At 38.0% G+C, this 128,968-nt stretch overlaps 2 protein-coding genes across 3 annotated transcripts; one reads left to right on the top strand and one right to left on the bottom strand.

Moving 5' to 3' along the window:
- Positions 1–10,417: 10,417 nt before the first annotated feature.
- On the bottom strand, positions 10,418–42,002 carry LOC113178420 (solute carrier family 25 member 33-like). Its single transcript, XM_077796904.1, is given in 7 exon segments — positions 10,418–10,684; positions 18,781–18,847; positions 18,850–19,461; positions 19,464–19,615; positions 19,825–19,924; positions 37,887–38,110; positions 41,842–42,002. Coding segments are annotated over 7 exon segments (1,392 nt in total). The 3' UTR covers positions 10,418–10,608.
- Positions 42,003–42,701: 699 nt separating this feature from the next.
- LOC113177923 (organic anion transporter 7-like) lies at positions 42,702–87,593 on the top strand. Of its 2 annotated transcripts, XM_077797479.1 has the most exons (10): positions 42,702–43,103; positions 43,758–43,861; positions 45,249–45,403; positions 45,503–45,671; positions 76,491–76,614; positions 82,599–82,714; positions 83,361–83,575; positions 85,253–85,361; positions 86,394–86,597; positions 87,533–87,593. In XM_077797479.1, exons 1-10 carry the CDS (start codon positions 42,702–42,704, stop codon positions 87,591–87,593), a joined length of 1,659 nt encoding a protein of 552 aa, XP_077653605.1. The 2 variants fall into 2 exon arrangements, with proteins under 2 accessions (XP_077653605.1, XP_077653606.1); XM_077797480.1 differs by lacking the exons at positions 45,249–45,403; positions 45,503–45,671.
- The last annotated feature ends 41,375 nt before the right edge of the window (positions 87,594–128,968 follow it).

The following is a 128,968-nucleotide window of genomic DNA, read 5'->3' as shown; positions in this document are numbered from 1 at the left end:
GTCCCTGGTGGAACAAACTTGCTCATCTCATTGAAGACAAGAAGAGAAAGGAAGATATGAGCATCTCAATATCTCCTTCAAGGTCACACTCCCACTGATTTAAATCACTTCAACTAGGTACAAATTTTTGAAATATTTACCACCTTCCAATCATACCACCAGCTGGTGGCCAAGCATATATCACATAATTATTTGGGGCACACTTCAGATCTAAGCTTTAACATTCTGCCCCCATGCTCCAAATTTCATGTCTATCCCATAATGCAAAATGCACTGAGATCAAAGATCCAAAGGCTCCCTTCATCTTAACAGTTTTAACATCTCCAGGATCAAAGTCTCTCCTAAAAATCAGGGCACATTCTTAGCTTTGAATCCCTATTTAAAAAGTTATATACTTCCAACATACAATGTGGGACATAGTCAGGAGACATGTTCCTATTCCAAAGGGGGGAAATAGGTGCATAGAAGGGACCAAAATTCATCAGGGTATAGATTAAATCCTGTGATTCCATATCCAGTATTTCAGACACAGGGTGTGATTTGAGCTCAAAAGAACTGGAGCAGACCCACCCTTGTGGACTGCTCATAAGGCGACTCTCTTGGGCTGGATCAGGTCACTGATGGCACCTTCCCTTGGCAAGTGTTCTGTACTTCTGGACCCTCCAACTTCTTGGAGTCTCCACAGCAGCTTCACCTTCACTCTCACAGTTTGACACATCATTATATTAAGGGATGTTTACAGGGCTTCCAACCCCACCACAATCTATGTGTTTTTATTAGTGAGTTTATGCCATTAACATTTATTTTTGCCATTAACATTCAGGGTTATTTTTGAGACATGATTTGTATTGCCAGGCATTTTTGTTTATTTTTGGTATTTAACTTGACTTGGCTTCTCCTTTGATTCACTTTTTCACTTTGCTGATTTTCATTGTTGTTTTTCATTTTCTCTTCATAGAATATTGTACTGGGGATGTTCTGTAGTGCAGGCTTTTCTAGTTGTAAATTCTTTTAGCTTTTGTTTATCATGAAAAGTTTTTATTTCCCCCTCAAATCTAAAGCTAAATTTTGCTGGGTATAAGATTCTTGGTTTGCATGCATTTTCTCTCAGAGCTTGAAATATATTGTCCCATGATTTCCTGGATTTGAGAGTCTGCATTGAAAAATCTGCTGAGATATGAATTGGTTTCCCATATATGTGATCTGATTCCTCTCTCTTTTGGCCTTCAAGATTCTATTTTTATTCTGTATACTAGACATTTTCATTATACTGTGCATTGGTATAGATCTATTATAATTTTGTCCATTTTATGTCACATAAGCCTCGATTTTCCAATTCATTCTTTATGTTGGAAAATTTTCTGATATTATCTCACTGAAGAGAATGTGCATTCCTTTGGTTTGAAACTCTGTGCCTTCCTCTATCCCAATAACTTTTAGATTTGGTCTTTCGATGCTATCCCATAATTCTTGGATGTTCTAATAATAGCTTCTTATCATCTTCACTGTGTGGTCAACTATTTTTTAGATTGTATGCTTCATCTTCATTACCTGACATTTGTCTTCCAAGTGATATAGTCTGTTGGTGAGGCATTCTATTGAGTTTTTAAATTTGGTTTATTTTTTCCTTCATTTCAAGGATTTTTAATTTTTTTTTCAGAATCTCTCTTTCTTGAAGTAATTTTTGCTACCTATATTTGCTCCCTTATCTCTTTGTTGGTGTGATCAGTGGATATATGTATTTGCTTCCTTATCTGTTTATTGGTGTAATCGATGGTTACCTGTATTTGCTCTCTTATCTCATTGTTGGAGTGATCAATTTTTGCCTGTATTTGCTTACTTAGGTCATTCATTAATTCACAGATCATTTTAATTATGAACAGTCACCTTCTGTGACATTTCTTCAACTGACAATGGGTCTGTTACTGTAGTAAACTGGTTTGTTTGTGGCACTTTCCTCCCTTGTTTTTTCATGTTGTCTATGTGTTTTCCTTTCTTGCAATGTGGATCTGAGATAATATGGTTTCTACCATATAATCTTGTAGTGTTTGTGCAGATTATCTGTACCTCACCTTGGTGTTAGTCTTCCAGACCCTTCCGGTGTCCCAGGGTGTATGCTACTGTAACTAAAAGTGATGGCGGCAATAGCAGAGGTCACTTGAGATGGCAGTGGAAGTGCCCCAAGATGGATGCAATATCTTTCTGACTTGGGGCTTAATAGGTGGGCCTTTCACTGGCGTTGGGATGCCTGCTTCAAGATATAGCTACTTCTAGGCTCTGTCTGTTGTCACACGGTAGAGGCTACTGTGTGGGGAAAGCTCTAGGGATGGCTGCAGTGACCTAAGATTGAAGTGGGTTAGGCCTGGGCTCCCAGGTGTCAGGGGGCATACCTGGGCCTACCCTGGGCCTGGGCTCCCATAGGTCAGGAAAGGCAGTCCTGGACCAAGGCCTGAGATCTGGAGGGTGTCTCTCTGGTTGCTGTTTTTGTCAACTTTTTTTTGCCACTGACAGGAACAAAAAGGAGGAGAGGAGAAAAAGGTTATTTGGGACTTAAGGTTTTGGATGTTGCAGTCTATAGATGGCCAACTTCTTTACTTTGAGCCTAGGCAGAACATTATGGTGGAAGGGCACAGCAGAGAAATAAAGCAGTTTAGAACATGGCACCAGGAGAGCTGCCACCTGTGCCTGCAAGGAAGGCAGACCTGCAACCTGGAGAACAGGCCCAGTGGCCTGCTAGCATGGTAGACAGATCACCCCTATTTGAGGAGGGGCCCAGCCATTGCCCGCAAGGTAGTCAGACCACGCGACCCCAAGAAGGGGCCCAGCGGCCCGCTGGTGTGATAGACAGATCCCCCCAATTGGAGGAGGAGCACAGCTGCCACCCGGCCTGCAAGGGAGACTTTGCAACTATACAAGAGCAATATAAATATATAGGGGGAAAATTCAATAATATATCAGTTTCACCAAGCAAAAAAAAAAAAAAGAGCAGTATGAAAAGACAAGGAAAGAAAGGATCACAAGCAATGCAGGTCAAATCATCTTCAGAAGAGGTAATATCTGCAGCAGATGGAATGTCAGATAAAGAATTCAGGATATATATGCTTCAGATGATCTGGAGTCTCAAGGAAGACATTAGACAGCAAAATCAGACAATGAAAGATCACTTTGACAATGAATTACATAAACAAATCCAAGAAGCAAAAGATCAACTATACAGGGAGATAGTGGTTATAAAAAACAAACAAACAGAAATCCTAGAAATGCAGGAAGCAATAAACCAACTTAAGAACTCAAATGAGAATACTACCAGCAGAGTAGAACACTTAGAAGATAGAACATCAGACAATGAACACAAAGTATTTCAACTTGAAAAGAACATAGACAGCTCAGCAAGACTGTTAAGAAACCAGGAGCAGAACATACAAGAAATATGGGATAACATAAAGAGAACAAACTTAAGAGTCTTTGGGATACAGGAAGGTATAGAGGTCCAAAACAAAGGAATGAGCAATCTGTTCAAAGAAATAATACGAAAAAACTTCCCAGACTTGAAGAATGAGACAGAATCCCAAATCCTAGAAGCCTACAGGACGCTGAATGTGCAAAATCACAAGAGATCCAAACCTAGACATATTATAATGAAGATGCCCAACATAACAGAATAAGGAGAGAATTTTAAAAGCTACAAGAGAAAGGAAGCAGATTACACTTAGTGGTAAACCAATGAGGATAACAGCTGATCTTTCAACACAGACTCTGAAAGCTAGAAGATCCTGGAATAACATATTTCAAATGTTGAAATAAAATGGGTTCCAAACAAGAATTGTGTATCCAGTGAAATTAAGCTTCAGGATGGAAGATGAAATTAAAACCTTCCATGATAAACAAAAGTTAAAAGAATTTGCAGCTAGAAAACAATCTCTTCAAAGCATCCTCAGCAAAACATTACAGGGTGAGGAAATGGAAAATAACAATGAAAACCAACAGTGGGAGGTAGTACAGTAAAGGGGAAAATAATCAAAGAGGAAAAACAAACCATGTTAAGTAACATAAATAAACAAATATGGTTGGAAGAACAATCCATATCTCAATAATAACCCTAAATGTTAATGGCTTAAACTCACCAATTAAGAGACAACAGGCTAGTAGAATGGATAAAAAAAAAGATCCAACAATATGCTGCATAAAGGAGATTCATTTGATAGGAAAAGACATACATAGACTGAAGGTGAAAGGTTGGGAAAAATCATATCACTCATATGGACTTCGGAAACAAGCAGGAGTGTCCATACTCATATAAAATAAAATAGATTTCAAGCAAAAGTTAATGAAAAGGGATAAAGAGGGACACTACATATTGCTCAAGGGAACCATACAACAACAAGACATAACAATCATAAATATATATGCCCCAAACAATGGTGCAGCTATGTTTATCAAACAAACTCTTCTCAAGTTCAAGAGTCTAATAGACCACCATACAATAATTATGGGAGCCTTCAACACATCTCTCTCACCACTGGACAGATCTTCCAAATAAAAGTTGAATAAAGAAACTATAGAACTCAAAAATACAATTAATAACCAAGACTTAGTTGACATATATAGAATATACCACCCAACATCAGTTACACTTTTTTCTCAGCAACACATGGATACTTCTCAAAAATAGATCATATATTATGTCACAGGGCAACTCTTAGACATTATAAAGGAGTAGAGATCATACCATGCATCTTATCTGATCATAATGGAATGAAACTGGAAATCAACAATAAAAGAAGGAAGGAAAAATCATGCATCACTTGGAGAATGAACAATAGGTTACTGAATGATCAAAGGGTTATAGAAGACATCAAGGAGGAAATTAAAAAAATTCTTAGAGATAAATGAAAACACAGACACAACATATCAGAATCTATGGGATACAATTAAAGTAGTTCTAAGAGGAAAATTCATTGCTTGGAGTTCATTCCTTAAAAAAAGAAAAAACCAACAATAAAAGATCTCACATTTCATCTCAAAATCCTAGAAAAAGAAGAGCAAAACAACAGCAAAAGAAGTAGAAGGCAAGAAATAATTAAAATCCGAGCTGAAATTAATGAAATTGAAACAAAAGAAACAATTGAAAAAATTGACAAAACTAAAAGTTGGTTCTTTGAAAAAATAAATAAAATCGACAGACCCTTAGCCATGCTAACGAGAGGAGAGAGAACTGAAATTACTAGCATACAGGATGAAAAAGGCAATATCACAACAGACACTTCAGAAATACAGAAGATAATTAGAAATTATTTTGAATCCTTATACTCCAATAAAATAGAAGATAGTGAAGGCATTGATAAATTTCTTAAGTCATATGGTCTGCCCAGATTGAGTCAGGAGGATATACACAACCTAAACAGACCAATATCAACTGAGGAAATAGAAGAAGCCATCAAACGACTACCAACCAAGAAAAGCCCAGGACCGGATGGATATACAGCAGAGTTTTACAAAACCTTTAAAGAAGAACTAATACCAATACTTTTCAAGCTATTTCAGAAAATAGAAAAAGAGGGAGAACTTCCAAATTCATTCTGCAAGGCCAACATCACCCTGATTCCTAAACCAGACAAAGACACTTCAAAGAAAGAAAACTACATACCAATATCTCTAATGAACATAGATGTAAAAATCCTCAATAAAATTCTGGCAAATTGGATACAAAAACATATCAAAAAAATTGTGCACCATGATCAAGTAGGGTTCATCCCTGGGATGCAAGGCTGGTTCAATATACGGAAATCAATTAATGTTATTCACCACATCAATAGACTGAAAGATAAGAAACATATGGTCATCTTGATAGATGCAGAAAACGCATTTGACAAAGTACAGCATCCCTTTATGTTCAAAACTCTATAAAAACTAGGCATAACAGGAACATACTTCAACATTGTAAAAGCTATCTATGCTAAGCCTCAGGCTAGCATCATTATGAATGGAGAAAAATTGAAGGCATTCCCTCTAAAATCTGGAACAAGACAGGGATGCCCTCTCTCACCACTTCTGTTCAACATAGTTCTTGAAACACTGGCCAGAGCAATTAGACAGACAAAAGAAATTAAAGGCATAAAATAGGAAAAGAAGAACTTAAATTATCACTATTTGCAGGTGACATGATTCTATACCTAGCAGACCCAAAAGGGTGTACAAAGAAACTATTAGAGCTAATAAATGAATTAAGCAAAGTGGCAGGATTTAAAATCAACATGCATAAATCAAAGGCATTCTTGTATATCAGTGACAAATCCTCTGAAATGGAAATGAGTACAACCACTCCATTCAGAATATCCTCAAAAAAAAAAAGAATAAAATACTTGGGAATCAACCTAACAAAAGAGGTGAAAGACTTATACAATGAAAACTACAGAACCCTAAAGAGAGAAATAGAAGAAGATCTTAGAAGATGGAAAATTATACCCTGTTCATGGATAGGCAAAACTAATATCATCAAAATGGCAATATTACCAAAAGTACTCTAAGGTTTAATGCAATGCCAATCAATATCCCAACAGAATTTCTTGTAGAAATAGATAAAGCAATCATGAAATTCATATGGAAAAATAAAGACCCAGAATAGCAAAAACAACTCTAAGCAGGAAGTGTGAATCAGGCGGTATAGCCATACTAGACTTCAAACTATACTACAGAGCAATAGTAAGAAAAACAGCATGGTACTGGTACCAAAACAGGCAGGTGTACCAATGGTACAGAATAGAGGACACAGAAACCAATCCACAAAATTCCAACTATCTTATATTTGATAAAGGGGCTAAAAGCTTGCAATGGAGGAAGGATAGCATCTTCAACAAATGGTGCTGGGAAAACTGGAAATCCATATGCAACAAAATGAAACTGAATCCCTTTATCTCTCCATGTACAAAAGCTAACTCAAAATGGATCAAGGAGCTTGATATCAAATCAGAGACACGGTGTCTGATACAAGAAAACGTTGGCTATGATCTACATACTGTGGGGTTGGGCTCCAAATTCCTCAATAGGACACCCATAGCACAAGAGTTAATAACTAGAATCAACAAATGGGACTTACTCAAACTAAAAAGTTTTTTCTCAGCAAGAGAAACAATAAGAGAGGTAAATAGGGAGCCTACATCATGGGAACAAATCTTTACTCCTCACACTTCAGATAGAGCCCTAATATCCAGAGTATACAAAGAACTCAAAAAATTAAACAATAAGAAAACAAATAACTCAATCAACAAATGGGCCAAGGACCTGAACAGACACTTCTCAGAGGAGGACATACAATCAATCAACAAGTACATGAAAAATGCTCACCATCTCTAGCAGTCAGAGAAATGCAAATGAAAACCACCCTAAGATACCATCTCACTCGAGTAAGATTGGCAGACATTATGAAGTCAAACAACAACAGTGTTGGTGAGGATGTGGGGAAAAGGGTACACTTGTATATTGCTGGTGGGACTGCAAATTGGTGCGGCCAATTTGGAAAGCAGTATGGAGATTTCTTGGAAAGCTGGGAATGGAACCACCATTTGACCCAGCTATTCCCCTTCTTCGTCTATTCCCTAAAGATCTAAAAAGAGCATACTACAGGGACACTGCTACATCGATGTTCATAACAGCACAATTAACAATAGCAAGACTGTGGAACCAACCTAGATGCCCTTCAATATACGAATGGATAAACAAATGTGGCATTTATACACAATGGAGTATTACTCTGCATTAAAAAATGACAAAATCATAGAATTTGCAGGGTAATGGATGGCATTAGAGCAGATTATGCTAAGTGAAGCTAGCCAATCCCTAAAAAACAAATGCCAAATGTCTTCTTTGATATAAGGAGAGTAACTAAGAACAGAGTAGCGAGGAAGAGCATGAGAAGAAGATTAACATTAAACAGGGACGAGATGTGGGAGGGAAAGGGAGAGAGAAGGGAAATTGCATGGAAATGGAAGGAGACCCTCATGGTTATACAAAATTACATACAAGAGGGAGTGAGGGGAAAGGGTAAAAAAACAAGGAGGAGAAATGAATTACAGTATATGGGGTAGAGAGAGAAGATGAGGGGGAGGGGAGGGGAGGGGGGATAGATAGTAGAGGATAGGAAAGGCAGCAGAATACAACAGACACTAGTATGGCAATATGTAAAACAGTGGATGTGTAACCGATGTGATTCTGCAATCTGTGTACGGGGTAAAAGTGGGAGTTCATAACCCACTTAAATCAAAGTGTGAAATATGATATGTCAAGAACTGTGTAATGTTTTGAACAACCAACAAAAAAATTTAAAAAAAATAGAACATGGCACCAGGAAGCCAAGAGGAAAGAATAAGAAGGAGAGAGGAGGAGGCGGTGGAGGAGGAGGAGGAGGAGGAGGAGGAGGAGGAGGAGGAGGAGGAGGAGGAGATGAAAAATAGTGAGGAGAGAGAGAGGAGAGAGAGAGAGAAAGAGAGAGAGAGAGAGAGAGAGAGAGAGAGAGAGAGAGAGAGAGAGAGAGAGAGATATCTGTTCAATAAGGACAAAATATAAGCCCCCAAAGCACAACTCTAATGACTCATATCCTCCAGCCATAATCTACCTGCCTACAGTTACCATCCACTTCATCTATTCAAGTATGTTAATGCACAGATTAGGTTAAGGCTTTTATAATAGTATAATTTCACCACTGACCTCTCTTGCATTGTTTCACATATCAGCTTTTGGTGGACACTTAATATCTAAATCACAACATTTGCCATTATGTTCCCTATACCCCTTGTTCAGTACATAATCTCTCAAACTCTGAAAAGACCACTGGATTTTAGACTTCTCTAGTTGTAAATGACCTTTAATTGGTTAATTTCTGAACATAGACATCATGCTAAATATTTTAGTTAAGTGATATCAGCAAGAAGGTTGGGTAGAGGTGCCTGGCATACTTTTGTCTTTGAAAAAGGAAGAAACAAGAAAACATAACTGGATTATTTGGGGCATAGTACCATAACACAGTAGGATGTGACAGAGACACAGTGGATATTAGAGATCCAGCATGGTCTTATAAAGAAGGAAATAAAACACAGAATATATCTTTTCTGACTCCAAGAGTGAAGAAGCACAAGCAGAAATGGCAAGCAGGAGATCCCCTAACAGTCCCAACTAACACTCATGAAAACCTGAATTATTTGCTTCTAGAGAGGGCTGCAGCCCTCATAGGACCTCAGTCTAGGTGTATTATTTCAGACAGCATTCCTTGCCAATGCTGTGCCCTTCTACAACCAAGCTTCTGCTGCATAGTAACATCTCAAGACTCCACAAACCTGTGGTCCCATAAATCAAGTACTTGCTTTTACTCACCCATCTTCAGCCTATGAAGTACCTAGGCAGCTGCACCCACCCTTCAGAGGACCCATGGAGCAAACAAGTGAATCAGCATACCCTTGTGTAATCTTGACCAAACTTCTGTGGTATAGGGGAGTATGTGCATTCTTATCTAACTATCCTCATTCAGGTAAACAGGCAGGTAACCCTAAACAGCTCATTCCACCAACATCCTGAGAGGCAGGTAGACCTGCCCACCTGCCTTCAGCCATGGGAAACACACATTACCTGCCCCAATCCACCAGAACATCCCTGCATCCACACAACCTGTGGAAATTGAGAGCTGCCTCACATCTGAAGCTGCATGAACCACACACACAGCCACTGACAAGTCTCAGCTACACCCCACTAAGAGAGATACATCCAACCTTGTGAATAAGCCCCCAAATTCTTGTATTCTGGGCCACTGAGACAATGACAGACCTCACAGACATGGATGGCTGGTGAAGAATGTACATGTAGACTATACCACTGTGGCCACCTGGTATATCCAATGCAATCCAATGAAATCAACCCAACCAATGCCATAAAATTATTGCCAAAATAAAAATTTTAATACACAACCATTCTATAAAAAATTCAGAGGCCACTGAACTGTCAGATCTGTCAATACTAATTAGGGACACAGAAATGTAAACATGCAAGATATCATGATGCTTGGGCTGGGGATGTGGCTCAAGTGGTAGCGAGCTCGCCTGGCATGTGTGCGGCCGGGGTTTGATCCTCAAGCACCACATACAAACAAAGATGTTGTGTCCGCCGAAAACTAAATAAAATAAATATTAAAAAAATTTTCTCTCTCTCTGTCTCTCTCTCTTAAAAAAAGATATCATGATGCTTCCAAAGGAATACAACAATTCTCCAGAACAGATGCCAAGGAAAAGAAAATCAGTATTTTTTCTTTTTCTTTTTCTTTTCTTAATTAATGAAATTTCTAAAAAAGATATAAAAATACAGTTTTTTAAAAATTAAATAGCATGATTTAATTTAGTTGCCTCTCAATCCTGAATCCTCTTAAGTTAAAAAATATAATTAACTATTAACATTAATAAATTTAAACCTTCCAGAAAGCATGAATCCAAAAGGAAATGTCCAGCAGGTGACAGGAGCCAGATGCTCTATGGCCTTTCCTATTTTAGTATCAGACATTCTAAACATCAATGGAAAAAAATCTCTAGTTTCTCAGTTTTATTCTCTTAGAGCACAGTGTGTGGCCTGCTATGGCATACAGTCCTCCAGCAGGTACACAATTAACTCATAGGTGGACAACAGGATGGCAGTATTTGGGATCTGCCTGATTGTTGTAGGGACAAATGAGGCAAGGTACTGAAGATAGCAGGAAACAGTTTTATTTGGCTGCAGCCAGGTTCAGAGGGCACAGCTTTTGCTGTAATCAATCAATCCCCTTAACCCCAAGTTCAGGGAGTTTCAGAGTTTTATACCCAGCGTGTAAGGGGAGGGGCTCAGAAGTTCACAGTCTGCAGAAATTCACATAAAAGCAGCTTTTTCCCCCCACTGTTCTGGGCAAATTAACTCTTCAAGGACAACTCCTGAGAAGGGGAGAGCTTCTTCTCCCCTTTCTTTTCTCCCCCTGCCAGCTGTTACCATGGAGCCCAATTGTAACTTATCTTAAAAATGTAGACCATCTCTGTGAAGCCCCAGCTCAAGGCCAGAGGCCTTGTTTGCACATTTCTTCAAGGCACTATACTATATGTTTGTGAAAAACCAGTAAGGGGGAGTCCAGCACCTGAAGTGCTGGTATCTTCTCGGCCAGTGGCCAAGTAAACAGGGTGACACCAAAATAGGAAGTTTATCTACATTGGACTTTTTCTCAGAGATGCTTTTGCTGACAGTCCTAAAATCAGCCATGGGGAAGAGGGCTTTTCTGTGGAGAAAGGGTGTGCCACTTCAATTCCCCCCTTTAATGATGCTCCCCACAATTTAATCCTTTAAATTTAAGAGCATCATTACCATTATATTGGCTTAAAACCTTATACAATGTCAAAACTTTAGTTGTTGTCATCCTTTCAACAGCAGCTGCTTTAGTGGACCCAATAGTTTTAATGCACAGTGGAGCCAAACATGGGAGCAATGAACAGGTTAACAGCAGAATACCCACTACAGTCGTTAAGCTTTTAAATCTACCAAGAAATGAAAACCATTTCCCAAAATCATGTTTGGGACCTAAACTTTAATTCCCTTCTAGGTATGAACTAGCATATGTGCTAATTCTCTTGTGTTGTTGGCTATATTCTTAACTGTTTGTCTATTGTCATCCATTTGTATGCAACAATCTGAGCTTTTGAACTCTCCACATATTTCTTTTTCCTCAGCCAGTAGGTAATCTAATGCCAAGTGGTTTTGATAGTTAGCCACTTGCATCTGGTCTGTTGTGTGGCTAGGAGGTCAAAGGCTGTGGCAGTCTGATTAATAATAATTTCTAATACAGCTTGTAAGTGAATAATTCTATTTAACATGTAAATAGGAGTTCTATAGCTCCAACTGTCATTTTGTGCCCAGGTAGCTGGAGCATAAGTGGCAATAATCCTCTGGGGTTGCCTGTTACCTTCATCCCAAGATTGGTGACCTCCTAAATCAAATTTCTTTCCAATGGACCTCTTTTTCCTTTCCAAACAGCCATTCATCTATAGCATTCCTCTGGTGGGACAGGTCCTAAATATATGTTTTACCACCTCTTGGTTATAGTGGATTGTCTTGACACATGGTTCACATGATATCCATGGTTGGAATAGGAGTAGGGAAGAATCCCTTAAGGTTATCAAAGGAAACCAAACTAAATAATATTCTAACATTTTGGTTAGCATAGATTAAACAGAATGAATTAACAAAGCCAAACTAATAACACCAAACAAATTCTAGAAAACTTATGTAAGCAAGATAAAAAAGTATAAGTGAAATTTTGTTACCCAGAGTCCAGTGAGTAGATGTTACTGTTATCAAACCAGTAGCAAAAACCAAACAGATAATTATGTATATATCTAGAAGCAAGGGGTGGAAATACATTAAGAACTATCTTAGAAGTTAAGAGTTTATTAGGTCTGTGGGAAGTTTATCTTTCACCGTGCATTGATCGGCCAGTCAGTCCTTCCTGTATGGCTGAAACAGGGCCGTAGTCTCCTCAAGCTTCAGCCCTGTGTAGACCAGTCAGCTTCCAGAGTGACTGGAGCAGGGCTGTTGTCCTTCTGATCCTCAAGCTTCTCTGGTGCTCCTTTTTCTTTGGAATGGTCATCAGCTTCAAGGGCGTAGCAACATCTGGAGAGCATGCCCAGTTCGCAGCTGCAGGCATGAGTCTGGTGTAGTGAATCCAGGGACCTCTCTCTCTCTCTGCAAACTTGACTGCAGTTGGGGTGGATAAAATAACAGTGAAAGGGCCCTTCCAAACAAGTTAAGGGATTGAATATTTCATTCTTTGACCCAGACTCAATCTCCAGGCTTGAAGGAGTGTGCACCTGTGGTCAAATTTAGTGGCAATCTTTCTCTAACCCATTGGTTGAGAACCTGTAAAGTTTTCCCTAAGGCCTGAAGCTGTCATCTCAGGGTTAATTTCCCTACCTCTCTTAAGTCTCCCTGTAGTCCCCTAATAAGAGGGGGTGCTCCCACATATTATTTCAAAAGAAAAGAATTCAATCCTCCTAGTGGATCTAATCCTCAGCAGTATAATAGGGAGAAGTTCATCACAATATAACTGAGTCTCCTGACACAGCTTACCCAATTGAGTCTTAAAGTCCTGTTCATCCTTTTAACTTTACCAGAACTCTGTAGCCTATAGACAGTATGTAACTTCCATCTGCTGTTTAAACTCTTGTCAGTAACCATATCACCTCTGCCCAAATGCTGGCTCATTTTCTGAGCCAATAGTTATTGGGACACCAAATCTGGGAATAATTTCCCAGAGAAGCATCCTAGTATCTCCCTAGCCTTTTCAGTGCAGGTGGGAAAGGCTTCCACCTATCAGAATATGAACACATAAAAACCAAAAGTTATTTATAGCCCGTGAGTATGGTAGTTCAGTGAAGTTTACTTCCAAGTCTTCAAAAGGTGCTCCTCCTATAGTTTGGATTCCTGGTGGGAGCTCTGGCCCCTGACAAGTATTGTTGTGAGCACAAACCTCACATTGTTTGCAGATCATCCAGGTTTTGCTTGTGAGCTGGGGGACATAGAAATGTCAACTCAGAACTGTCTCAAGTGCTGTATGTCCAAATGTATTCCTGCGGAACTGTCTGATAAAAGCTGGGGCTAGAATCTCTGGGATGGCTATTCCAGCCATCAGAACATCTCCACCATCCACCTGGGAGAAAATTTTCTTTTTCAATCTTAAATCACTTACTTTTATGTTGGGAATATGTTGGTTCCCATTCTGTTAGCTAGTCAGCCAAGCAGAAGGACGACATTTAAACCTGGGACTGGATTTTCTTTCCATTTCTTGCAGGCAACTAACCTGGCCTCTCTGTCAGCTCTCTGGTTGCCCTCAGAAACCACAGTGTTTCCCTTCCGATGACCTTGGCAACATATAATCACAGCCTTCTTGGGAGCCCACAGTGCATCCAAAAGTTTAAGAATTTCTTGCCCATACATCATGTCCCTTTTCTTTTTTCTCCTGAGTTAATTAGCCAACATAAGGCCATATGAACAAGAAGGGTAGTGAACCCATATTTTGAGTCTATGTAAATATCCACATAGATTCCTGCTGTCACCTGAGGTGCTCGAATCAAAGCAATAAGTTTTATTTTTCGTGCTGAAGTTCCCTGAGGCAGAGGTTCTGCCTTGACAATGGAGTCCATGCATATCCAGCAAAACATACCTCATCTTTTATAAAACTGCTTCCATCTGTGAAGCAGTTTGTATCAGTGTCCTTGAGAGGTCTGGTCTGCTGGAGAACACTTCACCCATGACCTCAACACATTTGTGATCAGGTTTTTTAGGTCCAAATGGGCAGCAAAGTTGCTGAGTTTAGAGTTCTGATGACCTCAATGCAGATACATGGGTTTTCACATAACATGCCCTGATATTTGATCAATCTTTCATTAGTCAACCAATAATGTCCTTTATATTTTAACAATGTCAAAATTGAATGAGGAACTCTGATAACCAATTCTTGTCCCATGGCCAGTTTATCAGCTTCTAACACCAGAAGAGCTGTGGCTGCAAGGTCCGTAAACAAGGTGACCAGCCTTGGGTTACAGAGTCCAGCTATTTGGACAAATAGGCCACTGGATGGTGCCATGTCTCCAGCATCTGAGTCAAAACTCTCACAGCCACTCCAGACTGATCATGGACATACAGAAAGAAAGACTTTGTGAGGTCAGGGAGCCCTAATCCAGGTGCACTGGTGAGTGCTTGTTGAATGCCCTCAAAGGCCTTTTGCTTAGTTGGCCCCCACATCAGAGGATCTCATTATCCCCCATTTGTGGCTTCTTAAAGGGGTTTTTCCATGACCGAAAAGTTAGGGATTCATATATGGCTGAACCCAGTAGCCCCCAAGAATTATCTAATGTGATGGCAGGTTGAAGGGACTGGAATTGAGCAGATCTCCTTTTTTTTTTTTTTTTTTTGAGGCCCAGTTGTTCTGTTCTGTTGTTAAGTAAGATGGTAACCAAGGTATTTGACCTTTTGTCTTGATAGATATGGGCTTTTAAGTCAGAGTCCAGTGCTGTCCCAAGGATGGTGTATTGAAGTCCTTGGGAGGAACTGTCATTTAGGGAAGGGAGGCATACATAGAGCCTCAGGTGCTTTAAATGCAGGATGTTTTTTGTTATCTCCTAGTGCAGGATCTTGGCTGTTAGGATTCTCCAACTCTTAAATGTAATGTAAATCCTAGCAGAGACTGATGACCTGAGACATTATTTGTATAAAAGGCACCTATGTCAATCTCGCCGTGGGTCATCTGCCAAGGTTGGAGGGCAGCAGTGTGGTCCCATGCGGGTCCCAGTGTGGCAGCCACATTGTTTGTGCCTACCTAGGTGTTTCTCTTTGTTTGCATGGCTTTATCCTCCTGTCAGGTGGGAGCCTGCTCTGATTGTATATAGTGACTGCCCCACTTGTGTTTTTGTTCAGTAAGCCTGGGTGCATGGGGCTCTGTGGCCCTCCCTGTTGGTGGCTCACAACATGTGGCTTGGAGCCAGGGTGGCATGTCCTTTTGGAGTGAGCATCCTATGGCCCACTATTGGCTGTTAACATGAACATATTCCTGGTTCATTTGGGGGATTGCAGCAGCTGAGCCCTCCTGAGGCCCTGGGTCCCGTGCATCAGATGCAGTTGTGTGTGTCTATGGGACCCCTGCCATATTCGACAATCACAGACATCCGAGCAAGTGGGAAGAAACTGAAAGAAGGGGCTGGGGCCCAAACATTCATTCCTTCTCTGTTCAAAACTTAGCATTTGAGCATGGCAGTGGGTACCTGTCTGCCGGGGCCACTGGCGGCTTCCCCTTTTGTCTTGCCATGCTTTTTTTCCTTATAAACATTTGGACCATTGGCTTTGTTCTAGTGAGACGCCCCTTTGAGTGACCTTTAGGTTTGTAAGGAGATCCATCCTCCTCTTTATCTTGCTGGTCTGCCTGTCTTTGAGTCTCTGGGTCTCGACTGATGAAAACAGTGGTGGCCACCTTAATCAGCTTAGGGTACACTTCTCAATAAAGCCCTCTAGGATTGTAATTTTTGGCAAATGGCTTTCTGAGCCTGTCCCACAAAGGCTGCATTGATCACCTGTTGCTTGTGCCTGTGCATTTCTTCACTGACTAACTTGCACTATGGCTGCAATGTTTGTATGGTGCCCCGCCTCTCCCGGGCACCTCTGGGCAGGGAGAGGGGTGGCAGTGGTGGTGGCCTGGACATTTAGCTCTGAGTCAGTTGGGCACATCTCTTTTGATCATTGCTGCCAGTTTCATAGGGCAGAGGGGCCTTAGGCAGATGTGGGGCTGAGAGAAATGTTCAGAGCTATCGAGGGTGCAAGAGGGAGATGCTGGAGCAGCAGGAGGCTTATCTCAGCTCTGTTTGTCTGCAGATGCACTCAGCTTAGGCTAGGGCTCAGGGCTGGCTCTGATTCCTTCTAACTCTTGGGCACAGACAGTGTGTTTTGTTCTCTCTCTCTCTTTTTTTTTATTCTTTTAGACTTTCTATAAGGGCTTCTTGACATCTCTTTATCTTTAGACCTTCTTCTTTGTTGGGGCCCATTCTTGGTCTGGATAATGGGCTGCACCAGATCAGTCATGGCCCAGGGTTTCTCCGTGTAGGAGGGAGTATGATTTTTCCAGCTTATGAGCTCAATGGTGGTGAAAGGCTGGCACACAAAACTGCCTTGTCTCTCTCAGGTGTTTTCCTCTGGTCAATATGGGCAGATCTTTTAGTCCCTTGCAGGGGCATCTGGAGAGTTCTCATCTGAGTTGTGGCTCTAGTCTTGGGACAAATCTCCCACCTTAATCTTGGGAGGTGAAAGAGTCTTTGGTTCTAGGAAGCCTTTGGCTCTGAGGACATCACAGAGGATGGAATAGCTAGTATTGGGGGGCCATCACTTGTTGCCTCTGAGGACAAGGGGGCTAGGGGACAGTCTGTTGTTCCTGTGGTCTTGGCAAACTTGGGTAGAGTGGCACATAAGGTCCTGGGTCCTCTTCTCGCTCAGGGGAAAACTGTTTCCTTTCCTGTCTTTCCTAGTCAGGTTTTCTGTTTAGCTGCTTTCCGCTGGGTCTTAGAGACCACTATGCACCTGGCTAACATCAGCTTGGACTGTCCATCTAGACAGGCTCTCAACCAAGGGGGCTGTTTCTGTACTATTTCTTGCCAGCAATCAATATAAAAGAATTGGTTCAAGGGTTCCAACAACAATCAAATGGACCTCGGAAATGACTCTCTCATCTAAAGATCCTTCTGGTGGCCAGCCCAAATCTTGGGTGAGCCACTGCATTTGTGGAGTGAGTCTCACCCCACAGTTACCAGAAAAACCATCCTAAAGGTTTCTAACACACATTTCAGAAGGCTCAGTTTCCTTAGTGTGCCTCCCATGTTCCACCCTATATCAGTGTCACACAGTTAGAACAAAACACACCTAGGACAAGACTCGCTTTGTCCATCTCCAGCTGCTCCCCTCATAGGGACTTAGGGCCCTCTTAGCCTTGCGTGTCGGTATCAACCCCTGACCTGGAGCTTTCACCTAGACATTGGTTGGTGAAATTCTGCCATAGACTGTATGAGGTGCCTCAGAACCGCAGATCAGGCCTCTGCATTTGGTTTGGCCCTCGGGTTGGGTCAGAACCCTTCCCTTTGTCAGTCTCATTCACACACTTTCACACAGACATGGCCAGAACAAAATTTCTATACCACCCCAATTCCAACAGTTCCAAACCAAACTAAAAGGGCACCACGGTTTCCCCTCTGCTCACTGACCCTGATCAGGGGCTACTCAGGCGACTCCTTGTTTCAGCTCCAACCACTTTGGAGGGTACTTGGGACCCAACGGAGGTTGATCAAGCCTCTCTTCCACCCACTTAGGCCTCAAAGGGGAAGTCAGGTGGGCTGCAAAACCAAATGGACCTGGGTCCTACCTGTTCAGCCGGGCCATGCTCCAAAACCCTAATTCTGATTCCTGCTGCCTTTGGGTTCTGTTGTGCTCCGAGGTGGCAGCTCCAGGGTGCTGGGTGAGTCGATCACCCTTCAGGCCAAGAGTGGCCTGGGTGCACCAAGGGAACCGCTGTTCTCCCACCACCCAGGGAAGCAGGTCCCAGGAGATAAGAGAGGCAGAATAGCCTTCCTTACCTCTTCTGTCCCATCTGAGATGCCAAAAATGTCATAGGGACAAACGAGGCAAGGCACTGAAGACAGCAAGAAACAGTTTTATTTGGCTGCAGCCAGGTTCAGAGGGCACAGCTTTTGCTGTGATCAATCAATCCCCTTAACCCCAAGTTCAGGAAGTTTCAGAGTTTTATACCCAGCGTGTAAGGGGAGGGGCTCAGAAGTTTACAGTCTGCAGAAATTCACATAGAAGCAGCTTTTTCTTTCACTGTTCTGGGCAAGTTAACTCTTTAAGGACAACACCTGAGAAGAGGAGAGCTTCTTCTCCCCTTTCTTTCCTCCCCCTGCCAGCTGTCACCATGGAGCCCAATTGTAACTTATCTTAAAATGTAGACCATCTCTGTGAAGCCCAGCTCAAGGCCAGAGGCCTTGTTTGCACATTTCTTCAAGGTACTATACTGGATATGTTTGTGAAAAACTGGTAAGGGGGAGTCCAGTATCTGGAATGCTGGTATCTTCTCGGCCAGTGGCCAAGTAAATAGGGTGACATGAAAATAGGAAGTTTGTCTACATTGGACTCTTTTGCTGACAGTCTTAAAATCAGCCATGGTGAAGAGGGCTTTTCTGTGGAGAAAGGGGGTGCCACTTCATGATGAGCTGGGCTGAGAGTCCTCTATAGAAGGTGAGGTAGCCTTCCTCCCGGAACACCAGGCAGCTGTCTGGATGAAGGACTTGTACTTGGTGCCCTCCTCCTGGAGCCGAGTTCTAATGACCTGGTGTGGATAAGCAATGCAGGAGGCACATCCCTTAGAAAGAGCAGCAGCTGCCATGAGTCCAAAAAAACTTGTGGAATTTTTCTCAGTTCCACTTGTGGAAGAGGCTAATGGATCTTCTTTCAGATACTTCTTTAAACTTTCATAAATAGCAAAACAAATGATAGTTCCTGAGATTCCAGCATATGAGGCAGTTAGTCCTCTATAGAAGCCATGGATGCCCTCTGTCTGGTAAACATATCCAGTGCACTGGAGTGTGTTCATCTTCTTGGAGCCCCTTATTTTTCCCTCTAGCTGCATCCGAGTTTGAACCATCTACATAGGATTCATTAAGAAATTTGTGACAAAAGCTGCAGAACCAGCTGAGAAAATATGCACAATATTGCTACTAGGCACGAAAATGTCATTAAATTGCTCTTTGGAGTAACATGCAAAGTACACAGCCCTTGATGGTGCCACTCCAACCAAATTTGGACCCAAGCCTCTAAAGAGTGACTTTGGTCCTTCCTTCTCCAAGATCCACTTCAGAACCTGTAAGAGTCCAGGTGTCACCAAGTCGGTCTCACCATTACAGCTCCATTAATGGTCCCCAGATGAACCTGAGGATAATAGACTGTCCAGAGAGCGAGTCTTAAAGACTGTAGCCTGGTCTTAATGACTTCTAGTGGGCAAGTGAAAATAGCACCAACTGTGGTCCTACACCAGCCACTAATTGTTAAGGAGAAGATGCCTGGCATCCCAGCCCATGCGCTCAGGGTAAAACTGCCCCGCGCGATGCATGGGGGCAGGGGCGAGAGGGGGGTGGGGGAAGAGGCCCCGGCCCCTCTCCCCCGCCCCACGCTGATCCCACAGAGGAGGCCGCGTTTGGGGGCCGAGAAGCTGGGTGGCGGGGCACGCGGGCTTGGCCTTAGGCTCACCCGCCAGCGAAGAGGGGAAGCAGCGCGTTCTCCTTCTGCTGGGTGCTGGGTGCCCGTGGCCATGGCCTCCCTGGCTCCGCTGCTCCGCGGCCTGCAGCAGCTGCTGGAGGGATGCGCTAGGTCCTGGTCCTCTCTCCCGCTGTCCTCAGGAGGCCCATGGGGCTCCACGTGCCCGCGGGTTCCATAGTCCTGAAACCCCCGTGGCATCACCTCAGGTGCCTCACCGGCCTCTGCCAAAATACAGGTTTTTTAAAGAAACTTAATGACATATAAGAGAATAAGACAGACAACACAATGAAAATTTGAAGACTATTCTTGATATAAATGAAAACTCAGCAAAGGGGTAGAGATGATGAAAGTGAACTGAACAGAAATCTAGCTGAAGAGCTTAATAAGCACAAGTAATAAAACCATGGAGAGAGAAAAGGAGATCAAGTGTAACATGTAACTGGAAGACAAATCTTTTGAACAGAACCACTCAAAGAGCGATGCCTGGAAAGGAATGGGGGGAAAACAAACAAACAAACAAAAAAACAAACAAAACCCTGCAAGGCTTATGAGAGACCCATAAGTAAAAGATACCATCACAGACATTTCTGAGGATCATTACGGATCATAGAATCATTTGCAAACTTTTGTTCCAATATGATGGCAAACCTAGAAGAAAAGGGAAGATTTATAGACACAACCTACCAAATTTGAATGAAGAAGATAAAGTAAACCTCAGCAGACCAATAACAAGCAACAAGACTGAGCAATAATAAAAAGCTTTCCCCCCCAAAAAAAGTCCAGAAACCGATGAATTACCAGCTGTGTTCAACCAGACCTTTTAGTTTTAATTGTATTGTTTTTTATTTGTTCTTTTTAGTCGTACATAACAGTAGAATGTATTTTGACATATCATACATACATGGAGTACAACTTCCTATTTTTGTGGTTTTACATGATGTGGAGTTACACTAGTTGTGTATTCATTATTGAACAAAACAAAGTTATGTCTGATTCATTCTATTCACTTTGCATTCTCATTCCTCCTCCATTGCTCCCACTCTCCCTTGTCCAATCTAGTAATTCTTAATTCCTCCTTTTTCCACCCAACCCCTTCCTATTGTGAGCCAGCATCCACATATTGGAGAGAATGTTCAGCCTTTGGATTTTGGGAATGGCTTGTTTCACTTAGCATGATAAGCTCCAGTTCCATCCATTTCCAAGCAAATTCCATAATTTTATTCTTTTTTATGGAAGAGTACTATTCCATTGTATATATACCACATTTTAAAATGTATTTATCTATTAAAGGGAACCTAGGGTTGTTCTATAGCTGAGTTATTGTGAATTGAACTGTTATGAACATTGATGTGGCATATTACTATGGTATGCTGATTTTTTATATATGACAATGGAATGCATTACAATTCTTATTATACATAGAGAGCACAATTTTTCATATCTCAGATTATATACAAAGTATATTCATGCCAATTTGTGTCTTCATACCTGTACTTTGGATAATAATGATCATCACATTTTACAATCATTAATAACCCCATGCCACTTCCCTTCCCCTCCAAACCCTCTGCCCTATTTAGAGTTTTCTCCCTCTTCCTATCCCACTATGAATCAGCCTCCTTATATTAAAGGAATATTCAGTGTTTGTTTTTTGGGGATTGGCTAGCTTCACTTAGCATTATCTTCTCTAACTCCATCCATTTACCTGCAAATGCCATGATTTTATTCCATTTTGTTGCTGAGTAATATTCCATTGTGTATATATGCTACATTTTTTTTCATTCATTCATGTAATTGAAGGGCATCTAAGTTGGCTCTACAGTTTAGCTATTGTGGATTGTGCTGCTATAAGCATTCATGTGGCTGTGTCCCTGTAGTATGCTGTTTTTAGGTCCTTTGGGTATAGACGGAGGAAAGGGTTAGCTGGGTCAAAAGGTGGTTACATTCCCAATTTTCCAAGAAACCTCCATCCTGTTTTCCTTATTGGCTGTACCAATTTGCAGTCCCACCAACAGTGTATGAATGTGTACCTTTTCCCCCACATCCTCACCAACACATATTGTTGTTTGTTTTCATAATAGCTGTCATTCTGAATGGAGTGAGATGAAATATTAGAGTGGTTTTGATTTGCATTTCTCTAATTGCTAGAGATGTTGAACATTTTTTCATATATTTGTTGATTGATTGTATATCCTCTGCTGAGAAATGTCTGTTTAGGTTTTTGGCTCATTGATTGATTGGGTTATTTGTTTTTTTAGTGCTTAGCTTTTTGAGTTATTTGTATACCCTAGAGATTAGTGCTCTATCAGATATGTGAGGAGTTTGCTCCCAAGATGTAGGCTGTCTATTCACCACACAGATTGTTTCTTTGCTGAGAAGAAAATTCTTAGTTTGATTCCATCTCATTTATTGATTCTTGATTTTCATTCTTGCACTATATGGGTTTTATTAAGGAAGTTGGGGCCTAATCCCACATGATGGAGATTAGGGTGTACTTTTTCTTCTATTAGCCACAGGGCCTTTGGTTTAATTCCTAGGTCCTTGATCCACTTTGAGTTGAGTTTTGTGCATGGTGAGAGATAGAGGTTTAATTTCATTTTGTTGCATATGGATTGCCAGTTTTCCCAGCACCATTTGTTGAAGAGGTTATCTTTTCTCCAATGCATGTTTTTGGCACCTTTATCTAATATAAGGTGATTGTAATTTTGTGGGTCAGTCTCTGGTCCTCTATTCTGTACCATTGGTCTATCAGTCTATTTTGGTGCCAATACCATGCTGTTTTTGTTACTATTGCTCTGAGTATAGTTTAAGGTCTGGTATAGTGATGCCACCTGCTTCATTCTTCCTGATAAGGACTGCTTTAGCTATTCTGGGTCTCTTATTTTTCCAGATGAATGTCATGGTTGCTTTTTCTATTTCTGTGAGAAATGTCATTGGAATTTTGATTAGAATTTCATTAAATCTGTATATGCTTTTGGAAGTATGATCATTTTGATAATATTAATTCTGCCTATCCAAGAGCAAGGTAGATCTTTCCATCTTCTAAGGTATTCTTTGACTTCTTTCTTTAGGGTTCTGTGATTTTCATTATATAAATCTTTTACCTCTTTTGTTAAGTTGATTCCCAAGTATCTTATTTTTTTTTGAGGCTATTGTAAATGGGGTAGTTTTTCTCATTTCTCTTTCTGAGGATTTGTCACTGATATACAGAAATGCCTTTGATTAATGAGTGTTGATTTTATATCCTGCCACTTTGCTGAATTCATTTACTAGTTATAGATATTGAATCATATCATCAGCAGATAGTACCAATTTGAGTTTTTTCCCCCATGTGTATCCCTTTAATTTCTTTCATCTGTCTGATTGCTCTGGCTAGTGTTTTAAGAACTATGTTAAATAGAAATGGTGAATGAGGGCATCCCTGTCTTGTTCCTGTTTTTGGAATTTCAATTCAACTTCAATATTTCTCCATTTAGAATGATGTTGGCCTGGGTCTTAGCATAGATCGTCTTTATGATGTCGAGATATGTTCCTGTCATCCTTCGTTTTTCTAGTGTTTTGAACATGAAGGGATGCTGTATTTTGTCAAATGCTTTTTCTACATCTATTGAGATGATCATGTGATTCCTATCTTTAAGTCTATCTATGTGATGAACTACATTTATTGATTTCTGTATGTTGAACCAACCTTGCATTTCTGGGATGAATCCCACTTGATTGTGGTGTACGATCTTTTTGATGTTTTTGTATTCAAATTTCCAGAATTTTATTGAAAATTTTTGTATCTGTGTTCACTAGAGATATTGGTCTAAAGTTTTCTTTTTTTGGATGTGTCCGTCTGGTTTTGGAATCAGAGTGATATTGGCCTCATAGAATAAGTTGGAAGTGCTGCATCCTTTTTCTATTTCCTGAAATAAATTGAAGAGTATTCGTACTAGTTCTTCTTTAAAGGTCTTGTGGAACTTGGCTATGTATACATCCAGTCCTCAGCTTTTCTTGGTTGGTAGACTTTTGTTGACGTCTTCTATTTTGTCTTTTGAAATTGATCTGTTTAAATTGTGTATATCATCCTGATTCAATTTGCGTAAATTATATGACTAGAAATTTGTCAATGCCTTTGATATTTTCTATTTTATTGGATTTTAAGTTTTCAAAATAATTTCTAATTATGTTCTGTATTTCTGTACTGTCTGTTGTGATATTTCCTTTTTCATCACATAATGTTAGTGATTTGAGTTTTCTCTCTCCATCTCTTCATTAGCTTTCTAAGGATCTATCAATTTTATTTATTTTCTCATAGAACAAAACTTTTTGTTCTGTCATTTTTTGTTTCTTTTGTTTCAATTTCATTGATTTCAGCTCTAATTTTAATTATTTCCTGTCTTGTACTGCTTTTAGTGTTGATTTTTTCTTCTTTTTCTAGGGTTTTGAGATGTAATGTTAAGTCATTTATTTGTTGACTTTTTCTTTTTTTAAGGAAAGAACTTCATGCAAGGAACTTTCCTCTTAGAGCTGTTTCCATAGTGTTCCACAGATTATGATATGTTGTATCTGTGTTCTCATTCACTTCTAAAATTTTAAAAATCTTTTCCTTGTTGTCTTCTGTAACCCATTGTTCATTCATTAACATATTATTTATTCTGCAGGTGTTGGAGTGGATTTTATTTATTATTTTATCATTGATTTCTAATTTTATTTCATCTAATCTGATAGAATTCAGGGTAGTATCTCTACATTTTTATATTTGCTAAGAGTTGCTTTGTGGTATGATATATGGTCTATTTTAGAGAAGGATCCATGTGCTTCTGAGAAGAAAGTTTATTTTCTCCTAGAAGGATGAAATATTCTATATATGTCAGTTAAGTTTAAGTTATTGATTGTATTATTGAGTTCTATAGTTTATTTGTTCAGCTTTTTTTGGGAAAATCTATGTAGTGATGAAAGAGATGTGTTAAAGTTACACAATATTATCCTGTTGTGGTCTATTTGACTTTTGAAGTTTAGAAGAGTTTGTTTGATGAACATAGATGCTCCATTGTTTGGGGCATATATATTTATACTTATTAAGTCTTGTTTCTGTATGGTTCCCTTGAGCAGTATGTAGTGTCCTTCTTTATCCTTTTTAATTGACTTTAGTTTCAAGTCTGCTTTCTTTGAGATGAGGCTGGAAACCCCTGCTTGCTTCCACAGTCCATGTGAGTGGTATGATTTCTCCCAACTCTTCACCTTTAGTCTGTGGATGTCTTTTTCTATGAGATGAGTCTCTTGGAGGCAGCATATTTTGGGGTCTTTTTTATATCCAATCTGCTAGTCTATGTCTTTTGATTTGTGAGTTTAGTCTATTAACATTTAGGGTTATTATTGAGACATGATTCGTATTCCCAGTCATTTTTGTTTATTTTTCGTATTTAACATAACTTTTTTCTCCTCTCAGTAGATTTTTCTATAGTGTAATACCTCCTTCTGATGATTTTCATCATTGTTTTTATTTCCTCTTCATGGAATATTTTGCTGAGGATGTTCTGTAGTGCAGGCTTTCTAGTTGTAAATTATTTTAACTTTTGTTTATCATGGAAAGTTTTTATTTCATCATCAAATATAAAGCTTAGTTTTGCTGGATATAAGATTCTTGATTGGCATCCATTTTCTTTCAGAGCTTGGTATATGTTGTTTTACAATCTCCTGGTTTTGAGGGTTTGTGTTGATAAAATCTGCTGAGATACAAATTAGTCTTTCCTGATATGCAATCTATTTTCTCTCTCTTGCAGCTTTTAAGGTTCTATCATTATTCTGTATGCTAAGCATTTTCATTATAATGTGCCTTGGTATATATCTGTTGTAATTTTGTACATTTGGTATCCTGTAAGCCTCTTGTATTTGATTTTCCAATTCATTCTTCATGCATGGGAAATTTTCTGATATTATCTCATTGAAGAGATTGTGAATTCCTTTGATTTGAAACTTTGTACTTTCCTCTATCCCAATAACTCTTATATTTGGTCTTTCAATGCTGTCCCATAATTCTTGGATGTTATGTTCATGGTTTCTAACTGTTTTCACTGTGTGATCAACTGTATTTTCCAGGTTTTATACTTTGTTTTCATCATCTGATGTTATTTCTTCCAAGTGATCTAGTCTATTGCGTTATGCTTTCTATTGAGTTTTTATTTGATTTACCATATCCTTTATTTGAAGGATTTCTGACTGTTTTTCTTTCAGAGTCTCTCTCTCTCTCTCTCTCTCTCTCTCTCTCTCTCTCTCTCTCTCCTCTCTCTCTCTCTGTAATCTTTTGTTACCTGTATTTTCTCTCTTATCTCATTGTTGGAGTGATCAATTTTTGCCTGTATTTGCTCATTTAGGTCATTCTTTAGTTCACAGATCATTTTAATTATGAACCTTCTGAATTCCTTCTATGACATTTCATCAACTTTGCTGTATGTGGGTTCTGTTATTATAGTTTCCTGGTTTGTTTGGGACAGTTTCCTCCCTTCTTTTTTCATGTTGTCTATGTGTCTTCCTTTCTTGCAGTGTGGATCTGAGGTATTACAGTTTCTTCTCCATATTCTTGTAGTACCCATGCAGATTGTCTCTATGTCACTTTGATGTTGGTCTTCCAGACCCTGCTGGTTTCCCTCAATGAACGCTACTGCATTCTGAATCTGGTTCCTGTGCAAGTTGGTGTAGGTGGTTTTGGGTCACTGGGTTTGACCTCCTTCAGTGGTCTGCCCATTGGAAGGGGCAGTCCTTCACCAGAGCCTAAACTCTAGTAGGTGTCTGCCCTGCCAGGGGAGGGGTGAACTGAGCCTGCTAAGCACCTGGGACCCACACACCTGGTATTGGTTGATCTAGTCCACAGGACTTGACCTCCCTCGGTAGTCTCTGGTATGCTGATTTTAAGTTCTTTGGGTATATGTCAAGAAGTGAGATAACTGGGTCAAATGGTGGTTCCAATCCAAGATTTCTGAGGAATCTCCATACTGCTTTGCAGAGTGGTTGCACCAATTTGCAATGTATGAGTGTACATTTGTCCCCATATCTTCTTCAACATTTATTGTTCATTGTATTCTTGATAATTGCCATTCTAACTAGAGAAAGAAGAAATCTCAGTGTAGTTTTATTTCGCATTTTTCTAATTGCTAGAGACGTTGAACATTTTTTGACCATTCATATTTCTTCTGTTCAGTGTCCGTTCAATTCTGTAGCACATTTATTGATTGGGTTATTTGGATTTTTGGTGTTAAATTTTTTGAGTTCTCTATATATCTAGAAGATTAAAATTTTATCTGAGGTAAAGGTGACAAAGATGGTCTCCCATTCTGTATGCTCTCCCTTCATGTTATTAATGATTTGCTTTGCTGTAAAGAAATTTTTAGTTTGATACAATCCCATTTGTTGATTCTTGATTTTAATTCTTATGCTTTGTGAGCCTTTCAAGGGATTTGGTTCCTAAGCCAACATGATTCAGATTTGGGCCTACTTTTTCTCTCATAGGAGCAGGATCTCTGGTCTAATGCATAGATCCTTGATCCACTTTGAGTTGAGTTTTGTGCTGGGTGAGAGGTAAGAGTTTATTTTCATTTTGCTACAATGATTTTCAGTTTTTTCAGCAACAATTCTTGAAGAGGCTATCTTTTCTTGAATGTATTTTTATGGTGCCTTTGTACAATATGAGATAACTGTATTTATATGGATTTGCCTCTGGTAAGCCAGACTTTTTTAGAAAGAAGTGGTGCCAATATCTCTTGAATAATTTTATAAAACCAAAAGGGGAACACTCTCCAGTTTATTCCATAAAACCAATATCACCCTGATACTAAAACCAGGTAAAGACACATCAAAGAAAGAAAATTTCAGACCAATAATCTTGATGAATAAGAATTCAAAAACCCTCATTGAAATATTAGTAATTATTCTTTAAAACACAGTTAAGAGAATTGAACATGATGATTCTATGGATTTCATCTCAGAGATTTAAGAATAATTCAACAAATACAAAACAATAAATGTAATTCAACACATAAGAAATAAGAACAAAAATCATATGATTATCAGTTTAGATGCATGAAAAATATTTGAAAAAATAAAGCACCAATTCATTTTAAAAACAGTGAAGAAAATAAAGATAGAAGAAACTTACCTAAACATCATACATGTATACATAACAAAGCAAAAACCAACATCATATGGAATGGGGAAAAATTAGAAGCATTTTTTTCTAAAACCAGGATCAAGACAAGGATGTCAAATCTCACCATTCCTGTTCAATATAATGCTTGAAATTTTAGCTGGAGCAATTAGAGAAGAAAAAAATTAAAAATTTCTTATATTTTTCCTCATAGGAAATCTAAACAAAAAGTGTAATACTAGTGAATCATAATAAGAGATTTAAAATTATACTACAGAGCTATGGCAAGAAAACTAGCATGGTACTGCAATAAGAAGTGGACAAGTGGACCAATAGAATAAAATAAAAGACAGAAAAAATCCTACACAGATTATGATCATGTGACCTTAATAAAGGTGCCAATAACATACATTGGGAAAAAAGAGAATTTTAAAAAATGATGCTAGGAAAATTGGATATCCACATGTAGAAGACTAAAACTATATCCTTATCTCTAGTCCTGTACTAAAGTCAACTGAAAGTGCATTAATGCTCTAGGATTTAGACCCCAAACTTTGAACTCCTAGGAGAAAACACAGAAGCATCACTCCAACATATAACCATAGGGGAAAATTTTCTTAATAAAGCCCCTAAATGTCAAGAAATAAAACAAAAAATTAATAAATGGAATTGCATCAAACTAAAAAGCTTCTGCATAGAAAAGGAAACAACTAAGAGTATGAAGAGAGAGCCTACAATATGGGACAAAACTGTTGCTATTATTTTTCTGAATAATTAATATCCAGAATACACAAAGAACACACACAGGAAAACTGATTTAACACCAAAATAACAATAACTTATTAAAAATGGGAAAATAAACTGAATAGACATTTTTAAAAGAAAAAGATCAAATGGCCAACAAGTATATGAAAAAGTGTTTGATATCTTTAGCTAACAGTGAAATTCATTAAGCTTTTATTTCACTTTAGGTACAATGGACTCATAAAGAATACACGTAATAGTAATGGCTTACCAGAACTTTTGGGAAAATGTACAGATATACACTATTGGAAAGACTGAAAATTAGTACATACACTGTGGAAATCAGTATGAAGTTTCCTCAAAAGACTAGGAATGAAACCACAATATGATCTAATTCTACTACTCCTCATAAAATTTCCAAAATAAATAAGGTCAGAATACTACAGCAATATGTGCATACCCATGTTCATAGCAGCACAAATTTAAAAAGCCAAGTTATGGAACCAGTTTATGTGTCCATCAATTGATGGATGAATAAAAAAAGTGTGGGATATGTACACAATAGATTTTATTTTTTTCTTTATAACGAAGAACAAAATTATGTCATTTGCAGAGAAATGGATTGAACTGGAGAGCATTATGTTGAGCAAAATAAGTCAGATATAATGGATCATAAATTCTCTCTTGTATGTGGAAACTAGACAGAAAAAAGTAGGAAAAAGTAACATCATGAAAATAGAATGAAGAACCAATATCATGGAACATGGAGATCAAGGAAAAGGAGAAGGGAAGAGGAATGGAGGGTGGAGGATGTAATTGAACAAATTATATTGTGTGCCTATATATATGTCACAATAAATTACACTATTATTTGAAATTATAAAAAGACTATATTACAACAATAAGTGAACAAATATTTGTTACAGAAATATAAAAATGGCAAAATGCATAAAACCCATATGTAATGAAATGGTAGTTGAAAACTTACCAAATGTTATGAGAGATATGGACATCCAGGTTCAGGAAGCTCAAAGAACTCCAATTATATTCAGCAAAAAAATAAATTCTTCTCTAAGGCATATTATAATCAGGTTATTCAAAGTATAAGAGAAAAAAAAAAAGGAATTCAGAATACAGCACATATAAGGGAATCCCCATTAGACTAATAGCAGATTTCTCAGAAGAGACCTTACATAGCAGAAAAGAATGACATGATATATTGAAAATCCTCAAAGACAAAACATTACTTAACAAGAAAACTATACACAGCAAAGCTTTCCTTCAGAAATGAAGGACAAATAAGGACTTTGCAGCACAAGCAAAAGCTGAGAGATCTACTAATCACCACACTAGCCTTAATTACATATAAGAGGTTGTGAGGGGAATGGGAAAAAAACAAGGAGAGAAATGAATTACAGTAGATGGGGTAGAGAGAGAAGATGGGAAGGGAGGGGAGGGGGATAGTAGATGATAGGAAAGGTAGCAGAATACAACAGTTACTAATATGGCATTATGTAAAAATGTGGATGTGTAACCGTTGTGATTCTGCAATCTGTATACGGGGTAAAAATGGGAGTTCATAACCCACTTGAATCTAATGTATGAAATATGATACATCAAGAGCTTTGTAATGTTTTGAACAACCAATAAAAAAAGAGACAAAGGATAATAACCATCATCATGAGCATGCAAAAGTGTAATTTAGAAGAGCAGAAACTCAAAAGAGAAACAGAAAAATCAGGCAATATCTATATAGAAAACCACCAAATCACAAAATAGAACAATAAGAGAGAAAGAAAGAACACAGGATTAGAAAAAACACAACAACCAGAAAAAAGTCAACAAAATCACAAAAGTTCTTACTTGTCAGTAACAATCTTGAAAATGAATGGATTAACATCTTCAATTAAAATATTTAAACTACCTGTATTAAATGTAAATTGATAAAAAATTACCTCATGATTCATTAGCTACAATTAACTCACCTCGACACTGAAGACATGCACAGACTGAAAGTGAAGTGATGAAAAATTATATTCTATGCTAATAGAAACCAAAAGTGAGCTTACATGTGTCAGAAAAAGTAGTCAAAAATTGTAAAAAGAGACAAAGGACAAGTGGCTATATAGTGGTACAGCTGTCAATTCCATAAGCAAAAATAACAATTGTAAATATATATGCATTGAATGACAGAGCACCCAATTATATAAAACTAACATTACTAAATCTAGAAGGAAGGGTAGACATCAATACAGAAGGATTTGGGGATTCCAGTACCCCAGTTTCACAAATAGATCTTCCAGATAAAAAGATCAATGTAGAGACTTAGGAATTATACTATATTAAAGGCCAAAATGGACCTAACAGAATCTATAGAACATTTAATAAAAAATGCAGAATATGTGTTCTTCTCATAAGTGCATGGAAAATTCTTCAGGATAGACTCTCTGTTAGGACACAAAGAATATTTTAGCTGATTTTAAAAAAATGTTATAATGTATCTTCTCTGACCCCCATAGAATAAAATTACAAATCAATAACAAACATGTATTGAAATACCACACTGTACCCCAAAAATATGTACAATCACAACTCAACATTTAAAATGTTTTTCAAAATTAAACAGAAAAAATTTAGAAATTGTATAAATACATGAAAATTAAACAACATACCTATGAATAACAAATGGATCAATAAAAGAATCATTATAGACCCTTAAAGAATCTATTTACTCCTACCCCCTAAAAATAGATGATCTCTGATACCCAACCTGACAATGCAACTCGAGGAAGTGGAAAAGCAAGAGCTCATGTGAAAGTAACTGGTTCAGCACCAGCCCACACAGCATCAAAGAATTTATGGAAGCAGCTTGGATTGTGCATTATAAATGCACAGGGTGCTTAAAAATTTCCCCTGTTAAATTTGTTTCTAAAAGTTTGTGCCCATTTCTTGTTCTTATATCATCACAGAATAAACCTCAGGAGAAAACAATCAATTGCTTCTTTAGGTATTTCCTGATATAATGGTCAGGTACGTGTGCTCCTATGGTATAGATATTCTTAATTGGTCTGTTTAACTTCCCCACAGCCTAAAGGGCCTTGGCCTTAGCTCATATTCAGACTTCAATTTTGTTGATCTTATTGCCATGGCCTGGGCCATTTTCCAGAAATATAAGAGAATATAAAGTTATCTAGACTTCAGGAGAAGTTATAATGTCTGGTGGTCCCAGTTGAACAAACTGATTCATCTAACCATGGCTCACCATGGAATCTGGTCTTTTCTGTTAGGAGGCTCATGACCAAGAACTTGCAATGTCCTGAAGGGAAGTCATAGCCTCCCATATTTCAACCCACAGGTATGTATTGGAGGACGTAAACTCATCTCAGACAGGACACTGTTTCCTTACAAGTGTAAAGATACATTGAAGTAACACTTAATTTTTACATACAAGTTCTTTGCCTATGTCCATATTAAAAGCCAAATTCAACACACATACAAACAAATTCTAAAATACTGAAATAGTGTTTGTGGGGCTTTTTTGTTTATTTGTTTTGTTTGTCTGTTTTTGAGAACACATTTAATCTCTTTGATGGTCTTTTGTGGCAATATGTTGATCAATCTGAGATCTTCTCAAATAATTTACATACTCCAAATGTGATATATATATTCATGTATATATATGTATATATATGCATGCATATATACCAATCATTTGGAGTAATTAGAGTGTATTATATATATATTTATTTATATATAAATGTTATACTTGTAATAACCTCAGTTTGATCTTTCTTCAGAACCCAATATTGAGTTACATCCATAAGGTAGAAGAATATGATACCATGGGTTCCTTTCCCCCAGCACACCAATTAAACAATACCTTATGGGAAAATTTCTTTTCTGAAAAATCTAGAAACTAATTGAGAAGGTTCTGCTCCTTAAGCAACTGTGAAACCAGACATATCAAAGTTAGGAGGTAAATTAGCAACACCTTCTCTCCAGTATCCCAACCTCTGGCACAGTACCATATGATTAAGAGGAAACTTTCTTGGTCTTAGATTTTCCAAGGACAGAAAAGTTGGGGCTTAGTGATAGAGCACTTTCCTAGCATGGATGAGACACGGAGTTCAATCCCTGGCACCACATAAAAATTAAAACAACTGACTCAACATGGCAGCAGGTGGGAAGGCAGCACTTTCAGTACCTCCTCAGCCATGTGGACAGAGAGACACATCAGAACGTTCGGATTCTACCTGCTGAGAAGCTCCCAGCAAAATTCCACTGAAGTGAGACCTAGGTGGGGAATTTGGGATTATTGGAGGTGACAGCTTGCCCCGGACGGGTGAATCTCGGCCACCCTGCGCGGTCTGGGCCGCTGCTACCTGGCGACTGGCACAGAAGGAGGCGTTTCAGCACTGCTGGATACCGTGTGCGGCTTAGAGACCCTTTGAAGAAGTTGCTAACCAATCCTTCATGAAACAGTGGACCAGAACTGAAAGTGAGTGTGGGACAGACCAGAGACAGGCCAGACCCACCCCTTCCATCGGACACTCGGGCAGGGAGTCTGGGGCCCACTATAGCAGAGAGCTGACATCACCAGAGTTTGGCAGATGGGATCCCTTCCCAGTGGAATCACTTCAACAGGTGTGTGACTCCCATCCCCACCAGATGCATACAGCTGGGAAACCTCAAAAATCTCACCCCAGAGCTCCGTGGGCATGACTGTAGGGGCTGAGGGCCAAGGGAAGCAGAGGGGACTCCTGACCACCAACTCCCTCTACCACCAGCAGTGATACCCAAGGCCTTAGACGCCAGTTCCCAGGGGTGTGGCCACCGAAGGGGTCCAGACAAATTAAACTGAAGGTTCCTAGATCACCCGCTCTACAACTTTGGGGTCTGGATGAATGACAGAGATAGTGCTCAGTCATTTGGGAAATAGGGCACTCAGGGGGGTTGCAAGTGTAACTAGATCTGTGGAGATCGCCTCTGGGGAGTGGGACCTGGCTGGCTGGCAGGAAGAAGTGGGGAGGGGCCGAGAAGATAAATGGCTCTGGACTAACAGGATTGGAGAGAAGCCCAGTAGGGGAAGAGGAGCCGCCTTAAAGGGATTGCTGCCAGCACATAGAGGGTAGAAGCTCGGCTCCGAGGGCACAGCTCCACCTACTGGAAGAGAAGAAAATAGAACTCTAAGACTTCATTTATCATTTTTTTTTCTTTTCCCTTTTCAATTTTTATTGTTATTTCCATTCTCCTTTATTCTACCTATTTTTCTCTCCCTCTTTCTCTTTAAGGACTCCTCCTTCCCCTTCCCCCTAACTTTCATCCCAAGCATTATGACTTTCATTACGTGTAATTTTCTAAATGCAGATAGGCGAATGTTCTGAGGCTATCTATAGGGCTCCTAAGTACCTAGCTATTACCAAATACCCTGATCCATTCACCTGTTAATATCCCCCTTCAGTACAGCAATCTTCCAAAGTAGCCAAGACATACTAACCTTCATACCATCATAGCACCCAACCTAAACATAAAGTCCTAAGACCAAATAACAGATCACTATATGCCTACAGAATCTGTAAGCCTTTTATGAATTGAATGAAGCAGCTTTAAATTACAATAAAGCCCAACATCTCTAGACATAGTCTCCCACCACAAAGGAGAGACCACAGAGATATACAAAGCCAAAACAAATTTATAGGAGAAAACAGAAACATAGCAGTTAAACAGAGTTGGAAAGTAACGTGAACACCATGAAAAAACAAGGGAAAAAGGGATTACAAACAATGCAGGACAATTTAACTTTACAGGAGAAACTAGAAGCATCAGAAAAATGGACATAGAAAGAACTCAAGGCATACCTGACTCAGATGGAATGGAATCTTAAAGAAGTCATTAGACAGCAAGTCCAAACAATGAAAGAATACTTTGAAAATGAATTACATAAGCAGATTCAAGAAGCAAAAACTGAACTCTATCAGGAGATAGAGATTTAAAAAAAAAATCAAACAGTAATGCTATAAATGCAGGAAACCATAAACCAAATCAAAAACTCAAATGAGAATATTACAAATAGACTAGATCAAATAGAAGTCAGAACATCAGATAATGAAGACAAAGTTTATCAACTCGAAAAGAGTATAGTCAATGCAGAAAGGCTGGTAAGAAACTACCAGCAAAACATCCAAGAGAGATGGGATGTCATAAAAAATCCAAACTTAAGAGTCATTGGGGTAGAGAAAGGTATAGAGGTACAAATCAAAGGAATGAGCAATCTGTTGAATGAAATAATTTTAGAAAACTTTCCAGACATGAAAGATGGAATGGATTGCCAAATCCTGGAAGCCTACAGGACCCCAAACATACAAAACCATAATAGACCAACTGCAAGACACATTATTATGAAGATATCCAACATACAGAACAAGGAAAGAATATTAAAAGCTACAAGAGAAAGGAGGCAGATTACATTCAGGGATAAACCAATTAGGTTAATGGCTGATTTTTCATCACAGATGTTGAAAGCAAGAAGATCCTGGAACAACATATTTCAAATGCTGAAAACTAATGGATTCCAACCAAGAATATTGTATCCAGCAAAATTAAGCTTCAGGTTTGACAATGAAATTAAAATATTTCATGATGAACAAAAGTTGATAGAATTCGCCGCCAGAAAACCAGCACTGCAAAGCATTTTGAGCAAAACACTACAAGAAGAGGAAATGAAAAACAGCACCCAAAACCAACAGTGGGAGGTATCTTAGTAAAGGGGGGGATAACCAAAGAGGAAAAACAAGCCAAATTAAAATAAATAAATAAATAAATAAATAAATAAATAAATAAATATGACTGGAAGTACAAACCATATATCAATAGTAACCCTAAACATTAATGGCTTAAACTCACCAATCAAGTGACATAGGGTAGTAACTTGGATTAAAAAAACAGATCCAACAATATGCTGCCTTCAGGAGACTCATATTATAGGAAAAGATATACACAGGCTGAAGGTGAAAGGTTGGGAAAAATCATACCACTCACATGGTCCTTGGAAGCAAGCAGGAGTGGCCATACTCATATCAAATAAAATCAGCTTCAAACCTACGTTAATCAAAAGGGATAAAGAAGGACACTATATACTGTTAAAAGGAACCATTCACCAATAAGACATAACAATTATCAATATGTATGCACCAAATAATGGTGCTGCAACATTCATAAAACAAACATTCCTCAAGTTCAAGAATCAAATAGACCACAACACAATAATTATGGGTGACTTCAACACATCGCTCTCTCCATTGGACAGATCCTCCTAACAAAAGTTGAATAAAGAAACTATAGAACTCAATAACACAATCAATAACATAGACTTAACCAACATATATAGAATATATCAACCATCATCAAGTGGATATATGTTCTTCTCAGCAGCACGTGGATCCTTCTCAAAAATAGACCATATATTATGCCATAGGGCAACCCTCAGTAAATATAAAGATGTGGAGATAATAGCATGCATCTTATCTGATCATAATGGAATGAAACTGGAAATCAATGATAAAAGAAGGAAGGAAAAATCCTGCATCACCTGGAAAATTAACAATATGTTACTGAACGATCAATGGGTTACAGAAGACATAAAAGAAGAAATCAAAAAATTCTTAGAGATAAATGAAAATACAGACACAACATATCAGAATCTATGGGACACAACGAAAGCAGTTTTAAGAGGGAAATTCATTGCCTGGTGGTCATTCTTCAAAAAAAGAAAAAAAAACAACAAATAAATGAGCTCACACTTCATCTCAAAACCCTAGAAAAGGAAGAGCAAAAGAACAGCAAATGTAGCAGAAGGCAAGAAATAACTAAAATCAGAGCAGAAATCAATGAAATTGAAACAAAAGAAACCATTGAAAAAATTGACAAAACTAAAAGTTGGTTCTAGATACCCTTCAATAGATGAATGGACAAAAAAATGTGGCATTTATACACAATGGAGTATTACTCTGCACTGAAAAATGACAAAATCATGGAATTTGCAGGGAAATGGATGGCATTAGAGCAGATTATGCTAAGTGAAGCTAGCCAATCCCTAAAAAAACAAATGCCAAATGTCTTCTTTGATATAAGGAGAGCAACTAAGAACAGAGCAGGGAGGAAAAGCATGAGAAGAAGATTAACATTAAACAGGGATGAGAGGTGGGAGGGAAAGGGAGAGAGAAGGGAAATTGCATGGAAATGGAAGGAGACCCTCATCGTTATACAAAATTACATATAAGAGGAAGTGAGAAGAAAGGGGAAAAAACAAGGGAGAGAAATGAATTACAGTAGATGGGGTGGAGAGAGAAGATGGGAGGGGAGGGGAGGGGAGAGGGGATAGTAGAGGATAGGAAAGGCAGCAGAATACAACAGACACTAGTATGGAAATATGTAAAACAGTGGATGTGTAACCAATGTGATTCTGCAATCTGTATCCGGGGAAAAAATGGGAGTTCATAATCCACTTGAATCTAATGTATGAAATATGATATGTCAAGAGCTATGTAATGTTTTGAACAACTAATAAAAGGGAAAAAATTAAAACAACTAAAATAAAGTTATTGTGTCCATCTACAACTAAAAAAATATTTAAATCCCCAGATAGTTTTTCAGATACTTTATCAGATAAAAACTTCAAAGAAATGTGTTAAAATGTGCTCAAATAACATGCTTAAGAAATAAAAGTAAGATAATGACTCATGAAATGTCTTGTGAAGATGTAGGTATTCCAAAATATAGCCATATGGAATTTGGGAGTTGAAATGGAAAATAACTGTATAAGTTGTATAAATTGATTAAGGTTCAGAGTAGCAGATTTGAATTGGCAGAAAGAAGAATTGATGTATGTGAACATAGAACAATTCAGGTTATGAAACAGGAAGAGTGGGAAAAAAGAATGAAAGAAATATTAATAGAGCAGATAAAAGAGATACAGGATGTGGGGACAAGTGCGTGGAGTACTGCATACATGGCATACGTTAAGGGCATGTGTCAGGCCACACTCCCCTTGTGCTAGGCATGTGAATGGCAGGCTGCTTACCCCATAGGTACAGCCCTGGACATGAGGCTATGAGTTGCAGTCCTTGCATTTACTCCATGGCCCACTCCTTGATTAGTCGCTGCAAGGATGGTTAGCAGAAATTACATTGGTCACTGCCTGTATTCTGCTTGGCTACTACCTGAGTATATACACATTGTAACTGTGCAATAAAATCAGACCTGCTTCCTGCTTGGTCTGTGGAGGTCTTGATTACTGATTCTGCAGCCATACTCTCCTGTTCTGTGGACCTCCTTGCTCGACGAGAGAAAGCCCCTGCAGCTGCTGCCTGAACAGGGTCCTGAATAAGCTTATAAGTCAGGATGTGTCCCCTTACAGAGCAGTGAGGAAGGGGAAATAGGGAACCTATTGAATTCCACCAGAGACTCGCAGCTGCAAGTGCTGCACACTCTCTTAGATACTAGAGCTTTAACCCTGAATAAGAGAGAAGCCAGAATTTCTGGGATATAAACACTAACCCATGGATCAATTCTGTTAATGTTTTTGATCCTAGGATATGGGACAAGATAATGGCAAATGTGCAACAAGCTGAAGTGAGACAGGGATATACTTTACCACTACAATTTTTTTCTATTATGACAGCCATTTAGCAAAGTTTAGGGGGCCCTGCAACAGACCCTTGTTATATAATGATGGCCCTGAGGAAAGATGAGGCTGTGAAAGACAAGCAAGAGAGAAAAAGCAGGGGTGAGACTCTACTTCAAAGCAAGCAACCACAACAGGTGCAGGAGGGAGAGAGGCAGGAAATGGTACCTCTAGCCTTCATGGTGCAGTAAGAGGTGACCACAAATGGTGCAAGAATACCTTCTACTGACAGGCAATGATTATACCCTTTTCTGAGTCAATGGCAACTGCCTCTTTATGAGCAACACCAAAGCCAGCAAGGGACTATGACAGCTTAGAAATGACTGGGCCACCAGACAGGTCCAAGCCATAGTCTCCCAGAAACCCATTCCAGGAGGCCAGAGATCCTTTTGAAGATCTATGTAGGATAAAATATGAGATTCAGGGTAAGGGAGTACAAGCCTTCCTAGTTAACACCGCTTCCACAGCACAGCACCCTGCAACTTGGTATCCATACGCATTGGGTACCCTAAAGGAGTTAAAGAAGGCAATAAAAGAGGATGGGCCCTGGGGGCTGTTTGCAAAGCAAATGCTTGAAGCACTCAGTCTTGAACTTAATTTCCCTCAAGACTGGAAAGACCTATCCAGAGCAGCTCTTGAGCCTGCAACATTCTTGAACCAGAAGGCATTCTTCTATGATTAATGAGAACAGCAGGGGGATTGCAGCCACACCACAAATGTTAACCTCCCAGCTGAATGCTTGCAAGGAGAGGGGATCTACAGTTCCCTTGTGGTACAGGCTATATGCCCACCAAAATATTTTGACCAGCTGCAGCCCTGTGCTCTGAGAGCCTGGAGGAAGTTACCAGCTGGGGAAGGGACAGTTTCTATACAGGGTTTAAGGAAGAAAGCCACTGAGAAGGTGCCACAGTTTATTGAGAGAGTAAACAAGGTGGTAGAAAGAAAGGTGTCACATGAAGGAGCAAGAGTGGCCCTAGCCAAGAAATTGATCAGAGACGGATTAAATAAGGAACATAGAGCAGCAGTGGCACCAGCACAAATGCCACACTGAATGACTAGATTTGGCCACCCAGGATATAGGGACACAAGGAGCTCAAGCCTCTCTACTGGCCTCAGCCATGACAGTTGCATAAAAGCATGACTAAAGAGATTTGAAAACAACTAGTCAGAGACTGCAAAAAAAAGTGCACCCCTTTTCCCATTGACCCTTTACAACCTGCTGGAGTGAATTCCCAAGAGTTAAAAACTAGTGCTTATGGCAAATGGATGTCACTCTTTATGCACTTTTTGAAAAAAAAATATATTCATGTAATTATTGATATCTATTCAGGCTGTGTAATGGCACAGTCTCCATAGGAAAAACCACCAAAAAAGTCATCTCCCATCTACTGAAGTGTCTTGGAAGTGTGGATGTTCCCATGTCTATTAAAACTGACAATGGGCCAGCCTATATTAACAGGACATTTGAAGCAGTTTGCAATCATTGGCTTGTACACCACTTACCTGGGATCCCCAATAACCTTCAGGCTCAAGGCATCATTGAAAGAACACACAAGAAATTTAAAAACCATACTACAAAATATAGGGGGAGGGGACTATATCAATTCCCCTCATGATTTCTTGAACAAAACCTTATTTGCTTTAAATTTTCTTTCTTTTTTTTTGTAGAAATTTAGCAGCACATAAGCATTGGGCCCTCCTCAATGCTTGGTAATGAGACCTACCATCAGGACAGTCCTCTCTGTTTTGCTCTTGCCCATGAAACTATTGTAGATAACTATAACAAGTCATATGTTGGGCTGTTTCTCACTGACGTTAGAGTTCTAGTTAATGCTACCTATAGCCAGAGACTACCCTTGGAAAATTCAAGAAACCCTTGCTGCCAACATGCCCAACAATGCTTTTTGGAAAGGCCCCCTTGGATAATGATAGCATCCCATGGAATCAATGTGTCACTGCCACACCTTATCTCCTTGATAAGAGGAATTTCTCCAGGGAAGAACACCTATTGCACCTGGGCAGGTGCAGCTCCCAGGAATGTAACTGATGTGCCCCAAAATCATATGGCTGCTGCAGTACCTGCTACACTGGACAAGCTGTTACTAAATGTTAGGCAGGGAATCAGATGATGTGAGGAATATCATGCTAATATTGCTAGGAGTTGGCTGGATGAATGAGTCTATATTGAGTTCAGACCCTGACCATGGATTTGCCTTTATGCCAAATTATACCCATACTCACTATGCACATGCTTGGGTTATGCCACCCTTTGCCATGCTGATAATCAATGATACCGAAGGCATAAATGTCACTCATACAGAGATCCCTTGTGCAGTCAACACATACTGCTGGCTCACAAATTGTCTAATCCCTGATATGAAAGCTAAACATATATTTATCCTCAGAGTGTCCCCAGCAATCTGGCTTCCAATGAACCTGTCCAGAGAGTGGAAGAGTCCATGGGACATGGAGATGAAAAATCTTCTGAATGAGATCCAACACTGGACAAGGTGTGCAATTAGCTTCATCATCACTGGAATTATTGCCCTGGTAGCCACTATTGCCACCACAGCCACTGCCATTCTTCACTTACTCAGAGTATCCAGATTGCTCAGACTGTAAACAATTTGTCTATTGCCATGGCAGAAGCTTTTGCCATTCAAAATGACTTAAATAAACTATCCTGAGCTACTATTTTAAACATTCAGCAAGAACTAGATCTCCACCAGAAACAACTAGATATTCTGTTTATGTTGCAAAGGCTCACTTGTGACCTTGAATTCCATACTATTTGTGTCACCCAATATGCTGTATCTGAAAATGTAATCTTACACTTCTCTAATTTTTCTCAGTATATTAAAGGTACATGGGATGCAAACTATTTATGACTATGTATGACCTTACTAAGGCGATTGTCAAAATCAATGAAAATAAGTTGCCTATCTTCACAAACTCTTCCTTTTTCCAGGGATTGACTAAACATTGGAAAAACTTTATAGCCAATCAACTAATCCTTATAATGCTATTACTGGCCATACTGTTTATAATAGTGATTTTTCTTTCTTTTGTTTTGAGATGCTTATGTAACCATGTAAAAGCCAGAAGGGGGAGATATGGGGACAAGTACATGGAGTACTGCATACATGGCATACGTTAAGGGCATGTGAGTGGCAGGCCACTCCCCTGGAGCTAGGCATGTGAGTGGCAGGTTGCTTACCCCATAGGTACAGCCCTGGGCATGAGGCTATGAGTTGCCTTCCTTGCATTTACTCCATGGCCCACTCCTTGATTAGTCCCTGCAAGGATGGTTAGCAGAAATTACATTGGTTACTGCCTGTATTCTGTTTGGCTACTGCCTAAGTATATATACATGGCAACTGCACAATAAAATCAGACCTGCTTCCTGCTTAGTCTCTGGAGATCTTGATTAGTGATTTTGCAGCCACACTCTCCTTACCCTGCTTTGTGAACCTCCTTGCTGGATGAGAGAGAGCCCATGCAACAGGGATCATTGTGGAAGAGGCTGACAGTTGAATGCTTCCCATAAAGTTCTACAGAAATGTCAGCTCTCAAAACTTCTGTTTGAAATGAATGCCCCCCGTGATCTGCTTCTTCCATCCACACCCTAAGTTACCACCCAATAGCCATTCATTATTAATCCATCAAATGATTGAACCCAGTGGTGAGGTTAGGGCACTCATAAACTCATCACAGCCCCTCTGAATGTTCCTTCATTGCCTAACATATGAGCTTTTCTGGGGTATCTTGCATCCAAGCCATAACACCTCACTGCATTAATTTAACTTGGGATGATTTCTACAACCTCTGTCAATCAAGAATTAGTACTAAACAAACCCAAAATTTCCTCTCTGCATGTCTCCTAGAAAAACCAAACAGATAATGAATAGGCAAACTACATGTTCTCTAAAAAAAACCACAAAGCAAGTAGCAGAGTTACTCTGGTTTGTTTTCAGAGTATTTGCAGATCAATGTCCAATATTAACTACATTCATTGCCCACAACAAGAATCTTCACAAAGTAGATCATTAACATATTTAATTGCAGAAGGCACCTCAGCAAAATCTTTTTCTCTCAGTGATTGAAAGAAAACAGCCACTCAAATAACCTGAGGATGACTAAGGGATATTAGCTCCATGGAATTGTCTCAGAGGTGAAGAGAGGACCATTAAGAAGGAAGCGAGGTCAGGGTCAACAGCCTTTGCTGTGTCACAGTGAGAGAGGATAAAACACTTTGTTCTTTGAACTCATCTAGATACAACCACTTTGCCTTCAGTTGGTGAGGGTCATTCAGCCACCATGGCCTTTCAGGACCTCCTGGATCAAGTTGGTGGTCTGGGTAGATTCCAGATAATTCAGATGGCTTTTCTTCTTACCTACAATGCCATGGCACACATTCATATTTTATTGGAGAATTTCACTGCAGTCATCCTTGGTCATCGCTGCTGGGTCCACATGCTCGATAATGCCACTGTCTCTGACAATGACACTGGGACCCTCAGCCAAGAAGCCCTCCTGAGGATCTCCATCCCACTAGACTCAAACCTGAGGCCAGACAAATGTCATCGCTTCATCCACCCTCAATGGCAGCTCCTTCATATGAATGGAACCTTCTCAAACATGAGTGAGGTGGACACGGAGCCCTGCATGGATGGCTGGGTATATGACCGGAGCTCGTTCCTCTCTACCATCGTGACTGAGGTAAAAGGCTTGATTTTCCACTCATAAGTAATTGACCTGGGTGTGTGTAAACAATGAAAATAATGAACATGCTTTCAGCCTTTAATTGCTGTGTGGGTGCTGGTTCTTCTTTGCTTTTTTCAGAAACTACTGATATTTTTATGCAATTCAGGGCACATACTTAGTGTAATGATAATAAACAAAGAGGAGCCTACTGTCATGGCACTTTGATTCTTGTGAATATCACAGTTTAAGCAAGTAAATCATGTGTCTTGTTAAAAATGTGATGTTAAGTCAGTAACACCCTGTCTTGATTGCCGATTAAATATGTATTGTCAGATGATCAAAATCCACATACCTGACTGAAATCTTAGAGTAATCATGTGGGAACGTGTGCAGTGATATTCAACATTAAGTAAATTCTTCAAGGTCCTTGAATGATAGTGGTCTGTGGCCAGATTTGAGAACTTCTCAGTATGGGTTAAAAGTAATAATTAATGGAACCCATAGGTATAAGGCAGTCTTCCTAGATAAAATTATTTTACACAGAGAACAGGGTGATATAATTGAAGTGTTTTTGAAAACAGAAGCCACAAAAAGAAGACAGGGGCCTGACATAAAGAAAACCATAGGTCTGTGAAGGTGTTTTGTTATGCTGGTTTCTTTGTCTTCCAGTGGGATCTGGTATGTGAATCGCAGTCACTGAATTCAGTGTCTAAGTTCTTCTTCATGGCTGGAATGTTGGTTGGAAACATTGTATATGGCTATTTGTCAGACAGGTGAGTGTCTCTGGTTCACAGATCTCTCTACCCCTGGGTACCATCATCAGCTTATGAATCATTTATGCATATGAAAAAATTATTACAAATTACACTCTCCTGGGTGTACTTTTGTTCCCAGGGATTTACAAACACAAATGTAAAATATCATTCAGTGTGGTGAGTGATGTTTTTTAAAGATTGAGTAATGTTTTTAAAAGATTTGGAGGTGTTTTACCAGAGGGTTTGGAGAGAAGATGCCACAACATGGGGTTTGAAAGATCACAAACAGTTAACAATGGGGACACAGAGGTGGATATGTCACCACATTGGATCCAGCCTGCTTGAGTATGCAGGTAGGAAAAAGACATTGTCAGTGTCGCACAGGGGCATCATGAAAATAAAATCTCAGTAGGAAAACTCAAAGGACTTCACTATGCTACTTTATCCTTAAAATGTTGAAGAATAAAAGAGTGAAGTCCCAACGAAGCAATGAAAAGTGTTTTTTTTTTAATATACAATGGACCTTCAATGGAATATTGGATGATTTTTCTTCAGAATACATGGAAGCATCCCAACCTTTTCTTCTCAATAAGGGTCATTATAGTATGTTACTTATTCACCCATAAATTCATATTTTACAAAATGAGATAGTTGGGTTTATGCACTTAATTTACATGTAATTAAATGTGTTGTGCCCTTCTCTCCATTGTGTACTTACCACTCTATTTGGGAATACATACATATTTCTATTTGTACTTTTAGTTCACATTTCTAATTGCTTCATAATGCTCCCCAGTGGAGATCCATAAAAGTGTTCCTGAGCCTTCTTTTGGGAATGGGCAACCAGATTACCATCCAATGCTCACCATCCCAAACCTAAGAAAAGGTCAACTTTGGTATGTTCTTTTGCTGTGAAAAATACATGTTATATTTTTACAAATATGTTTTGTTTCCCAAGGTCAACAAATCCAAACTCACCAGATAGAGACTCTTATGCAACCCATTAGCAACATTGATGTTCTGCGTCATAGCTGTTCCTATTACATCATGTTAGCCATAACCTGTGCAGTTCTAGAGTCTCAAGCGCTGATTTTAATACTTTATATAAAATGTTGTCTCTCCACTATCATAAGTGTATGGCTCAGTACAAGAAATATTTATGAGGTATTAATATCTCTAACACTGCAGCATGTCTTGTATAGCTTGAATTGGTGCTAAACTACTGGTAACAAATTGAAGAAGTAGTTTTGGGGACAAGGTATCTATTTTAAAAGAAGAGAGTTGATTTGAGAATATCGGCTGTTGGTCCTTTATGGATATTTTATAGGTGTGAAGTGTTTTCTTTGTGCTAATTTTTACCACAGTTGTTATTGTTCCCACAATCTCATCTTTCCCTTTTCCATAGGTTTGGGAGGAGGTTACTTCTGACATGGTGTCTTCTCCAGCTGGCCATTGCTGACACCTGTGCTGCCTTTGTTCCCACTTTCCTGGTTTACTGCTCACTACGTCTCCTGGCTGGCATGTCCACCACGACCATCCTGACAAATACTATTCTTCTCAGTAAGTCAACACTGACTCTCGGACATTTACTGATATTTGACTTTGACCTTAATATTCTATCTTTGCTTGAAGTAATTATACAGTGATGTTTTCTTTCAGTTGTAGAATGGACAAGTCCCAAATATCAAGCTATGGGAACAACAATGGCAGTCTGTGCTGCTAGTTTTGGGAATATCCTACTGGGAAGCCTGGCTTTTGCGATTCGAAACTGGCATACTCTCCAGCTGGTTGTGTCTATACCGGCATTCTTCTTATTTATTTCCTCAAGGTATGAGCTCCCTTTTGTCTTTCTCTTCTAAAACCATGGAGTGGAGAATGCACATGGCATCAGGACATAAAAATTTATTTCTTCTTGATTCTACACATGAGGATGTGCTCTCAGAACAGGTATCTTTGTACAATTTGAGAAGCAGGGCAAGTAGGATGGTCAGAAGAAATTGAGGACATGTAATAATCTTTCAATTTATGATAACCTAGTAAATATTTTTGTTTATTTTTTTAAAGAGATACAACATCTTTGTTTGTATGTGGTTCTGTGGATCGAACCCAGGCCGCACACATGCCAGGCAAGCATGCTACCACTTGAGCCATATCCCCAGCCCCTTAGTAAATATTTTTGAAAAATTTTATCCCAAGCTTTGCAAGTTATATACTGAAAGTTATTCGCTGTTTGTATGAAATTCTCTTTAACTGTTATATACTGTATTTACTAAGGAGGTAAAATACAAGATATCCCATTATATTCAAATCATAAACAACAAATAATGTTTTAGGCATGGGATTCACTTTTTAGAATATAATACACTATTTGGAATTCAAATGAACTATGCTTATTCTAGTTATATTTATTAAAACAAGAACCATGAAAACAAAATATCAATGAATCTATACATGAAGTTCTGGGTAAGCCTTATTTTGTAATGTGTAGAAAAATTATTGCAAACATATTGGGCTTTACATATTGGTAAATTAGTAGAATCCAGAGTGTCAGAGCAGGTCATAAAGATTTTTCAGTAGCAAACTGAGATAGATGAAGGAGGAGAAAGAGCAGGGAGGCAACTCAGTGACTAACAACCAGGAGTAAACAAAAATGAGTAGTTTTCAGGACAGAAAGAGAATTAATAACGGCAGTGGAAGAGTCAGGAATGCAATCCCTCAGTGGCAGAAGGGAAGCATTTCTCAAGAAGCCAAAAGTCTTTCTACCACCTAGCTCAAGAAAAACAGACACTGACCAATATATCCACAATCAGAACAGATAATAAATTCAGGAAAGCTGAGCTGTGTTTACTCAGGAGAATATTCTAGCTGTGTCTTCCTGGAGAGTAAACCACCACTCCTCAAAAAGGTCTTGGAGCCTTCCAGCAGAGGTGTTTGGATTAGGGAAGCCCTGCCATATTACATCCATTTTGATGTAATTATGCTAGCATGGAATATATCTCATTCTATTTAGGATCCCATTCTAGTGTATATACATGATGGTGGGATTCATTGTGATGTTTTCATATATGTACATGAAGAAACTTGTTAATTATCCTTCCCGATTCCCCAACTGGGAATTCCTGAATGTTATCCTTGTTTTTTAGATAGCATTTTCTGTTTTATTTGTTTTCTTTCTCCCTCTTTTTTCTTCCTTTTTTTGTCCTTTACTTGGTACACATGTATTTTGAATATCTGTGAGTGTCCATACTGAGAGCTGATTTGAGCATAAAAGAGAGAATGAGATTCAGTGCTGGGTTAAACTCAGAGTGACCAATCAGTCTGCAGAGTGGAGAAGAAAGAAGAGGACTTCCCTTTGAAATTGACAGTATAATCTCTGAATGAAAAGTTTGACTGATGGGAGGGGACTGCAATAGATTATGATGAAACATAAAATCCCATATCTTCAAGCCTACGAGAGGCTGGATGATAGAGTGACGTTTCTACACATCTTTTCCTAGCACATGTTCAGTATCTCTTGGAAAGAGGGATGTAATTTAATTCAGATCTGTCTATAGACAAAGCAAGTGGAGGAGCTGGTCAGGAGCCCTGGCAGACCTACATTCCCACCTGCAGACACAAGAACAAAACCATTTGGAGAGTGAAAACTGTCTCACCCCTCTGCTACCCCTCAGCAAGGGGGCTAAGCAAGAAGCTAGCTCAATTCAGCATAAAGAGTAACCTAACAAGTTTGGCAGGTTTGGCTCAGTCCTGAAAACTACAAAGGGTGTAAAATCCATATAATAGAGACTTTATTTTTTAAAGCTTTATTGGCTCTTTTTTGTTATATATGACAGTAGAATCCATTTTTATGTAATTATGCTAGCATGGAATATATCTCATTCTACTTAGGATCCCATTTTAGTGTATATACATGATAGTGGGATTCACTGTGACGTTTTCATATATGTACATGGAAAATTATGTCAGGTCCATCCAATGTCTTTCCTTTTCTCATCTGCCTTGCTTTCCCTCTAATCCCCATTGTGAAATGTACTGAACATCGTCTTCCCCCTTGCTTTTATTTTGGATTGGCTTACCCATATTAGAGAAAGCATTTGATCTTTGGCTTTTGGAAATTGGCTTATTTCACTTATGATTGTTTCCAGATTAATCCATTTACTGACAAATGTCATAAAGTCATTCTTCTTCCTTACATTCGGAAATTTCTAAAATTAAAACACTGAGTTAAAAATACTCATTTCAAAAACTTCAAAAGAAGCAATCCAAACACTTTTATGAAAATTAGTGCTTTACCTTTACACATATACCTATACACAACATAATCTCTCATACACAATTTTTTTCTTCTTGCCAATCTTTACTTGAACCCCATCCTGCACCCATTATACTCTCCCCATTTTAACTCTTGTCTTCCATCCCTTCTCCATACTTTCTTTTTTCTTTTCTCTTTCTTCTTTCTTATCCCATCTTCAAATTCAATTGAGTCTATAATTGTTACCATGTAATATTTAGAGCTTATGCTGTATTACTTGTTGCACACATTCCTACTGGGTTAATAGAGTTATAGAGATTATTTTAATTGCAGATATAATGTGTGTTGATATATGGGTAACCCTTACACTACCACTGTTACTTATGGCATCTTTCCTTTCAAAGAGGCATTGGAAGTTGAAATTAACATTTTGATTTTGCTGACGTGATGTGTTGAAGCTAGGCTATCCCCCCAGCACAGGGCTTATTATAAAGAGGTAACCACACTAAAGGACTCCTATTACCAGGGGAACCAATGTCAGGCTGGGGGACAAACCCAGGCTGTAACATGTCCTGTAAGCCCCAGAAATATTCAGAATCAAATTGGTAGGAAAATTGGTTTTATTCAAAGCCAGTTTTGAAGGAAGATAGAAAAAACTGACTGTTTCAAAAGTTCATCTTTGAACTCTCTAAAGGTCAGCAAAGATGTTAAAGGATGAGTTGAAATGAGTCAGGAGTATAAATAGGTGGGCATGACTACAGTTGGGGACTGAATGTAGAAAGGCCATATTCAAGAGTGCAGAGTGTAAAAGAATTGTAGATAATGGGTTACCCAGTCCTATTTACAATTCTTGGGAGTCCCCTGAGACTAAGACTCCCAGCAGAAATCGGTATCTATCTGGCTTTAGGTGTGTGTGATCTAATATCTTCACAGCAAGTACTATTATAGAGCTTGGGCCTTCCAAGAAACTGGGGCAACATGAAGACCCCCCTTAAAACTGAATTCTTGTGATCAAGTCAGGAAGATTTTAGATATGTCACTCAGAGTAAGCAGAATGACATTATTGAAGGGATAGGAAAGGGGAAACTCTCAAAGGAGAGAGTAGGTCCTCTGACACAGGAGAGGGACAACATGCCTATCTTGCACTCCAGTTTTATTGGATATCTCAGAGAATTTTCCAACAAATATCTGGTCCATCACCTGATGGTTTATGGACAGCACCTGATATCAGACTTGGAAGTTCACACTGACGTGACAATTCTAGGTCACCTTGTCCCATGCTGACCAGTTCTAAGTGGATTCTGTTTTTTTTTTTAAATTATTTGTTCTAATTTGTAATACATGACAGCAGAATGCATTTCAATTTATAGTGCACATATGAAGTACAACTTTTCATTTCTCTGGTTGTACACAAAATAGCCTCACACCATTCATGTTTTCAATGATGCCCATCTCATCACACAATCTTTTCTACCTCCATGCATCACCCTGTCTCTTCTTCCCTTTGCCATATGCAAAGTTTCTTCATTTCTCCCATGCTCTCCCTGGTCCCCACTATGGATAAACATCCACTTATCAGAGAAAACATTCAGCCTTCGGTTTTCTGGAATTGGCTAAATTCACTTAGCATGATATTCTCCAATTCCATTTATTAACATGCAAATGCTATGATTTTATTCTCTTTTAATGCTGAGTAATATTCCATTGTGTATATATATACACAATGTGTATATATATACCAGTATATATATACCAGTATCTTTATCCTTTCATGTATTGAACGGTATCTAGATTGGTTCCACAATTTAGCTACTGTGAATTGTGCTACTATAAACATTGACGTGGGGATGTCACAGTAGTATGCTGTTTTTAAGTCTTTTGAGCACAAAATAAGGAGTGGGATAGCTGGGTAAAATGGTGGTTTCATTCCAAGTTTTCCAAGAAATCTCTAAACTTCTTTCCAGATTGGTTGCACCAATTTTCAGTCTTATCAGCAATGTACAAATGCGTCTTTTCCCCCACATTCTCACCAACAATTATTGTTGCTTGTATTCTTAATAACTGTTATTCTGACTGAAGTGAGTTAAAATCTTAGAATACTTTTTATTTGCATTTCTTTAATTGCTATATGTGTTGAACATTTTCTTCATATATTTGTTGACTGATTGTATATTATCTCCTGTGAAGCATCTGTTAAGTTCCTTAACCCATTTATTGTTTGGATTATTTGCTTTTTTGAAGTTTTTTGAGTTCTTTATATATCCTGAAGATTAGTGCTCCATCTGATGTGTGGGTGGTAAAAATTTGCTCCCTTTCTGTAAGTGCTTTATTCACCTCATTGTTTTTTTTCTTTCTTAGAAAATGCTTTTCAGTTTTAATTCATCCCATTTATTGATTCTTGATTTTACTTCTTGTGCTTTAGGAGCCTTGTTAAGTAAATGAGGGCCTAATCCAAGATGATGAAGATTTGAGCCTACTTTTTCTTTTATTAGGTAGTGTCTCTGGTCTAATTCCTAGGTCCTTGATCCACTTTGAGATAAATTTTGTGCATGGTGAGTGATAGGGGCTCAATTTCATTTTACTTCATATGGATTTCCAGTTTTCCCAGCACCGTTTGTTAAAGAGGCTACCTTTTCTCCAATACATGTTTTTAGTGCCTTTGGTATGAGATAACTATATTTACATGGGTTTGTCTCTGTGTCCTCTAGTCTGTACCATTTGTCTACAAGTATATTTTACTGTCAATACCATTTTTTGTTACTATTGCTCTGTAGTATACTTTAAGGTCTGGTGTTGTGATGCCACCTGCTTCAGTCTTTCTGCTAAATATTGCTTTGCCTATTTGGGTCTCTTATTTTTACAGATGAATTTCATGATTTCCTTTTCTATTTGTATGAGGATGTCATTGGGATTTTGATTGGAATTGCATTAAATCTGTATAGTGCTTTTGGTAGTACAGTCATTTTGATAATATTAACTTTGCTTATCCTAGAACAGGGGAGATCTTCCTATTTTCTAAGGTCTCCTTTAATTTATTTCTGTAGCATTCTGCAGTTTTTATTGTGGAGTTCATTCATGTCTTTCATTGATTCCCAAGTATTTTAACTTTTTTCCGTGGCTATGTGAATGTGACAGTTCTAAATTTCTGTTTCAGAGGTTTCATCACTTATGTACAGAAATGCGTTTGATTTATGTGTGTTGATTTTATATCCTGCTACTTTTCCTAATTCATTTATTAGTTCTAAAAGTTTTATGGTGGAAATTTTTGGATTCTAAGTATAGATTCATGTCACAGAAAATAGTGCTAATTTGAGTTATTCTTTTCCTATCCGTACCCCTTTGATTTTTTTCATCTGTCCAATTGTTAAGTAAATTTCCACATTGTACTTTTTAAAGATCCAACAATATTCTGCCTTCCAGAGATGCATCTCATAGCAAAAGACATCCATGGACTGAAGGTGAAAATTTGGGAAAAAATATAGCACTTACATGGACTTTGTAAGCAAGCAGGGGTTTCCACCCTCATACCCAATAAAGTAGACTTCAAGCCAAAGTTAATAAAAATGAATTAAAGAAGGATATTTCATATCCAATAAAGTAGACTTCAAGCCAAAGTTAATGAAAATGAATAAAAAAAGGATATGTCATACTTCTTAATGAAATCATACATGAACAAGACCTAACAATTATAAATATATATTCCCCCCAAAATAGTACATCTACATTCATAAAACAACTTCAAGAGCCAAATAGACCACAGCACAATATTACCCTGCATTCTATCAGATTATAGTGGAATGAAATTAGAAATCAATGATAAAATTAAAAAATAGATGCTACTCAAACACCTGGAGACTAAATAATATGCTATTGAATGAACAATGGATAGCAGAAGACATCAGAGAGGAAATTTAAAAATTCTTAGAGGTAAATGAGAACACTAGTACAACATATCTAAATATCTGGGATACTATGAAGGCAGTACTGAGAGAAAAGTTGATTGCATGGAGTTCATTTCTTCAATGAAGAAAAACTCAACAAATGAATGAGCTGACACTGCATCTCAAAGCCCTAGAAAATGAAGAAAAAATCAATACCAGAAGTAATAGAATCAGGAAAATTTTAAAATCAGAGCTGAAATGAATGAAATTGAAACAAATAAATAATTGAAAAGATTGACAAAATAAGTAGTTGGTTCTTTGAAAAAATAAATAAAATTGATAAACTCTTAGCCATGCTAATGAAGAGAAAGATAGAGAAAACTAAAATTACTAAAATCTTTGATGGAAAAGGAAATATCATGATGAGAATTACAGAAGTACAAAAGATAATTAGAAATTATTTTGAAAATTTGTAGTCCAATAAAATAGAAATAATCAAAGATGTTGACAAATTTCTAGTCATTTGATTTACACAAACTGAATCAGGATGATGTACACAATTTAAATCAATCAATTTTGAGCAATGAAATAGAAGATGCCATCAAAAGTCTATTAACAAGAAAAGCCCAAGACCATTTGGATTCACAGCTGAGTTCTAAAAGACTTTCAAAGAAGAGCTAATACCAATACTCCTCAAAATATTCCATGAAATAGAAAAAGAAAAAAAAAACACTTCCAAAGTCATTCTATGAGGCCAATATTACCCTGATTCCAAAATGAGATAAAGACATATCAAATAAAGAAAACTTCATACCAGTATCTCTAATAAACATAGATGCAAAAATTCTCATACAATTCTTGCAAATTTGAATACAAAAGCATAGTAAAAAGATAGTGCAGCACAATCAAGTGGGATTCATCCCAGGGATGCAAGGTTGGTTCAACATATGGAAATCAATAAATGTAATTCATCATATCAATAAACTTAAAGATCTGAATTATATGATCATCTCAATAGATGCACAAAAAGCATTTGACAAAATACAGCACCACTTTATATTCAAAACACTGGAAAAACTAGGGATAATAGAAAGGTATCTCAACATTGTAAAAGCTATCTATGCTAAGCCCAAGGCAAACATCATCTAAATGGAGAAAAATTCAAAGCATTCACCCTGAAAACTGGAACAGGACAGGGATGTCTTATTTCATCACTTTTATTTAACATAGTCATTGAAACTCTAATTGGATATGTATAATACATTCTTACAGATTTTAGGGTTAGAAGAAAGTATCCTTATCTTTAGGGTTTCAGAAGCTGGTCACAAAAGTCTCCCCCTTCAGGGTAACTTGGGTTCCTCACATTGACATCATCTTGGGACTGCATTTCTCCTGCAGTTAAGAGGTAGTTTGCTGAGGAATGTGACATATCCTGTCCACTGAGGCCAGATAGTGCTACAGGTAAGTTGCTTCTTGGAAAAGAAAGCAAGTCAGGGTGAGCACAGTGGGCCTTTTTATAGAAATATTCTCTTAACCTCAAGTTCCCACCATTTTCATCTGTCTGTCCCTTAACAGTACCACCAGGCAAAGCTCAGAGTTTGGAGCAGAGATAAACTCCAATCACTTCCCATTTTAAATTCTATGTCATATCCACCCTGGGAAAGCATTGATCTAACCTATCCAGACAAAATGCCACTGACAGTACTCTCTCTCTCAATTTGGTTCTACCTTATACTGGTGAGAAGATTAGAGCTATTTCACCCAGATTTTGTTCCAAGACAATCTAGCTGGCAGCTTGGTGAGCAACACAAAAAGGAAGATTTTTATATATTACTTGCTTTTTGTAAGGGGGATATAGTTCAGGAAGTAATGGAAAAAAGGTCAGTCTCTCATAGGCAGAGAACATCTATCCTTGTCAAATTTTGACCCTCTCCACAGAGAATATTTCTTCAAGTTTCATGAGGATATGTGTGTGTGTGTGTGTGTGTGTGTGTGTGTGTGTTATTTCTGCATTGGCCAATAAGTTTGTGAACATACACATATATGCACATTTGCTTCTTTTTCCTTTTTCATGTTTATCATTTTTTAAAAATGTATCCATTTGTTATTTTGCTTTGTTTTATTTTTTGAGGATTAAGGTTTTTACTTGTTTCATTTGGGTCTTTTTTGTTTTTGTTTCATTGTTACTCTTTGCTTTCTTGTCCATCTAATATCCAAATGCTCTTGCTCTATAGTATGTTATTTCTTTTGCTCTTTCTTTTCTGTTTTTCTTTTCCACCTTTTTAGTCCTCACATGCTATCTCTCTTCCTTCTCTCTGTTCATGTACTGATTATTCCCAACTTTCTTCTTACTCAATTTTATTTCCTTTTAATAAAATGTATTATTATCACATTTTAGAATTATTTAGTTTACATAATTTCCAACCCTGCTATGGCTGCTGTTGTGGTTATTAGCAGGATGGATGGCACAGACAATACTGCTCTTTACTTTAATAGTACTTTAATATAAAGAGTAACAGAGTGAAACCCTTGATCTGGTAATTAGGTCCTAAGTACGAATGGCTGGGGGACAGGGACCTAGGTCTCACTCTTAAATATCTTCAGAGAAATAAAAAAGACTGGATGCCACACCTCCAAAGGGCCTCCATATAATTTTCCCATACCTTTTTAGAATACACAGAGTTGTTAAATCTAGAAAAAATTCATGGAGGTGTAACCCTTGTACCCTGCTGTATACAACACCATTGTCAACTATAGAAGAATCTTCCTCTTGTGAGGCCTATAGAAAAGTGCAATTCTCAAGCCACGGCACAATGCACACCATATAAAGGTACACAAATTACACCACTATAGAACTAGTAGGGATATTCTACTACAAAACTCTGGAAGTACATGGAAAAATTCACAACAACCTGATATTATAGAATCCTTTTTCAGGAGAATGCTGTGCCTTAAAAAGGCAAACACATAAAAGCAGAAGAGAAGTCTATTTCAATAGATGCAAAAATCCAACACACGATTATAAGAAATATTTAATAAAACAGGATAACAAGACATTGTTAGCATTCATAATTCACCAGAAAATGATCCCAAGATATTGAAGTGAACAAAATACCAGGCAAATAATTCAAAAGAATAATTATAAAAATGATCAATGAATTATGCAAGAACACAGAAAAATAACTGAATGAATTGAGGAAAGCAGTAGAAGACATGAATGATAAATTTGGCAAAGAGATAGAGATATTTAAAAAGAACCAAACTGAAATCTTAGAAATGAAAGGCACCATAAATCATATAAAACATTCAGATGAAAGTCTCCCCAATGGAGTTAACTATGTAGATGACAGAATCTCAGAGCTGGAAGAGAAAGTGTCTGGCCTCAAACATTCAGATAGATTTAGGGAAAATAAAATGGAACCATGAATAGAATGTACAAGAATTCTGAGACATTAAGAGAACAAATTTAAGACTTATTTGAATTGGGGAGTGTTTTGAGATGAAAGCTAATGACATGGAGAGACTCTTAAGGAAAACATTGACAGAAAAATTTCTAAATTGTGGAAATGAGTTGGACATTTAGATACAGGATACATTTAGAACCCCAAATAGACAGGATGCAAATAGAATCTCTCCACAACATGTTATAATTAAAAGGCCTAAAATATAAAGAAAGAGTAGAATTTTCAAATCCTCAAGAGAAAAACATCAGGTCACTTTCAATTTCTTAGCATAAAAGCTAATATCTATAATGACTTTGAAAATTTCCAAATAAAATACCTGTTCACCAAGATTGTTATGTCCTAAGAAAGCTATTATTCAGAATTTTTTAAAAATTAAAATATTTCAAGATAAGCAGAAAATAATTCATAACTACCTAGAGAGAACTGCAAAAATCCTTAAATAGTATACAAAGAAGATATCAGAAACAAACTCAAGAGCTCACAAATGGACAAATCTCATTTAAAGAACAACTATGAAAATGAGAAGTAAGATGAAATTGCACATTAGAAAAAATTGCAGAGGTTAATAAAATTCTCTGTATAATATCATTGAATGTAAGAGATCTCAACTTTCTAAGTAAGAGACATATATTGGCAGGATGGTTTACAAGACAAGACCCATCTATATGTTGTTGGCAAGATACTCATTTTATAGGAAAAGACAGCAAATTGAGCTCCCAAACAAGTTGAAGTAGTAATGCTTATATCCAACAAATCAGACTTCAAGCAAACATTATAGAAGAGAAAGAAGATTACTTCATACAGGTCAAATTAATACAATAAGAAGATATAATGATAATAAATATTTATGCCACAAATTCCAGTACATCTCACTGTAAAAAACAGACACTACTGGACTTCAAGAATAAGAGAGACCCTAATATAAAAAATATACTGGGTGATTTCAACACACCTCTCTCTCCAATAGATAGATCATCTGGACATCAACTCAGCAAAGCCTCTTTAGAACTAAAAAATATCATATAAGTAGAATGAATCTACCAGACATCAATAGACTATTTCACCCAACAATACCCAAATTAATTCTTTCCTCAAGTTCTCAATGTACTTTTTCTAATATAGTCCATAATTTAGTCCACAGAGTCACTCTTATAAGATAAAAAAATCAATATAATTACTTCATCTTATTAGATCATAGTAGAATAAAATTAGAAATAAACACCAAGAAAAATACAGAAACACATAGATATTAAATACTACATTGTCAAATGATAAATGGGTCATAAAAGAAATCCAGGAGGAAATTTAAAGATTCCTAGAATGAAATGAGAATAGATATACAGAATATTAGATCATCTAGGACATTATGAAGGCAGTTCTAAGAGGAAATATTATAGCTCTAAGTGCCTAAAAGAGAAAATCTGAAAGATCCCAAACAATCCAATGATGCATCCCACAGTACTGGAAAAACAAGAACAAACCCATTGCAAAACCGAAGAAAGGAAATAATATCAGAGCCAATAAAAATAAAAAGTAAAAAGCATCAATGAAATTAATCATTGATTCTTTGAAAAGATAAACAATATGACAAACCCTTAGCCAAGTTAGCCAAAGTAAAAAAATAGACACCAAATTAATAAAATTAGATGGAAAAAGAAGATATTACCAAAGATGTCACACAAATCCAGAGGATCTTTAGGTACAATTTTGAAAACTTATACTCCAAGAAATTGAAAGATCTAGAAAAAATAAATACATTTCCAGACACATGTAAACTGCCACAATATTGAATCAAGAGCACATATAAAACTGAAACAGATCAATAACAACTAAAGATATGAGGCAGTAGTGAAAATCTTTCCAAAAAAGAAAAATTCAGGCAGGACCAGATGGGAATTCAGATGAATTCTACTAGATTTTTTAAAAAGAAAGAATGCCAAGGTCCTCAAATTATTTTATAAAGTAGAAATTGGTGAAACAACCAAGTTTATTCTATGAAGTCAATGTCACCCTGATAACAAAACCAAAGAACAACACACAAAGGAATGAAAAATATAGAGAAATATCTCAGATAAACATAGAGAAAATAACCTTTAAAACATATTAGCAAATTGAATTCAAGAACACATTCAGAAGATTGTACTCATGAACAAGTTGACTTCATTCCAGGAATAAAATGATGGTTCATATAGTCAAATCAATAAATGTAATCTACTACAGAGAATTAAGGACAGTCATCTCAATAGATGCAGAGCAATCTTTGACAAAATTCAGCACCCATTCATGATAAAACACTAACTGAAGTGTTGATGGAAGAAATTTACCTCAACACCACAAAGCCTATATATGAATAATCCAAATGCAAAAATCATACTGAATGGAGAAAAATACAAAGCATTTCCTCTAAAATAAAGAACAAGACAACGATGGCCACTGCCATAACTCCTATTTGATATAGCTCTTGAAACTATCCAGGTCAGTTAGGCAAGAGGAGGAAATAAAAGGAATGCAAACAGGAAAGGAAGTAGTAGAATTTTCACTGTATGAATATAATATATTACTCTAATGGGAAGATTCAAAAACTTCTATTAAAATAATTCAGTGAAGTTGCTGGGAAAGAAATCAGCATTTAAAAAATTAATAACTTTTCTAAACACTAATAATGACTTTGTTAAGACAGATCAGGAAAACAAATCTATTTGCTATAGGCTCAAAAACAAAGCAAAATGAAAAAAAATCCTTAGAAATAGGCTGGGTGCAGTAATGCATGTCTATAATCTCAGTGATTTAGGAGTCTGAAATAGGATAGTCAAAGGATATAGGTCAGCCTGGGCACCTTAGGTGAGACCCTGTCTCAAAAGAAAATAAAAAATGATAGAGAGTATGTTCAGTGGTAGATCATGCCTAAGTAAAATCTCTATTAGTCCCCCTGACCAAAACAAACACCTAATCAACAACAAAACCCAACATTTGAAGAATGAATAAAACTAGATCTCTATTCTTTACCCTGCACAAAATTCAACTCAAAATGGATCAAAGACCCTAGATTAGACCAAAAATTGTGCAGATGACAGATGAAAACCTATGGTTAACTTTCAATCTATTGATATTGGCAAAGATTTTCTTAATAAGATTCATGAAGCTCATTAAATAAAATCAAAAAACAATAAGTAGGATGACATCCAATTAAAAAGCATCTGAATAGCAAAATAAATATTTTAACATGAATAAAGAGCCCACAGAATGGGAGAAAATCTTTGCTACATCTTCTAACAGGGGACGAATATCCAGAATGTATAAAAGCTTAGAAAACAACAAAAACAAACAAAACAAAACAAAACAAAACAAAAAACAGTGACTAAATGGCCAGTGATAAAACAAATATTTCTCAAGATAAAAATACAAATGATGGTCAACAAATATTTTAAAATTTTTGTACATCTTTAGATATCAGGGAAATGAACATCAAAAATAACATCAAATAAATTTCATCAGTCCAATTCAAAATGCAAATATCAAAATGAAAATAATGAGAAGCACTGGAAATTATTTCTGTGAATGGGTGCATTTATACACTGTTATTGGGTTTGCAAATTGGTACAATGACTATGGAAATTAGTATGGAGATTCTTCAAAAATTAGGAATGAAACCACCATATGATCCAGCTCTCACAAGTCATTGGATTTACCCAAAATTACTAAAACTAGTATTCTACATGATACATGCATACCAGTATTCATTGCCATGAAATTCACAATAGCCAAGTTATTAAACCAGTCTAGTATCCATCAACAGATGAGTGCATAAAGAAAATGTGATTTATATACACAATGGAGCTTCACTCAACTCATAAAGAATAAAATTATGTCATTTTTTGGTAAATGAATGCAACTGGGAAGCATCATGCTATGTTAAGTATGTGAACCTCAGAAAATCAAGTGCCATGTTTTCTCTCAGATGTGGAAGATAAAGACGAAAAAAGAAAAATGCGGGGAAATATCAAAATAGAAGGCAGATAGTACAATAAAGGAAAGGGACCTATGGTAAAGAGGAAGGAAGGTATTAGCCAGTAAAATTGACCCAATTATACTGTATGTTTTATGGATGCATGAGCATGTTTTTATTTGTTCTTTTTAGTTATATGTGACAGTAGAATATATTTTGACGTATCATACATACATGGAGTACAACTATCATTTTTTGTGGTTGTACATGATGTGGAGTTACACATGTAGTGTATTCATATATGCACATAGAAAAAGTGTTTCTGGTTCATTCTACTGCCTTTCCCATTCCCATCTATCCCTGTTCCCTCATTTATCCTTGTCTAATCCAGTGAACCTCCACTCCTCCCTCCCCACCACCAATGTGTTACCATCCACATATCAGACAGAGCATTTGGCCTTTGGTTCTTTCAGAACTGGCATATTTCACTTAGCAAGGTGGTCCCCAGTTCCATCTATTTACCAGCAACTGCCATAATTTTATTCTTCTTTATGAAAGCGTAATATTTCATTTTTTATATGTATCACATTTTCTTTGTGCATTTATCTATTAAAGGGCACCCAGGGTGGTTCCATAGCTGAGCTATTGAAAATTGAGCTGCTTTGAAAATTGATGTGGCCATGTCTCTATAGCATGCTGATTTTAAGTCCTTTGAATATATGCCAAGGAGTGGGATAACTGAGTCAAATGGTGGTTCCATTCCAAGATTTTGAAGAAATTTTCTATACTGCTGTGCAGAGTGGTGGCACCAATTTGCAGTCCTACCAGCAATGCATGAGTGTACCTTTATCCCCATATCCTTGCCAACATTTACTGTTACTTGTATTCTTGATAATTGCCAATGTGACTAGAGTAAGATGAAATCTCAGTATAGTTTTGTTTTGCATCTTTTTTTAAATATTCATTTTTTAGTTTTAGGTGGACACATATCTTTATTTTTTTATTTTTATGTGGTGTTGAGGATCGAACCCAGTGCCCTGCACATGCCAGGCGAGTGTGCTACTGCTTGAGCCACATCCCCAGCCCTGTTTTGCATCTTTTTAATTGCTAGAAATGTTGTACACTTTTAATATATTTTTTGAGCATTCATATTTCTTCTTCTGTCAAGTGTCTGTTCACTTCTGCAGCACACTTATTGACTGTGTTATTTATTTATTTTTTCTCTGGTGTTAAGTTTTTTGAGTTCTTTATATATCCTGGAGATTAATACTGTATCTGAGGTGCAGGTGACAAAGATTTTTCTCCCACTGTATAGAGTCTCCCTTCATGTTATAGATTGTTCCCTTTTCTGTGAAGAATTGTTTAGTTTGATACAATCCTATTTGTTGATTCTTGATTTTACTTCTTGTGCTTTAGTAGTCTAGTTGAGGGATTTGATTCCTAAGCTGACATGATAAAGATTTGGACCTACATTTTCCTTCTAGAAGATGCAGGGGTATAATTTCATTTTATTACATATGGATCTTCAGTTTTCCCAGCACTGAGAGACAATCTTTTTTCCAATTAATGTTTTTGACACCTTTGTATAGTATGAGATAACTGTTTTTATGTGTGTTTGTCTCTGTGTCTTCTATTTTGAACCACTGGTCTTCATGACTATCTTGGTGTCAATACTATGCTGTAGCTCTGAAGTATAATTTAATGTCTGGTATTATGATGCTTCTTACTTCACTTATCTTGCTGAGAATGTCTTTGGCATTCTAGAACTCTATTTTTTTCAAATTAATGTCATTACTGTTGTCTCTATTCCATGAAGAATGTCATTGTACTCTAATATAAATGGGATTAAATTTGTATAAAACTTTTGTTAGTATGACCATTTTGACAGAATAATTCTACTAAGCCAAGAATATGAAAGTGTTTCCCATCTTCTAATGCCTTCTTCAATTTCTTTCTTTAATGTCCTGTAGTTTCATTTAAGAAGTCTTTTGGCTCTTTGTTCGATTGATTCCTAAATTTTTTTATATATTTTTATTTTTTAGTTGTAGTTGGACACAATACCTTTATTTCACTTATTTATTTTTATGTGATGCTGAGGATTGAACCAAGGGTCTTATACATGCAAGGCAATCGCTGTACCACTGAGCCACAACCCCAGCCCCTCCTACATATTTTTTTTGAGGCTAATATGAATTGGATAGTTTTCTGTTTCAGTTGATTCATCATTGATGTATAGGAACACAATTGACTTATGGGTGTTAATTTTATATCTTGCTACATTGCTAAATTCATTTACTAGCTCCAGAAGTTTTCTGGTAGAGTGTTTTGGGTCTCCTAAATCTAGAATTATGTCATCACTACACAGTCATAATTTGGTTCTTCTTTTTCTATTTGTACCCTTTTAATGTCTTTCTTGTGTCTAATTGCTCTGGATAGAGTTTCCAGGATGATGTTGGATAAAAGTGGTGAAAAGGGGCATCCCTGTCTTGTTCCAGCTCTTAGAGGAAATGCTTTCAATTTCTCTCCATTTAGAATGATGTTGGCCTTGGTTTTAGCATAGATAACTTTTACAATGTCAATGTATGCTCTTACTATCCCTAGTTCTTCTATTGTTTTGAACATGAGTGGATGCTACATTTTGTCAAATGCTTTTTCTGCATCTATTGATAATCATGTGATTCTTGACTCTAAGTTTATTGATGTGATTAATTATGTTTATTGATTTTCATGTATTGAAAAAAATTTGAATTTCTGTGATAAACCTCACTTTATCATGGTGCTCTATCTTTTCAAATTTTTTATTTGTTTTAATTAGTTATACATGAGAGAGAATGCACTTTGATACATCGTATATCATGGAGTATAATTTCTCATTCTTCTTGTACATAATGGGGAATCACACCAGTTGTATAGTTACATATGTACATAGGTTAATAATGTCTGATTCATTCTTCTAACTTTGTACCCCCTATACCCTCTCCTTCCTTCATTCCCCTCTATCTTAAGTAAATCAATTCTTCCCTACCCACCACCTCTGTAGTGAATTCTCATCCACAAAGTAGAGCAAACCTCTAACTTTTGGTTTTGGGGGATTGGCTTATTTCACTTAGCATGATATTCTCCAGCTCCATCTACTCACTGGTGAATGACATAATTTCATTCTTCTTTAAGGTTGAGTAATATTCCATTATATATATATATCACATATTTTTATTCATTCATCTGTTGAAGGGGGCCATTTGGTTTCAAATTGAGCTCTTAAGCTGCTATAAATGTTTGATGTAGCTGCATTACTGCAATACACTGGTTTCAAGATCTTTGGGTATGAATTGAGAGGTGGGATAGATGGTTCAAATGGTGGTTCCATTTCAAGTTTTCTGAGAATCTTCATACTGCTTTCCAGAGTGGTTGCACTGATTTGCATTCCCATCAGCAATGTTTCCCCCATATCCTTGCAAACTTCTATTCTTGTTTGTATTCTTCACAATTGCCATTCTGTCTGGTGTGAGATAAATCTTAAAGTAGTTTTGATTTGCATTTCTCTAATTGCTAGTGATGGTGAACGTTTTACATATATTTGATGATTTACTATATTTTGACTTCTGTGAAGTGTATGTTTAGTTTCTTAGCTCATTTATTGATTGGGTTACTTTTTTTGGTGTTAGGTTTTTGGGTTCTTATATATATATCCCAGAGATTAATGCTCTCTCTGAGGTGCTGGTGACACAGATTTCAAAATTTCTTCCATTCTCTAGGCTCTCTCTTCATGTAATTGAATGTTTCCATTTCTGAGAAGAAGCTTTCTGGTTTAGACTCATCCCACTTATTGATTCTTGATTTTCCTTTTTGTGCTTTAGGAATCTTGTTAAGGAAGTTAGATCCTAAGCTGATATGATAAAGATTTGAGCCTACTTTTTCTTCTATTAGGCACAGAGTCTTATTAATATGGTTTTTTTTGGTGATTTGCCAGTATTTTCTTAAGAATTTTTGCATCTAAATTCATTAGGGATAATGGTCTGATATTTTCTTTACTTGATGGTTCTTTGTCTAGTTTTGGTATCAGGGTTATAGAATGAGTATGGAAGATTTCCCTTCATTTCTATTTTGTGGCATAATTTGAGGAGAATAAGTTTAATTTCTTTGAAGGTCTGGTAGACTTCATCTGAGAAGCCATATGGTCCTGAGCTTTTCTTACTTGATAGTTTTTTTATGGCATCTTCAATTTCATTACTTGAAATTGATTCAACTTTGTATGTCCTCCTGATTCAGTTTTTGTAGGTCATATGTCTCTAGAAAATTGTCAATGTCATTAAGATTTGCTATTTTATTAGAGTATAAATTTAATAGTTTCTGGTTATCATCTGTATTTCAGTAGTGTCTGTTGTGACATTTCCTTTTTCATCAAGAATTTTAGTAATTTGAGTTTTCTCTCTCTTTCTATTTGTTAGCTTGGCTAAGGGTTCATCAATTTAATTGATTTTTTTCCCCAAAGGACAAAGTTTTTCCTTCTGTTGATTTTTTGGATTTTTTTTGTTTTGATTTCATTGATTTCAGCTCTGATTTTAATTATTTCTTTTCTTCTACTGCTTTTAATGTTGATTTATTATTGTAGGGCGTTGAGATATAATGTTAGGTTATTTATTTGTTGACTTTCTATGCTTTTAAGGAATGAAGATGATTAGGACTGCTTTTGTAGTGTCCTGGGGATTTTGATAGGTTGTTTCACTATTCTCATTTACCTGTATTTTTAAATTTTATCCCTGATTTCTTCTGCTATCTGTTTGTCATTCAATAACATATTATCTTGTCTCCATGTGCTTAAGTAGCTTCTATTTTTAATTTATTATTAATTTATAATTTTATTTTATGCAAAGGATCATCTTTATTTTTTGTATTTGCTAAGAGTTGCTGTATGGCCTATAAAATTGTCTATTTTAGAGAAGGATCTGTGTTCTGCTGAGGTAAAAAGTGATTCAGCCTTTGATGGATGAAATATTTTATATATGTCTGTTAAATCTTAATTTTAGATTTCTATAGCTTTTTTATTTAGTTTTTGTTTTGATGATATCCAGTGGTGAGAGAGATGCGTTAAAGTCTCACAGTATTATTATGTTTTAGTCTATTTTATTCTTAACATTGAGAATGTTTTTTTTGATGTACATTGATGCTCCATTATTTGAAGCAAAAATATTTATTATTATTATATCTTGTTGATGTATAATTCCTTTAAGCTGTATGAAGTGTTCTTCTTTGTCCCTTCTAATTAAGTTAGGCAAAGTTCACTTTATCTCTTTTGAGCATCTAAACTCCTTCTTGTCATGAGATTTGTGTGTATGATGTGTTTTTCCCCATGTTTTTATATTATATGAGTATCGTGGAGTCAGCACATTGTTGGGTCTTGTTTTTAATCCAATCTGTCAGTCTGTCTTTTGATTGATGAGTTTAGGCCATTAACATTCATTGCTATTATTGAGATGTGATTTTTTACTATCTTTCATGTTGATTTATTTCTGCTTTTGACTTTGAATTAGTTTCTCCATTGATTCACTGTTCTTTTAGTGTACTTCCTCTATTTGCTGGTTTTCATTTTTTATTTTTGATTTCTTCTTCATGACCTCTCTTATTTAACATGTTTTGTAGTGCAGGATTTCTAGTTGTGAATTCCTTTAACTTTTGTTTATAATGGAAGGTTTTTAAATTCCATATCAATTCTGAAGCTTAATTGCTTAATGTTTTGGGGCATAGTATTCTTGACTAGCATCCATTTTTTTTCCAGAGCTTGTTATATATTAATCCAGGACCTACTAGCTTTAAGGGTCTGGGTAGAGAGATCAGCTGAGATCTGGATTGGTTTTCTTCTAAGTGTTACCTTTAATTTTTCTCTGACAGCCTTTAAAATTTGGTCTTTATTTCATATGGTAGGTATCTTCATAATCATGTGTCTTTGTGTGGGGCTGTTTTAATTTTGTATATTGGGGTCCTGTAAGCCTCCTGTATTTGATTTTCCTTTTAATTTTTTAGGTTTTGGAAAATTTCTGATGTTATTTCAGTGAAAAGTCTGTGCATTCCTTTGGTTTGTATCTCCAAGCCTTCATTTACCTTAATAAGTGTTAAATTTGGTCTATTCAGATTATCCCATATTTCTTGTAAGTTCTGTTTGTGGTCTTTTAACATCTTTCCTTCATGGTCAACTTTGTTTTCAATATTATGTTTTGCCTTTGTTGCCTGAAACTCCATCTTCCAAGTGATCTAGTCTGATTGTAATGTTTTACAATGAATATTTAATTTGGTTTGTGGATTCCTTCATTTCACATGTTTCTACTTTTTATTTTAGAATTTCTATCTCCTTATTGAAGTGATATTTCACTTTTTTTGCATTTTCTCTTTGATTTCTCTCCTTATATCATCCTTTACTTTGCAGATCAGTTTAGCTATGTACATTCTAAACTCCTTCTCTGGAATTTCTTTCACTGTGGTGTGGAATGGTTTCTGTTATTGGAGTATCTTTGTTTGTGTGGCGTGATTTGCTACCTTGTCTTTTCATTTTGTTTGTGCATCTACCCATATAACAGTATGGATTTGAGTTAGTGGAGTTTCAACTCTGCGGACTTATGGTGTCCCTGAACATTTACAGTATATCACTGCTTAGTGGGAGACAAATAATCACAATTACCAATAAACAGAAATCATATGATCAGTTTTGTCTACAATAAAAACAGCAAGTTTCCAAAAGGATTTACAATTTCAAATGGTGGACAGGGAGAGAACAGAGTGATATAGGATGTTTTGATTATGAAGGAGGAGGAGAGAAGATAGAAGTAAAAAAAGTAAAGAGTGAAAACAATGCTGATTGGCTGATAGTGGAAGAAAATAGAGAAAGAGAATCAAGGGGTTTCCTTGGTAAGAGGAAAAATACATATAGAGTGAAAATTTTTAAAAATGACAAATACAAATAAAAGAATACAAAACAAAACTAAATATACTAATAAAACATCCTATTCCTCAAAAAAACTGAACCGTAAAAAATAACCGGCTTCAAAAATGCTAGAAAAGAGGGGGAAAAACAAATATGAGTATATATATAAATATCTATGAATCACAATTAAACTGGGAAAAGAATTAAAGAAAACAAAAAGAAAAAAATTTCAATGAAAAGTTAATGAATTCTTTACATTAAACTTCAAAGTATTCTCAGTTTCTTTTGTCAGCAGTTTTAGGTGGTCATCTGGAGCATGATGGTCCAGCTTTGGGATTGCTGTAGTGAGAGGGGTAATCCCATAGGTGGAATGCCTGGAGGGAAGATTTAAACTTAAGCAGACTCAAGGCTCTTCACTGAATGCCAATTGGTCTGGAGATTTAAAAACACTACACCTCCAGGGCCCAGCCATTGCTAGTGTACCCTGGAAGAATATACCCCAGGGAAATCCCCTAGATTCCACTTCTGTGGAGGAGGAGAAAATTCTTAGTGCAGTATGTCACCTTCAGACAACACATTTTCCTGTCTTGGGTTAAGTCTCCAAACTCAATCACTCTTGCCCCTGCCCTTCTGAATTTCTAGCCAGACATGTGTCTCTCAGCCAGTTCTGCAAGCAACCAGATTGCAGGGGGAGTGGTAGAACCAAGTTGGTTTCCACAACCAGTTGTCCTCTGTGTAAATCTCTCTCCATGTGTGATTTTTCTCCCAGTCACTTAAGCACACTCTGGGTTGTGTAGTTTGTGTTTAACGGGCCTGTATTTCAGGCCAAACTCATGTTAGCTAAGAACTGGTTCCTGCAGCTGGCAGCTCCTGTACTGAGGCAGCAAACTTTTCCTTCTTCTTTCCTCTACATGCTGCCAGGAAATATGGGGGCTTCTTTCCTGCACAAGAATATTGTGCATCACACCTTTTAATTTAGTGGGACAATGTTCTTGATCTCTAAATGCTTCATACCCAGACATGCTTCACCCCTCTAAATTGTAGGCTATTTGATACCTTTTTCCTTTCACTTTGCACATGGTGGGGCTGTTCTGGCTGCTGCTTCTTGCCCAGCTATGGCAGTGGCTGGAATGCTGGGTATTTTTATTTTATTTTATTTTATTATAGCCAACCTCCTGGGTTGCTGATCTGCATTGAATGTCCAGCTTTAAATTCCAGTAAATGCCCACTCCTCCCACCCTTTGTGCTGTTGTTGTTGTTGTCCTACCTTGCTGAGAAGCTTCTTGTCTGCTTTCCTGGTTTCATTTCTTGGAGCAGCCAGGAAATCAACCTCTTATTTTCTGCCATTTGACAAAAACATATATAAATATGTAAAAACAAATTCCACTGTGATGTACAATGTACCAATAAAATGAAAAAAGAAGCATAAGAAGCAAAGTTTTTTTTTTTTTTACATTATGTGAATTCAATCTTCACACTATTTTTTCTTTTGCTGTGCAGAAGCTTTTTAATTTGACACCATCCAATTATGGTTTCTTGGTTTTATCTCTTGAGTTCTTGGAGTTTCATTAATGAAGTCACTGCCTCCTCCTGAATGTTGCAATGTAATCCTTGCATTTTGTTCTCTCAGTTGCAACATATCTGGTCTAATTCCTAGGTCTTTGATCCACTAACTCAAAATTTCTAAGTCTTTGAACCATTAACTCAAAATGGTAACTCAAGACTTTTGTGCAGGGTACATATGGATATCTAATTTTCCCAGCAAAATGTGTTTAAAATGTTGTCTTTTCTCCAATGTATGGTTTTTGACAACTTTGGCAAGATTCAGATGTATCTGCATGGATTTGTTTCTGTGTCTTCTATTCTTTTCCATTGGCCTTCATGTGTGATTTAACAAGTTTGGTTGGCTTGAGTTAGAGTCAAAATCAGTAAAAAGCATGAGATTTGCATTTGAATAATTCTCTCACAGTTTGTAGGTTTTAATATTTGAAACAGATAAAAAATCTGTTTCAAAATTTCTAATTTGATATAACTTTCCTATGTCCATATATGAATATACCACCAGAGAAACTCCCCATCATGTACAACCAGAAGAATTGGATCCTAAGTAGGATAAGTTATACTACATATATGTATAATATGTCAAAATACATTCTATTTTCATGTATATATAAAAGAACTATTTTTTAAAAAACGTTATCAACAAATAATCTTAACTTCTTTATGATAATTTATGTAACAACTGACTGATAATAATTAATACCTACAATATCCCCTATATAACTATTCCACTGCAGTTTTCTTTTGTGCTCTAACTTTACTGTAACCATTTGAACCTCTGTATCTCCTCCCTTACCCACCACCTTCCTTGATTGACTTCCCATTTTTCTTTATTTTGTATAACATCTTAAATTTTAATGGAATATAAAATTATGAATGTGTAGCTGTTTCATTCTATTCTCTCTCTATTGCTGTTCATAGACATTCTTCTGGGAGGGATCAGAGTAATAGAGATCTTTAGAAATTACATTTTTAGTATATATGAACATATGGCTTACTTTAAAACTATCCCTCTTACTTTCTGCTTTCAAAGTGGCATTAAAGTTAAAATTAATAATGGAATTTTTCTGAGCTTATTTGCTAAAGCTAAGATATATCTTCAGATTAAGAGTTAGTACAAAAAGATAACTACTCACCAAAATATCCTCCATATCAAAGAGGAAGAGGAGTTTATCTTATCAGATTCACAAGTCTAGGACTTCTGAACTTGTGAGGAATGATGCCAACAAGTCTCCATCCAAATTTACATTTCCCAAATAAAAAAACCTACACATATTTAAAGGGATGAATTTCCAGAAGGAGACAATAAATGTTGATTATTAAAATAATTAATGAATTAAAAGAAGATATAAGGAACAGATTGAGAGAAAATATATTAGGTGGAAAATAATTTCAATAAAAGATTGATTAAGAAAGAAACCAACCAGAACTCCTGGAAATTAAAAAAACAATAAATAGAATAAAAATTAATTTGGAAGAATCAACAAGAGATTAGATTTTGTAGAAAACAGAGCTTCAGACCTTGAAGACAGGTTATATAAACTTGAATTCTTATAAGCACAAAAATAGAAATAAAATAATTATTAGAATATACAAGAATTATGGGAAAATATTAAGAGGCCAAACTTGACTTTGTGAATTTGATGGTAAATGAATGGATCTGGAGATTATCATGCTAAGTAAAAAAGTCAAATGTTCTCTCTTATATGCAGATGGAAACACACAACAAAGGAAGAAAAATAGAAGTTCAGTGGACTTGAAAAAGGGAAATAAAGGAGAGGAGATAGGAATAGGAAGGACAGTAGAATGAATTGGACATAATTTTCCCATGTTCATATATGAATACCTGATCAGTGAAACTCCATATCATATAACACAAAAAGAATGGGTTCTTAATTAGAATAATTTATATTTCATGTATGTATAATATGTCAAAATATACTCTAATGTCATGTATATCTTAAAAAACAAAAGAGAAAAACATCGTTGGAATTGAAAAGGGCATGGAGATACAAGCTAATGGTACTAAGAACTTTTCAGCTGAATAATAGAAAAAAATTCACACCTTAGGTATTAGATGAACATACACATGTAGAAGTCATATAGAACCAAACATATACAATAACAAAACAAAATGTCTCTAAGACACATCATAATCAAAATGCTTACTATAGAGAATAAGGATAGAACTTTCAAACTTCAAGGAAAAATGGCAGAGCCAGGCACTGCGGTACATGTATAATCCCAGTGGCTCAGGAGGCCCCTACTTCAAAGCCAGCCTTAGCAACTTATGGAGGCACTAAGCAACTCAGTGAGACCCTGTCTGTAAAAAATACAAAAAATGGATCACTGGTTAAGTGCCTCTGAGTTCAATCCCCAGGGGGTGGAGAGAGAGAGAGAGAGAGAGAGAGAGAGAGAGAGAGAGAGAGATCTCCACTTGCCAGATACAAATATGTACCCCAAAACCATGTCCTCAATTCCCACCTCCACCAGCCACAACCCACCACTGCAGTTACCACTCAGTCAATACCTATCAAGGGATCGATTCACTGGTTAGTTAAGACTCTCACAACCCTATCATTTCTCCTCAGAACCTTCTTTAATTTTCTCACACATAAGATTTTGGGGAACACCTCACAACCAAATCATACATAAACTTTCTAAATTCTTTTTCTGGCATTTCCTCCATTATGATATCAATGGGATTAATTGCATTCTGAGGCATTTGGAGTGACTAGTTCCCTTGCTTTTTTATATGTTAGAATTCCTTCAGGGCTTTTTATCTCTTTTACTTTTATATAAAGAACATTTTCTTGTTATTCTGTGGGTTGGGTGAATGCCTTGGTGTCCACATTTCACTTAATTTAAACTTTCTATTATGTCCAGTATCTAAGAGTACACTAAGAGGAGAGAGATTAATTTCAAGTAGTTACAACCACTTCAGAACAATTTCATACCAATAAATCTTTTAAAAAATTATTACAAATGTTCTCCAGAAATATACTAGTCTGAGTGGTAAATGGGGGTGATTTTATTTAATTGGTTAATAAATAAGTTAATAAGGAAGCCAAATTATTTTAAGACTGTATTTGGCTTTGAACCTTTGTGTGGGGTCTTATCCTGCATGCTAAATTCTCATGTCTCTAGGATTAAATAGATGAAGTCTCAGCTAGGCATGTGGATTTCTAATATCACTGAGGAGTTCTACCCATAGGTCATGGTAGCAGACCACTATGGGTAGATGGTGAATGGAAAGTTTTGTGTAGCCCTCCCCCCACTGGCCACCAAATAATTGTCCATCCCTAAATGAATTCTGCCCATCTGTTCAATTTTCCTGTCCTTTTCAACTGATCATTCACACCACAGAGTGCAAAGGCAGAGCAGGTTTTTCTCTCCTCTGTTTCTGTCCTGAATCCCCTGGATCTGCCATTCACTATGGTTGTGTTGGGATCATGATTTTTCAGGTGAACTTGAGATGACACAGTAAGCACTGGCTGAGACAAAAAAGTGGAAGTTTTTGTAAAGAACTCTCAAGTTCCTACAGGAAAATGATTCAGCTTAACCTCCTACTGTTAGATCTCTATTTCTGTTCTTTATTTACATGAAGCATATTTTGAACACCAATTCACCCCAGGGCATTTGTATCTGCCAAGTCTAGACTGCCTTTTAAAGGTGTTTATGTGTTGAATTTGTTCACTGTGTTTCTCTTTCCTTTTGTGGTGATGGAGTATCTCTGCTGCTGCCAGGCTCTAGTGTGTTTTCTTTGTTCTCAACACCTGAATTTCTGGGCTTCTCTGACTCTCTGACAGACAAATATTGATTTACAATTTCACTCACCTTGTAATTAAGACGTATTACTGTTTCTTCAATTCCAAACATCAGATAAGTGGGAAGTGCTTTCTTCCTCTATTCACCATTTGGGAGCCTCTGAACAACACACGGTGGAACAAGAACTGGATATGAGAAAAAGTCACAAGAAATATTAAAAATTCTTGGAAACAAACAAGAATAATTTTAGTCCATGGCCAGCGCAGATGGTGAGAACAGTTTGGTCACATGGGAAAATCCTCAGGGAGTTTAAATTAAAGACACAGACACCATTTTGTGAGGTTTTACTGAAGAGGGGAGAGAGAGAGAGAGAGGGAGGGAGGGAGAACACATGTAAGAGAGTGAGCACGCTAGGGAGAGGGCTTTAATAATGGGGAAACAAAGAATAAAAAAATTATGGGGGAAAATCCCATCCAATGAATGTCAAGGGGGGCAGTGTTGCAAGGTCAGTTGCAATGATTGGATCTTTGGGGCAGTGGGAAAGCTCTGCCACATTAAAAGTGACTGAGCGCTGCCACAGTCTGGCTGGGCACAAATCACCGAACTGCCACAAAGCACTTGTATGTTAAAACAGGAAACTTTATTGCCTGAACTCCAACATCACTCCACACACACTCCCCGGGAACTCTCCGGAACTCCACCCACGAGGCCCCTCTCAGGCACACCACACCAACTGGAACTCCCTCCACCAGAACTTCACCAACCAACAGGAACTCCCCAGGAATCCCCGCGAGAACTCCAAAGTAGGGGGGGCCCCCAGGCGGACAGCAAGGGTCTATATACAATTGAACCAATCCAGCATCATCTTAATGACTCGCCTCTCAACCGTTACTTCTGGCAAAATGCCAGGCGTCATCCAGACTCAGCTGTGGCCCTCAACAGAGTGCTTCACACCCAGCTGGGGAGGAAACTCAGTCATGTGCAAAGATGGTCTCCCACAAATAATGATACAACATACCAAGAATCTGGGACTCTTAGAATACAGATTATATATATATATGCCTACATTTAAGATAGAAATATCCCAAATAAAAAAAATCTAATACTACATCTCAAGGCCATAAGCAACCAGGATCAAGCTAATTCTATGTCCATTAGATGATAGGAATTAATTAAAATATAAATCAATGAAATAGAAAATGAAAAAAACAGAACTCCCAAATTCACAGGATTAATGTAACAAAGTGTTGATTATTGGAAAAAATAAAGAAAACTGATAAACCATTATCTAATTATAAGAAAAAGAGGAAAGAATCATATACAGAAAATTATTGCTACATGGGGACATATAACCACAGACATTTTTGAAATACAGAGGACCGTTAAGGACTATTTTAAAAACTTATTTTCATATACATTAGGAAATCTAGATGGTATTGACAAATTTGTAAAAACATGTGACTTACCCAAACTTGAGCCAAAGTGTATAGAAAAGCTAAGTGGATCAATAAAAAACAATATGATTGAAGCAAAAATAAAGACCTTTGTGACAAAGAAAATTCTGGTACTAGTTGGATTTTTGGCTGCATTCTATAAGATCTTTAAAGAAGAAACCTTCTCAAGACTCTCTAACTTGTTTCATGAGATTAAAAAGGTGAGTAATATTTATAGATTTATTCCATGAAGAGAGTAACACCATGATACCAAAACAAGATACTGATAAATCAAGGAAAAAAACCTGCAGACCAATATCCTTGCTGTATCTCATAGCAGATAAAGTGGACTGAAAGCCAAAATTAATCAGAAGAGACAAAGAAGACTATTTCATACTGCTTAAGGGATCTACAGATTTAATGCCAACCCCATCAAAATGCTAATGAAATTCATTACAGAACTGGGAAACAGTCCTAAAATTCATTTGGAAGAATTAAAGATATAGAATGGCCAAAAAAATTGATCAATAAGCATAATTCTGGAGGCATCACAATGTCCTTTAAATTATATTACAGAGCTATAGTAACAAGACCAGCATGGAACTTGCATAGAAATAGACATGAGGACCAATTAAGCAGAACAGAAGACACAGAGAAAAATCCACATAAATACAGTCATGATCCTTGTCAAGGGTGCTGAAAACATGTAGTGGAGAAAATAGTCTTTTGAAGAAATGATGCTGGGAAATCTGGATATTCATATGTAGAAGAATGGAATTATATTCCTACCCATCATCCTATATAATAGTCAAGTCAAAGTAGCTCAAGGACATAGAAGTTAGAACAGAAACTAGAAGAAAACATTAGTTCAACATTCCAACATATTGGTGCAGGTATGGATCCTACAGCATAAGAAATAAAACAAATAACCCTAATAAGTAGGATGGTATGAAATTTTAAAAACAAATTGCAGAGCAAGGAAACAAGAACATGAAGAGAGATCCTGCTGAATGGGAGAAGATGTTTACCAACTGCTCCTTCTACAGGGAATTAATATTCATAATACATAAAGAACCCACAAAACCTTAAAATCAGAAAAACACAGGATCAATAAATGTGCAAAACAAATGAGACATATTTCTCAAAAGAAGAAATACAAATACATAAAAAGTTTAATATCCTTAGCAATCATGGAAATGCATATCAACACTACACTGGGATTTCATGTCACCCTAGTGAGAATGGCATTCATCAGTATACAAATAGCAATAAATGCTGATGAGAATGAGGGGGAAAATACACTTATACAATGTTGGTATAACTGTAAATTCCTATAACCACTGTGGGCAGCAATATGAAGATCACTCAGAAGACAAAGAATCACCATGTGACTCAGATATTCCACTCTTCTCTATCTATCCACAGGAACTAAAATCAGCATTCTATAGTGATACATGCATACCCATCTTTATGGCAACACAATTCATAATACCCAAGTTATGGAACCATCCTTGATGTCCATCAACTGATAAGTGTATAAAGAAAATGTGATACATATACAAAGTGGAGTTTTACTTCAACAACAACAACAAAAAAATGAAATTAAGTCATTTTCTGGGAAATAGATGGATCTGGAGCACATCAACTAAGTGAGATACATTATACTTTAGAAGATCAGTGGTTGGGGCTGGGGTTGTGGCTCGAGCGGTAGCGCGCTCGCCTGGCATGCGTGCGGCCCGGGTTCGATCCTCAGCACCACATACCAACAAAGATGTTGTGTCCACCGAGAACTAAAAAATAAATATTAAAAAATTTCTCTCTGTCTCTCTCTCTCCTCTCTCACTCTCTCTTTAAAAAAAAAAAAAGATCAGTGGTCAAATGTTCTCTCTGATATGCAGAAAATGGGAGAGAAAAAAGAAATAAAAAAGGGCTATCACAAAAATGTGAGCCCCATCGAGTAGTGACAGGAAATGTAAGTGTAATGAAAGGGGAGGTATGTACTTGGAAATAAAATCAACTAAATTATGGTATTGCCATGAAAAAGGTACCACATTGAATCCATTTTTATATATAATTAAAACCACTAATTAAAATATAACAGAAGAGAGACCAGTGGAGGAGAGGAAAGGGATCATGGTGAGGGAGTAGGGAATGGAGAAGGGCAGATACTGGGGAATAAGAGAGATAAATTATGCTGTGTGCATCTATGAATATGTCACAATGAATCCCAGTATCATATATACAGTTATAATAGATTAATAAAAATTAAGTTTTAGTTTGACTCTGCCACTTCCTATTTTAGGGACTTGATAAAATTAATATTATTTTAGTACAATTTCTGGTAATGACCACTATTATGCTCTATCTCTGTACTTTTAAAAAAAACTGAAATTATATAGTGACTATGAAGATGCTTGATGAAAACTAAATGTATTCAATAAACATGAAATGACAAAACAATAAAACATTTCCATCACATCAGGAAGCACTTGAAGATTAGATAGCCACAACTATGCCATGTAGTTTTGTGTGTAGCTTTCAATGAAAAATGCCCAACAGAGAATATTTGGGTGATTTTCAACTTTGGAGGTGATAATGGATGAGAGAAAGAACATATTTCCATCTACAGCTATTTAATGAAGGAGGAGCACTGTTTCTCCAGTTGGAAAATATAGGATGCCTGGACATCTTACATAATTTTTTTCCATAGATCTTCTTCCTTTCCTGTCTTTAGAAAGCCTTAAGTCAGGCTTTGATGTTCCTCCTCTCAAGAGGCTGGCTCAGTGGAGGAGGCTCATTTGGTGAGGAATGACTCTCAGACAGATGATTACAGATTAAAAGAGTGAGACGATTTCTGGCAGACAAGAGGGTGTACCCTGTGGTGCACTCATCCATGATGTCATTCATCCTCATAACAAATCTGAAAACTGGTGACGTTGCTGTTCCCATTACATAGATGAGAGTGTCCAGGCAGACTGAGCTGTTTGTGTATCAGATTCCATCAGAGTGGCAGGAGCAGGAGTGCTTCCAGTCTGCATGGGACCTTCAGTAAGCAAAAATATTTTAGGGTGCTTATTTTAGGAAAAGAACACTTTATAAATCAACATTTCTTTTGCCCTTACAAGTAACTTGAAGAAGGTCTGAACAGCCAAGTGTCCCTCGTGCTCCAGTGCTATGGGTGCCATAGTCAAGGTGTGTCCACCCAAGAAGGCTGCGAATAGGAAGAACTCCATGTGCGCCATCCCAGCTGTGCAGGTGTACTGCATGCAGGAATCATTTCCCATTTGCCCAGTTATGGTATCAGGCAACATGACAGTGTGTTTCTTGGCTTAATTGAGTAACTGGTAGGTATTAGATTGAAGGAGAATGAAGGTGATGTGGTAAATACCATGTGAGAGTTGACTACACTTCCATCATCTTTGATCAGGTGGATGTCAGAGTCAGCTCGGTGGCTGATTACCAACAACAAACCTGAGGAGGGCTTACAGGAACTTAAAAAAGCTGCACGGGTGAATGGAACGAAGACTTGTGCAGATGCCTTAACCATGGAGGTGAGCAGAATGGGAGGTGCTTATGAGACAAGGAAGACATAGCCTGACATATTATTAATAGGTGTCCAAAGATGCAATACGCAGTCACTGAAAAGGTTGAACACAGATATTTTATTCAGAGGAGGCAAAGAGCCCCATTTTTTTTTCTACCTTTTTCTCCTCCGAATCAATTCACACATCTCCCTCCACAGGATTTTATTCTTTATATTTGATTACTTTTCATTTTGACAAGTTACCCTGTATGTTTTTATATTTATAGTGTGATGTTTTGAAGAATATATACAGGGTAGAATGGCTAAGTCTAGCTAGTTAAACCAATTAATTAAAAGTCTTAATAAATCAACAGTATAGTCAGCTTTTAGTGGCAGTGACCAAAATACCTGACAAGAACAATTTTGCTCAGGAAAAGTTTATTTTAGGCTCACAGTTTCAGAGGTCTCAGTCCGTTGTCAGCTGACTCTATAGGTCTGGTCCAGTGGCGAGATGAAGCATTCTTTGCAGAGGACTTTGCAGAGGAAGGCTGTGCACTTCATGCCTATCATGAAATTAATAGAGAGGAGAAGGACCCTGAAACAAAGCTTTATAATCCCTAGGGTATGTCCTCAGTGACGCACTTCCTCCAGCCAAACTGAACCTGCCTACAGTAATCATTTGTAACAAATTCAAAATTTCTAATCCTTCAAAAGGATTGATCCACTCACTAGGTTATGAGTCTCATCATCTAATTATTTCACTTCTCACAATACCACAGGAAATTTGGAAGGACCCTTCATATCAAAACCATAACAACCAATGATTAGTTTAAATGTCACAAGTCAAAAATGCATTTAATACATGTCACCTACTGAATACTTTGGTATAGAAACACAGTACCTGGTAGAATACTAGTTATTACCCTAAAGATCATGTGGATGGTGGGAACTGTGGCTCACTGCAGGTGCCTAACATGTTGAAAGAATATAATGGAGTACCCGGAAACAAAAGATCAAGGTTCAAAGTGTAGTTTCTATAAAATGTATATAGCATTTGTACCTCGGCAAAGTTGAGTAATTTCCAGTTGTGAAATAATAAATTTTATTTTTTTCAGTCATCTGTTAGATATCTATTTATTTATTTTAATTTTGGAAATTGAACCTATTGGTGCTTTACCACTGAACTACATCCCCAGTCCTTTTATTTTTTGAGACAGGCTTCTACTAAGTTGTTGAGGCTAGCCTTAAACTTGTGATGCTTCTGCCACAGCCTCATGATTTCCTGGGATTGCAGACATGCACCATCATGCCCAACCTATTTATTCATCTGTTAATGAACACTTGAGTTGGTTCCATATCAGGGCTATTGTAAATGATGATATATAAACTTATGAATGCAGATGTCTCTTTGATATACTGATTTCATTTCCTTTGGACATATACCCTGAATATAGCAATTATATTTTTAATTTTTTGAAGAAACTCCATACTATTTCCCATAATGATTGTAATAATTTTCATTTCCATAAACAGTGTGCAAGTGTTCCCTGTTGTTTACATTCTCATCCACATTTGTAATCCTTTGGTTTTTTGATAATAGCCATTCTAAGTGGAGGGAGGTAAATATATCATTGTAATTATTATCCTTATCACCACTTGTAATCTTTTTTTAATAATAGTTTTTCCAAGTGGGGAGAGGAAAATATATTATTATAATTATTCTTTTCTGTTACTAGGGATTGAACCAAGTGTTGCTCTGTCACTGAGATACATCCCCAATATCTCTTGCACTTTCATATTTTGTGAGAAGGTCTCATTCAATTGCCCAAGCTGGGCTCAAATTTACAATTCTCCTCCCTCAGCCTCCCAAGTATCTGGGCTTACAAGCACATACTGCCATGCTCTGCTTGATTGTAGGATTGATGTGCATTTATGGCATAATTAGTGATATCAAATATATTTTGTACCTATTTCCCATTCACAGGTTTAGTGATCTTTTTTGAGATCTTTTTTTTTCCATTTTTTTTTTAAATTCAGTGGTTCTACTCCTGACTGCTCATAAGAATCCTTGTTTGTGTTGGGGGATCAGATGCTGCAGCCTGTAGTTTGAAGTGTTCCAAGTGATTCTGAAGATTGTCTTTTCATTTTAATTTCAGATTTGTTTTATTATATTTTTGTATTTTAATTCATTTTTGGTTATTGAATCATTTGGATTTCTTGTACCTGTTGGGGATAAATGCCTTGTCAGAAGCATACTTGACAAATATCTTCCTCTCTGTATGTTGACTCTTCATTATGTTCCTTGCTTCCTTTTCTGTGTAGAAGTTTTTTAGTTTGACCTAATCCCATTTGTCCATTTTGACTTTGGTTCCCTTTTGTGGTCTCATCTAAAAAATGTTTGCCCACACCAAAGTCATGGAGTTTTATTGCATGTTTTCTTCTGGTAGTGTAATGGTTTGGGGGCCTTCCATTTAAGTCTGCAATCTATTTTGGATCGATTTCCCTATGTGGTGAAGATGCGGGTCTGGCATCTATCTTCAGCATGTGAGTATCTAGTCTCCCTAAGACCCATTTATTGAAGAGAAATTTTCTTCTCCATTTTTTTATACTTAGCACTTTTTTTGAAATCAGTTCAATGGAAATGTGTAGATTTATTTCTGGGTTCTCTATTCTGCTTCACTGCTCTAAGTCTGTTATCTTGCCAGTACCATGCTGTTTTGACTACTATGCCTTGATAGTATATTTTGAAGTCAGGTGGTGTGATACTTCCATGTTTATTTCCATATTTTTTGGTTTTATTTTTGTGCCTTTTTTTGCTCAAGATAATTTGGCTATTCAAGAGCTTTACTGATTTCAAATTATTTTGGAAATATATTTGGAAAAATATTTTTCTGTTTCTGTAAAAAAATGTCATTGGTATTTTGATAGAGATTGCATTGAATCTGTGGCTACTTTTGAAGAATATGAACATTGTAACAATGTTAATTCTTTCAGTACATGAACAAAGACATGTGTCTATTTATTTGTGCCTTTTTCAAAATTTTTTTCACAAATATTTTAATTTTTGTGAAAAAATTATATTTTTATAATTTTATTATAATTTTTATTATACAGATTTTGCACCTTCATGGATAAATTTTTTCCTAGATACTTTTCTGTAGCTTCTGTAAATGCAGTTACACTCTTGACTTCTTTTTTCACATTTCACAAATTGAATTTTTCACAACAAATTGATGCCACCACTATAAATAACAATGTGAAAATTCCTCAAAAACTTGAATAGAATGATTTGATCCACCTGTCTCACATGTTGAAATATACCCATAAATAAATAAATAAATAAATAAAAATTTGAATCTCAAGAAGATTTCTGCATTCCCATGTTCATTGTGGAAATGCATAAGATGAGTAAGTCCTAGAAAGCCACTGAATGGAATGATGACAATAATACTGTATTATGTACTTAAAAACTTTCTAAGAGGGTGGATTTGTGCTAACTGTTCTTATCAAAATAAATAGTAAAAATGAACATAGAGGGCTGGGATTGTGGCTCAGTGGTAGAGTGCTAACCTCGGCTCCATATTAAAAAAAAAGTGAATGAATAAAATAAAGGTAGTATGTCCAACTACAACTAAAAAATAAATATTAAAAAATGAATACAGAGTGCAGGAAGAAATTTTTAAGTGATTATATATATTGATGGATATATTTTGGTGCCAACTTCACAGGTATGCAGTTATGTCCAAAATACTTAGATGCATTGTTAAATATGGGCAGTTTTAAAATTATTAATTATATACTAATAAGGTAAGTTAAGAAGTCAAAAATAGTTATCAACATCATCTGTCTATGATCACAGTCACAAACATCTTCCCAAAGCTCATTTATTTTGTTTTGTTTCTCTACTGGTTCTTTCATGTGAGCTTTCTTGGCTTCCAAATGCATTCCACCTTGTGTCTGTGCCTTTTGTTCTGCTTCCTCATATCTTTTTTCCTTCCTTGCACATCCTTTCTGAGTGTGTTCCATGATTCCCTGTGACATGTCCTTTGACAGGGGACAAAAACATTTATAGCTTCCACCCCTCACAAGGATCATAAAGCCCCTGAACAGTCAAGTAAGGATGCAAAGTGAATCCCAAGGATGAAAACCTAACCTTGATGTAGGGATGGGAGCTGTGAATGCATCTTAAAAAATGCAGTGTTTGAAATGTGCCTTTAAGGTTTGGGTAGAACTAGTCAGATTTAAACATCCAGGGATTTGGTTATTTGAAGTTGAGTGCAGCCCAAATGACTTCAAAAGGGCAAGGTCAGTGGTGTCCTGGTAAATGTTTAACTTCAACATTTAAAGAATCCTAGAGTCCAAGAATTGTGGCAATCATTAATTTTTGTAGTTTGCTTACTTCCCCCAGAGTCTATTTTAGCCTAAACACATGATGTCAACAGGCTCATAACCATTTAAATGTTTAATAAGGAGTTCTTGTAAATCCGTATGAACTGACCCTGAGGCACCTTTGTGGGCAAGACTGCAGAGCTGAGACTGTTTCAGGCTTTTCTAATGATGTGATGATTGGCATAGAATGTAATTTATAGAGAAAGATGCATTTGTAAAATGTGAACAACCAGAAAACCCTTATTTGAATATGTGCTGCTTCCTCTCAAAGTAAGGGTTACCAGGGAGAATACACTTATAGAACTTCCATGTCAGCTAGCATTGCCCACCTAAATATCTCTGGATGCACCACTCATTTCTGTTAGTTCATCAAGAATGAGTACCTGGCAACAAATTAAGCCAGCATGCCCTGATATTTTACTCTGATATTGGAAGGGGTTGAAGGCCAGTCTCAGGTACTGCAGCCCTCATCTAAGACAGATTTAAGGTCTTCTTGCAGCCAATTCTTATAATACTATAATAACAATGGCCAGGGGTCATGGGTTTATGTGTTGGATGCAGAAGGTATTACCACAAATGTCTCTCTAACAAGCATAAATCCTGTATTCCACTGTTGAAGCTAGAGTTGGAAGCTCCAAGGCCATTTCTGATGGTGCAGGTTTCCTCCGTCATGGGAGTAGGTCCAATTCTCAGCATTTCCTTCAACATGAAAATTTTCTGATGGCATTTGTAGTATTATTGCGTTTGTAGAGGAGACATGACAATGGACTTAATCTTTCTGAATAACTAATAAATTAATAAGTCTAAGAGTTCTGCTAGAAGTAGATTGATATGTATATTATAACCTACTAAATGACATAGAAAGTGTTTGTGAGGAAGGCATTATTATTTTATTGGTTTTCTTACTTCTCCTGATCCTGATTCTTTTATTTCTTCTTCTTCTCAATGACAAGGAAATTGAGGTATTGTGATAGCCATCACCTTGCCTAGGGTATACAACTAGCAAGTGGCAAGGCCAATAACACTTCAGTATAAAAGCAAATCTGAGTTTAAATCAATTTAAACTAAAATCCCCTCTGATTCCAAACTCAAGTTTAATTCTAGGCTTCTCTTTCATGGAGAAACAACATGCAACATATTCTATAAAATAGGATGACTCAAAAACTAAAAAATAAAAATAAAAAAATAAATTGCCAGGAAATAATTCTTCTTCCTGAGATATGAAATGTATTCTCCAACCATTAGTAATTAGTGGAGAGCAAAACTCCATTTCCAACTCTTCTATAGTCATCTGGTATAAAAGGGGCTTTGAATTGTAATCTCACTAACTCATCATTTGGTTTCCTTCCTCAGATAAATCTTTAACATAAAATCTCTTTTCAATGTTCTATACTCTTTTAGAGTTTACTTCTTAATATGTTCTCATTGCACAACTTCCCTGAGGTTCCTTGAACTCCTGAGTTCACCTATCACACCACTTTCATGCCTGCCATTGTTTTAATATCTATACTTTCCACTATTTAGGATGGCTATTGACCTTACCTTCTGTGGGTGGCCAGTGCTTCCACACTACCCATTGTTTTCTGACAACTGAACAATTTGTTGTCTCTGTTATTATTGAAGGCTGTGAGATCCACCATAAAGGAGGAATTCAAGGCAGCACAGACAAAACCTTCTCTGTGCGACTTGTTCCACACACCCAACCTGTGTAAACGGATCTGTCTCCTGTCCTTGGTGAGGTAGGCTTCACATCATGCTTATAAAAAGAGTGGAGAATGAGTATATTTCTTATTTCAATTGGGCAATATATGGTGAACACAGCTTTGGATATAAAAGATGAGAAGGATATAACGAGCATTGCTATGGCCAGGGTTATGGCCAGAGTTATGAAAAGCTTGACACAGAACCATTGTACAGTGAGTTCTGTTTATCATATCACACTGCCAGACTCACACCAGAGACAGATGCTGCAAACTTCATCATGGACAGACTTTGACTCGGATTTTCTTCATTGTTTGCTTTCATTGTTTGCTTTAATGGAGATAAAATTTGAAATAGTGAATTACAGACATATATGTAACCCAATGAGTATTTAAGTATGTAAAGATATATCTATCACTCAGATCAAGAGCAGGAAAAATTCTAAAATTCTAAAGACCCATCTTATATTTACATTCCTGACATCTCTCCAAAATAAACATCTAATGGCCTCATCATATATTTGTTTTATTACAAATATAAAATAATCACTTGCATGCACATATTACAAGAAAAAGATAGTTTGCATTTTTAACACCAAAAAGTAACCGATCTTATAATACCATCATTTAAAGTATATAAGTGTTAACTCTCATGACATGTGTCTTTCCTGTGTGTTTGTTACAGATTTTTAATATGGCTACCCACTTTTGGCTTGATTATCCACCTCCAGTACCTGGCAAGCAATGTTTTCCTGATCCAAATTCTCCTTGGTGTAGTCACACTCCCAGTAAATTATCTTTCACTTTGGGCCCTGAATCACAAGGGCCGTCGAATAAGCATATGTTTTTTCATGACCACGATGGGAATCACCTTTCTGGTCAACACATTTGTGCCTGAAGGTAAGGAGAGAGGGTAAAAAAGGAAATATCTTTCCCACTTTCCTGGGGATTTTTCAGCTTGCACCTATAGGAATCAGAAGAACTTGGTTCTAAGTGTTCACTGACACAAGTTGGGCATTTAGAACAGATTCTGCCATCCAGTACTTGGAAAACACCTAAAGGTCAGTAAAGTTTGTTTCCAATGCATGATTATCTTCATTATGGTCAAGAAGTACCTGTAAAATGGAGCCACCATGTTCTGAGCTTCTCTAAGTTTCTCTGAGGTTCTTCTCTTGGCCAATCACACTCCCTTGCAAACATGTAGGGTTTAGACTTATCATTATAAGCTAATATGACCACACCGTATTGTTACTTTTTCTCGATGGCTCTGTCTTATTACTTCACCTTCAGTGACAATCTATACCTGAACTCTATGTGTCTACACATGTGCCTCATCTCAGGTCACCACAAATGCCATTCTGGTTTTGGGGAGTTATTTTGACTTCAGAAAATAAACCTTTGTGTTCCAGTAGAGAATAGGTGACAGCAGTGACAGCATATCCATCACTGTGCTTTGCTGAACTCCTGTGTTGTATCTTGTTTTACAAAATCCCACATTGGTGGGTTCCACTCCTCAGTCTCTCTCTTTGGTATCAGGGATTGAACCCAGTGGCATTGAACAATTGAGCCACATCCCCAGCCCGTTTTATTTTTAGCCACGGTCTTGATAAATTGCTTAGGCCCCTGATAAGTTGCTGAAGCTGGCTTTGAACTTTTGATCCTCCTTCCTTAGCCTCCTACAATGCTGTGGTTACAGGAGTGCACCATCATACCAGGCTACAGGCTTCACTCTTCTTGAGTTTGAACAATGATGTCAGTTTCCTGGCCGCTACAAAGCCTCCGCCAAGGTTTAAAGCTCTGATGAGATTCTTTTTTTTTTAAAGAGAGAGAGAGAGAGAGAGAGAGAGAGAGAGAGAGAATTTTTTAGTATTTATTTTTCAGTTTTCGGTGGACACAACATCTTTATTTTTATGTGGTGCTGAGGATTGAACCCAGAACCCCGCGCATGCCAGGGAGTGCGTTACCACTTGAGCCACATCCCCAACCCCAAGAGATTTTCTTTTAATTGAGTAGAAAACCAACTTTATGTTCCAAAGTCTGTCATGTTTTCTATAATAGAAGTTTTTATTCTTGAGTCTTCAAACATTGATCTAGATCTGGCTACTCTCCAGCTTGTCCATGAATATAGGATTCCTGTCCTTTCACAACTGTCTTTTACAGTCTTTACCCCATGTCAGTACTGTGCATGGACCATTGTTTTGAACCCCATGAGTGCCTGAGTGAGTCTGACACCCCTCAGTAAATCACACATGACAATCCTACCTTCCATTCAAAGGATAGAGACATTGTACAGAAAAAGAAAGTGATTTCCTCCTAAATTCAGCATCCTCTCTTCTCCTTTGACAAATCTGGAGAGGCAAAGAACATGAATACAATTATTCAGAACTTTTATTCATCATAAATTGAACTTTGCATATAAGTCACATCTAGTCCTCATAAACTTCCTCGGTGCAGTTTTTCCACAGTATATTTTACACTGTGAACGTCTCCAACAGAAGCATTTTTTGTTTGTAAATTGGAGAATGAAGATTCCTTCAACTCAGAATTCCTAACTTTCCTGGCTCTTCCTCTTTCCAGAAATGCAGACCGTGCATATGATTCTGACAACTATGGGAGGAGGAATTTCTTTTGCCTCTGTTACCTGTTCTCTTACCCATACAAATGAACTGCTCCCCACCGTCATCAGGTACAAAATCTCATAGGTTCCTTGTGAAGGTTAAAACAGTTCCTTCTCAACTCTAACACTCATCAAGGGAATAAAACAAAAGTAATCAATGGTGATTATAACAATTATAGCCAAAGTTTACCCAAAGTTAGCTTTTTCTAGGTATTTCTAGGTGTGCTAATATACCACTAATGTACATCTCCTATATTCTTTGGAGTCACCTAAATTGGAGATGCTATTGGGCAACTCACAATAGATAAATTATAGAAACAGCCCAGATGCCCATCAACAGATAAGTGAATAAATAAAACATGGTACATATACATAATGAAGTTCTATGCAGCCATAAAGAAGAATAAAATTGGTGCTGGGTTTGTGGCTTGGAGGTAGAGCATTCACCTAGCATGGGTTCAATCCTCAGCACCATGTAAATTAAAATATTGTGTCCACCTATAACTAAAAAATAAATATTAAGAAAATTATAAAAAAAGAATAAAATTATGTCATTTGCACATAAATGGATGGATTGCAGAGGACCATGCTAAATGAAATAAGCCAGAATCAGAAACTCAAGGGTTTAATATTTTCTCATATATGGAAGCTAGAAAGAAAAACGTGAAGAACAAGAATTTTTATAAAACAAAAAGGGAGACCTCTAGAGCAGAGAATAGGCATTGGAGTAGAGGAACTGTACAATGAACTTGACCGGATTATGGACCTATACCAATGTATCACAACAAATCCCATGATTTTGTATAACTGTAATGTACCAGTAAAGATAAAGTAAGTATGTAATAAATTGTAAATGAGTAATAAAATAACATAACATAAATGATTAATGGAATTTTTAATAATAAAACATGTCTTTGTAGTCTGTGAACTTTATAAAGATTGCTAGCAGATGAAACAGAATTTCAAAAACAAGAACAAGTCATCAATCTTCACATGCCCAAACACACTCCTTGTTGTCTCTCATAATTAATGAAAAAAAGGTGACACAAATCCATCTGCATTCTTACCAGGTTAATTTTTTATTGTTGTTTGTGCTCCAAGGGCAACAGCTATAGGAATCATTGGAGTTTGTGGTAGTCTGGGGTCAGCCCTGGCACCCCTGTTGATGATCCTGGAGACATATGCTGAACCCTTGCCCTGGATCATCTATGGAGCCTCCTGCATCTTGGCTGGCCTTGTTGTCTTCCTCCTTCCAGAAACCAGGAATCAGCCTCTGCCTGACTCCCTCCAAGATATAGAAAATGGGTGAGTGAGCCTCCTCATGGTCCCTTAGAGGAATTATGTGTCACAGATGAGAAGACAAATTCCCCTGGGGCCATTATGGCTCTGGCAATCTTAGACCTACTCTCTTTCCAAGTGGTCAGTGCCATTGGTTTAGTAAAGGCAATATCCTTTAACCAGTGATATCAGATGTCCCCCTGAAGATCTCTAGATCACGCAAGCCAGTTCTTCCCAAACTGCCCCAGTAGGTTTAGTAGTAAATATGACACAATTAGGTCTGCTCAGTCCTTTCTGCTCCAGTGTAGCACATACCACTGAACATATCTCACAAACATGCACAAATACAAATGCCAAGTCTCACCTTCCAGGTCCTACTATTCTGTGACCCAATGAGTGCTGGTAAACTGTCTGGCATTGTCATTTTTTTTATAGGCTTGAGCTCTTCCCTGGTCACTGAAGAACCCAGGGGAGAACACATACAGAAATAGGGCCCCTTCCACAGGTGACAATATATCTAAGGGGAGGGGTCTTCATGTGTTGCCTGTGAGATTCAGACCCTCTGATTTTCACGAGGAATGAAAGCATTCAAAAAAGAAAAGAATTCAATAGTAAATAAAGACATTTTTAAAATGATGAAGGATTAGGGAATATTTTCAAACTTTTGTGTACTTCCCTTGATTTATCAAAAAACTCCTTTGGAGAATGACATGATAGCCAAGGATGACAGTAGAAATTATCAAAGCTTCCTTCCAAATACTGCCAGGAATATTTGTCTTTTATTTTACAAGATTTACTCAGGTCCTTAAACAGGTGTCATAGTTTGTTTGTTTGTTTGTTTTTCACCAAGGTTGGTGGGGAAAAGATCAGCTTGCTCTAAGGAATGCAGGAGATATATTCTTTCTCCATGTCACTTTGTGTTTGTGTTTCTTTCATTGTGGTTTTTGCTGTATTTGTTCTAGGGGGAAAGACTCAAGAAAAACAGAGCAGGAAGATACCTCCATCAAAGTGACACACCTCTAAGGAATTCCAGGAATTGACAACTGATCAAAGAGCAAGATAAAAGAAGAAATATCAAGATCACTCCTAGATACTAGCAAAAAATATTTAAATAAATAGATGCAATAGTAACAATGAATCCCATTTACAATTGTGATGCTAAATTTTGTATACAAGATGCTTTATGAATCACAAGAAGTTCAAAGCAACTACAATACTTTGAAATACATGAGAAACTATTTACATGGTTGCAGATACCTAAAAGGTTTTGGATAGGGAGATGGAATTAGCTTAAAAACATTTTTCCTTCTGAATTTATAGGAAGAGTATTTTATTGGATAATTACAATGAAGAACCTCACGTTCTGGAAACAATTTGAAACAATAGTTACAAACATCTAAAAATTATTCCTAGTATGTGAGTCAGTTGTTTGTCTTTGCAACAAAATACTGGAGGTAAGTGAATTAAATGAAGGATAGATTTATATTGGCAAACAGTTTCAGAATTCTCTTTCCATGGTTGCTTGACCCTGTTGCCTTGGGTCTATGGAAAGGGAAAGTATTATATTGAGGAGTCCATGGTGGAACAAACTTGCTCACTTCATTGAAGACAAGAAACAGAGGAAGTCACCAGGATCCGAATATCTCTTTCAAGGTCACACTCCCAGTGACATAAATCACTCCAACTAGGTACAACCTCCTGAAGTTTCTACCACCTGTCAATCATACCACCTGTGGGGAGTCATCCATAAACTGTGCATGGTGAATTCAAATGACTCGAAAGCCATTAAGCAGAAAAGTCTGTTAGGAATTCGCAGCAGCAACCCTGCTGGTTTGAGAATGCCCAGTTCATGTGACTTTCTACCTAGCTCTGTCAGAGGCTCACCATAGCACTGGAGATGGGCATGACCCCTTAAGAACTGAGCAGACTGCCTCCTCCCACACCTCTCCTGTTTTTTTTTTTTTTTTTTTTTTTTTTTTTGCAAAAAAGCTCCTATTGATCCCTTTTGATCTGTATCACTACAAATAAAGCAAGTGGGGGTGGGAGAGAGTTGGGGGGTTCCTTTCTCTTGTTAGAAGCTGTACTCTCTGGTCAGTTTAGCCCATCACTGCCCACTCTCTGAAACTTATTTCTGATCTCTCATGTTTACTTCCTTGTACTATTTTCTTAGCTTTATTTCACACGAGTCCATCCCATTTCCTTCACCCACGAGGGAAGTGAGCAAGAATTTGCCTAGAACAGGGACTATTCACAAGGATTCCAAAATGAGAAAGAGTACAGGTGGGTGCTTGGTCCTCTCTCACAGGAAATTTTCATGATTAGCTTATTGAGAGAAAGAGGAGAGAGGAATTTTTTTTTTTAAATAGCGTGATGTTAAGCATGGCGAACTCACTCTCTACAGAGAGGGAGAGTTACTTAGCTATTCTTAAAGGTATCATGAAGCAAAAAGGGAAATCTGTGAAGTGAGCTCAACTTGCCCAGTTCCTACAGGTGATTAAGGAAGTTTGTCTGTGGTTTTCTGAGGAAAACTTCGTTTGACTTGCATACTTGGGAAAACTCTGCAGGGAGCGGCATGCTGGTTTTATTTCAGCTAATAGGCCTAGGAGCACAATCCAGAATGTCGAAAGAATTTGGACTGTGATAGAGACTTCTTTATATTCAGACCAAGATATTGGACTATTTAATCACCACCTTTGACATGTTGTTATAAGTCTTAGACCTACTGGACAAGCCTGCCTACCTTTCAGGTCTTCTCTGATTGCAGAGAACATAACACTAGATAGATGGAGAGAAGACCTAAGGATGGAGGTGAAACATGCTCCATTTGTAGCTGGTAAAAAGCAGAGAGAGAACCTAAGGACAGAGTCAAAGCACCCTGCATTTGTACTGAGATAAAGGCAGGGAAACAGCCCAGAGGTAGAGCCAGAGCATGCTTCATTAGACAAAGCCATACAGGAAAATGGGGCGGGGATCACTTTGCTGGACTGTGAGGAAGACTCTGGTCTGAGGAGGAGGATGAGTTGACAGCAGACCTCCATAATTTGCATTTGAATCATCCTGCTCCAGAGATCCACCCTGTCCCTTGGGGAAGACCAAAAATCAGTGTCCCTAATATGGTGGCTACAAAAGTTACCATGCTTCAGCAGAGGCTTAGTGCCACCAGAGTGGCAGAAGAAGATTTATTGGGATTTAAATTATATCCAATATTTGAGCAATTAGATCTGCAAAATCCAAATCAAAATATATGTATCCATGCAGCCTTTCCTTTTAAAACATTAAAAGAAATAAAATTCACTTGTTCCACGTATGGCCCCAATTCACCTTTTTTCATAGCTTGATGAAATCATTGTGTAATGAAACCCTGCCACCTAATGACTGGATTATCCTTGTGAAAGCTTGCCTTTTGGGAGATGAATATTTGCTGTGAAAATCTAGTTGGATGGATTTTGCTCTGAGCAGGCATGCATGGAGTACATATCACGTTGGAAATGTTGACTGGGACGGCACCATTTGCAACAATTAAATTATGATTTACAAATGTATACTTAGATAAGTGTGTGTGTTCAAGAAGGCCATGTAGAAAAGTGCCTACGAAGAGAGAGAAAAACTTAGATTTCAGCCAGATCTTACAGGGGCCCAAGGAGAATTTCTTAGCTTTTGTAGCACATTTATATCCAGCTGCAAGCTGTATGATTGGGGATCCAAATGCATCTGAGATCTTAGTTAAACAACTGGCTTTTGGAAATGCTATAAATTTTGTCAAGAGGTCTTCCAGCCCCACTGCCAAAAGGGAACCGTATCAGATTACATCCATCTCTGTTCTGAAGTCAACCCAAGGTACTCCCAAAGCATAGCCAAGGTGGCCACCTTGAAATAAATTTTACAACCTCCTTTAAAGAAGGCCAATTCTAAGAAGCAATGCTTTAACTTTGGCCAAACAGGACATATGGCTAGAGATTGCAGACAGTCGCAAGAACAAAGAAATGTACGAGGTATTTGCCCACAGTGCCAAAAGGTTGTCATTGGGTGTGGGAATGCTATACCCAGAATGTTGTAAATGGACCACCTCTGCTTATACATCAGGAAGTGGAGGGGGACCAACCCTGACCTCACTAAATAATAAGGGTGTCACCTTTTGCTCTGTAGCAGCTCTTGGCTCGGGATCAACAGTCACTCACTCTAGTCTAGCATCCTCACGCACAGGCCCAGTCTTGCTAAACTCAGGAATAAGAATCCCGGGCTTCCACCCCACCTCAAGATTCATACTGACTCCAGAGATGAGTCCACAAATGATCCCTATGGGAATTTATGGACCTCTGCTGCCAGATACAATAGGTTTAATATTGGGTAGAATTATTTTAACTCAAAAAGGAATTCAGGTATTACTGGGTGTTCTTCATGTATATTTTAATGGAGAAATTAAAGTTGTTGCTCAAACAAATTACATTATTCATCATTCTCCAGAAGATAGCATTGCCTTTTTTTTTTTTTTTTTTTTGATGGGGTAGACATCTGGATCCTTAGAAAGAGCATTCTTGGCTCCATTAGTTAAGCAAGAACGCCCTCTATTGGATCTTAAAATTAATTACAAAATTTTGAAGGGTGCCATAGGTACCAGAGCTGATGTTTCTGTAATTTCCAGTAAATTCTGATCCCAAGATTGGACTTTACACACACCGTCTGCTGACTTAGAAGGCATTAAACAGATCTCTCAGCCTGCTCAAAGTGCTCAATACCTCCAGTGGGAAGACAAAAATGGCAATATAGACTTTTTAAACCTTACATCCTCAATACTTTGCCAGTAAATTTATGAGGGTGAGATATTATGAGAAGCTTAGGAGTTTTGTCAATAACCCCTAATTTCATGATGACATCTACCATGCCTAATGAAGGATCTATCTCTTCTAAAAGATTAAAAATGAATAAAAAGGAAAGGTATTCACCTATGCCTCAGTTTTCTCAGCAAAGACAATATGGATTATTTAATACATTTAATCAGCCTTTTTAATGGGGGCATTGATCTATGTCTTCTCCAGCCCAGAAAATTACAGGAAAAAATAATTGGCTGTCTGATGATCCTTTCTGGGTTGATCAATGGCCCCTTATAGGAGAAACACTTCAAGTAATCCACAATTTAGTCCAGGAACAGCTTCAAGTTGGTCATATTGAGCCTACTCTTAGGCCTTGGAACACTTCAATCTTTGTGGTAAAGAAAAAAAATCTAGCAAATTGAGATTGTTACATGAACTCAGAGCCATTTATTGAACCAATGGAGGCTTTACAGTCTGAACTTCCTTCTCCTATGGAGATACTACTTGATTATCAATTAATAGTAATAAAGATTGTTTTTTCACTATACCATTACATCCAGATGATTGTAAGAGATTTGCTTTTATCATTCCAGCTATAAATTTTAAAGAACCAGGTAAGAGATTTTGCTGGAAGTGTTGCCTCAAGGTATGGCCAATAGCTCCACATTATGTCAACACAAGCTGTTGCTCCATTATGAGAAAAATTCCTTGACTCATCTATAATCTATTATATGGATGATATTCTTTTGACTCAGGCTACTTCAGGTATGGTTTTAAAAATTTTTTCTCAATTAGAAACTTTACTTACTGCAGTTAGTTTATGCATAGCACCCAAGAAGGTAAAAAAGTCTTCTCCTTTTCAATATTTTGGCAATTTAATCAAAGGATGCATGATTCATCCACAAAATCTACAGAACAGAGTTTATGGTTTACAGACATTAAGGACTTTCAGAAATTAGTGGGTGTTATTAACTGGTTGTGGCAACGTTTAAAATTATCCACTGCAGATTTGAGCCTTTGTTTCAGATTTTACAGGGAGACCCTTCTCTAAGTTCTCACCAACTTACAGCACAGGCAAGGACTGCCTTAACAAAAGTTGCAACTGCCATTAAGACTGCACAGCTTACTAGAATTAATCTACAAGAACCTATATATTTATTAACATTTTCCACTATTCATATCCCTACAGGAGCAACATGACAGTCCTTGGGAGTTATTGAATGGCACCTTGCTCACTCTCCTCAAAAGTCTTTGACTTTATTTCATGATCTTATTGCTCAATTAGTTATTAAATGTAGAACATGAGTATTATAATTGGTTGGATCAATAATAATAGCCTTCTATCATTGTAACCCCCTTTTCTATCCAGCAGCATAGTTGGCTCTGGAAATCTTCCAATACTTGGCAAATAGCTTTTTTTTTTTAACCTGTCCGAGATTTTATTAGCAGGACCATAGCAGCCAGTCAAAGAGAAGGGGGTGGAGAGAGAGAGAGAGAGGAGGGAGAGAGAGAGAGACAGAGAGAGAGAGAAGAGAAGAGAAGAGAAGAGGACAGGAGGTGGGGAGAGTGCAAACAGGGAATTGATATTTATGGGCTCAATGCAGGATGAGGAGGAGCAGGGCAAGTGGGCTGTTACTTCTTTATTGGCAGAGAGCTAGTGCAACTTCAGGGATGGGAGGTGCGCCATTCAAAGTTTGCGCCATTCACAGGGATTGGAGGTGATGGTTCACGCACCATTCAGTGCGTCATGGACCTGAGCTCCTGAAAGAGAAGAGCTCTGGGCGCCATCTTTGCCAATATTCCTCCCTTTTTTGTTTTGGTTTGGGGGCACCGTTCTTGATCTGGCTACTTACTGCTGAGTAGGGGCATCGTTTAGAGGGAGGGAGGGAGGTCAGTTGAATGGAGAAGGAGGGCCAGGAGGCCCCATATCCATGTGCTGAAGGCATGGATTTCCTCCAGGGAGAAGTCCATGAACAGGCCCTGCAGCCATGAAAAGAAACAACATTAATTTCTGGTATGTCGTCCAGTCTGTAGGGCTGGTAGAAAAGGCCTATGTCCAGGAGAAGGCAGATTAGAACATATAAAGCAGAAAACCAAGGGCTTATTTCTTTGGAATGGTGGGGTAGAGATGGCCCTTCAGTGGAGTTGTCATTTGGTATCTTCATCTTTCAACACTTGGTGGAGGTTTCTTGGGATGAGTGGATGTGAGTGTCACCCAGCTTGTTGGCAAGTAGCTGGTAATCCCTGAGAAAGAACTGATTGAAAGTTTGGTTAGAGATTTTGTTAATTTGTACTTGAAGGAACTTTAAAATGCAAGGAAGGAAGACAAAAATGAAAAGACCCAAACTAGATGTCCCAGTATCGGTAGACACCAGTGGATGATGGTGTTTGTAAAGAGGTACCAATTGGATTGTTGTGCCAATTGCAGCTTTCTTTTTTTCTAGTTGTTCCTGTAATTGTTTCTAAAAAGGGTGTGGGTGTATTGTGTTGCTGTGGGTTCCTAGATTCTATCAGGAGGCCCATTCTTATGTGTGTTATTCTCCTCTGGAATGGAAGGGAGGGTGGTGCATGACTGTGAAAAATGGAGCTTGAGAGAATTATCTGGAGATATCTCAAAGGTAAATCTGGGTGATTGTGGGGGTCTTGTAAGGTTGGGAGCTGTGGTGGGATTGTCCTATGGAGGGCGTGCCACTGGTTTTAACCTAGAAATATGAATCCAGGGGGTTAGTTTCTTTCCTTCCTGTTGGAGTTTTGCAGCATTGGGTGTACACAGGACTACCTGTAATGGCCCTTCCCATTTGGGGGTTAGGGGGGATCTTTCCCCTGGGGAATAAAAGTAGACCCATTCTCCTGGTTTGAGGGGAAAAGAGGCAGCTGAGTTCTCTGGATCTGGAAGCAACAAATCTTGTTGCTTCCATAGCTCAGAGCATATAAGGAAGAGGAGGGGAAGAGCATATTGGTCAGGGAGGGGCCAAGGCATTGGTGAGATTCTGGGGGAAGAGGACGACCATACATTATCTCAAAGGGGGAGGTAAGGGATGGCTTTTTTGGTAAAGCCCTCAGGTGTAGTAGGGCAAGAGGGAGGAGTTTAATCCAATCCAAGTGAGTCTCTAAAGACAGCTTTATTATGATGTCTTTCAGTGTGCAGTTGGCTCACTCAACCTTACCTGAAGCTTGGGGGCGATAGGGACAATGAAAGTGCCATGGGATGGACAATGTCTTTGCCACATCCTGGGTTACTTGAGAGACAAACTCAGGCCCATTGTTGGATTGGATTGAAGTGGGCATCCCAAATCGAGGGATTACTTCAGTTAGGAGGATGTTAGCCACCATGGTAGCCTGCTTATTTGAGGTGGGGAAGTCCTCTACCCAACCCAAGAATGTGTCTATTAAAACTAGTATGTATTTGAAGTTTTTTACTCTGGGCATGTTGGTAAAGTCAATTTGCCAATCTGCCATGAGAGTATGGCCCCTAGCCTGATGAGAAGGGAAGGTTCCGGGTTTTAAAGATATATTGGGATTCACTCTTTTGCATATCTGGCATGAGGCTGTGATTTGCTGTATCACTTCTTTATCCTGGGGAGTCAGAATAAAGAAAGAGTGGAGAAAGGCTTTGAGAGTCTGTGACTAGTGTGGAAAATGGAGTGGAGGTAAGTAAAGAGGGCATGTTTTGGTGGGTCTCCATTATTGGGTAATATTGGAGAGTATGTGGCAATGAGAGATCCAGTGGGGTCTGAAAGGGCTGCTGACTTGGCTGCCTGATCTGCTTTTGAATTTCCCTGTGTGATGGGGGAGGAGTCATTTTGGTGTGATCTGCAATGGACAGCTTCAAGTTTTTTAGGAAGCTGGGAGGCTTGTAGTATCTGGGTGATGTATGTGGAGTTGGTTATAGAGGTGCCCTTTGAGTTCAGGAGACCTCTCTCCTTCCAAATTGCTGCATGAGATAAGAGAATGTGGAACACATATTTGGAGTCAGTGTAAAGGGTAAGATTTTTCCCTGATGCCAACTCGCAAGCTTGTGTTGCAGCTACCAGCTCAGCCTGTTGGTTGGTGGTATTTGCAGGCAGGGGATTGGCTTCTATTACTCATGATAGGGACACTATGGCATATCCAGCTTTTCTGATCCCCTCATTTATAAAGGAGCTGCCATCAGCGAACCAGATGTAATCAGATTGGTCTAGAGGTCCCTCAGTGATATTAATTGGGCATGGGAGGAAGTTTTCTAGAATTTCCCTGCATTTATGTATTGGGGATTGTGTTTGACCTTGAGCCTGAGTGGGTAACAGAGTTGCTGGGTTGAGAAGAGGGAAGATTTGGAAGGAAACAGAAGAGTTGTAGAGGAAAGAGACCAAGAGAGAGAGAAAATTCAACAGGGAGGGAGGGTTTGGAGGCCTTTGTACGTTAGCAAGTCCTTGAGGTGATGAGGAGAGGTGACAGTGATTTGAGCTCCAAAGGTAAGCTTTTGCGATTCTTTTAATAAAACATAGGAGGCCGCTAGGGTGCAGAGACAAGAAGCCCATCCTTGAATAGTTGGATCTAACTGTTTTGAGAGGTATGCCACCGGAGCAAAGGTGGGATCATACATTTGTCCCAGCACCCCTAAGCCTTGCCATTTGTTTTCATGGACATAGAGAGTAAAAGACCTATTAACATCTGGCAGGTGTAGAGCTGGTGCTTGTAAGAGGGCCTTCTGGAGGGTTCTGAAATGTGGAGCAGCTGAAAGTAACAAGGGCTCATGCTTGTTCCCCTTTGCTAGATCATATAATGGTCTGGAAAGTAATGAGTAATTTGGTACCCATGCCCTAAAATAGCCTGCCAGACCCAGAAATGCGAGAATCTCCTCTTTAATTTTTGGTACTGGAAGGCTTTCAATAAGGCCTTTTCTATTGGTTGTGATAGCTTTCTTCCCTTGGGAAATGTGGAACCCTAAGTAAACAACCTCAGAGAGAAAGAGCTGCACCTTTTGCAGAGAAATCCTATATCCTCAGTGAGCAAGAAAATTCAGAAGGGTGGCTGTGTCAGACTTTGAGGTTTCTAAAGAGGGACTACAGAGGAGGAGGTCATCAACATATTGTAGGAGGATTGAGTTGGGGCATAGAGGGAAAAAATCCTCAAGATCTCCAGCAAGGACTTGTCCAAAAATATGTGGGCTGTCTCAAAACTCCTGGGGCAGGAAAGTCCAGGTTAGCTGTCAGGAATGTCTAGTCTCTGGATCAGTCCAGGTGAAGGCAAATATGTCTTAGGATGAGACGGATAGTGGAATCAAAAGAAGGCATCTTTAAGATCAACAACTTAAAAACAGGGGGAGTTTGCAGGAATGGAGGAAAGGATAGTATAAGGGTTTGGAACTTAGGGGATGTATGGGCCTGATTGAAGAATTTATTAACCTTAAGTCCTACACAAAATGGTATGTTCCATTAGGCTTTTTTACTGCTAAAATTGGATATATTGGATATTGAATGGAGAGTGTATGGGACGGAGGAACCCCTTTCTTGTAAGCTCTGATTGACTGGCTTTAGGCCCTTAAGATTGGCCACTGGCAGTGGGTATTGGGCCTGGTTTCGGCAGTGGTTAGGGTCTTTAAGATGCACTTCCGTGGGAGAGCAATTTGCAGAGGACGGGGTTTCAATGTCCCATATAATTGGATCTACTATTTTATAGGGGAGGAGAAAATGTGTGTTCTGGTGGTTGTTGGGGTCTCCAACAACTGAGGGGTTTTCATTCTTCTTCTGGATGACTTCCTGGAGTTTATCTTTTGTGTTTTACCAGACACAAAGAGATAAAGTCTCTTCTTCATTGGGGAGTAAAGCCATGATGAAGATATGAGTAGGGGAGGACAATAAGGGTAAGGTTAAGGAGGCCTTCAATATGGATAACATATCTCTTCCCAGCAAGGGGACCGGACACTGAGGCATAACCAAAAAATGGTGTGAAAAGAAGAACTCAGATAAGGAGCAAGTGAGGGGAGGAGTTCTGCACGGGATGATGGTTTGATCTCCTACCCCAACAATAGGAGATTCAGAGGGATAGGTAGTTTCCTAAAACTCTCTCAGAACTGAGAATGTGGCCCTGGTGTCTACCAAAAAGTTTATGGGATGCCCATCCACTCAGATAACAACCTTGGGTTCCTGCTCAGTGATTGAATAGGTTGGGACAGAAGACCCAGGGCCCTGTCAATCCTCAGCTGCTAGGCTCAGCAAGTGACTGTCAGGGTGACTGACCTCAGCTCCCCTCTGGGAATTGGGGCAGTTCAATCCCCAGTGGCCAGGACGTCAGCATCTGGGGCATGGTCTGGGTGGTGCCCTGGGGTTAGGGCAAGCCTTAGCCCAATGTCCTTCATTACCACACTTAAAGCAGGGCCCAGGGGGTCCTCGTTGTGGGGGTTGTTGTCTCCCCCTTTCCATAGGTTGGATGGAGCCCTGTAACACCTGAGCCAACATCTGGCATTTTTGGCGTTTTGCTCTTTCATCTCTATTGTGGTAGACGTTGAAGGCCATGGCCATCTGAGGAGTTAAGGGTCCTTTCTCTAAATTTTTTATCTTTGCCTGGATGTTGGGGTAGCTTTGTGAGAAAAAAATAGGTCATAAGAAGTTGCCTCCCATCTGGGAATTCAGGGTCAAATTAATGTACTGAAGGAGAGCCTTTGTCAGTCGGTCTAGGAAGGCTGAGGGCTTTTCACTCTTCTTCTGGATGACTTCCTGGAGTTTATCAAAGTTAATACCCTTTTGTGCTGCTGCCTTTGGGCCAGTTATCAGACAGGTAATAAGGTGGTCCCTGTGTCCCAGGTCTTGGGGGTCATTATAATCCCAACACGGGTCTTGGTCTGAAACTGCCTGGGCCGCTAGGGGATGGTAGGCATCAGTCTGATGAATCTGGTCTGTATAGGCCCTAGCCTGGTCCCAGACCCTTCTCCTTTCCTTAGGGAGGAGAATATTGGACAGAATCATATAGAGATCATGAAAGGTGAGGCTTTAGGCTTGATTTAAGTACTGAAACTCTTTAATATAAGAGACAGAGTTTTCAGTGTAAGATCCCAATATTTTTTTCTACTTGAGAAAGGTCAAGCATAGAAAAAGGAACATAAACCCTTAAAATCCCATCTGGCCTGGTGACCTCTCCAAGGGGGGCCACAATATGTGAAGTTTGAGTCTGGTGATGAAATGTGGTGACTTGTGGGTTAGGTGCTGTATTAGCACGTAAATGGGTGGCTGATCAGGTGGTGGGTGGACTAAACTGAGGTGGAGGGACTGGGGTGGAAGGAATGGAAGCAGGAGGAGATTGTGGGGAAATGTTGGGAGGAAGAGAAGGAGGAGTGTTCCCAGAAGAAGCCACAGATGTAGAAGATGGGGAAGTGGGAGGGGGTAAAAGTGGGGAAAGCAGGGCTGAAGGTGGGGGAGAGTGGAAAAGTGGAAAGTGGAGGCGGACAGCAGAGAAGAGGAAGAAGAGGGAGAAAGTGTGGAGGCAGAGGATGGAGAAGAGGAGGAAGGAGGCTTGAGAGCAAGGAGTAGATGTTGAGGCTTGCACTGGTGCAGAGATTTGGATAAGATTGAAGCAAGGAAAAAGCCTCCACATAGGGAATCATGTTCCACTTCTTTGATTGCTCAAAGTAATTAAAAATATCCTGGAGTAAATTGGGATCCATAGACTCACACATGGGCCAAACCTTTTGGTTGTCCAGAGGATATGTAGGCCAGTCCTGGATATAGAATTTTATGAGCCCTTTTGGTTTAATATCAGGGGCCAGGCTCAGGGTTTTCAAATTATCTAAGAGGCACCACAAGGGAAAATCGGCCAGGAGGGATGAGGAATTTTCCATGCTGGAAGGGCAAGATGGGAGTCAGAGAAAGAGTAAGAGAGAGGGAGAGAGAGAAAACCTGGGCCAGAAAGAGCTTCCTGGAAGCTCTGGAGTGGACAGAGGGTCAAGTGGGTGTCCCAAAATGGCCGACTGCCGCAGGGAAATAGAGGGAACTGCCAGGTCGTCACCAGGGTAGTGCAATCTGTGAGACCCAAATAGGGCCTGGGCCATGGGAAACCTGACATCAGGAGAGTTTTTCAAGTGGAACAAAAGAGTCAGAAGGACACTGTTGGAACGGAGGCAGAACTCTGGTGAGACGGATTGCAGCAACTGTGCTAACCCATCCACAGGATCCAAGAGTGAGGGGAGACAGAGAAGTTAGAAAGGGAGAATTGATCCTAAGTCCCAGGCAGTCAATTCCCAGGGTTGTCCTAGCAGAGCACCTGGGGTCCGCCATGACCCTGATGGGTCTCGGTGGGGTGCATTCCCCCGCTAAAACACCCAGAGGGATTGCTGGACACTCAACGGCCAATTCTCTCATTCTGGTGAGTTAGGGTTTAGGCACTCATGGGATGGGGAACTCACCAATCTTCAGGCCAGTGGTGGATATCAGGCAGGTGATCAGAGGAGTGGAGTATGACAGTTATGATTGGGCTCGGAGTTTGGGAACGGGGTTCTGTCTTGAGTGATGGGGATCCCCATCCTGGGTTTAGGCACCAATGTAGGAATGGTAGAAAAAGCTCTGTAAACTCAACAAGCCAAAACAACTGTTTACCTGTCTGAGATTTTTTTAGCAGGACTGTAGCAGTCAGTCACAGAAGAAAAGAGGGTGGAGAGAGAAGAGAGAGAGCGAAGAGAGAGAGAGAGAGAGAGAGAGAGAGAGAGAGAGAGAGAGAGAGAGAGAGAGAGAGAGAAGAGAAAAAAATAAAAGAAGAAGAGAGGAGAGGGTGGAGGAGAGAGAGAATGGCAAATAGCTTTTGCTAATTTTCCTGGTCAACTAGAAAGTCATTATCCTTGTAATAAGGTTGTTCAATTTGTTCTTGTACTTCATTTATTTTCCCCAAAATTATGTGCTCAACCAATAGTCATAGCAATGACAGTGTTTACTGATGGCTCAAGTTCAGGAAAAGCAGGTTTCTATAGCCATGCGTATACTGAGATAACACAGACTTCATATACTTCTGCACAATGAGCAGAGTTTCAAGCTCTCATTTGTACCTTACTTCCCCTTACTAATGAGCCAATTAATATTTATAGCAATAGTGCATATATGGTTGGATTCGCTAAACATATTGAAACAGCTACTGTTAGAAATAAACCATCAAAATAACTATTCCATTTGTTCCATACTTTGCAAAAGACAATAAATGCATCAATATCCTAGTTTCATTAGTCATATCAAAGCACATTCTAATATTTCAGGTTCTTTGGCATCAGAAAATGATAAGATTGATAAACTTGTTGCTGCCTGTCAATAAATATCTTTATATGATTATGCACAAGCTTAACATTCTTTACATCATCAGAATGTTTCTAGTGTACATAAAAAAATTTATGTTATAAGGGAACAAGCTTATCAAGTTGTTTGCAAATGTCCACAATGTGTTATACATATTCCATCTTCACCAACTGAAGTTAATCCGCATGGTTTACCACCAAATCAACTGTGGCAAATGGATGTAACTCACATCTGTCAGTTTGGCAAAAATTGTTATGTACATATTATTGCTGATTCTTATTCTAGATTTATCTTTGTGACTGTCCATGTTATTTTTCATTGCATAGCTGATTTTGCTTTATAAGTTTGTCCTTTACAGATTAAAACTGATAATGCTCCAGTTTATACTAGTTCTTTTCAGCAGTTTTGCCACCATTTTCTATCGATCATAAAACAGGCATTCCTTATAATCCTCAAGGTCTAGCCATTGTAGAGCACACTAATTTATCTATTAATCTACAAGCACAAAAACAAAAAGGGATAAATAAGACCTCTCAAAATAACCTTAATCATGCCTTATTTGTTTCTAAATTTTTAAAATTGTGATTCTGAAGGTTGCACTGCTGCTCAAACATGTCTTCCACTGTTACAGGTCCATTGGGCCTAGTTTGGTGGAAATATTTACAAACAGGATAGTAGAAAGGACCAGACCCAGTGATAATGTTGGGTAGACATCATGCTTGTGTTTTCCCAGAAGGTGTATTTTGTCCTATTTGGGTACCTGAACATGCTATCAGACATGGAGGACCTGGAGCCAAAGTTCAAACAACTGAAGATCAATCCAGATGTTCCTCCAGCAGGAACAGGAAGCTATCATGGAGGAAAAGGATGAGGAAGGCCCCAAGGGACCAAACATCCAAACTGCCATCATGGAAACAACTGAAGAATCTGAGGCAACAGGCTGTGCAGTGCAAGAGGCTGTACACATGGTTCGACAACAAAGTCTCCAACCACAATGTCTGTGGCCATGATAGCTCTGTTGAACTGTCAGGTAGGTGGGGTTCATGGAGAAACTTATTGGACCTATTTCCTGGATTCACCTGTAGTGGATCCAGTGATGTGGACTGGAGAATCCATCACAGTATTTACTAATGATCCTCATTACATAGAATACAGATACTCACATTACATCCATCCATGTGACTAATTTTAATTATACTGGCTACAGTGGGAAACTACCTATATGTTGGTCCCATGATAAACATGTTCGCTGTTTAAAGGTATCTGTTGAGGAAAAGACAGTTTATGGAGGACCTAGGCTAGCCAATTATACTGGCCCGTGGGACTTAATATTATATGTATGGACAGTTATTACAAGGGTTCATTCTCAAAACAAGCCAGTCATTTCCACAGAATGTCCACAAACACCTTACTGCCTTCATCATTCTGCAATAGAATTTTGCACCTTTCCTAAATGGATGGAATGTGCAAATGTCTTGCCAGGACAACATAAAGTTTCTAGAAGTGGTGGATATATTTTGGATTTGTCTCCAACTATGTAAAGATGCCATGACCTCTGGAGGTATTGTTGGTAATATTCTAACATTCATCAAAGGTGGTATCTCTACCACGCGGCCTGTGCAGTGGTTTCATTAATGAGGTTCTAGGCATAAAGTTAGTTAGACGAGATCGAAATAAAAACACAAGACTCAATTACCTTAATTCTATTGCTAGGTCCAAGACGGCTCCCCTCTCTGGTTCGCTCCTCTAGCCGCCCAGCAGGGCAGCAAGGATTACTCAGGGCTAGCAGGAGAGAGAGAGCGAGCACGCCGGGGAGTAGCCTTTTATTAGGGAACCAGAGATTCAGGGGAGAATTCCATCCAATGAAGGTTGAGGGGGGGCTGCACTCCAAGGTCAGGGTCAGCGATTGGGTCCCCGGGGTCAGTGGTCAGGCACACCCCCACACGGATGGGCTCTCTAATCAGGAGAGGGCCGGGAAAAACTTCGACTTATGCCAAAGTGCCTCAGACCCTCAACCGGAGGCACCCGATCACGTGTGAGAATGGCTTCCCACATATTCCCCCTTTTTTTGTCTTAAAAATGAGGCGGCGGTTCATTCTCTGGAGTTCCTGGATTCTTGATTGGAAGACTCGCCATCCTATAGTTACAATACAAAAGAGAATTAACAGCAAAGAGAATAATCCAATAATGTACCAAGCGGAGTGTTTAAGAATATTCCCAGGGTTGAATCCATTTAACTCCTTCAATATTTGGTTAGCCAAAGAAGAAGGATCTGAAAAATCAGCTTTATTATTTTGAATGTCTTGGATATGGTGATGAAGTTCCAGAATATCCAAGCTATTATTACTATTTTGCCAAATACCTAATAAATGGTTTTTAACCTTCTCCCAATCCCAGAGAGAAGCATTGTACTTGGCAGCTGTAACACATACATACTTATAATTGGCATGGCATTTAAGCCTCTCCTTAAATTTTAAGGCTGAAAGTTCATTACCTATGTCTATAACAGTCGCCTCTAAGGCATTTAATTTAGTTTCAATCCTTTCATCAATATTTACTTGATTATGCAGAGCCTTGGAAGTATTTTGAGCTAAATTATTAAGAAATTTTGCATGCTGAATATTTTGAGACAACGTCAGAGACGCAGAGACAGTTGAGGCAATAAATGAGACCAGTGCTAACACACCAACAATTATGACTCCAATAGCACGTTTAGGTCTTGTTAGCTGAGCATGAATTTGCTGCAAGACTTGTAAACCAGCATCAGCATATCATGGCTCTGAAATATTATCAGGTAATAAAACAAAAGAGGGCTGATGAAGTATCAGCCCTCCTTTTCCTCCATTATACCTAGTAATACAATTGGTTAGGTTGCACTTATTACAAGCAATAACATATCTGTCACCCATCCATTTAACTTTTACATTTCCAATAATTAAAACATAAGGAGATTGGACACAAGCTCTTAAGCCATAGCAAGATCCCTCTTTACAGTTCTTGCCGACAAATTTTGGTAAAGGCTTATCTGTAAAATGTAAATACTCTGAGGCAGCAATTAAGCACCAAATATCTTTTTGAATACCTCCTTCACTATAAGTCAAAATATTACTGACAAATCCTGCAGGTGTCATAGCAGAATTTCTTCGTAATTGTCTTTTATCAATCTTTGGAGACCAGTCTAAAATATACCCACTATCTTTAGACACCTTATGTTGTACAGGAAAGGCATTTACACAATCCATCCATTTAGGAAAGGTGCCGATCTCAATTATAGAACTATTTGGACAGTGGGATATCTGTGGAGGTTTTGCAGAAATGACTGGCTTGTTATGGGAAAGTCCCATTTTAATTACTGATCTAATATTAGGTTTTAAGTCCCCATAAATAGAATTATTTGTCAATCTAGGTTTACCAATCGCTGTCTTTTCTTCAAATGATACTTTCAGACAGCCAGCATGTTTATCATGTGACCAACACAAAGGTAATTGGGCACTGTAGCCAGAATAATTAAATCTAGTCACATGATTGGGAGTAATATGAGTATCTGTAAACCCTCCTATCATGAATAGATTCTCCAGTCCACACAGCTGGGTGTACCAGGGGTGGATCTGGGAAATATGTCCAATAAGTGTCTACTTGATTCCCTTTTACCTGACAACCCAGTAGGGCAATTACTGTCGCTACCATCAAGACTGGGGTCCTGTTCTTTCCTAGGCGTCGAAGTATTTGGGAAGCCTGGGTTGTTAGCTTCTTTACGTCTTTCCACGAAATCAGCTTTTCGACTGGTTCAATCTGGTCTTTCTTCATCCTTTTCCGAAATCTCCTCCTTCTGGGTAGTGGCTCCTCTGGGTCGATCCTCAGTCGCTTGAATCTGGGTTCTATCTCCTCCATGTCTAATACACGTTCAGGCACCCAAATATGATGGAAGGCACCTTCTGGGAAGATACAAGCATGGCCTTTTCCCCACATTATTACCGGATCTGGTCCCTTCCACTGACCAGTCTGTAAGTCTTTCCACAGAACTCTGCCTAAGGGGCCTGTTACTGAAGGAGACATTTGTCTCTCAGCAGCAGTGTGACCTTCTGCATCACAGTTTAAAAAATTTAAAACAAATAAGGCATGATTAAGGCTATTTTGGGGAGTGACAATCCTATTCCCCCCTTTTAATTTTTGTAATTGAAGCTTAATAGATAAATGAGCTCGTTCCACAATGGCTTGACCTTGGGGGTTATAAGGAATTCCTATTTTATGATTGATTTGAAACTCTTGGCAAAATTGTTGAAAAGAAGAGCTTACGTAAGCTGGAGTATTATCTGTTTTAATCTGCATAGGGCACCCTAAAACGGAAAAAGATGCTAAGCAATGAGAAATTACATGTTGAGCATTTTCCTTAGTACGTGCTGTGGCAAAAATAAATCTAGAATAAGTGTCCACTATGACATGCACATAACATTGCTTACCAAATTGAGGAATATGAGTTACATCCATCTGCCATATCTGATTTGGTTTTAATCCACGGGGATTTACCCCTGATGGCAGAGATGGAGTGTGAATAACACACTTTGGGCATTGGCTTACAATCTGAAGAGCTTGTTCTCTGGTAATACTAAATTTTTTACGTAAGCTAGAAGCATTTTGATGGTGCAAGGAATGGGAAGCTAGTGCACAGTCATATGAAGACATCTGTTGACAAAAAGCTACTAACTTATCAATTTTGTCATTACCTGAAACTAGAGGTCCAGGAAGATTAGTATGGGCTCGAATGTGTCCTATGAAACATGGGTACTTTCGCATTAGTACTGTCTTTTGTAAATTATGAAATAATTCAAATAACTCCTGTGATGAAGTAAACCCAATCATTGAAGTTTCAATATTTTTGGTAACTCCGACTGCATATAAGCTGTCAGAATAAATATTAATAGGCTCATTTGAAAAGTAATCTAAGGCACAGATCAGAGCTTGAAGCTCTGCTCTTTGGGCAGAAGTATAAGAAGTTTGTATCACCTCTGTGTGAACACGACTGAAAAAACCTGCCTTACCTGAGTTAGAACCATCCGTGAACACCGATAAAGCTTCCTCTATTGGATAAGCTCGTACAATTTTTGGAAAAATGAGTGATGTTAATGATGCAAATTGTACAATCTTATCACGAGGATAATGGCTATCTATCTGTCCAGGGAAATCAGCAAAAGCTATCTGCCAATAGTTAGAAGTTTGAAAAAGCCAGTTAGTTTGTTGAGCAGAAAATGGAATAATAATGATATCAGGCTCAGATCCAATTAATTGTAAAATCCTAGTTCTACCTTTAATTACTAATTGAGCTATAGAATCATGAAAAGGAATTAATGTTTTTTGAGGAGAGTGGGATAAATAAATCCACTCAATAACTCCTAATCTTTGCCATATGGCTCCTGTTGGAGTATGTTCAGTTGGAAATATTAATAAATACACTATTTCTTTAGGATCTATTCTAGTAAGCTGTGCATTTTTAATTGCAACTTCAACTTTCCTTAAGGCTGCCTTAGCTTCCAAAGTTAGCTGACGTGGAGAGGTTGGAGAAGGATTCCCTTGTAATATCTGAAATAAAGGACTTAATTTAGAAGTAGTTAGTTTTAAGGATGGCTTTTGCCAATTAATCTCTCTTAAAAGCCTTGAAAATCATTAGGGGTTTGTACGGAAACAGTTTGTTCCACTCCGGTAAAATCAAAGATGGCAGCCCCCATGGTCGGCGCGATGACGTCACATTGCGCGACCACCTACTTCCTCACTTTCGTCCCAGGGGCGGGCCGACCGGAAGTTTGTGTTCCGGCTAGGCGGAAATGCCGGCGGCGAGAAGGCGGGCTCATCTGCGCCATCTGAATCCACCGCGTGGCGTTGAGTCCTGTAATATCTATTGTCGCCAGTAGATGGAGCTCTGAACTTAAAATTGCGCATGCGACACTCGCGGGCAAAATGATTGTTTCTACCACAAACGTAACATCTACCGCGGGACTTTTGACCTAAATTTTTCGGCCCCAAAGTCTCTTTTAACACAGCCGCTAAAGTCACTGCTTGCAACTGTGTGGGATCTAAGTCAGAACACAGGCGAATAAACTCAGAAACAGTTCCTTTTTTACGATGCGGTCTGAGGACATCTTGACAAATTTTATTAGCGTTCTCAAAAGCCAACTGCCTGACTATAAATTCGCTTGCTCCTGGGTCCCCTATGGATCTGTTGGCAGCCTGATATAATTGGGCTACGAAATCTGAATAAGTTTCATTGGCACCTTGTCTGATTTTGGTAAGGACTAAATTGGACTGGTCCTTGGGGACAATCTGTTTCCAAGCACGCTTTGCACAGTCAGTTATCTGATTGTATACAGCAAAATCATAATTTAATTGTCTTTCTAACGCTGAGAAATCTTCAGTCCCTAAAAACATCGTTACTGGCGTTTCTAGGCCCTGCCTTCTGTTTCTCTCTGCTTGCTCATTACAGAAATCACTCCAATAGGTTTTCCAGATTAAGTAATCTCCCCCGCTCAGACAAGATCTGGCTAAAAAAATCCAATCGGAAGGAGGAAGGGGTTGTGAACAAATATTTTCTATCAGACTTTGAACAAAAGGGGAATTTGGACCATACGTCTCACATGCACTTTTTAATTCTTTAATAGTTTTAAATGGGATTACAGTATGAACTCTTACTCTCTGATCTTGTTCATCAGCTTGCTCAAAAACTGGAAAGAGGTAAAAACCACTAGTATCCTCCCCCATTTCTTGAGCCTTCTTAATACCTTGCTGGACTGGGGTAAGAAGAGTCATTTTTAATTTAGTATACCTGTTAAATTTGGTCCTTCTAGCAGGTACCGGCCGAATTTGAATAGCTTGGGCAGGCGGTGTTAAGCGCAGCCTATTAAAATTTCTCTCTAAGTCCTGAATTTCAATATCTGATCCTTCCTCTTCAGACTGTGAGTCATGGTCCGAATCTGAACTATCGCCATTTTGAATTTGGGTTTCTACACCACGTGGTTGAGAAGAACCTTGAGCCCCTCTAGGAGTTTCTTCCGTATTTTCCTCTCTAGCAAGATCATCTATCTTTTCCGGAGGGCCTTCTAGGATCTGGGAGGTTTCTCCTCTATGATGTTGCTCTGTACAATCGGCTTGTGGGCTAGTCTGATCCTGCGAGCTAAAGCCCACATTTTTAACCTTTGGCTTGGCCCCTAGTGCCTTTGTTTTTAAACGGCTTAAGGGAAAGGGAATTAACTTAGCCTCAGGCTGATTCTCCATTTGAATAGACCTAACAGCTGGTTGAATGCCTTTTAAAAGGTCCTCAGGGGGCCATGAACTCTGGCCCATATATTCAAAAAGACAAACTTCTAGAGCTGTCCATGTTTTCTGTATATTTTCAATGCCTCCAGGTAATTCATTAGAAATACAAACTCTCTGTAACTTCCTTCCTAATTTCTCCCAAGTAAGTAAATTTAGAGATTCCTGTTTGCAAAACCAAGGACAATATTCACCTACAATCTTTAAAAATTGTAATAACTGAGTTTTCTTTATCTGTTTCCCTTTCTGATTAATTATACTGTCTAAAATAGTCAGGTACATTTCCTTATCAGAAGAAGTTGAATTTCCCATTTTAATTAATTTAACGTCTCTTTCCTTCAATAACTCCAGGTACTTTTGTGACCCAATGTCACTTCTTCCTTTATCTTTATCTTTTTCCTTTATTTCTTTATTTCCTTTTTCCTTATCCTTATATCTTTTTTCCTTATCTTTATAGCGCGCTCCCACTCAATCTAACTAATCTAGAATGCCCCCCTCGTGGGCGCCAAATCTACCACGCGGCCTGCGCAGTGGTTTCATTAATGAGGTTCTAGGCATAAAGTTAGTTAGACGAGATCGAAATAAAAACACAAGACTCAATTACCTTAATTCTATTGCTAGGTCCGAGACGGCTCCCCTCTCTGGTTCGCTCCTCTAGCCGCCCAGCAGGGCAGCAAGGATTACTCAGGGCTAGCAGGAGAGAGAGATCGAGCACGCTGGGGAGTAGCCTTTTATTAGGGAACCAGAGATTCAGGGGAGAATTCCATCCAATGAAGGTTGAGGGGGGGCTGCACTCCAAGGTCAGGGTCAGTGATTGGGTCCCCGGGGTCAGTGGTCAGGCACACCCCCACACGGATGGGCTCTCTCTTCAGGAGAGGGCCGGGAAAAACTTCGACTTATGCCAAAGTGCCTCAGACCCTCAACGGGAAGCACCCGATCACGTGTGAGAATGGCTTCCCACAGGTATCCAAAAAGATCTCTGGCACTTAATTGCAGCCTCAACTTTTCTACATAATACAGATGGCCCTATCACTGACTGTGTAGGCAGGAATTGCAAAGAGGGTTCCTGCTATGTCCTGAGAACCTGTGTTCAATCTTTTTATGCCTTAACTGCTGGAAATATGAGTTAAGAAAAAAGGTAATAAATATCTTGTAGCCTTTAAAAGATGAAATCTAACTAATTGCATCTGTTAAGAAGGAGAGGAACATTATTCTTTCACCAACCATCCTTCGTCTTAACTGAGAATCATTTTAAAAAATATTTTTTAGTCGTTGGACCTTTATTTTATTTATTTATATGTGGTGCTGAGAATTGAACCGAGTGCCTCACCCATACAAGGCAAGGATTCTTCCACTGAGTCACAACTCCAGCCCCCTGAGAATCATTTTTAACACTCATTTCTGGCAACAATATTTTCAAGGCAATTTAGGTGTTTAATAATCTGCACATCAAAAATCTTCCTGCCTGTACTCACTACATGATTCCATGGATGCATCCATATTTTAAGGAAACTTAATGCACCACTTTAATCACCCCACTTTCCAGCACCAAAATCTGTACTTGAGCCTTGTGCAGAAAATAGCAGAAATTGAGCCTCTGCATGGGACCAACAGCATTAGCTCCCATTCTTCAAGTCAGAAACAGTGACTACCTGTGCTGAAAGTCAAGTTGCAAGCAACAGGAACCAATTCTGGGTCATCAATAGAACACTATTCCTTAGGAAGACTAGCCAGTACCTTGATGTCAAATTGGTCACATTAGAGCCTGGCATAGTTGTGCATTCCTTTAATCCCAGTGACTCAGGAGACTGATGCAGGAGGATAACAAGTTCAAAGTCATCCTCAGCAATTTAGTGAGGCCCTGATAAATTAGTGAGATCCTGTATCAAAACAAAAACTAAAAAATGCTTGTATGTGGTTCAGTGTTTGAGAATCCCTGGGTTTAATCCTTGGAACCAGAAAAAAAATCAGTTCCATTAGACAATTTTCTGCACGTGACAATAATTTTTTGTCAACGTTTTTGCTGATGTGACTAAAGAACTGACCAGAACAAGTATAGAGGAGGAAAAATTTATTTGAGAGCTCACAGCTTAAGATTCTCAGTTCATAGATAGCCATATCCTCTGCTTGTGACTTGAAGTGAAGCAGAACATTTTGGCAAAAGAGTGTGACTAAGGGAAGCAGCTCACATGATTATCTTGAAAGAGTCAGAGATCTCCACTTGCCAAGTATAAGTATATATCCTAAAGTTGTGTCCCCAATGCCCACTTGATTTAGCAACATTTTTCCTGCCTTTAGTTACCACTCAGTTAATACCTATCAGGGTTTTAATTTACTGATTGGTTTAAGGTTCTCACAACCTAAACATTTCTCCTCTGAAACTTCTTGCCTTGTTTCACATGTGAGATTTTGGGGGATGCCTCATATCCAAATCATAACATTCTGTTCCTGGCTCCCCAAAAGCTCACAATCACCTCACAATTAAAAATACATTTTGTCTATTTCCAAGAGTCCCCATATGCTCAACAGATCCAAGTTCTCCCAAAAGTTCAAGTCCAAAATCTCCTCTGAGAATCAGGGAAAGCTTGCATTGTGAGCTCCTATTAAAAAAATCAAAAGCTATTTATAAATATATAATATATAAAGGTACAGAATAAACATTTCTAGTCACAAAGTAGGGGCACAAAAATAAGACACAGGACCAAAGTAAGACTGAAATCCAGCTGGGAAAACAAGTTGTAGCTCCACATCTTGCATTTAGAGTACATGTCATAGTGATAATCTGATCAAAGGGCTTGTGTAGCTCCACCCCTATGGTCTTGTTTATTGAAACCCAAATGACCTTTCTGTTCACATGTCTATGCTTAATTCCTTCTGCTTTCCTATGATCATGTCCCATCTTACTAGTATGTCTTTTTTTTTTTTTTTGCTGGGAATTTAACCCAGGGCTCTAAACCATTGAGCCATATATCCAGGCATTTTTAGTATTCTATTTAGAGACAGGATCTCACCGAGTTCCTTAGGTCCTCACTAAGTTGCTGAGGCTAACTTTGAACCCACAATCCTCCTGCTTCATCCTCCAGAGCTGCTTGTATTACAGGTGTGTAAGTTTCTCCACGGATCCCACCTACCTAGCATTATTGGCATTTCTTAATCTTGGGGAGGGGTCTCCATTACTGCTTTGGTTTCCTTCTCACATCTTCATGCATTGCCCTTTCAGAGAATACCTGTAGGACTCCAACCCTATTGCACTTTACCTGGCCTGAATTCTTATGGAAGCTTCTATGACCCCCTAACTCCAGCATCCTGCCTTCCTACAGAACCACCACAACATGGTTGATGCCAAGGTCTGTTGCCATCTAAAGTAGTAGCCAAGACTCCAGGAATCTTTGGTGAAGCAGCTTCCGAATGCCTGTGTGGCTGAGCATGCTGAAATAAACCTTCTTAGACCAATTAACTTGGCAGCAACTAGGAAGGTAGGGTGTGATTGGAGGAGGTGGATCCCTGGAGGCATACATTTGGGGTATATATTTTTTCCCTGAACAGTGAAGCATTCTCTCTCTCTCTCTCTTCTCTTTTTTCCCTCTCATGTTTTAATTCTCTCTCTTTGGTGGCCATATCTTAAGCCATTTTTTTCCAACACACTCTTCTGCCATAATGTTCTGTTTCACCTTGGGCCCAGAGCAATGTAGTTAGCCATTTGTGGACCAAGACCTCTGAAACCATGATTCCCTAATAAACTTTTTCTGCTTTAAAATTATTCTTGTCATATATTTTGTTCACAGCAGCCAGGAAAGCTGGGAAAAATGAAAAATGGAGTGGAAACCTCCATTCTCTCAGAGAATAGGCCACTCCTCCTGGTATGCTCTTTTTCAGGTTTGTGTAAGCAGGGGTCCTGAGAATTTGAGAGATTGTGTTTTGTTTCTAGATGCTTGTATTCTCTCAGGAGAAAATTTCAGGCAAAAAAATATAGTAAAAGTTTACAAAATTTATTAGGAAGAAAAGATGTTGTTATGGGATTTGGTGGGTCGGCAGAAAGAAAAGGGTGATGAAACCTCTTTTCCCTAGTTTTGTATTGGAATCTTGGGGAAGTTTCTAGAGAGTCTTGATAGGTACTACTCTTAACTTTTGACTGACAGGAGGTTTGCCTCAGATTTTTAAGTCCCTACTGTGCATATTTTTACCCAATTGTACCCAAGCAAAACCCATGGAGGTTAACTACTATAATGAGATTAACATGACAAGCTAAATATTCAAAGACAACTCTCAGTAATATTCCTACCATGCACGTCTATCTGATACCTATCAGTGTGAATTGGACTTTCCTCTTTCCTCTAAGAACTCATGTGTTTAAGTCTTGGTACCCAGAGTTGCAATGTTCAGAGATGGTGCTTTAGGGAAATGATAAATCACAAGAGTTTGGATATCTTCACTGATTGCTTAAAGGATTACTATCAAGTGTTGGAACCTGTAGGCAGGTGGCATGGTTAGAGGAAACAAGTCATTGGGGGATTATTATGGTTTGGATCTGAAATGTATCCCTTAAAGCCTATGTGTCCAAAGTATGGTTCACAAAGTAGAAAGGATCAGAAGTGGGGCTTTTCAGAAATGTTTGGATCATGATGGCAATATTTCATCAAATAATTTGAATTGACTATTTATGGTAACTGCAGACATGTGAAACATTACTGGAGGAAGCAAATCACCAGGAGCATGCCTTTGGGGACTGTCTTGTCCCTGGCCTCTCCCCACTTGGCTGCCATGTGCCAAGCATCTTTTCTCTGTCTTGCCCTTATTCCATGATGTTTCTGCCTTGGAACCAGCTGACCACAAAAAGAAATCTTGGACCAAAATAAAGTTTTCCTCCTCAAAGTTCTTTATATCAGGTTGTATATCACAGCAATGAAAAACTGACTAACAATGTCTGCTAGACTTGGATTATGAGTACATCAAACTGATTTTAGCAGAGAATGATAATGAGTGGCAATTACAGACTTGAGTTCACCTTTAGTAGTGAAATAAGTAGTTGATTACACAAACTCCTCTTGGAAGTTTTCCTTGAAGGAGCCATCCCCTACTGAATTGAACATTCTATACTAAGAAAATGTATGTGTGTAGCATAAGGGGTAAAACACATGAGGAATAATGAAGCACAACCTTCTTTCCCCTAACTGCTAGCCAAGGACTGGCCCCTCCTTGCTCTCTGCCTTCTTGTCTCACCATGTGACTTCTCTCTCTGGAATGTGATTTCAGTATGATGCCATCTGCATGAAAGGACACGACCTGAGGGATACTCACTGCATCTGGAACCATTCAGTTAGGATTCTCATTCTCCAAACCCATAGACTGAATAAACCAATTTTCCTTATAAATGATACATCCTTGGGCATTTTTTATAGCAATGGAAAAAAAACTAATACACTTTAATGGCCCAAAGCCCAAATTATACACTGTCGTGTTCCTTGGGACTAAAACACACTCAGGGTCACTCCAGGGGAACTGGGCCACACGAAATAACCACACGAGAGACAGAGATACCTTTTTTTTGGGGGGAGGGGTGTCCTGGGTCAGTCCTCCAACCTTAAGAGTCCACAGAAAGAGAGAGGGAGAGCCAACATATGCTGACACTTTTATTGAGAAGAAGCCATTCAAATGAGGCCAGGGGTCAGGTTTCAGGGGGCTGAACCTAGCTTCATGATGTCTTTTGTCAGCAGGTTGACTGACATCTAGGAAGGCCACATCCAAAGGCAGAGCAAGAGAAGGGGACACACAAAGGGCATTTCCATGGATCATTCTATTCCAAACAGGGCAAAGGGGTAATATCACAAAGGATCAGATAGGTGAGTGGAGCTTGACCCCTGGGGCTGCAGGAAGCCACACCTACACATGAAGACACACCTACACATGAAGACACATTTTATTACATTTTTATGACTTTCAAGATTGGGGCCACCATCTACAGCCACTTGAATGTGGCCAGATCACTTGGAAGTGAGTGACAGAATCTCAACCAATCAGGAAAGGAAAATGCTGGTCACATGGCATGGCAGCCTCTCACAATACATCATCACTTTTAATAGGCAAGATACTCTGAAGAGGTATATCTCCCACAAAGCAGTAACAGGGCTCTCCTTTGCCGGGAATGGGGAGGGTTTGAGGATCCCAAACTACTGAATTAACACTTCACTGCATAAAATTAGAACCTGAATATTATTGCTTCATTTTGTGTTGAACCCATATCAGGTCAAAAAATGCTATAAATTTTATTCTAATTTTACCATGGTAGACAGAATTAACTGATTTTACTGGAGTAAATTTTTGAGTGAATACAGAAAGTTAAGGGCTCAACTCTAAGTATATTTCGTGGGTGACTAGATAAACAGGAGTTCAATTAATAATGATATCAATAAAATTAAGCAATAATAAGGGACAGAGTATCAAAAGAGGTTAAAATCATTTATGATTCTCTTAAAGTCCTTTATATATCTATTTTTGTCACATATATATGCATCCAAAACAAGAATATGGGTACACATGTTAATAATATCAAAGTATATTTATGTACCTTCATCTTACTGACCTATAAGTTTCTTGAAATTTCTCTTCTATTTACAATGTTTCTGCTATTAGAACAGAAAAGAGGCTCATAAATACTATCTGACTGAATCAGCAAGGCAGTAAAACTGTGAGGTTACCACTCACTGACTCCTATGTGAACCATCACCTTCTCCATTTCACAACTCTGAGAAATTTAGTTTCAGTGGTAATTGTAAAGTAATTTTAAAAGTCAATTTATTTTCATTTTATTGTAATTGTTAGTGTGTATTAACTATACAAAATAATGGGTTTCATTGTGACACTTTCATATATGACTCTAACATACTTGATCATATCCATCCTCCCTATTACCTTTCCTTAATCCCCTCTCCCTGACTCTCTTCCTATTCCCTAGCAATCCTTCTACTCTTTATTTATTCCACACAAGAGAAAACATGTGATGTTAGTCTGAGTCTGACTTATTTCACTCAACCTAATGATTTTCATCCATTTTCCTAAAAATGACATGATTTTGTTCTTCTTTATGGTTGAGTAACACTACATTTTGTAGCTTCAAAATAAAAACATATTTTTACCCATTCATCTGGTGATGGACATCTAGGCTGGTTTCATAACTTGATTATTTTGAGTAGTGCTGCAATAAAATGGGTATGCATGTGTCTCTTTTGTATGCTGGTTTCATTTCCTTCAGATATACCCAGGAGTGGTAGGTCTGGATCCTATGATAGTTATATTTTAAGCTTTTGGAGGAACCACCATAGTGGCTACACTGATTTACATTCCCACCAACAGTGTGTAAGTGATCCTTTTTGGAGCACCCTCACCAAATTTTGTTGTTTGGGGCTTTATTTTTTTTATTTGTTTTTATTAGTTATACATTACAGTAGAATATGTTGATTGATATATATATATATATATATATATATATATATATAGAGAGAGAGAGAGAGAGAGAGAGAGAGAGAGAGAGTATAACTTCTCATTAGTTTGGTTGTACATGATGTGGAATTACATTGATTGTGTAATCATATGGGCACACAGGAAAGTAATGTCCAATTCATTCTACTATTTTTCTATTTCCATTCCTTCTCCCTTCCATGTATTCCCCTTTTTCTAATCCAAAGAAATTTCTATTTTTTCCTACTTCCTTCCTTATTGCAGACTCATTTCTCCAATATCTGCCTCCACAATCATATGACATTCTCCCAAGGTCTGTATCTAAATCTGAGGTCTAGTGAAATGAGCACTTTGATATGCAACCTCATACAAATTATTCCTTTCCTGAATTGCTATTTCTCTTGTAGTTGGACCCTGCCTGTCTTTATAGCTTTATGCTACTTGTCTCTGAGCAACCCACACACTGGTAATACTTCTTTAAAATTTTCACATTTACTTGGCTCACCCTCATCCCAGAACCTGCATCCAGTCTCTTCTTCCCATGTGACTTTCACTTGTGTTTCTCATTATACCTCCAACTCCCTTGATTTCATTAATTGATACACATTCTTTTGGTTTTATCTTAAAAATAATTTCATCTAGGGGAGATTTTCATGAACTGTGGCATTAGTTAATTTTTTATCTAACCTATGTGTTAGTCATCTATGACAAAATACCTGACATAACTTAAAGGAGGAAAGGCTTATTTTGGCTCATGGTTTCAGAGGTTTCAGTTTATGGCCATCTGGCTATGATTTTATGGGCCTGTGAAAATCCATGAATGTCATGGCTGCACACTTCTGATAACTAGGGAATTATTTCAGGATATACATGTAAAATTGCAAGCCCTCAGTAGAGAAATATTCAAAATCATGAAGATCGCAGATTAAGAAAACTGTTTGATCTCTAATTGTTAAACATATTAAGTTTCACAATTACTTTTGTTATTTTCTATTCACATCATTGTTTACTTTTTATTCTACCTAAAATAGTCTTGGGCCTGGGGATATAGCTCAGTTGGTAGAGTGCTCACCTTACATGCACAACGCCCTGGGTTCAATCCTCAGCACCAAAAAAAAAAAAAAAAAAAAAAAAGTTATTAAAATAATCTTTCCTCACTCTTTCACCCAACTTTTCTTTGTTTCATGAAGTCACTTTCATCCTTCAATTCCTGACTCAAAGTTCATCTTTATATTAGATTGTTTTGTATCCTTTGTCATTTACACAGGTTACATTAAATATTTTTTTTCTAGTTCCCATTGGATATGGTGAATTCTCCATATATAACCCTCATGACTATTATTTATCTTTCAATGGGTATAGCATTTTTAAGGACAATGAACTTCTTCATGTTACTCTGTCTCTGAGTAGTTTAATATGTTCTTTGAATGAAAACCTGGAGAATTAAATTTTCATACCAGTTGAGTTATTGTCTTACCATGACCTTACTTGGCATGACTCCTATTCTTGTTTTCCAATTTATTGGAACTCAAAATCACTGAGTTAGCCATGGTTATATTGGCAATGAAGCAGAACCTCTGTTACTAATTGAGTCAATTTTTTCATTTCTGTCTCTGCTCCACATCCACCCATTAGTTTTAATTTGTGATCTTGGTGCTGGAAATAAGCAAAGCAAGTTTCTGTTTTGCTGGTTGGGTCCTGTTAGGCATCACCAGAAAGGAACTCAGAGGGTTTCCTGACTTCTTTCTCTAGGGTTCCTTCCTGTCTGTTGCCCTTTGGTGACTATTGCCCTAGTATGGCCCCTTCACACAGTGGTGTAGTTCTTTCTTTTAGAAGTAACCAACTCCTGTTTAGATATTTCCCCAACAAGTACAGAGTCAGCCTCATCATCCAGTGTCCTCTCTTCTTCAGAGAAACTAGCACCAGGTGTTATAAATGCTTCTCTTTATAGATCAGGTCTTGGTGAGTGTCCTCCATGCTAAGAGGAACAAGCACTATGTGTAAGGGCCCAACTTAGTAATTCCAGATCTTTCCATTTTAATTCTCAGCACTTGAGGTGGCAGCATCTTCTTTAAATTTTTCTTTTTTTCTCTTTTTAACTTTCTGATTATATATGACCTTTAACTTAAGAATTCTTCATGATAATTCTCTGGTAAACCAACAGGAATAATTTGTCTCCCTTATTGGAACTTAATGAAAAACCAGAAATGAACATTGTACTTTGCTTTATTTTAATTCAACGGGTTTCATAAACTTTAAAAAAACAGAATAAAGTGTAACCAACAACTGATTTGGGTTTGTTATTCTCTCAAGTGAAAATCCCATGTCTTCCACACTTGTATTTCTTTTTTTCCTTAAAATTTAGGTTTTATTTATTGCATATATTTAAGGTGTTCTGCACAATGTTTTTTATACATATAATGAAATGATTGCAAAATAACATATCCATTACTTTCCAGGGTTACTCCTTTCTTTCCTGGGATAAATCCCACTTGAGCAAGGTAAAAATCCCTGCACTGTGCTATTGGATTTAGTTTTCTATCATTTTTTTAGGATTATTGCACTGACGTTCATCGAGGATGTTGACCTTAACCTTCTTTCTTGTTGTATTCTTTTTTGTCTTTGGTGTAGAGTAATGGTGGCCTCGTAAATTGAGTTTTGGGGTATTATATTTTCATCAGGTTTTGGAAAAGTTTGAGAAGTTTTGGTGTTATTTCTTTAAATGTCTGTTGAATTTAACAATAAAGACTTCAGGTTCTGGACTTCATTTTGATGAAATGTTTAAATTTTTTTAATTTCAATCTCCATATTCATTATTGGCCTATTCAGACTTCCCATTCTTTCATAATTCAGTCTTGGTAGGTTGCACGTGTCTAGGATTTAATTTCACTTCTTTTATGTTATTCAAATAGTTGGCATAACTTAGTAGTTTCTTATGCTTCTTTTTATTTCTATATTATTAGTTTTAACATCTCCTTCTTTATATCTGATTTTATTTGAATCTTTTCTCTTTTATTTGTTTTTTGTCTAGTTAAGAGTTGTCAATTTTGTTTGTCTTTTCAAAAACCAACTCAAACTCATCATTTTTTTCTATTGTTTTTCTAAATTTTACTTTATGTATTTGTATTCTGAACTTAGTTATTACATCTTTCTATAATCCTTAGCTTAAATTATTTTCTTTTTGCTTGTTTGAAATATTTCCTTTCTCCTTATAAAGAATGTATTGCTAAAAACTTCCCTTTAAGCATGTCTTTTTCTGCATCCCATAAGTTTTGGTATTTTGTGTTTCCATTTTCATTTCTCTCAAGATTTAAAAAAATTCTGGTTTAATTACTTCTTTAACCCATTGGTTCTCCAAGAACACATTGGTTAATTTTTCTTATGTCCTGCCTCTTCATCTTGATGTCCCTAAACTCCTAACTCAGATACAAAATCAACACATAAGAATCAAGATATTTCTGTATGCCAACTAGAAATCCACTAAGCAAGAAGTATCTAAAAACAGACATGTATAATTGGAATAGACTAAATGACACAAAGACACAAACTGATAGTTATTTGATCCTTGATAAAAGAGCCACAAGCACACTTTGGAGAAAAGACAGCCTTTTAAACAAATGTTGCTGGAAAACTGATTAGCTATATATAGAAGAATGAAACATGATTCCTGCCTCTTAGTTTGCACTAAAGTTAACATCAAGTGGATCAATGACTCAAGAATCAGACTAGAAACTGTGCAATTGATAAAAGAAAAAAAGGGTCAAAGATCCAACATGTAGGTGCAGGCATCAACTTCCTTTAAAAAACTCCTAAAGCTCAGGAAATAAACCCCAGGAGTAATAAATGGGATAGCATGAAATTCAGAATCTTGTTAACTGCAAAGGAAAAAAAAAAGAATGAAGAGAGAACCCACAGAATGGGAGAAATATCTTTTCCAGTCAACTTTTGAAGGGGATTAATATCCAAAATATAATATAAAAAGATCTAAAAAGAAAATGCCACCAGAAAACCATATAATCCATCAATATACGGACAAACTAAACAGACATTTTTCAAAAGAAGAAATAGAAATAAGTGATCAACAAATAAATGAAACTATGTTCAATATCATTAACAATCAGGGAAATGCAAATCAAAAGTACACTGAAATTTCATCTCACTCTAGTTAGAATGGTAATCATTAAGATTACAATAACTAATACTGATGAGGATACAGAGAAAGAAAGGAAAACTTATTCAATGTTGATGGAATTTTAAATTAATATAAGCATTATAAAAGTCAATATGGAAGTTCTTTGTAAGGAAAATAACAGGAGACACAGAGACAAGATGCAGAGACAGGAAAGGATGGTGGCAGAGTGGCAGAAGGGGCAAGGTGCCAAGTAGTATTTATGTCAATCGGTTATTTTAGGTCATTGGCATCATTAGTACATATTGTTCATTGTATTACTAGGCAGCTTACAGACTTAGTAACATTATGCAGCTTATTGCTCAGTGACATACTAAGTTGTAATTTGCAATGTTAAGAGGTTTGTGTAGCTCTCAAGAAAGTCCACTGTATAAAGTTCCTGTTATGTGGACAAATTTAAGTTATTTGAAACATTGTGGTTTTCTAACAAGAGAGTTCCTATATTCCCAGGAGATATGTGCCTGAGATCAAAATTGAGGCTGATAGGACTCTTACATGGAACTTCATCATGAAGGACATTGCTAGAGCAGTCAGGCATCCTGTGTGTTTTCACAAAAGTTTTTCCAGCAGCCAGGCATTCTGTGTCTTTTCACAAAGTTTTTCCAGCAGCCAGGCATTCTGTGTCTTGCACAGAAACTTCCCAGCAGCCAGGCATTCTGGATCTTTGCACAGAAACTTCCTAGCCACCAAGCATGCCACAGTCATGAAGCTATCACAGACCTCAATTGTCAGAACCCGCTGACAATCTGTAATTCCTGGTACAGCAGAGATGTTTAAGAAAGACACATGCACACACACACATTCAGTAGAAAATGAGCACCATCTTTACTTTTTTCTCTCCTTCTTTTATACAGCATTGTTAATTAAAACAAGGGGAAAGAAAAAACATCCTTTTGTCAGCTTAATCCTTACAAGGGTAGATAAACATTCTCAGGAAAACTTTGTTTATGGTCACAGTGCTACACATTTCTTATCAATTAACTTGTGGTTAGTTATTCCCAGGCAAACACACACACACACACACACACACACACACACACACACACATATATACATATATAAATTTTACACTTGGCAAAACATCCTTTTCTCCTATCTTCTTAAGACAGCAAGAAGGACACAGTTCAAAGAGTTCATACTTTCTCACAGAACTCCTTGTTTTGCTAAGCACAGCAAAACTTAACTGTTTGTGTGCGTGAGCTCACACTCAGTCCCAAACACAGAACCCCCACACTTCCTCAAAAGATTAGAAATGAAACCACTGTGTAAGGCAGCTATACTACTTGATATTTATCCAGAAAAACTAAAGTTAGGATATTATAGTGATATTTGAATACTTTTGAATACTCATGTTTTATCAGCACAATTCAAAAAGCCAAATACCATAGCTTGGGACTGAGGCACATCCACCCCAACACTGATACAATGCCCACATATGATTTTCATTTCAGACAAAGGTGGGCCTTTAAAATTAATTTCAGTAGATGTCCATTTACTGAGAAAACTACTAATGGATATGATAGTCAAGGCCAAAAATTCTGCCAGAAAGAATAGAGAGCAGTAAATGTGAAGTGTGGAAATAAAGGTCTCAGTGATATCCAGTTGTAGAAGACACCATTTAGACATCAATTTCTGTCCATTGCTAAGAAACAAGCAAACACAATAATTTCAGTAATATTATACCTGTTCTTCCTTCTGTCTCTCTTATTCTTTATTCTAAATAAAGCAGCCAGAGTAATGTTTAAAACACTGTATCATAAATTTTGCAGCAGAAATCTTTTGGCTTTCCAGTCTGCTTAGAATAAAACTTGGACTCCTTACCATGCCCTGCACTGCCTTAGTATTCATGCATTTGGCCTCCCCATTCATTTGTCTCATCATCTCCTCTTCCACCCTCCTCTGTTCACACTTTCCCTTTCTGCCTAGATCATGAAGCTGGTCCTTTCCTTGGAGAATGTCCATCTGCCGTTTCCTTTGCCCCTTGTTGTTTTAAGGTATAAAGTTAATAGTGCTTTGTATAGTAGCACTTAGGAAATCAATGTTGAACTTAGTGGTGGGAATGCTGTTATAAAAATACCTAAACATGTGAAGGTGAAATTGGAATTAGTAAGAAGTAGAGGATATAAGAGTTTTGAGGAATATAGTAGGAAAAGTCTATATTCTCTGGGAGAAAAACCCAGATATTAAATTTGGTCTTGATGAAGGCTAAGACAGATGTAAAGAGAACAGAGAAAGTTTTCGTCACCATAACCAGAATGTTGGTATCTAGAAATATGAATAGTAAAGCTTCTGCATGGTGAGGTGTCTTCTTTACCTGGTCAGTCATGAAGTGTTTCTGCTGGTAAAATTATCAAAAACCTTCTTGGGTAGAGACTCTATAAGTGTCAAGGAGGGCCATATCATTAGACATTATCCATAGACACTGTTTAGATAATGCTATTTCTATTTATGTCTTCTGCTGAAGGTCTAATGGATCCATTAATCACAATTAATGCTGAACTACTACAAGGCAATCCTTTTTTTAAAGAAAAATTGGCCAAGTTGAGTTCTGCTGTTGGGTCCAAAGTAGAATTTGTAAGTGATAGACTTGGATATTTAGCAGAGGAAATTTCCATGCTATGAGAAGCTTGTTTTGTTTTTGATACTTAAGGCAAAATGTGAGAAGAAAGAGGCAAATCAAGGATTGAACTGTTAACCAAAAAGGAACCAGCACTTGATAGTTAGAAAAATTCTGAGCTTGTTGAAATAGCATGTTCTGGAAATAGAACCCAGGATGTGGCTGAACAATCTTTGTTAAAGAGAATATGTATGTGACTTGTTGTTATAATCAGCCTTTCAGCAGAAGCCAGGAATAGAGATGTAGTTATCTGGGCAGGATTTGTGAATAACCCTTTTGTCTGCTGATGTGAATCTTCTTGAAACCTGTGAAAAACCACAAGGGTTTTATTGGGGGTGGATGGGTGGGGGATTTGACCAGCAGGAAAACTGTCAGATTGGACTGAAAGGAACAGGAGCAGGAAACAAAAGAGAAGTGAACAAAGGGAGAGCCACTAATGTGAAAGCTAAAGTTTGGACTGCTGCAATGAAGAGCTCAGAGGACAGAGGACAGAGCCCCAGAGAATTATTCTCAGGCCTTAAATCCTAGGAGAACTTATGCTTCTGTATCCCAAATATACTTTAAAGTAGTTATACCTACATTCCTCTCATTCTCTGCCTTTTAAAAAATGTTACAGTTGTAGAAGGACCTTTATTCTATTTATTTATATGTGTGCTGAGGTTTGAACCCAGTGCCACACAGATGCTAGGTAAGTGCTCTATCACTGAACTACAATCCCAGCCCCTCATTCTCTTCCTTTTGGAATGAGAATATCTACCATGTGTCTGGTCAATCATTGTATTTTGGAAGCAGATACCCCTAGTCTTTCAGGTCTCTCCCCCATGTCTAATTTAGATGATAAAATGATAAAGTTTGGAACTTTTTGAGTTGATGTTTAGTTAAAATTTTGGAATTACAGTTGATTCTGTAATGGGTTGTGACTTTTTGGGAATGCCAAAGTGGAGATGAATGCACATGGAAAGAATATGAATTTGGTGATGTCAGAGGGTGGGTTGTTAATTTAACTGTATAATCTAAAGATATATGTTGAATCCTAAACCTGGGGACCCATGAGTGTGGCCTTGTTTGGATATAGGTTTTCTGCAGATATATCAAGTTAAGAAGTCAATACTGATTAGATTGTAACCTTATAATTACTGGTGTCCTTATTGGAAGAGAACTTTGGACACTGATACATAGGTAGAACATCATGAGGTGATGAAGGTGGAGATTTGAGTTTTTTTACAAGCCAAAGAAATCCAAGAATTTTCAGCTAAGAATAGGTAATGAGTGATTTAAAAGCCTCTATAGCTTTTAAAGGGAGCATTGCCCTGATGACTCCTCTATTTTTAACTACTCAACTCCAAAATCATGAAAAAATAAATTTACATTGTTTAAAGTCACTGAACCTGTAGTACTTTATGACAGCCATAGGAAACTAATATGGCCCCATTTTTTCCCCATCCTTTTCTTTGGCTGCTTTCTTGGGAATACCACACTCAAAAATTACTGAAATTCTATCCGTTTTTAAACTGCTCCAGACTCTTTCTTACCTACTGGGTTGTAAGCAATCTTCCTATCTCATCTGAATAGCATATTTTGTTAGTTATTACACGATCAACTCTCAGTAGTTCAACAATTGATAAACATCCATTAAGTGTCACCTGAAACATAACTTTCTCCAGGATGCTCTCTTGATATCTGTACATTATAGTAGGACTCCTGCTTCACCATCCTTTTACTCTCCTTTCATCATTTAGTACAGTGACTCTTAAATTTGGCATATGTCGATCACTCAAGTAAATTCCCAAAGTGCAAATTCCTGGGCCATGCATAGAATTACTTATTTAGCTGGTCTGTGTGGAATGATCTGGTTCCTTTTACTCACTCATACTGTGTGTGAAAAATCCCCAGCTGGGCTGGGTTGTGGCTCAGTGCTAGAGCACTCGCCTAGCATGTGTAAGGCCCTGCTTTCAATCCTTAGCACCACATAAAAATAAATAAATAAAATAAAGGTATTGTGCCTAACTACAACTAAAAAATAAAATATGAAAAAAAGATGTAGGAGCTGCTCCTGAGTGTGGAGCAGTCACATGACTCCATTTTTGTATTGAGTGTGATGCAAATTCACTTGAGGGCATTTGGGATTATGATCCCTGGGACATTAGCAAAAAAACATCATGGACCAGGAAGTGAATTCTGTCAGCAATAACTAGGAAAGTTTTTGGTGCAGTTCTTCTAAAAAATGTGAGGGCACATTACCTTGATAGAGGTAAGAAGAAAGCCATATGAAGGGTTTGGAATTTTCCTATGCTTCCAGCTTGATTTAGGGCTCCTTAAAGAGGAGTTATTGCTGACAAAGAATGTCTTTATGGAGATAGAACATAACTCCTGCCACTAATTTACACACCCAGAATTAATCCTAACATCACTTATCCACCAACATTTCCTTCCCCAATGCTTTATAAAAGTAGTTGTAACAGTTTCTTAGGGTTTTGTTAGTTCAGGCAGAGATATTTTTCAATAGAGTCACAGGGGGAATTATTTAAAATATTTCTTCTAATAAATGATAAATGAACATATTAAATTCCTCTTCTGGAAATGTCCCTGACTTCAGGGGACAACTAGAAATCCAGGAGGATATTGTAGTTTAATAAAATAAGTAAACAAAAGTATACCTGCTTACGGGTCTATAGCGGAATAGAAATTTCTGTGCCAGGGCACCCCTGGTTCTAAGACATTCTCCTCCTTCCCTGTCTGCAATAAGTCTTATTTGAGCTGGAAGTAGGCCTCCAGCTTTCATAGCAACTTCATGGACTCCAAATTCCAAGATCATAGAGGAAAATAAAGCCTGTTTCTGGCTGCTCTGTGACATGAAACCAAGAAAGCAGACAGGCAGCTTCTCCACAAGGTCTGGCCTAGGTAGAATACAACATCTCAGAGAGTGTGAGAAGACCCCTATACAGTGAATTTGAGCAGAAATCACCAGTGCTGCAACCACCTGCACAGAAATCAGAGCCTCTGGGCTTAAGTAAGTCTCCAGACTCCAGACCCACAGCCTGCAGTTCTAGCTCACACAGCACCCCCAGGCAGATTAGCAGAAACACCTATCAGCACCTCTGCAGAACTCCAGACTGTGCTCAGCTCCCATGCAGGTCACTCGGATGCTACCTATCCACAGCACAAGTGCATTGTCCAACTACCCCCACATCACCAGACACCTGGCTACATAAACAAATACAAGAAGCAAAAGATCACCTCAACAGGGAGATAGAGGTTCTTTAAAAACAAACAAACAGAAATCCTTGAAATGAAAGAACTAATAAACCAAATTAAAAACTCAAATGAAAGCATCACCAAAAGAGTAGACCACTTAGAAAATAGGACATCAGACAATAAAGATCAAATAGATCATCTTGAAAAGAACATAGACCACACAGCCAAAATGATAAGGATCTATAGCATTTTTCCTCTAAAACAAAAAAGGTTGATATAGGTTCAAACTTTTTGTTTGTTCGTTAGAAAGAATAAATGCTAGGTTATTTAGCATTACATTTTGGTTAAAAGAGTTAGTTAAAACAATCAATTATGAGTTAAATCCAGATGGAATGTTCAATATAAAATATTGATTTTATTAACTAAAGATTTACCTCAATGGACATCTAACCAGGAATTCAGAATGATTTTAAATTTATAAAAATTGGGAAATGAATTTGGGGCTGAGTGGTGGCATGGGAGAATTAGTATTCCTTCTGATAAAGCAGTTTACTTTCTTTACCTTATTTTTCATTTATTTAACATATTTTCAGAACATCATCTGTGCTTGCTAGGAACACAGAGTTAAAAGAACATAATAAGGATTCCTAATGGTATCATATTTCTTCAAAAAAGGAAGAGTTCAGTTTGTGAGGGCAGGATGTACAGCATGCTGTAGAAGAATCAATAAGATGGTGTTTTTAATACTTAGTAAATGCAAAGTAAGGAAGTCTGAGCTGTAGGTATGAACTTTGTGCAGGTATCAACCAGGTATCTGAGGATGAGTGAACCCTCCAGAGTTAAAGAAGGGTAGGTGGAATTAAACACTAGGAAAATATCATTCCAGGCTGAGTAATAACAAGCACAACTATGAACAGAGGGGCAGAGGAACATGGGATCATTGTGCAATCAGTGCTTTCTTAACATAGTCAGATATTAAAGAGGGTACATAACTAGAGAAGAGATTTTAAATGAATAAACAAAAGAATCAACTTTATCCTGAAGATCAAATGTTGATTCCTCAGTTGCTTAATAACTGCCCTTGAGGAAATGATAATGAAACTCTGTTCTGGAAGTGATCATGAGGCTGGTGGCTCAAAACTCAGATGTGAAGAATCTTGTATCACGAATTGGCAGATGTTTTCTGTAAGGTCTAGGAAATGACCTTTAGATAATAAATAGTTTAAGATCTGTAGACCAAGATGCAAAGTTGAAGCTATTACATAGGTATTTATATAACAAAAGAAAAAGAAAATTTTATATTTTTTGTTATTTTCCATAATTCATTTCCCTAATTAGTTTAAAATATTTATTTATTTATTCTAATTTGTAACATATGACAGCAGAATGTATTTCAATTCATTGTACACATATAGAGCACACTTTTTTGTGTCTCTGGTTGTACACAAAGTAGAGTCACACAATTTGTGTCTTCATACATATACTTAGGGTCATGATGTCCTTCTCATTCCACCCTCTTTCCTACCCCTTTTCCCTACCTAAAGTTCCTCCATTCCTCCCAAGCTCCCCCTACCCTTCCCCATTATGAATCAGCATCCTCATATCAGAGAAAACATTCAGCATTTGTTTTTTGGGTGATTGGCTTACTTCACTTTGCATAATATTCACCAACTCCATCCATTTACCTGAAAATACCATAATTTTATTTTCTTTTAATGCTGAGTTGCTGCAGTCTGGCTGGGCACAATTCAGGAGCCACTTGTCAAAAGAAACTAACTTTATTTTTAGAACTACAAATGCCAAACAAAACAGCTCCTCAGGAAAAAACCCTCAGAGCCCAACTGCCACCACTGGATTCCCACAAGCCTCTCACCCCACACAAGCCTCACCACCTCCCAATATCCTCCTGCTCTTGAGGCCGATTGGCTGGGTCGCGTGGGCAGAGCCAAAGAAGTCCCCCAATGAGGAGCTCCGTGGTCTGAAAGGGCAGGGAAACAGCCCAATGAGCATCACCGCAGAGGAGCCAATCAGCTAGAAGTTGCTGGGGCCGCTGTGAGCCAATCATCAGCCGGCAGCTGGAAGTTTGCTGGCAGCTGGAAGTTTGCTGGGGCCCCTTTGGCTGTGGCTCTCAACACTGAGTAATAATCCATTGTGTATATACACCACATTTTCTTTATCCATTCATCTACTGAAGGACATCTAGGTTGGCTCCACAATTTAGCTATTGTTAATTGTGCTGCTATAAACATTGATGTGGCTACATCATTATAGTATGGTGTTTTTAAGTCTTTTGGGTATAAACCAGAGTGGGATAGCTGGGTCAAATGGGTGTTCCTTTCCAAGTTTTCCAAGGAATCTTCAAACTGCTCTCCAGATTGGTGGTAATAATTTTCAGTCTGACAAGCAATGTATGAGTGTGCCTTATTCCCCACATCCTTACCAACAATCATTGTTGCTTGTAGTTTTAATAACTGCCATTCTGACTGGAGTGAGATGAAATCTTAATTTTCATTAGCATTTCTCAAATTGCTAGAGATGTTGAACATTTTTTTTCATATATTTGTTGATTGATTGTATATCATCTTCGAAGAAGTCTTTCTTCAATTTCTTAGCCCATTTATTGATTTGGTTATTTGCTTTTTGAGTGTTAAGATTTTGGGGTTCTTTATATATCCTAGAGATTAGTGCTTTGTCTGATGTGTATGTGGTAAAAATTTGCCCCCATTCTCTAGGCTTTCTATTTACCTCATTGATTGTTTCTTTTGCTGAGAAGAAGCTTTTTAGTTTAAATCCATCCCATTTATTGATTCTTGATTTTATTTCTTGCACTATTGGACTCTTATTAAGGAAGTCAGGGCCTAATTGGACATGATGAAGATTTGGCCCTACTATTTTTTTTCTATTAGGCACAGGGTCGTGGTCCTTGAAACACATTGAGTTGAGTTTTGTGCATGGTGAGAGATAGGGGCTTAATTTCATTTTGTTGCATATGGATTTCCAGTTTTTCCAGCACTATTTGTTGAAGAGGCTGTCCTTTCTCCAATATATGTTTTTGGTCGCTTTGTCTAATATGAGATAACTGCATTTATGTGCGTTTGTCTCTGTGTCATCTATTCTGCATCATGGGTCTACAAACCTATTTTGGTGCCAATACTGTGCCATTTTTGTTACTATTTCTCTGTAGTATAATTTAGGTCTGGATCAATGATGTCACTGACTTCACTCTTCTTGCTATGAATTGCTTTAGCTATTCTGGGTCTCTTGTTTTTCCAGATGAATTTTATGACCACTTTTTCTATTTCTATGAGGAATGTCTTTGGGATTTCAATTGGAAATTCATTAAATCTGTATAGTGGTCTTGGTAGTATGGTCATTTTGACAATAGTAATTCTGCCTTTCCAAGAACAAGGGAGATCTTTTCATCTTATATGAATTTCTTTAATTTCTTTATTTGCCATTCTGTAGTGTTCACTGTAGAGGTCTTTAACCTCTCTCATTAAGTTGATTCCCAAGGTTTGTTTGTTTGTTGAGGCTATTGGAAATAGGGTGGTTTTTTTGAGTTCCCTTTTCAGAGG

This window comes from Urocitellus parryii, chromosome 4 (assembly GCF_045843805.1).
Source record: "Urocitellus parryii isolate mUroPar1 chromosome 4, mUroPar1.hap1, whole genome shotgun sequence".
NCBI lineage: Eukaryota > Metazoa > Chordata > Mammalia > Rodentia > Sciuridae > Urocitellus > Urocitellus parryii.
Note: the sequence above shows the minus strand (reverse complement) of the source record. Positions and strands in the feature narration are given on the sequence as shown.

Coding starts and splice junctions, on each gene's coding strand:
- LOC113177923 (XM_077797479.1), top strand. CDS start 42,702: ATGGCCTTTCAGGACCTCCTGGATCAAGTTGGTGGTCTGGGTAGATTC. Junction 43,104..43,757: donor TCTCTACCATCGTGACTGAG/GTAAAAGGCTTG, acceptor TTTGTCTTCCAG/TGGGATCTGGTATGTGAATC. Junction 43,862..45,248: donor TATGGCTATTTGTCAGACAG/GTGAGTGTCTCT, acceptor CCTTTTCCATAG/GTTTGGGAGGAGGTTACTTC.